The 132,443-nt window shown below is 39.5% G+C and overlaps 1 long non-coding RNA gene and 1 other non-coding gene across 2 annotated transcripts; one reads left to right on the forward strand and one right to left on the reverse strand.

Moving 5' to 3' along the window:
• Window positions 1-3,934: 3,934 nt before the first annotated feature.
• LOC137214664 (uncharacterized) lies at window positions 3,935-66,037 on the forward strand. Its single transcript, XR_010938977.1, has 3 exons — window positions 3,935-4,062; window positions 48,646-48,721; window positions 65,974-66,037. It is a non-coding gene; the product is annotated as an uncharacterized lncRNA (long non-coding RNA).
• Window positions 25,839-25,988, reverse strand: LOC137215822 (small nucleolar RNA SNORA62/SNORA6 family). The gene has a single exon (XR_010939453.1). It is a non-coding gene; the product is annotated as a small nucleolar RNA SNORA62/SNORA6 family (small nucleolar RNA).
• Window positions 66,038-132,443: the final 66,406 nt, after the last annotated feature.

Below are 132,443 nucleotides of genomic sequence, written 5' to 3' on the forward strand. Positions count from 1 at the left end.
TGTGCATCTCCTCTGTATAATTATCACTAGGTATGCTTAACTAATCTGTTTGCTTTTAAAACTAGCTAAAATTAACCAATTATGTGTCAGCCAATTTCTATGTATTTACAGTTCTCATAAACTTTGATCTTTATCACACCGACATGAAGTAGGTGGCATAATTAACCCCCCTTTCTTAGGTCAAGAAACTGAAATTTACTGAAGTTGGTTTACTTACCAATGCTTCAAAACTAAGCAGAGAGTCAGGATTTAGACCCAGAAAGCCTTGATCCAGAGTCCATGCTCTTAATTACAATCCTTTATGCCTCCCAGCCCTCCCATATCATTTATCTCTCACAATTGAAAATAAAAATTTCAGGGATTATTGTACCCGCATGCATCATTTTATTGTTTGTTTGTTTATTTATTTATGTTGGCTGCACTGCATGGCTTGCAGGATCTTAGTTCCCTGACCAGGATCGAACCTGCGTCCTTAACAGTGAAAGCGCCAAGTCCTAACCACTGGACCACTAGGGAAGTCCCTCATTGTATCCTTATTTAAAACACATACAATGATTCACAAACTTGGCTTTTCCCAATAACTAAAATATAGCTAGCTAGCTATAGATAGATAGACACACATATACACATAACTAAATATATGTTTATATAAAACATACCTATATATCAGGCACAGTTCTGTTCACATTAATATTCATAATCTAGAACTCAAAGTTATGTTAAAAAAACAAAGAAAAGGAACAGAATTCACTAAGAAGCTACAAATGACTATAAACCCATAAGTAAATGTTCAGCCTTACTATTCATTAATGAAATAAGATACCATTTCCTACTCTCTAATTAGCAAGGATTAAAAATAAATATCCACTGTTGGCAGGAGTACAGGGAAAGGACTTTGTCATACGTTGGTGGTGGGAGGGAAAAAATGGTTTACAGCTTCAGGGCAATACAAATTTGGCAACATGTATCAAAGGACTGCAAGTTTACCTTAGACTTGGATCGAAAAAAAATCCAGTATTAGTTAATTAACTTAAAAAAAAGTAGAGTCAGACTAAGATTGGGGTTGAGAAATTTTCACTAGAGTTGTGTGTGTATATAAGCAAAAATAAAATGATGATAATGTAAATATCAACTATGTCAGTCAGCAAATGTTTACTGGGTACCTACTGTGTGCAAGAGCCTGGGTGAGGTGCTGGGGATATGATGGTGAATGAGTAGATGAGGGTGTTGTCCTTACCTTCTTAGAATGCTGTGCCTCATGGGACTGATTAAGGACATACTGTTAAATCCACACTAGGGGATGTTAATTAAATACAGTAATAACATAATAATGAGGACATCTGAAAGCATGATTTTGGAGAATATTTAAATAATGATGATTAAAGACCTGTGAACAAGAATGGTGGTAAAGTTAGATAGCAAATGAGTCTGATTTTGTATAAAGCAGATGGCTTGTAGTGTATATCGATATGTGAACAAATGTGTATAGAAGGAAAACCATAGATAAAAAAAAATCACCAGAATGTTATTGGTGGCTATTACTAGGAAGTGGAATTAAGAAATGTTTCATTATTTTCCATACAAATATTTTATTGAGGGAAATAATATTAATACCAAATGTTCCAGTATAAAAACGTGGTTACAATTCTGTAATTATGTATGGTGACAGTTGTTAACTAGACTTGTTTCTTCCCTTGCTCATTGGCTGGCCACTCATCCCTGTCTGAATGTCACAAAAAGAACCTCTTCCTAAAACCACACCAGAGCCCCACTTCCCAGATACAATGAGATCATCTCACCTCTCTGCTCCCTAGCATCACAGTATTTATAGTGTCATGTCTCGACTTGAGTCAGTTTATTCTTTTTTTAAAAAAAATTTTATTTATTTATTTTTGGCTGCGTCGGTTCTTCATTGCTGCGTGCAGGCTTTCTCTAGTTGCAGCGAGCCGGGGCTGCTCTTCGTTGTGGTGTGCGGGCTTCTCATTGTGGTGGCTTCTCTTGCTGCGGAGCTTGGGCCTTAGGCACGTGGACTTCAGTAGTTGTGGCACATGGGCTCTAGAGCGCAGATTTTTAACTTCTAAGTTGATTCTTTGGTACCATTTGATAGATTTTTTTAAGTCTGTTTCTCTGAAAGTCAGTGTTCTAGACTGACTTTCAAACTGCAAAAGAGCAAACTTGATTTCAGAAGAAGTGTGTGTGTGTGTGTGTGTGTGTGTGTGTGTGTGTGTGTAATTTCATTTGTTTATACCACAGACTTTATTGTCAAAAAATATTCGGCTGGAACCAGGCTCCTTTGTTTATAGACAAGGAAACAGAGGGAGAAGGAATAATATAGAAAATTTACTTTTAATTACAAAACAGTGTTACAGACACTCTACTAGGCACTTTACATACAGTATTTAAATTCTTGCAGCAATCTCACATGGAATGCATTGTCCTTCCTCATTTTCTGCATAAGGGAAAATCCTGAAAGCTTGGCGAGGCTCAGAAGCATGGCCAAGGTTCTGAATTAGCCAATATTAGCTGGATTCAAATTCAGGTCTGAGTCAAAAATCAATGTTGAGAGAAGTGAAGTGAGCTTTGATCTACATGTCCTAACTTACAAGCTTCTGCTGGTCCTGGGCCTCCTTTACATACCTTTGCAGCAGAGAAAAGAGTAGCCTGTGACCCCACTCTCCACCCATCTACTAACAATCCTGTTTGGAGACATCACTTCCATCTGTAACTCACTGTGAAGGCATGTCATTAATGAGACCCTGAGAACAAACGGGAACCGTGCTTCTTCTTTTGGCTCTGCCACAAGCTGCCTAATTGGGATTTATGGGTGCCCGTGATAAGATCTCTGCATAGCAAAACCCTGAGATTTCTCTTGAACTCTTAAATAATGGCCAACCAAAGCCTTAATGACTGAAGTGATAGGTCAGATATACCTCTACATTGCAGATGTCTGTGTGTGTGTGTGTGTGTGTGTGTGTGTGTGTGAGCTCACGCATGCATATGTGTATAGGGGGCAAGAAAGGCAGGTGGTTTACACAAATTAGGCTAATATGAAAGTCTACAGCTTCAAGCAATGTCTGCTTTTTATTAATTCAGACCTGAAGTGGATTAAGTTCGAGCTATCCTCCCAGTATCATTGAAGAGCCATTCACAGTGTGCAGAGCTTGGTGATTTGTTTCTCTAGGTGCCATCCTCATTCTGGCTGCTGAGTCCGATGTATTACTTTCGGATCCCAGCAAAAATGGCACAATCCCAGTTGAATGCCATCACTCTCCTCTTTGGTGAGAATGTTCAATAACAATGATGATAGCTACAACGATGCCAGCAGCAACCCACCGTCTTTGACTAGTGCTAAATAGGTATGAAAAAGGCTTGTATTAATTAGCTCTAATATCATCCAACCACCTAATAAGGTAGCTAGAATGACCTCATTTTGTAGCTGAGAGAAGAAATGCTCAGAGAATGGGAGTTACTCACCCCAGGTCAGAGAGCTAATACATGGCAGAGCCAGGATGTGACATGACACAGTTGTTTTCTATAACAAGTCTTTCACCATTACTTAAAGTTTTTAACCACATGCATTTATTAAGATTTTTTTAAAAATTAAATATAGACAGAAACATCATGAACTATTAAATGGAGAATCTAGAAGACCACAAAGAAAGAGAAAGCATGTGAGCATGGCCTAGATTGCCAAGGAGAATTTAAGTGGTGGTGTAGGCAATGGTGGAAGTGATGATTGAAGGCAAGAAGGTCCAGGACATAAGTAGAAAGGCCTGTGTTGATGAGCTTGTAATTATTATTGACATCCCTCTCCCCAAACCACCCTCCTTGGTCCATGAATGTCACAATACTCTACCCAGTCACTCAGACCAAAACCACAAGAGTCATGTTTAATTCCTCATTTCCTTTCCAGCCCATATCTAAGCCATCACCACCCACCACTAACACACTGGCTAGTCCACAATCATTCCTGACCTCCAAGACTACACAGCCTCCTGACCGGTCTCCCCGTCTCCATGTCTGCCCTCTTGCCTCACACTCTGCCCTCCACAGGATTCCAAGGTGAGATTCCTAACAGCTAAACCAGACAAACTTATTCTCCTGCTTAAAAATCCTTCAATATATTTAATGGTATTATACAATTTTTCTTCCTTTTAGGTATAATAATGGCATTAATATTATGCCTAAAAAGGAGTTGTTGTTTTTACAATATTTAAAATAGGATGATTTAGAGATGACATTTTCTTATGCCTGGGGTTTGCTTCAAAGTAATCTGGGGGTGAAGACAGTGGCTGGAGATATTCATAGACAAGATTGGCCTTGAAAAGCTGGGTGATTAATTACATTAACACAGGGTAACTTTTAACAACTTAACTTTGAAAGTGTCACAAAAAATGTTAAAAAAAAAAAAGAAAAAAACTACCGATGGATTGCCATTGACACCAGAATTACATAAAAGTACCCACCCATAGCCTACAATGTCATGTTTGATCTGACCCTGACTTGCTTCTCATGCCTCCTTATGCTCCTTTCTCCTTATTGTTCACTCTGCTCCAGATCAACTGACCTTTCTGGCCTTTGAAAACGCCAAGCCCTCCCTGTCTCAAAGGGCTTTGAACTTGCTCATCCTTCTGCTTGGGATTTTTTTTTCCTTAACCTTGAGGTGGCTACTCCCTTTCAACATTATGTCTCAACTCAGTACAGCCTCCAAAGAGATGTCTTTTCTGATCCCTCCAGAAAAGGTATATACTTTACCTCTTGCCTTGCCACCATATTATCCTGTTTTTTCTTCTACAGCATTTTGAACTGCTAAACTAAAAGTGTTTTTTTATACATTCTTTTTCTTAATGTATCACATTACCATGTAACTCCCTTCAAGGCAGGTACTCTTATCCACTCAAATTGTCCAGTATTACGAGACTTCCTGGTGCTTAGTAGTTGTTCAAAACATACTGGTTGAATATTTACATATTGCTTACAGTGATGCTCTAACTTAACATTCCCTGGGGGTTTTATTTATCATTGTCACAATAAATGGGCAATGCCACTGGTATTTAGGACCAAAGGAGTCAAGGATGTGAAAAGTCTTGCAACGCATAGGGCAATGTCCTGTCCAATGAGGAACTTCCTGCCCCAAATGGCACTGATGCTCTCATTCAAAAAGCCTGGGCTAGAGAGAGGCCATCAGAGGTGGTGATATTGGGGGAAGTTTGACATTGCAGAGAGTAGTATGGAATGAAGGGCTAGAGGAAAACCAGGACTAGACTAGGACAGGCCTAGTATTGGTTGGCCAAAAAGTTCATTTGGGTTTTTTGTAAGATGTTACTAAAAACCCAAATGAACTTTTTGGCCAGCCCAAATAATTTAAATGCTATTATATTTTTAGAAGTTGTATTAGTTTTCCATTGGAGCAATAACAAATTATCTCAAACTTAGTGGGTTAGAACAACTCGCATTTATCATCCCACAGTTCTGTAGGTCAGAAGTCCATGTGGGCTCAGTTAGATCCTCTGCTTAGGGTTTTGCATGGCCAAAACAAGGTGCCACCTGGGCTGGGTTCTTACTGGAAGGCTCTGGAGAGTGATCTATTTCCAAGCTCCTTCAGGTTATTGGCTGGATCCAATTCTTTGTGGTTGTAGTACTGAGATCCCTGTTTCCTTGGTGCTGTCAGCTGGGGGCTTGTCTCTGCTCCTCGATGATGCCAGCCTGTTTTCTCCTTCCTTCCAAGTGACCATCTCCAGCAACAGAGGGTCGAGTCCCTCCCAGACTTTGAATCACTCTGGTTTCTCCTTCAGGTACAACCCTCTAGCTCTACCTGGAGAAAGTTCTCTGCTTTTAAAGACTTATGTAATTAGGTTGGGGCCACCGGGCTAATCCAGGTTACCTCACTGTTTTAGAGTCTGTAATCTTAATTATATCAGCAAAGTCCTTTTGTAAGGGAAGTCCAAAGTAACATATTCACAGGTTCCAGAGATTAGGTCATGGACACCTTTGGTAAGCCATTCTGCCTACCACAGGAATTATTGAACATTTCTAAAGATGCAAATTAAATTACCCAAACCTGTTTAAATAAGCATTCCTTTCTCTGTGGCTATTTTTTTAGCAATAGGCTTTCTTCTCCTCCAGGAACTATGGCAGAGACACCTGCAGGGATTCTTCTGGGAAAGCCATTATAAGCCAGTAGATGCATGTCAAACTAAGTGCTGTGGCCCCAGCTCCAAACAGATAAAGCAGAGAGGAAGGGAGTGTGCCTTCTTCCACAAATGGTGAGGCTCAGCTGCATCTCCATTTCTGGGAGAATTTATGAGTGGAGCACATGCCAGGGAGCATGGAGAGCTTCTCTCCCAGAAGCAGATGCTGCTGATCCCTACACAGAAGCCACCTCACTCTCCAGCACTCCCAGACATTGCCCGCCAGATGGCCACAGCTGAATCCACAGCTGAAAAGACATTTACTGTTGGCACCAAATACACCTCTGTGGGACTGGTTAAGGACCAGAGGTGGTATAGCAGGGCATCAAATACACACAAACAGTATAAATGCTTAGGATGTGCCAAGGACTGTGCTAAGCACTTGGCAGATGTTAACCTACACAACATTCTCAGGTGGATGGTGTGATTCTTATACCTATTTTATACAAGGAGAAACCAAGGCTCAGAGAGGTTGGGTAGTATGCCAAAGATAATAGAATGTGTAACCAGCAGAGATGGAATTTAAATGGAGGCAAATAGTATGTGATCACAGAGTCTATGATCTTAGACACTGCACTAGCTGTATCTGATATCCACAGCTCTTTAGCCGTCTGCCCCAGACTCCACAGCATCCAACCTCACTTTGCTCCAGCTCAGATATGCCCAAATCCTAGCAGTTTCAATCTGATGAACCACCCTCATTTATAGGTCAATGGCCCAGAATATTTGCCTCCTGTGGAATAGTGTGTAAAGCTGGGGAGAGGAAAATTGAAGCTAACACCAAAAAGGATAACTGTCGCCATAAAAGCTTAGAAAACTGGGCCTTCCCTGGTGGCGCGGTGGTTGAGAGTCCGCCTGCCAATGCAGGGGACACGGGTTCGTGCACCGGTCTGGGAAGATCCCACATGCTGCAGAGCGGCTGGGCCTGTGACCCATGGCCGCTGAGCCTGCGTGTCCGGAGCCTGTGCTCCGCAACGGGAGAGGCCACAACAGTGAGAGGCCCGCGTACTGCAAAAAAAAACAAAAAACCTTAGAAAACTGAAGCCAAGTATAGGAATAACACCAGAAGAGGGGTGAAAAATGGGAGAAAGTGATGTCTGACTCAAGACTCACCTTTGGAATACTGAGTAGCCTGTGTGAAGTTACACATGAAGTGCATCATCCTGAACATGTATTGAGTGCTTAATATAGACTAGGAATTAAATTATACGCATTGCACGATGATCTCATTTAATTCTTATACCACCTTTATGGGAAAAGTTATTACCCATGCAAGGGATGCAAGGATTCTTCAATTTATGCAAATCAATCAATGTGATACACCATATTAACAAATTGAAGAAGAAAAACCGTATGATCATCTCAGTAGATGCAGAAAAAGCTTTTGTCTAAATTCAACACCCATTTATGATAAATGCTCTCCAGAAAGTGGGCATATAGGGACACTACCTCAACACAACAAAGGCCATATATGACAAACCCACAGCAAACATCATTCTCAATGGTGAAAAACTGAAAACATTTCCTCTAAGATCAGGAACAAGACAAGGATGTCCACTCTCACCACTCTTATTCAACATAGTTTTGGAAGTCCTAGCCACGGCAATCAGAGAAGGAAAAGAAATAAAAGGAATACAAATTGGAAAAGAAGAAGTAAAACTGTCACTGTTTGCAGATGACATGATACTCTACATAGAGAATCCTAAAGATGCCACCAGAAAACTACTAGAGCTAATTATGAATTAGGTAAAGTTTCAGGATGCAAAATTAATGCACAGAAATCTCTTGCATTCCTATACACTAACAACAAAAGATCAGAAGGAGAAATTAAGGAAACAGTCCCATTCACCATTGCAACAAAAAGAGTAAAATACCTAGGAATAAAAGTACCTAAGGAGGTAAAAGACTGTTACTCAGAAAACTATAAGACACTAATGAAAGAAATCGAAGATGACACAAACAGATGGAAAGATATACCATGTTCTTGGATTGGAAGAATCAGTATTGTGAAAATAATTGTACTACCCAAAGCAATCTACAGATTCAATGCAATCCCTATCAAATTACCAGTGGCATTTTTTACAGAACTAGAAAAAAAAAATCTTAAAATTTGTATGGAGACACAAAAGACCCCGAATAGCCAAAGCAATCTTAAGGGGAAAAAAATGGAGCTGAAGGAATCAGACTCCCTGTCTTCAGACTATACTACAAAGCTACAGTAATCAAGACTATGCTACTGGCACAAAACAGAAATATAGATCAATGGAACAGGATAGAAAGCCCAGAGATAAACCCACACACCTATGGTCAACTAATCTGTGACAGAGGAGCAAAATCTTTTCTGACCCACCTCCTAGAGTAATGAAAATAAAAACAAAAATAAACAAATGGGACCTAATGAATCTTAAACGCTTTTACACAGCAAAGGAGACCATAAACAAGACAAAAAGACAACCCTCAGAATGGGAGAAAATATTTGCAAATGAATCAACAGACAAAGGATTAATCTCCAAAATATATAAACAGCTCATGCAGCTCAGTATTAAAAAAAGAAACAACCCAATTCAAAACTGGGCAGAAAGCCTGAATAGACACTTCTCCAAAGAAGACATACAGACGGCCAAGAGGCACATGAAATGCTGCTCAACATCACTAATTATTCAAGAAATGCAAATCAAAATGACAATGAGGTATCACCTCACACTGGTTCGAATGGCCATCATCAGAAAATCTACAAATGACAAATGCTGGAGAGGGTGTGGAGAAAAGGGAACCCTCTTGCACTGTTGGTGGGAAGATAAATTGATACAGCCACTACAGAGAACAGTATGCAAGTTCCTTAAATAACTAAAAATAGAATTACCATATGACCCAGCAATCCCACTACTGGGCATATACCCAGAGAAAACCATAATTCAAAAAGATACATGCACCTCAATGTTCATTGCAGCACTATTTACAGTAGCCAGGTCATGGAAGCAACCTAAATGTCCATCGACAGATAAATGGATAAAGAAGATGTGGTGCATATATACAATGGAATATTAGTCAGCCATAAGAAGGAACGAAATTGGGTCATTTGTTGAGATGTGGATGGATCTAGAGACTGTTATACAGACTGAAGTAAGTCAGAAAGAGAAAAACAAATATCGTATATTAATGCATATATGTGGAATCTAGAAAAATGGTACAGATGAACTAGTTTTCAAGGCAGAAATAAAGACACAGATGTAGAGAACAAACGTATGGACCCCAAGGGGGGAAAGCGGTGGGGAGTGGGGCGGGTGATGGTGGTGGGATGAATTGAGAGATTGGGATTAACACATATACACTAATATGTATAAAATAGATAAGTAATAAGAACCTGCTGTATAAGTAATTAAATAAATAAATAAAATTAAAAAGAAAAAATTCCATGTTTTCTGTTCCAACTTGTCACAGGACATTTTTAAAGTTAGTTTTTTGGGTGTTGGGTTGACTCAGTCTGTCTTAGCACCACACTGCAACTGGCATAAATCAGGTGAACATAACCTTCACAGAATTATGCCCACAGTTTGAGATGTTCTACTTTCTACCAATGCACCAGACATAGGATGCATTTCATAAACGATTATTGAATGAATGAGTTGAGTCAAACTGAAAGAGTAAAAGTATGGGAGAGGTATTCTATTGTGGGATTGCCAAATCAGGAAGAGGAAGTCATGGTAAGCATATGGAACATAATCCAGAGGGAAAGGTGAAGTTATATATTGAGATTAAGTTTTTAATCAGATCCAAGATATTATTTGGTGGTACCATGCAGGCATGAAATATGGCTGTAACTTGGATCACTTTTTCCATGTGCTATTAAGTGTATACTGCAGATGCCAGCATGGTACCAACTCTGGCTGGACCCTATGATCATCATCTCTCAGATTGGGTCAGGCCATGTTCAGGAAGTTAAAAAGAAGAGAAACCTAGTGACTACTATAATGTGCAGATTACAGAGACACATCCGACCAGGATACGTAACAATTATTGCCAACTGAATGGGAATTTTTAAGAAATCCACCATTTGTATAAATGGCCAAGGAACATGGGCTTTCTCCTTATATATATATTGGGCACTAAACTTCTACCAAGACTGGCAAATTAAGGACATGTGTTTAAAATTTCTTACGTGAAAAATGAAGATAATGCGCTATCTCTATAGAGTTGTGATAGTTAAATAAAATACACTTAGAAACATGCCTGACAAGAAGGAAGTAGTACATATATAATTTGAATGAGTTAATAAAGCACAGGTATCTTCAAAAGAACATGATAGGGATGCATTAAAAATTTATTTTCCTCTCTCCCTTTTCCTTTTCAAATTATCACCTGTTCTAGTTGCTATGGCTACTTTGTAAAACTAAGGGGCATAAAGCAACCATTTATCATACTCATAGATAAGTGTTTCACAGACTAGGATAGGTCACAGCTGGATAGGTTGTTTCTACTAAACAACCAGAATCTCAAAGTCTAGGGCTGGAATCCTCTAAAGGCTTCATCACATATCTAGCTGATATGATATCTATATCACATATGATATCCAGGACTGTATAATGCCTATATCACATATGATACCTAGTACTATATAACAGTACTGACTGTGGCTGAGACTTTAGATGAAACCATCAAAACAATCAGCCAGAACATCTACACATCGACTCTTCATGTGTCCTGGGCTTCCTCAGAGTATGGTGGTTGGGTTCCATGGTCAAGCACCCCGAGAGAAAGATAGGTTGAAGCTGTACTCTGCTGGTGAGAGCAGTCTGTTCTCACTCAGATTCAAGAGAAAAGGAAATTGTCTCAGGCTCTTCAAAGGGAATGTCAAGGCTCTATAAGAATATGCAGAACTGTAAATATTGCCATGGCCATTTTTGGAAAACATCATCTACCATGCCCTCTGACATCTACACCCCCATTGAGTGTCATCCATCTGATTTATTATAAAAAGGATTTTTAGGAAAAGAACTTTTTTATTGAAGAATAGTTGATTTACAATATTATGTTAGTTTCAGGTATACATACAAAATATTCAGTATAGTTCTCTGTGCTATACAGTAGGTCCTTGTTAGTTATCTATTTTATATATAGTAATGTGTATATGTTAAATCCCAAACTCCTAATTTATCAGGAACTTTTTTTGCATTAACCTCATGTTGAGATTCCAGCACATCTAAATCTTGACAAAATTATGTTCTGAAATTCTAAAGAGAGTTTGGCTTAGGAATATGTCTTTATTGCTTTCCATTTCAATGTCATATACATGTCCAACCTTAAAAACTAAAAGCATAGAGTTTTATTAAGCAAGCACAATAAATCCTCAATGAATCAGTAATGTTTTCACATGATATGCATTTTCTCATGCTCCCATTGTTTGGATATTCACAGCTATATATTTCTTTTTAATTTAAACATAACATTTAAGGAAAATTTATAACTGGACCTTTCTTTGGTTCAATTCCCTCATCTGTCAGATGGGAAAGAATGGGGTACATAAACAGTTCACAAAGTACACTTATTGGCATTATAATTTTGACAACATTGAAAGGGTACTATAATCAAGCAGTTTAAACAGAGTGGGACGTGATATTTGTTGTAAGATTTCTCAGAGCCTTTAGTATTTTCCTCAAACCCTTTTTTGACCATGGACTTTATTTTGCAAGATCACCTTAAAGGGCCAGAGGTCCCTGGACTATACTATGAGGAATGCCGAGATGGGCCAATACTTCTTAATTTGTGTTTCCAGGGAACACAGTGTAACAGAGACAAGTAGTCTTTTCCCAAAAAAACACAGGACAAACAAAGAATATGTTACATGTCAGTCTCCTTATTTATTTCTAACCATTTTGGCATCTATTACATCTTCCTCTTCTAAGATATATTTTGAGAAGTCATCTTCCCAGTCTTGCTTTTTAGTAGTAACAATTTACCATTTATTAAGCTCATATCATGGGTTAGTCCCAGGTCAAATACTTTGCATGAATGGCTTCATTTAATTCTCTAAATGACCCTAAAAAGTCAAACTGTTACTATACCTATTTTCCAAATGATCAAACTGAGGCTCAAAATTTAAACAAACTCATCCAAAGTCATAGGTAAGGAGCAGAGGCAGGTTTTAAAACAAGGTCTTGAGAAGTCCAGTGAACTATATTAATACCCAGCAGTCTGGCATTTTTACTTCATAGCCATCTCTATAAAAATAATGAGTGAGACTTCACACCCACAGATTACTCATTAATTAATTAATGAGTGATTAATCTCATGTTCCAGCTCATCCTGCACACCAATTCCTGACCCATTTTCCACCTTCTTATTGTGGGCCTTAAAGCTGGATGATGATGAAACTGATGATGTTTGTGCTGCTGCTGCTGCTGATGATAATGTTGAGAGTTTATTTTTTCTTTTATTGTTATTTATTTGTTCATATTATTTTATCATTGGATATAGAACCTGACTTTTGACATTTTTTTCTAACTTCAGTTATGGCTTTCTTCCTCATCTAAAATTCAAACTCATTCTCTTGTTCTGTGACTTTTGGCAGTTCTGGGATAATACCTCATATGATCCATCACAGCCCCAGGATACTTCCTCTCAGTGTTGGTTCTATACTGTGGTGTCATTGGTGTTCAGATACAACTTAGCATATGTGCACTGTTTGGGTTCAAGTCCCCACAGGGTGACTGCAGGGTGGTTCCACAAACAGTACCATGGCATCAAGGTACACTCCCTTGAAAACAAGGTTGAGTGTTGGTGCCAAGTGATGGACTTAACAAGTATTTATTGAGACCTCCTATGGGGTGAATGCTGTTCTGGGGGTACATTGGTGAGCAAGAACAGGACCAGTCTCTGCCCTCATGAAATTGGCCATCCAGTGGGGGAGACAGATACTAGTGCCATATTCATGCAAGTGGATTTATAAAAAGAAACTGAGGTATGTTATCTGAAGTAAAGGAACAGGGGTCCAGGAGCCAGTAAACCAAACAAACCTAATTTTCCTTAGCGAGTCACAGAAATTGCATTTGAGAGAGTGATCCTGTAGTTGATATCTGAGGGACAAGTAGGGTAAATGAGGTGGAAGTGTGAGATATCCCAAAAGAGGGAGGAGGCAGCGTGTGCAAGGACCCAGGGGGCAATGAAGCATGGACTTTGAGGTCTGACCTGTACCTCCTTTTGCATTTAGAGCCTTGTAGGCTAAGAAAAGGATTTAATTGTCAGAGCAGTGAGATGCCACTGAAATTCCCAAGCAGGAAACTGAAATTAACTTATTTGCATTTTTCCAAAATCACATTGACTGCAACCACAAGAGAGAATGGGGCGGGGTGGGGGTGGGGCATCCCGGCTGTATTTAGGGAGACCAGTGAGGAGACTGTAGTCCAACAGGTTGTTGACAGCTGATCTCTAAGGGCTTATTGTGCTCTTAAATTAGATGATTTTATGTTTATCCAGCAGAAATTATAGACATTATTGGCCTACATTTATTTGAAACAAATACTAAATTTTATTGAATTTTTACACTATTCTTTAAGCGATATATCTTATTTTAAATTGGACTGCCTACACTGTCAGATTGTCTCTACAGGTAGGGGACACTTCATTGATTATGAGTGTTAAAAAAGCAGCCTAGGGGCTTTCCCTGGTGGCACAGTGGTTGAGAGTCCTCCTGCTGATGCAGGGGACACGGGTTTGTGCCCCGGTCCGGGAAGATCCCACATGCCGCGGAGTGGCTAGGCCCGTGAGCCATGGCCGCTGGGCCTGCATGTCCGGAGCCTGTGCTCCTCAACGGGAGAAGCCACAACAGTAAGAGGCCTGCGTACGTAAAAAAAAAAAAAAAAGCAGCCTAACTAATCAAGTTTTTAAAATGTCAAACTATCTGTTGTGTGTGTGTGTGTGTGTGTGTGTGTGTTCTAGTTAATGAAAAGAAATGTTCTTAAGGAGAGATATACATTTTTGGAGCCAGTGTCATCTACTCCTGCACTGAATAACTATTTATTGAAAGTATTTATTGAGCCCTTAGTATATGCTCAAAACTGTTCTATCCCCTATGATGAAGTAGAATGAAACAAACCAGAACTCTCTCTCTCTGCCTCCTTAATTCTATTTGAAAAAATGCAGGGTTTCTGACTTTTGATTGCAGCCCCACAGCTGTGTGTCTTGAACTAGTCACCTTTCTGACATTGATTTCCCTTCCCTCTAATTCAAGTAGAATAATATCGAAGGATTTTAAGAATAATATCTAAGGATTTTCTAAGGATTGAGATAATATATTTCAATCACCTAACACAGTATCTGGCACATATTTTCAAGATCAACCTAAGTTTCCCAAATTAAGATCTACCCATAACTGCTTTTGACACTCATGTTCGTGTTTGGCAATAATTTTAATGACCTTACCAAAACACTATACCTACCAGTTTGGGATGTTTTATGACTTTAAAAAGTCCCATAGCTGGGAAAATTTCAACTTATGATTCCAAGTTATGATGCAAAATGCCTTAAATTACACCAATATTGGGCACTTTCCCTCTTTGTAATCTTAAAGACTATAATCTAAAGTATATGCGTATGAATACATATGCAAACATACAGACAAATGTATATATATATATATATATATATATATATATATATACACACACACACACACACACACACACACACACACACATCAGGGTGGGGGACACCTTTGATATATGCAGTGGTTTACATTTTGAATGTATTATCAAAGTACTGAAATAATTTCTGAAGTTTTGAAACAGTGGTGCTGCTGGCAGCTTAATTCCCCTTTATCTACTACTTCTGTCCCAGGTTGTGAAAACAACAGTATTGTTCTCACTCTTTCCTGCTGCTAACAAAATGGATACTTTCTTTAAGATAGGAAACACACAGTCTGGCATTGCTCACTTCAATTGGCCATGGGTTCCACATGATCAAAGTCACAGCCTGTGGACAAACAGCTCCCATCTCTTTGAAAAAAGACTCAGTAGTCTCTAATTCACAGGCTTATATCTACTGAGGTTTCAATACATTTAATTTCACTAGAGTAGGGGTAGCAAATACAGTATATGCCCAAATATAAGTCGACCTTCTGTTTTCCCACCGTGCAAATCCAAAAAGATGTCAAACATTAACCTAAGTTATTGAATTATTAATTAGGTTAAGATTACTTTATCATTCAAATGAAACCTCAAACTCTCCACATCCTTCTTCAAGGTCAGTGTCTGTGTGTCATTTAACATGGATCTTTACAGCACATAATTTTCATTTCCATCAGTCATCTAAATGTCAGAGATTTTGAGCTCCTGTAGGATGATGTCACTTGCTCCCAGTAACCACTCCTATAGTATGCTCTTGTGTTGCTTGTGCTTTTCTATTCTTCCTGTTAGCAAGAATTTCTGACCTCCATAAAGTAACTACTTACTCTATTTCTTTTTTAAAAGTCATCTTTAAGAGGCTTGTTTACAGTAGCACGTAAGCTTGTAATTGTGAGGAAAGAGCTCCAGAAATAACTGCGAAATTGTGTTAAATTCCCTTGCCTTTTTTTCTAATTTTTAACTGATTCTGCCAGTGACCTCTTTAAGCAATCCAAACTAGTATTGACTGAGATCCTTTCTGGCTAGTGTGCAGTATTTTGTTCAAGCTACAGTAATTGAGAAAGTGCTCTATGATGTGAGATGTTTTATTAGGATGCAAATATGAATCCTCCAGTGAGGTGATGGTGATGTTTCTTGAGGGGAAAGAAAACCTTGCCTCATAAGTTAACATTGTTTTCATTGCATAAATGCCAGTACACCCCCTCCCCCTTTGCCTTTGAAGAAGAAAAAAAGTTTTTGATGTTTCATGCCATTCTTTTCCTTTGAGGTTGGCCTTTATCTTTCTCAACACTCTTCTATAGACAGCTCATTTTGTAAGCCACTCTTAAGACTTACTCTACTGTGTATATTTATCTGTTTAGCATTTACTCTATGGTAAGCACTGGGATAAATGTTTTTCATTTATTTTTCAAATCTTACTATGTAGGTGCTCACAACAAACTATGAAGCAGGTATTTCTGTTCTCTCCATTTTGCAGAAGAGAAAAACTGAGGCTTAGAAAAATTAAGAAACTTGCCAAATATCACACCTAATCAGTGGCAGAGTTGAGCCTCAAATTCAAAATTTTGTGCTTGTATTGAATATAGTATACATAGGCAGTCCTATCACATGTCTACAGAAGAAGTAGTTTTAAACATCGCTAGGAAAGAGAAAGATTGTTTAGGAAAGATAGTTAGGAAAGGTATAATTTAATGACCCCTCGTTTCTGTATTTCAAAAATCAAAGGATGACCCTGCAATTTCACTCCTAGGTATTTAAATAAGAGAAGTACAAACATACATTGACACAAAAACTTATACATAAATGCTCATAACAGCTTCATTCATAATAGCCTCAAACTGGAAATCACCCAAATATCTGCAAATATCCACTAGTGGGTGAATTATTTAGCAAGTTGTGTTATAATTCAATGGAGTACTATTCAGAAATAAAAAGGAGAGAACTACTGAAACATGTAACAGCATAGATGAATCTGAGAAACATATTGAACACAAGAAGCAAAGCACAAGAGTATACAATTAATGATTGATTCCTTTTATATGAAGTTCAAGCATAGGCAAAACTCACCTATAAGAACAGAAACCAGAGCAGTCATTACCTTGGCTAGAGGTTAGGGTTGACTGCAAAGGGGCCCTAAGGGAACTTCTCAGGATGTTGGGAATATTCTATATATTTTTTGACATCTTCCTAAATTTTTTTTTTAATTGGGGTATAGTTGCTTAAGAATGCTGTGTTAGTTTCTGCTGCCCAATGAAGTGAATCAGGTATATGTATACATATATCCCCTCCCTCTTGGACCTTGCTTCCAACCCCGTCCCCCATCCCACCTATCTAGGTCACCACAGAGCTCCCTGCACTATACAGAAGCTTCCCACTAGCTGTCTGTTTTACACATGGAAGTGCACAGATATCAGTCCCAATCTCCCAGTTCATCCCTCCCCCTGCCCATGTCCACACATCTATTCTCTACATCTGTGTCTCTATTCCATCCCTGCAAATAGGTTCATCTGTACCATTTTTCTAGATTCCACATATATGCATTAATATACAATATTTGTTTTTCTCTTTCTGACTTACTTCACCCTGTATGACAGTCTCTAGGTCCATCCAGACCTCTACAAATGACTCAATTTTGTTCATTTTTATAGCTGAGTAATAGTCCATTGTATATATGTACCACATCTTCTTTGTCCATTCATCTATCAATGGACATTTAAGTTGCTTCCATGTACTCGCTAGTGTAAATAGTGCTGCAATGAATATTGGAGTGCATGTGCCTTTTTGAACTATGGGTTTTCTCTGGGTATATGCCCAGTAGTGGGATTGCTAGGTCATATGGTAGTTCTATTTTTAGTTTTTTAAGGAACCTCCATACTGTTCTCCATAGTGGCTGTATCAATTTACATTCCCACCAGCAGTGCAAGAGGGTTCCCTTTTCTCCACACCCTCTCCAGCATTTATTGTTTGTAGATTTTTTGATAATGGCCATTGTGACTGGTGTGAGGTGATACCTCATTGCAGTTTTGATCTGCATTTCTCTAATAGTGATGCTGAACATCTTTTCATGTGCCTCTTGGCCATCTGTATGTCTTCTTTGGAGAAATGTCTATTTAGGTCTTCCACCCATTTTTTGATTGGTTTGTTTGTTTTTTTGATATTGAGCTGCATCAGCTGTTTGTATATTTTAGAGATTAATCCCTTGTCAGTTGCTTCATTTGCAAATATTTTCTCCCATTCTGAGAGTTGTTTTCATCTCATTTATGGTTTCCTTTGCTGTGCAAAAGCTTTTAAGTTTCATTAGGTCCCATTTGTTTATTTTTGCTAACTGTAACATACATTTAAATGAGAAACTTTTATGTAAAATATGTCTCAATAAAGTTGATTAAAAATTAAAGAAGGGGGTTTATGATTAAAACTAGGAACATTTGGTCATTAAAAAATAAAGACTGGCTAATTTGAGGACAAAAGTGTTGAGAATTGGAAGTCAATTAACAAAGGCAATAATGAAGAAATGAGAGATATTTGACCTTGAAAATAGATGATTCAAGGGAAGAGGTGGACAGCCTTCAAATATTAGTCACAAGGTTATTTGTAAGCGGCAAGAGGTTTGAACAAGCATTAAACATGGCAGGAGTTGGAGATCTTGGTTCACCATGAGGAAACCTTTGTAACAGTTATATTTGTCCAGTGAAATAGGCTGTCCTATGTGGTGGCAAATTCCAATAGAAGTGCTCAATAGAATTTGGTAAACAATTATAAACAATGATGTTCAGAGATCCTTAAAATGGATGAAAGGGCAAATTAGAAACCTTTAAATAAATATTCCACCTATAAGATGAAAACCAATTTATTTCCAGGTGTCTGAAAGTCCAGTTCAATTTAAAAAGCACATGTGAGCACATCTAATTGAGGGGCAGCTGTCCATGTGCCAACATTTGGAATGGTTCATTAAGTTAAAATGCATGGAAAATTGGCCTTAATTCTAAGAAGGCATTTGGGCCTCCTTATAAATGAAATATGTTTATTTCTTTCTCCCCCCCTTCTATGAAATGCTTCATTTCATCACATTTTATGAAGTTCCTATTAAAGGATGAGAGATGTGTTCCAAGTCATGGGAATACACATATATATACACAAGAATATCAGTGCTAACTTAATTGTAGGGGAGAGGACCACACATATTACAACTACAGCAAGTATGTACCCAAGGATGTCACACACAAATTGCTCTGGAGGGTCAAAGGCCTGCAAGAACCTAGCTATACATATACTCTGCCCATTGGCTATCTCTACCAGATATAACAGGGGCCCCTCAAAATCAACATAGTGAACCCCAACTGAATAGCTGCTCCAATCAGCCTTCTCTTCTTGGAGATCTTTAAGGATGGCACTAATCTCTGTGATCTATCGTAGCCCCTCCTTGTCAAAAAATACTTTGATTTGATTTCATACCCTGGCTGGATCAAGTGCTATTTCAGTCTTTCACTTGAAATTCTACACTATGATAGCTCTTATCTGACAGGCTGAGGCCATGATGTGTGGGTTGCGGAAACTTGCAAGAATGTCACTCTCATTATACATTAGAGAACTGGGAAAATGACCACAGGGTGGGTCAAAAATCAATGGGCCCACTGCCTACTGTAAGCCACGCTTTGGACAAGACTCCATTTGTTACTCGATCCCCAAATGACCTCACTTCTAAAAGAAGAAGCTATGGGAGAGATTGGTTCAAGATGGCAGAGTAGAAGGACGTGCGCTCACTCCCTCTTGCAAGAGCACCGGAATCACAACTAACTGCTGAACAATCATTGACAGGAAGACACTGGAACTCACCAAAAAAGATACCCCACATCCAAAGACAAAGGAGAAGCCACAATGAGACAGTAGGAGGGGTGCAATCACAATAAAATCAAATCCCATAACTGCTGGGTGAGTGACTCACAAACTGGAGAACACTTATACCACAGAAGTCCACCCACTGGAGTGAAGGTTCTGAGCCCCACATCAGTCTTCCCAACCTGTGGGTCTGGCAACGGGAGGAGGAATTCCTAGGAAATCAGACTTTGAAGGCTAGCAGGATTTGATTGCAGGACTTTGACAGGACTAGGGGAAACAGAGACTCCACTCTTGGAGGGCACACACAAAGTAGTGTGCACATCGGGACCCAGGGGAAGGAGCAGTGACCCCATAGGAGACTGAACCAGACCTACTTGCTAGTGTTGGATGGTCTCCTGCACAGACAGAGGGTGGCTGTGGCTCACCGTGAGGACAAGGACACTGGCAGCAGAAGTTCTGGGAAGTACTCCTTGGCATGAGCCCTCCCAGAGTCTGCCATTAGCCCCATCAAAGAGCTGGGTAGGCTCCAGTGTTGGGTCGTCTCAGACCAAACAACCAACAGGGAGGGAACCCAGCCCCACACATCAGCAGAGAAGTGGATTAAAGTTTTATTGAGCTCTGCCCAGCAGAGCAACACCCAGTTCTACCCACCACCAGTCCCTCCTATCAGGAAACTTTCACAAGTCTCTTGGATAGCCTCATCCACCAGAGGGCAGATAGCGATAGCAGAAGCAAGAAAAACTACAATCCTGCAGCCTCTGAAACAAAAACCACATTCACAGAAAGATAGACAAGATGAAAAGGCAAAGGGCTATGTACAGATGAAGGAATAAGATAAAACCCCAGAAACACAACTAAACGAAGCAAAGATAAGCAACCTTCCAGAAAAAGAATTTGGAATAATGATAGTGAAGATGATCCAGGATCTCGGAAATAGAATGGAGGCAAGGATCCAGAAGATGCAAGAAATGTTTAACAAAGACCTAGAAGAATTAAAGAACAAACATCTAGAAGAATTAAAGAACAAACAAACAGAGATGAACGATACAATAACTGAAATGAAAAATACACTAGAAAGAATCAATAGCAGAATAACCGAAGCAGAAGAACGGATAAGTGACCTGGAAGACAGAATGGTGGAATTCACTGCTGTGGAACAGAATAAAGAAAAAAGAATGAAAAGAAATGAAGACAGCCTAAGAGACTTCTAGGACAACATTAAATGCAACAACATTCACATTATAGGGATCCCAGTAGGAGAAGACAGAGAGAAATGACCCGACAAAATATTTGAAGAGATTATAGTCTAAAACTTTCCTAACATGGGAAAGGAAATAGCCACCCAAGTCAAGGAAGAGCAGAGAGTCCCAGGCAGGATAAACCCAAGGAGAAACACAAGAGGCATATATAATCAAACTGACAAAAATTAAAGACAAAGAAAAATTATTGAAAGCAACAAGGGGAAAACAACAAATAATATACAAGGGAACTCCCATAAGGTTAACAGCTGATTCCTCAGCAGAAACTCTACAAGCCAGGAGGGAGTGACATGATATACTTAAAGTGATGAACGGGAAGAACCTACAACCAAGATTACTCTACCTGTCAATGATCTCATTCAGAATTGATGGATAAATCAAAAGCTTTACAGACAAGCAAAAGCTAAGAGAATTCAGCACCACCAAACCATCTCTACAACAAATACTAAAGGAACTTCTCTAAGTGGGAAACACAAGACAAGAAAAGGACCTACAAAAACAAACCCATAACAATTAAGAAAATGGTAATAGGAACATACATATCGATAAGTACCTTAAATGTGAATGGATTAAATGCTTCAAGCAAAAGACACAGGCTTGCTGAATGGATAGAAAAACAAGACCCATATATATGCTGTCTACAAGAGACCCACTTCAGTCCTAGGGATGCATACAGACTGAAAGTGAAGGTATGGAAAAAGATATTCCATGCAAATGGAAATCAAAAGAAAGCTGGAGTAGCAATACTCATATCAGATAAAATAGACTTTAAAATACAGAATGTTACAAGAGACAAGGAAGAACACTACTTAATGATCAAGGGGTGAAACCAAGAAGAAGATATAACAATTATAAATATATATGCACCCAACATAGGAGCACCTCAATACATAAGGCAACTGCTAACAACTATAAAAGAGGAAATCGACAGTAACACAATAATAGTTGGGGACTTTAACACCTCACTTACACCAATGGACAGATCATCTAAACAGAAGATTAATAAGGAAACACAGCTTTAAATGGCACAATAGAGCAGATAGATTTAACTGATATTTATAGGATATTCCATCCAAAAACAGCAGATTACACTTTCTTCTCAAGTGCGCATGGAACATTCTCCAGGATAGATCACATCTTGGGTCACAAATCAACCCTCAGTAGATTTAAGAAAATTGAAATCATATCAAGCGTCTTTTCTGACCACAGCGCTATGAGATTAGAAATCAATTACAGGGAAAAAAATGTAAAAAACACAAACACATGGAGGCTAAACAATATGTTACTAAATAACAAAGAGATCACTGAAGAAATCAAAGAGGAAATCAAAAAATACCTAGAGAGAAATGACAATGAATTCAAAAATTCAAAAAAAGGGCTTCCCTGGTGGTGCAGTGGTTGAGAGTCCACCTGCCGATGCAGGGGACGCGGGTTCGTGCCCCGGTCCGGGAGGATCCCACATGCTGAGGATCGGCTGAGCCCATGAGCCATGGCCGCTGAGCCTGCATGGAGCCTGTGCTCCGCAACGGGAGAGGCCACAACAGTGAGAGGCCTGCATACTGCAAAAAAAAAAAAAAAAAATTCAAAAAAACCCCAACATGGCACATGAGAAGTCCTCACTAAATGATTGTTATTATTTGTATCTAGGAAAAAAAAATAAAAGAAGAAGCTATGATCAGTCTTTGGTCATAGGTTTCTTTGGAAAGTCTTTAGACCTAGAACCCGTTGATTGAAGAAATGACCAGGTCTCCAGAAGGAAGTACCCTGTAAGGTGACAAGTATATACTGTAATAATGTCCCCCAAAGAAGCCAATGAGCATTTACTCAAGTGACAGTAGAATGAGGGAAAGGGACTGCCCAGACATTTCAAGGACAGATGAGCAAAGGCTCTAAATTGATAATGATACCCGCTTCCATCCACTTCATGGAAAGAGATTCCTAATTCATCCCCAGTCTTCAGCACCTCCTTCTGTACTGCTTCTTCTAAAATACAAGGCAAACAAAAATGTTTCTCCTTCATCTGTGTTCAATTCTCAAACCACAATATTGAAATTACTGATATGTGAATTTTCATACTGAAAGGCAAGTTCCTCATCCCAGGGAGATCAGTTCATTCTTTCCTCATCCTGAACACCCTTCTTGAATGAATCAAATTGTGAAAAACCTGGCAGTCTCCAGAGAAAGTAGAACTGAAAAAAAGGATTTTGAAACAAAAGGCAAGTAAAAATGACTTTAATTCCAACATAATATATTTTAACCAATTTTTACCCAAAATAGCAATATACTACATAGGTTATAGTATATAGTTTTAAATGACAGTGCATGATCCTGCTACCCTTGATATAAGACCGTGGATAAGTAGCTTAAGTTCTCCATGAAATTGTTTCCTCATCTGCTAAAAAAAAAAGAAGAGGGGGAAGGGTAGACAGACTCAATTACATGAAAGTTCCCTCCCTCCTCCAAAACACACAACTCTATTTCTCTAAGATGTTAAAGGACTTTCTTGTGAAATGTTCAAAACTTTGTGAAGTCTCCAAAGCGGTGTGATTTTAATGAGTTTTCTTGCACATGGTGTACATCTATATACTTTATTCCCTTATACTTACATGGTGCAGTGAATTTTGTATTACTTTTGAATCTCTTCATATTTGAAACAACCTCTGTGTGAAATCTTGGCTTTTTCAAGTTATCTTGCCATGATGATTCAAAGCAAAGTAATTTTCCTGCCAAGATTTCTCTCTTTGTTATCTCATCTTTTCATCAGAGGCTCCATTCAGTCTGTTACAGAACTGGGGCAGTGCTTAGGGTTACCCCCTTGCAAGGAGTATGAAATCATTGGCCATCTTTTCCAACATATTTGCTCACAAAGGCTTGGTATAAAGGTTGAGAATCCATATTGATATTATCACTTGGGTATTCAAAGAAATAATTACAAAAATGCTCTTGGAAGACAGGCAGCATGATTCAGCCTTGGAGAAGCAATTTATTTGTCTTTCTTATTTAAAAAAAAAAAGCAGATTTGGCATGGGTCCATGATTAATTTAACATTTACTCAACATAGCAATGAAAGGGGGCCTCTTTTATTATACACAAGTTATTACAATCAAGTTGAGAAATGATTGCATATTTAAACATGTGATTATATCATAGTTCATATGCTGACTGTATGAATTACTAATTAAGAGAACTCTAATGCTTAGGGCGTAGCAAATACACTCCAGTAATATCTTTTTGTTTCAAATCCTTCAGATGACTTGCTTCCCACTAAATCATAAATCCACAAAATCATTGTACTGGAAGGAAGCACTCCAGCAATTTTCAAAGTGTGCTCTCTGGAACCGTAGGGTTCCCTAAGAATGACTCAAGGGGGCCACAGGAAGGAAAAATAAGGCCAAGTAAGTGAAGTTTCAAGGCGTTTGACCTGCTTCCACTTAAGTAGTTCCTTTTTTTAGAGTTTGAAAGCTAGGTGTGCTACTAAAGGAGCTCTATTTGTTTCATTTAGTTGTCTAAATATAAATTCTTGTGTCACATTCCTTCCACATGATTATCTCATCTCTGCATGAATCATTCAAGTGGTAGGACTCCCTCTACTTTTGAGGCTATCAATTCTATTTTCAGACAGGTCTCAGGAGGTCTTTTCTGATTTGAACAATGATATGTATCCCTACAGTGTATGTTCTGTACTTGAGTGAGTTGTTTGGAGATGTACATTGTGTGTAACAGGTTGTGTTATCTAAGGAAGTTGCTCAGAGATGGAGGTTAGTATGCAGGATGTTTATTAGGGTATGTCCTTGGAATTAACACCTATGGAAGAGTGGGAGAGAATAGGGAAGAGGGAGAAATCAAGGTGGGATGCAGGTACAAAACTCACCTTACAAAGAGCTCTGGAGCTAAGGTGAACAACCTCTTTGATCAAGCAAACTCAGAATCCAATTCTACACGTTCTACCCCAACAGTTGCTATTATTCCATGCTTGAAGTTTTTTTAGGGAATGGTCTTTTGCTTCTCTTATCAGCTTCAGCACATCTAAAGCTGTGCTATGATGCAACTTAACCCTAGTTACAGGTCTAGTGTCAAGGAGGAGATTGAAGAAACATCCTGAAGGACAGTTGTCTTTTGGAGGTGAGGTCTCTGAATTGCCTTCAAGGAAGGGGAATGTGCTATCTTTTAAATAGGGAGAGATGTGTCACTTTTGCAGGCTCAGATGGTTCAGGGAAATGTAGGAAGTCAAGATTTTCAGATTCTTCAACTTAGATGTCTCCATCTGATTTCTTTTTCCAACTAGGGGTCTGACCTGCACGTAGCAGATTTGCCTTGTATTTTTTTCAAAGAATTTATATATTTTAGAGCAGTTTTAGTTTCACAGAAAAATTAAGAGGAAGGTACAGAGATTTTCCACATACCTCTTACCCCAAGGCATGCATATTTCCTCCCCATCAACATTTCCCACCAGAGTGGTGCATTTGTTACAACTGATGACGCTATATTGACACATCATTATCACCCTAAGTCCATTGCTTACATTAGGGTTCATCTTGGTACTGTACATTCTATGGGTTTGGAGAAGTGTACAGTGACATGTATCCCTCATTATAGTATTGTACACAATAATTTCACTGTCTTAAAAATCCTCTGTGCCCTGCCTATTTATCTCTCCTTATCCCTGGCCCCTGGCAACCACTGATCTTTTTACCATCTCCATAGTTTTGCACCAACCAATTAATGAGAGTTCTGTTGCTCCACATCCCTGTCAGCATATAGTATCGACAGTGTTTGTTTTATACTATTGGCCATTCTAATAGATGTGTAGTAGTATCTCTTTGTTTTAATTTTCAATTTCTTAATATATATGATGTGGAGCATTTTTTCATATCTTCTTTGGTGAGGTATCTGTTAAGGGATCTTTGGCCCTTTTTTTTTTTTTTTTTTTTTACATTTGTAGCAAGTATTACTATGAAACTCCACTCATTGGGCCAGAGACCCTTGTGATGTTAGTGAAAAACTTGCCCCTCATGTAACACACTACCTACACTTGTGAGTTCATCGGCCAGTGGCCTCAACTCCAAGCTCTAACAATGTGCAGTTTGGCCCATTTTTTAATCAGCTTATTTGTTTTCTTATTGTTGAGTTTTTTGGGTATATTTTGGATAGCAGTCCTTTATCACATGTATTTTCTGCAAAAACATTTTCTCTAATCTGTGTCTTATCTTCTCATTTTCTTGACATTGGCATTTGCAGAGCAGAAAATTTTATTTTAATGAAGTTCAGCTTATCAACTCTTTCAAGGATCATGTATTTAGTATTGTATCTAAAAAAATCAACACCATTCCCAAGGTCATCTAGGTTTTCTCTTCTAGGAGTTTTACCATTTTGTATCTTACATTTAGGTCTATGATTCATTTTGAGTTAATTTTTATGAAGGGTGTGAGTTCTGTGTCTAAATTCTTTTTTTTTTTTTTTTCATGTGGATGTCCAGTTGTTCCAGCACTGTTGAAAGACTGTCTTTGCTTCATTGGGCTGATTTTAAGTAAACCTGCTGAATAAATCCTGGTCCCCTTATGTGTTGCTTAGCTCTGCTGTTTTACTATAGGAGATGAAGACCTCTTTGTACGTTGCCAAGGATGCCTTCTGGCTTCCAAACAGACTTTCAGTTACCCATTAATCACTCTCAGCCTTTGCTGTATTTGTTTATAAAGAGAAAGGATCCTACCTTCTTCTATTGTCCTTGTAGTTATTATATCCCCCATTTTAATCAAAGGGCCAACACACTGCAGGAGCTAATGCATTCTTTTCTACCAGTATACAATCCCAATTCACCATTTGTAGAAGTTTAACAATTGGTCCATCACTTTGTGCCAGGTGCTGTGTTCTGCTTACTACCAGTAAGTGCTTATTGCCAAACAGGCAGCTAAGGCTCTACATCCAAAATACCACCTTATCAACTGCTATCTCAGACCACCACTGGCACCAGCTTTGCAGGTTTGCTTCTCTGGGAAGCTGATTTGTGTTCAGGAGTGCTCTTGGCATCAACACCTGTGAAAGGGAGGGGAAGGAAACAGGATTGGGCAGAGGGAGAAGTCAAGCTGAAATGCCAGCCCAATGACAAACTTGACCAATCTTATTAGATTTTCTGTAGTTAAAATGGCCCATCAGAGGGCTTCCCTGGTGGCGCAGTGGTTGAGAGTCCGCCTGCCGATGCAGGGGACGCGGGTTCGTGCCCCGGTCCGGGAGGATCCCACATGCCGTGGAGCGGTTGGGCCCGTGAGCGATGGCCGCTGAGCCTGCGTGTGCGGAGCTCCGCAACGGGAGAGGCCACAACAGTGAGAGGCCCACGTACCACAAAAAAAAAAAAAAGAAAGAAAATGGCCCATCAGAGTTGTCCCACATTGGTCTGAAATAGGCTAGCCTTTATAGTCCCACTTCAGTGAGTCTTTGGTTGTGAGCCACCCCAGGACCATGGGCAAAGTAGCTCTCAGTGGACATTATGTTTGTTGCTTCATCTCATTTAGTCCTCACATTAAGAGTAAAAACCAATGCTGGATGGAGCAGAGCAGAAAGGGCTTTGTATGATGTAGCAAAATGACTGGGCATTTTTCTCTTTAAAAGTAGTGGAAAGCCTTTGAAGTATTTCAAACAAGAAAGTAAAATAATTAGGAGTTTATTTGTTTTATAGTGACTGTTTCCTTTCTAAATGTTATTTATTTGTTTGTTTATTTATTTATTTATGGCTGCGTTGGGTCTTCGTTGCTGCATGCAGGCTTTCTCTAGTTGCGTCAAGCAGGGGCTACTCTTCGTTGCGGTGCATGGGCTTCTCATTGTAGTGGCTTCTCATTGTGGAGCACAGGCTCTAGGCACACGGGCTTCAGTAGTTGTGGCACATGGGCTCATTAGTTGTGGCTCATGGGCTCTAGAGTGCAGGCTCAGTAGTTGTGCCTCATAGGCTTAGTTGCTCCACGGCATGTGGGATCTTCTCGGACCAGGGATTGAACCCATGTCCCCTGCAATGGCAGGCAAATTCTTAACCACTGCACCACCAGGGAAGTCCCTGGAAGTTTGTTTTGAAAAGATAAGCTAATAGCTCATATCGAAGATGGACTAAGGGAATGAAACACAGGAGGCAAGAAGGATGGATAGAGGTGTTGCAATAACACAGCTGAGAGAAGCTAAAAACCAGAAAAAGAGGACCAGCAGCAGAGACAGGAGGAGACAATCAGAGTGCAAAGTGGTCAGAGCTTGAGAGATACTTAGAGTGACATAATTGGACGCCCTTTAAGTAATTGAATGATTTGTATAAAAGATGAGTAAGAGGGATTTCCAGGTTCCTGGATAGCACAGATGAGAGGATGTGGGCACCATTCATTAAGATAACCAATAAAGGAAAAGAAACAAATTACAGAGCAAGATGCTTTCTATTGGGGATGTATTGAGTTGAATGTACCAGCTTTTCCTGCAAGTGAGATATTTTGGAAAGAAGTTAATCAGACAGTTGAAGTTATAGAACTGAAATTCAGGAGATAGATCAAAGCTGGGCATATAGATATTGGGAGTCAGCTTAGAATGACAATTGAAATACTAAGGAGAGGCTTGGTTATGTCAATATTTAGGTAGAAGTAGCAGGTCACTTATTCAAAATTGACAAGAAGCTGTTGAAGTTTGGAGTGTAGTTGGCTCACCTTTTGACCTTTCCAGGTTATTACCAGTAGAGAAAAGATACAAGGAGCCATCTGGGGATCAACATTATTTATGTCCCAATAAAGCTCAAAACAACTTCTCCTAAGAAAAGTTGGGTTTTCCTAAAACCCTACCAGTGAATGTATCTTGCAAGCTATATTGCCCATGCTACCATGCTAATGGACTTCAGGTTGTATTTGGTGAATGGATAATACTGGTGGAAGATTGAGGGGGTGGGATGAAAGAAAGAAGCAGAATTTTCTTCCTCCTTCTCTATGCTTGGGGGAATTTTAAGATAATGCTGAGTATCCTCAATGGTCTAGCTCATGAGTAGCCCTTTTTCCATGGAGTGAAGCAGCCCTCTCTCTGATTCTAGCTCGCACCAAATAGGCACAGCTCCTGGGTTCCATTAACACTTTTCTGCTCTTCCATCACTGTGTAACCCACTAAGTCTGTATGTATTAAGCTATATTAAATTTTGAATTACCTAGAGTAGTTTTCTTAACTTGATGTGATACTGACTCATATGTTTGAAAAACGTATCTGCAAACTAAAGACAAAAATGTAAAGGCCTCCTGCCATCCCTCTGTCTCAGACAGTAATCCCCAAATAACAAAGGGGCACATTTTGACTATCTTGCAGCCCTGATCCATCATACGTCTCAGTAGAAAAGTGAGAAACTGGGAGAAGGCTGTGGAGAGAACAGGTCTATTTCCCACCTGAAGACTAGGGGCTTAAGTTGAGTCAATCATATCTGTGGGCAGAGAAAGAAAGACACAAACTTTCTTTTTTTTGAATTTTATTTTATTTATTTATTTATACAACAGATTCTTATTAGTCATTAATTTTATACACATCAGTGTATACATGTCAATCCCAATCACCCATTTCATCACACCACCACCCCCACTACCCTGCGGCTTTCCCCCCTTGGTGTCCACACGTTTGTTCTCTACATCTGTGTCTCATCTTCTGCCCTGCAAATTGGTTCATCTGTACCATTTTTCTAGGTTCCACATACATGTGTTAATATACGATATTTGCTTTTCTCTTTCTGACTTACTTCACTCCGTATGACAGTCCCTAGATCCACCCACGTCTCAACAAATGACCCAATTTCGTTCCTTTTTATGGCTGAGTAATATTCCATTGTATATATGTACCACATCTTCTCTATCCATTTGTCTGTCAATAGGCATTTAGGTTGCTTCCATGACCTGGCTATTGTAAATAGTGCTGCAATGAACATTGAGGTGTATGTGTCTTTTTGAATTATGATTTTCTCAGGGTATATGCCCACTAGTGGGATTGCTGGATCATATGGTAATTCTAGTTAGTTTTTTAAGGAACCTCCATACTGTTCTCTGTAGTGGCTGTGTCAATTTACATTCCCACCAGCAGTGTGAGAGGGTTCCCTTTTCTCCACACCCTCTCCAGCATTTGTTGTTTGTAGATTTTCTGATGATGCCCATTCTAACTGGTGTGAGGTGATACCTCACTGTCATTTTGATTTGCATTTCTCTAATAATTAGTGATGTTGAGCAGCTTTTCGTGTGCTTCTTGCCCATCTGTATGTCTTCTTTGGAGAAATCTCTATTTTAGTCTTTGGCCCATTTTGATTGGGTTGTTTGTTTTTTTAATATTGAGCTGCATGAGCTTTTTATATATTTTGGAGATTCATCCTTTGTCCACTAATTCGTTTGCAAATATTTTCTCCCATTCTGAGCGTTGTCTTTTCATCTTGTTTATGGTTTCCTTTGCTATGCAAAAGCTTTGAAGTTTCATTAGGTCACATTTGTTTATTTTTGTTTTTATTTCCATTACTCTAGGAGGTGGATCAAAAAAGATCTTGCTGTGATTTATGCCAAAGAGTGTTCTTCCTATGTTTTCCTCTAAGAGTTTCATAGTGCCTGGTCTTACACTTAGGTCTCTAATCAATTTTGAGTTTATTTTGGGGTATGGTGTTAGGGAGTGTTCTAATTTCATTCTTTTACATGTAGCTGTCCAGTTTTCCCAGCACCACGTATGGAAGAGACTATCTTTTCTCCATTGTATATCCTTGCCTTCTTTCTCATAGATTAGTTGACCATAGGTGCGTGGCTTTATCTCTGGGCTTTCTATCTTGTTCCATTGATCTATGTTTCTGTTTCTGTGCCAGTACCATATTGTCTTGATTACTATAGCTTTGTATTATAGTCTGAAGTCAGGTAGTCTGATTCCTCTAACTCCATTTTTTTCCCTCAAGACTGCTTTGACTATTTGGGTTCTTTTGTGTCTCCAGACAAATTTTTTTTTTTTTTTTTTTGCGGTGCACGGGCCTCTCACTGTTGCGACCTCTCCTGTTGTGGAGCACAGGCTCCGGACGTGCAGGCTCAGTGGCCATGGCTCACGGGCCCAGCTGCTCTGCAGCATGTAGGATCTTCCCGGACCAGGGCACGAACCCGTGTCCCCTGCATCGGCAGGCGGACTCTCAACCACTGCGCCACCAGGGAAGCCCCTCCAGACAAATTTTAAGATTTTTTTGTTCTAGTTCCGTAAAAAATGCCATTGGTAATTTAATAAGTATTGCATTGAATCTGTAGATTGCTTTGGGTAGTATAGTCATTTTCATAGTATTGATTCTTCAATCCAAGAACATGTTATACCTCTCCATCTGCTGCTATCATCTTTAATTTATTTCATGAGTGTCTTATAGTTTTCTGCAAACAGGTCTTTTGGCTCCCTAGGTAGGTTTATTCCTAGGTATTTTATTCTTTTTGTTGCAATGGTGAATGGGATTGTTTCCTTAATTTCTCATTCAGATTTTTCATCATTAGTGTATAGGAATGCAAGAGATTTCTGTGCATTAATTTTGTATCCTGCAACTTTACCAAATTCATTGATTAGCTCTAGTAGTTTTCTAGTGGCATCTTTAGGATTCTCTATGTATAGTATCATGTCATCTGCAAACAGTGACAGTTTTACTTCTTCTTTTCCAAACTGAATTCCTTTTATTTCTTTTTATTCTCTGATTGCCGTGGCTAGGAATTCCAAAACTATGTTGAATAAGAGTAGTGAGAGTGGACATCCTTGTCTTGTTCTTGATCTTAGAGGAAATGCTTTCAGTTTTTCACCATGGAGAATGATGTTTGCTTGGGTTTGTCATATACGGCCTTTATTATGTTGAGGTGGGTTCCCTCTATGCCCACTTTCTGGAGATTTTTTATCATAAATTGGTGTTGAATTTTGTCAAAAGCTTTTTCTGCATCAATTGAGATGATCATATGTTTTTTTTCCTTCAATTTGTTAATATGGTGTATCACATTGATAGATTTGCATAAATTGAAGAATCCTTGCATCCTTGGGATACATCCTACTTGATCATGGTGTATGAGCCTTTTAATGTGTTGTTGGATTCTGCTTGCTAGTATATTGTTGAGGATTTTTGCATCTATATTCATCAGTGATATTTGTCTGTAATTTTCTTTTTTTGTAATATCTTTGTCTGGTTTTGGTATCAGGGTGATGGTGGCCTCATAGAATGAGTTTGGGATGTTCCTTCCTCTGCAATTTTTTGGAAGAGTTTGAGAAGGATGGGTGTTAGCTCTTCTCTAAATGTTTGATAGAATTCACCTGTGAAGCCATCTGCTCCTGGACTTCTGTTTGTTGGAAGATTTTTTTTTTTTTTTTTCCTGTACATGGGCCTCTCACTGTTGTGGCCTCTCCCGTTGTGGAGCACAGGCTCCGGACGCGCAGGCTCAGCAGCCATGGCTCACGGGCCAAGCTGCTCCATGGCATGTGGGATCTTCCCAGACTAGGGCATGAACCTATGTCCCCTGCATTGGCAGGCGGACTCTCAACCACTGCGCCACCAGGGAATCCCCTGTTGGAAGATTTTTAATCACAGTTTCAATTTCATGATTGTTCTGTTCATATTTTCTGTTTCTTCCTGGTTCAATCTTGGAAGGTTATACCTTTGTAAGAATTTGTCCATTTCTTCCAGGTTGTCCATTTTATTGGCATAGAGTTGCTTGTAGTAGTCTCTTAGGATGCTTTGTATTTCTGTGGTGTCTGTTGTAACTTCTCCTTTTTCGTTTCTAATTTTATTGATTTGAGTCCTCTCCCTCTTTTTCTTGATGAGTCTGGCTAATGGTTTATCAATTTTGTTTATCTTCTCAAAGAACCAGCTTTTAGTTTTATTAATCTTTGCTATTGTTTTCTTTGTTTCTGTTTCATTTATTTCTGCTCTGATCTTTATGATTTCTTTCCTTCTGCTAACTTTGGGTTTTGTTTGTTCTTCTTTCCCTAGTTCCTTTAGGTGTAAGTTTAGATTGTTCATTTGAGATTTTTCTTGTTTCTTGAGGTATTCTTATATAGCTATAAACTTCCCTCTTGGAACTGCTTTTGCTACATCCCATAGGTTATGGATTGTCGTGTTTTCATTGTCATTTCTCTCTAGGTATTTTTTGATTTCCTCTTTGATTTCTTCAGTGATCTCTTTGTTATTTAGTAACGTATTGTTTAGCCTCCATGTGTTTGTGTTTTTTACATTTTTTTCCCTGTAATTGATTTCTAATCTCATAGCACTGTGGTCAGAAAAGATGCTTGATATGATTTCAATTTTCTTAAATCTACTGAGGGTTGATTTGTGACCCAAGATGCGATCTATCCTGGAGAATGTTCCATGCACACTTGAGAAGAAAGTGTAATCTGCTGTTTTTGGATGGAATGTCCTATAAATATCAATTAAATCTATCTGGTCTGTTGTGTCATTTAAACCTTCTGTTTCCTTATTTATTTTCTGTTTAGATGATCTGTCCATTGGTGTAAGTGAGGTGTTAAAGTCCCCAACTATTATTGTGTTACTGTCAATTTCCCCTTTTATAGCTGTTAACAGTTGCCTTATGTATTGAGGTGCTCCTATGTTGGGTGCATATATATTTATAATTGTTATATCTTCTTCTTGGTTTCATCCCTTGATCATTAAGTAGTGTTCTTCCTTGTCTCTTGTAACATTCTGTATTTTAAAGTCCATTTTATCTGATATGAGTATTGCTACTCCAGCTTTCTTTTGATTTCCATTTGCATGGAATATCTTTTTCCATTCCCTCACTGTTTGCGTCCCTAGGTCTGAAGTGGGTCTCTTGTAGACAGCATATATATGAGTTTTGTTTTAGTATCCATTCAGCCAGTCTGTGTCTTTTGGTTGGAACATTAAATCCATTTACATTTAAGGTACTTATCTATGTGTATGTTCCTATTACCATTTTCTTAATTGTTCTGGGTTTGTTATTTTAGGTCTTTTCCTTCTCTTGTGTTTCCTGCCTGGAGAAGTTCCTTTAGCATTTGTTGTAAAGCTGTTTTGGTGGTGCTGAATTCTCTTAGCTTTTGCTTGTCTGTAAAGCTTTTGATTTCTCCATCGAAGCTGAATGAGATCCTTACCGGGTAGAGTAATCTTGGTTGTAGGTTCTTCCCTTTTATCACTTTAAGTATACCCTGCCACTCCCTTCTGGCTTGTAGAGTTTCTGCTGAGAAATAAGCTGTTAACCTTATGGGAGTTCCCTTGTATGTTATTTGTCGTTTCTCCCTTGCTGCTTTCAATAATTTTTCTTTGTCTTTAATTTTTGCCAATTTGATTACTGTGTGTCTCGGCGTGTTTCTCCTTGGGTTTATCGTGCCTGGGACTCACTGCACTTCCTGTACTTGGGTGGCCATTTCCTTTCCCATGTTAGGGAAGTTTTCGACTATAATCTCTTCAAATATCTTCTTGGGTACTTTCTCTCTCTCTTCTCCTTCTGGGACCCCTATAATGCAAATGTTGTTGCGTTTAATATTGTCCCAGAGGTCCCTTAGACTGTCTTCATTTCTTTTCATTCTTTTTTCTTTATTCTGTTCCACAGCAGTGAATTCCGTCAATCTGTCTTCCAGGTCACTTATCTGTTCTTTTGCCTCAGTTATTCTGCTATTCATTCCTTCTAGTGTATTTTTCATTTCAGTTATTGTATTGTTCATCTCTGTTTGTTTGTTCTTTAATTCTTCTAGGTCTGTGTTAAACACTTCTTGCATCTTTTCGATTTTTGCCTCCATTTTTTTTTCAAGGTCCTGGATCATCTTCACTATCATTATTCTGAAATCTTTTTTTCTGGAAGGTTGCCCATCTCCACTTCATTTAGTTGTTTTTCTGGGGTTTTATATTGTTCCTTCACCTGGTACATAGCCCTTTGCCTTTTCATTTTGTCTATCTTTCTGTGAATGTGGTTTTTGTTCCACAGGCTGCAGGATTGTAGTTCTTCTTGCTTCTTCTGTCTGCCCTCTGGTGGTCCACAAAATTTTTATAGGCCGAGAAATTACCCTCTGGTAAACAAAATCCAGTGTCTCAGCCATCTCACCAATCAGATAAGGCAACCCCAATGTAAGTAGATTAGTGTGGTGGACTGAATCATAGGGAAAGGGGAGCACTTGTATGCTCACTCTCACCACACCATCTTTGAAGTAATAGAGGGGCTAACACCTTCCCTCTATTGAAAGGTGTGGTCTGGAAAATTAATTCCTTCCTGCAAGTAACCAGGGAGCCAGGAAAACTGGTGTGGTTGAGTCCAAAGAAAAAGTAAACTTCAATAAGAGGGAAAGATCAATAAGATTAAATGTTCCAGAAACCTCAAATTAAGATAGCAATTGAAAATTAGTTATTAGATTCACCAACTAGGAGGGCTTTGATGAGTTTTAATGAGCAGCTTCAGCGATATAATGGAGGCATTGACCAGACTTCAGTGACTTGGGGATTGAGTAGTGAGGAAGTGATGCCAATGTGACTGGACAGTTCTTTCAAGAAGTTTAACAGGGAGGGTATACAAGGGTGAAAAAACAAATGGAAAGACGAATAGTTGTTTTTTTTTTAATTAAAAGTACTTGTATGTGTTTATATGCTGATAAGAAAGAGCCCACAAAGAGAAAAAGACTGAAAATAGAGGAAAAAGAGAATTTATTAATGAAGCAAGATCACTCAAGGGCCAAGAGAAAATAGATGGAAAATATAGTGGATAGATGAATCATGGAAGAAAGAAACTTCTTTCTTGTCTTGAAACGATGCAATGAGAATTAGAGATAAGTATAGATGCACATAAATTTGTTGAATTCATTTAAACATCTTAATCATTTTCCGTTTAAAATTAATTCAGTACATATTATTGCTAGTCAAAGATCTTGATTAGTATACAAAATCAAAATAAAAAACTAAAAGGTACCATTAATAATGTTTTCTCACTAATTTGACATAATTACAGCCAAAGGACAAATATTCCCAATGTCCTCTGGTGGATGAAGCCATGTCCCGTTATTGCTTCCCTTACCTTGCATGTCTCCATCCTTTCTGCCAATGATGGTTGTCCTCTAACAATGTAGAACAAAGAAATTGTTTCATTGGCACATATATTAAACCAGCAATTTCCATGATATGCATATTATGGAATTACATGAAAATACTATTTCATGAGATAAACAATATTAAATATTTTACTGCAAAATACATTGCATTTCTTATTATTGATTGTTTCAGGTGCAATGTTCTCCACCACTACCACTGCACTGTAGAAGAGTCTTATTAGTGGCAATCACACAGGACAGGAAGCATGTCTCTGTAGTGAATTCATGCACATTGTCCCACTTCTACCTTCTGCAGTCTTTCTATGTGAAAACAATCCCAGTGATGTGAGCAACCCCAGCTGTATTCCACTGGGTCTTAAACTCATTTCTGGGGATGCTGTAAAAGTGCTCACATGTAATGACTCTGGTCATTTGGTCCAGTCTTGTCAACCACCAAATTGGAAGGGATGACCTGAGCATAAAGGTTCTGCACCCATTATCAGAACCCCTTCTCTTCCCTACACTCTATTTCCTGTATATCTATAAAGCTATTTATTAAATGGAAAACATCCCAAGAAGGATGACACTCTTGGAAACAGCAAACACTGAAGCTGTGACAATGTATTTTCATGCTAACTTCTTCTGTCAAAAATGTTAGTGAAGATACTGTCATAACTTTATGACTAGCTTGATCTGCTAGTTGGCCACATGGCTTTAAAATATCAACATTGAAAGACTCCTTTTTATAACATTTCTCAAAAGATGGTCCACAAACCCACTTAAGTTAGAATAACTTAGGTAATTTATTTTAAAATAAGCCCTTCCCTGGTCCTAAGAGTAATGTTCTCTGGAAATAGAGCCCTGAAATCTGTTGTTTTAGCAAAGTCCCCAGGATTATTTTTGTAATTAGTTTATTTATTAGGCTTTAGTAATTTTTTAATCAGTTTATTTTTTAGGCTTTAGTAGACTAATAAATGTTGTCTCAGAAATTCTCTACTCTGACACCCTCATTTGGTTTTTCAAATTTTATTAAGAAATAAAATATACAGAAAAGATCACAAATTCATGAATTTTTAAAAAATGAATTTTTTAAAAAGTGAATACATCTGCATAGCCAGTGTTTATATCAGGAAGCAGTAACAGAACCCCAGAACCCCAGAAGGCCCCATGTACCCCTTTCTAGCCACCCCCATAGAAGATAACCACTCTCCTAACTTGTCACATCATCAATTTGTTTCACCTATTTTTGAGCTCTATGTAAATGAAATCAAATAATGTGTATTTTGGGGTGACTGGCTTCTTTCACTCCACATTGTTTGGTGAGGTTCATTCATACTATTGTGTTTCACTGTAATTTGTTCCTGATCTTTGCTGTACAATGTTCTATTGCATGAATATACAACTTAACTATCTCTTCTATTGTACGTAAACTTTTGGGCTGGTTTGGGCTATTCCAAATACTGCTTCTATGAACATTTTCGTATATGTCTTTTAGCCCACATATGTACACATTCCTATAAGCCTAGGGATAAATATTGATAAATCATAAGCCTTTTTTTTTTTTTAGCTTTAGAGTTATTTTTGTTGGGGTTTTTTGGTTTCTCTTTTGTTTGTTTGTTTGCTTTGCATTTCTTTCAAAATGATTGCACCAAGTTAAACACCAACCAGCAGGATACAAGTTTCCAGTTACTCCACATCCTTCAGCCCCTCACTTGGTGCCATGTGTCTTTTTCATTTTACCCATTGTTGTTGGGTGTACCAATATTACATCGTGGTTTTAATTGGACTTCCCTAATGATAGTTAAGCACTGTTTCCTATGTTCATTGGCTATTTCGATGTCCACTTTTATGAAGTGCTTGTTCAAATCTTTTACCCGTTTTTAAAATTGGGTCATCATCTGCCTTTTGCTTATGGTAACAGTGATTTCTAAATTCTGGATTCAAGTCCATTGTTGGATATATGTATCGTTAATATAGTCTCCAATCCTGTGGATTGTTTCCTCAATCTCTAAAGGGTTATTTTTTTAACAAAAATTCCTAATTTTAATGTGGACCAATTTATCACTTATCATTTTCTATGTTTTTTCTAAGAATTATTTGCCTTCCTCAAATTCATGAAGATATCCTCCTGCATTTTTTTTCCAAAATCTGTATTGTTTAATTGTTTAGTCTTTTACATTCAGATGGGCTATCTGAATAGAAATGATTTTTTTCTTTGGTGTGGTATGCCGTAGGTATCTCCCTCTATAGATAGATAGGTAGATAGATAGATAGATAGATAGATAGATAGATAGGTAGATAGATAGATAGATAAATATAAAATGAAGCCTGAAGAAAGACGAAGATGGCCCCAAGATTGCCCATCTAGTACAAAAGCAGCCAAATATAGTGTTAAAACCCACTTTGCTACCTGCTTCCTTTTATTGGTATGATTATAGTTCTCAGCACTGATTTCTCCAAGCAAAACAGCCTCACCAACTTATGGTTTCATTTAAGGTCTTATTTCCTGACCACTGTTCTGATCTAAACCACCTCCAATTACCCTAGTCTTTAACCTTCTTATCGCATTCAGGGCAAAACAGAGATGTCAAAAGAAGCTCAGTCCCCTAACCGCAGACCACCTATCTGGTACCTGTAGTACCATTTCTCCAAGTCATGATCCCCAAATACCCTGGTTCCATGCTAGTCATTGTCATTATTTAATTATCTAGAAGTTCACCATCTGTAAAATGGAGTAGGATGACTACATTCGTTGGCTCCAAATTTCCTTTATTTCTATTAAGGAAAAAAAACAGTGATCCCATTACTTTATTTTATGTTCAAAATAGCCAGTCTCTCTGTAATTATGGCAATGTATGACACATTTTCTCCTTAATCATTCACTGCAAAATAAGAATGTCTGGATATTATTAAAACTTAAGGGCATTCTGTGAAAGCAACTCAAAGTATTTAAATTCTTGCAGTCCATAAAAAGCATCTTATCTCCTTATTGCAGTTTGCCAAAGGATTTCCATTTTAAAACACAACTTCAGTCTGACACCTTCATTAAACACGCAGATGTGTTGTTTGATGTGTTATTCCCTTCTAAAAAATCCTGGTTTCCAACCAGGCAGGAAAGACAGATTGAGAATGAGACCAAAGAATGAGTTTTATTAATGATTGCTGCCTGTTTTTGTGTACATATCTCAGTTCATATCCTGAGAAATTCTTTTTCACTCAATCCATTTCTGTTACAGTCCTGCATTGTGTTACCACCTCATTATCTGTCTGAGAGACTGATTCAAAGTGAGGTTTAGCATGCTGAGCATTTGGACAGCAAAGAGCAAGATTTTTTTTTTTTTTTTTTCTAGCAGGAAATTCCTGGGAGGTCTCTGGCCACTTTCTTTGTATCGCTGACAAGTTGGTTTTGATATTTGAGAATGTAGGGATCAATACTGACTTAGCTGTCAAAATGACTTGATAGGAAAAACTCTCTAATACTCTGCCAGGAATGATACCTCATATCTTTGAGACTCATGCTATAAACTTTGCAACAATTTCCGAGTACCCCCACAGCGGGTTCCCCTGGAGTAACTTCAAAGGAGTTAAGAAAAGTATTTTTACCTAGTTCTAGACCAGACCCACTCATAACCCTCAAACCTGAGTCTAGACGTCATTGAAGGTAGTATTAAGGATCCATGAGATACTTCCTTTATTTTAAAAGGCCTGAAGAAGACTGATACTTATGGGCAATCAGGCTGTACAAGGGAATTAAAATTCTACGTCTCTTTACTCTTGGATAATTTTTATCAAATTATTTTAATTACACTGGATCTCTCACCCAGATCAGAAGCTGTGATTGGAAGATAAGTACTAGAAATAAAATAAAATAAGGAATGAATTAAATATCACTGAACAAATAGAGTTAGTTTAAAAATGGGTCCTCACATAAATCACAGCAAGATCTTTTTTGATCCACCTCCTAGAGTAATGGAAATAAAAACAAAAATAAACAAATGGGACCTAAAAGCTTTTGTGCAGCAAAGGAAACAAGACGAAATGACAACCCTCAGAATGGGAGAAAATATTTGCAAATGAAGCAACAGACAAAGGATTAATCTCCAAATTATACAAACAGCTCATGCAGCTCAATATAAAAAAAAAAATGAACAACCCAATCAAATAATGGGTGGAAGACCTAAATAGGCATTTCTCCAAAGAAGACATAAGATGGCCAAGAGGCACATGAAAGGATGCTCGGCATCACTAATTATTAGAGAAATGTAAATCAAAACGACAATGAGGTATCACCTCACACCAGTTAGAATGGGCATCATCAGAAAATCTACAAACAAAAAATGCTGGAGAGGATATGGAGAAAAAGGAACCCTCTTGCACTGTTGGTGGGAATGTAAATTGATACAGCCACTACGGAGAACAGTATGGAGGTTCCTTAAAAAACTAAAAATAGAATTACCATATGACCCACCAATCCCACTACTGAGCATATACCCTGAGAAAACCATAGTTCAAAAAGACACATGAACCCCAAAGTTCATTGCAGCACTATTTACAATAGCCAGGTCATGGAAGCAACCTAAATGCCCATCTACAGATGAATGGATAAAGAAGATGTGGTACATATATACAATGGAATATTACTCAGCCATAAAAAGGAACGAAATTGGGTCATTCATACAGATGTGAATGGACCTAGAGACTGTCATACAGAGTGAAGTAAGTCAGAAAGAGGAAAACAAATATCGTATATTAACACATGTATGTGGAATCTAGAAAAACGGTACAGATGAACCAGTTTGCAAGGCAGAAATAGAGACACAGATGTAGAGAACAAACACATGGATGCCAAGGGGGGAAAGGGGAGGTGGGATGAATTGGGAGATTGGGACTAACATATATACACTAATATATATATAAAATAGATAACTAATGAGAACCTACTGTATAACACAGGGAACTCCACTTCACTTCGCTGTATGGTGGAAACTAACACAACATTGTAAAGCAACTATACACGCCCCCCCAAAAAAAATGAGTCCTCAGTGTTCTATTCTGATGGTGATAGAAGTTACATGTATCTGTGCATTTGTAAAAGCACATTGAGCTGTACATCCAAAAGAGTCCATTTTACTATATATAAATGTAAAAATATATTTTTAAGTGAGTCCTTTCAAAACAAAGCAGGGGTAAGGAATCATTCTCTTAGATGGAAGATAGAGTGTTTTCTTCTAAGGTGACATAGTGGGGAGAGAGAATGTCTTGATTGGGACTCAGGGAGCCAAGGGCCTTGATGGAGAGAGATGCACAGATGTATTAGGGTCACCCCACTGGGGAGATACATTGACCATCATCAGTCCTTGGGGAAGCCAAGGGAGACAGATAAGAAGCCAGGAAGCAGAGATGGAAACCTGAAGTGTCACAGCTGATCCTTCAAGCAAAGGGGGTGGGGTAGAGATGGCACAGGACAGCATGGGCACCAAGAACAAACAGAGTCAGGTGGAAGCAGGAGACCTAAGATGTAGAACCTAGAGCTAAGCTCATAATGGGAAGCTAGGGCAGATTTTATTTTATTCTATTTTTTTTAACAACTTATTCAAGTCAAGAAGTTTTAGCCTCCAGCTCTCCACTAATAGCAGTATGAACTAGTTCCTTCCCTCTGGACTTCAGTTTTCTCACTCACTGCCAAAATGGTAAGACTGAGATGGGTCATCCTCCTGGTCCTTTCTTCCTGAGAACATCATGTGAATGAAAAGTTTAAGTCGGGGTCTCTCTTCTGTAAGCTTTGTCTCATATGTACATGACACACAAATACTGTTAATACAGGCATAAAAGTCTCCTTTGTGATAAAAATAATAGCTCTCCACTTGGTTTTCACCCTTTGGCCCCTTTAATTTCTCTCTTTGAATCAAGTATAGAGTGTAGAAAACTAGGTAGGTTTAACACAAATCAGTTGTGATTAGTTCTCAGCCTTTCACCCACGCCATTTTACTTGGTTAATCTTGGAAGTGGTGGATAAGAATTATGGACTCAGATGAGCTTTAGATATGTTGGACCAAGCTGACTATGCATTTATTAGAATTAGGCAGTGGTGTGGTCAGCTGCACAAACAGATATATGTAGAAAACAACTAACTGAGAAGGAAGGAAGCAATTGGTTGAGCAGCTGCTTCTGTTGGTCGTTGTCCCAAGGAACTTCATACACCAGCTATTTATTCAATTCTCATAGATGCTCTTTGGGGTAGGTAGCATCAGTGTGATTGTACAAACAAGGAAGTGGGAGCTCAGAGTCTTGAAGTTATTACTTCAAAATCTCTCTGTGTCCAGTACAACTAATAGTGGGTTCAGGACACGTGAGAAGGATGTAGAGGTTCTCCTCGGAAGGCCCATAGACAGGAGATGAGTCTAAATGGTTCAAAACAAGAATCCCCATACTGGTCCTCAAACTTTCATGTTTTTAAGAATCACAGGCGAGCTTGTGAACTATGCAAATTCAAAAGCCTCTCTCAGGATATTTGGGGAAGTAAGAATGGAGTGAAGCCCAGGTTTCTGCATAATTCTAATGTGAGATTTACTGTTTCTCATGAGAATGAAGAGGCCATTCCTCCAGGTCACTGGTAATAACTGTGGCTCATTTAAGAAAATGATAAGGTAGTCATTCAAAGTCACAGTGGATGACACCAAGAGAAAACTTTGGGTAGAAAATTCAGACTGCTACACACCTATCAAATCAGTAAAATCCAAAACACTGGTAACACCAAATACTGCGAGAATGTGCAGCAAAGGGAGCTCTCATTCATTGCTGGTGGGGATGCAAAATGGTACATAGACTTTGGAAGATAGTTTGGCAGTTTCGAATAAAACTAAACATAGCCTCACCATATGATTCAACCATCGTGCTCCCCGGTATTTACTCAAATGAGATGAAAACGTATATCAACACAAAAGCCTGTGTATGAATGTTTACAACTTCCTTCGTAATTTCCGAAATGTAGAAGCAACCAAGATGTCCTTCAATAGGTGAATGGATAAACAAACTGTGGCACAATCTGAAAGCCAGTCTGAAAAGGCTACAAACTACTTTATTTCTACTAGATGGCATTTTGGAAAAGACAAAACTAGGGCAACAGTAAAAAAAAAAAAAAAAATCAGTGTTTGCCACGGGCTTTGGGGGAAGGAGGAAAGGATGAATACATGGGACACAGAGGATTTTTAGGGCAGTGAAACTCTTTTCTATGATACTGTAAAAGTAGATACATGTCATTAGATATGTATATATATATATCTCCAAACCCATAGAATATACAACAAAAAGAGTGAACCCTAATGTAAACTATGGACTTTAGTTAATAATATTGTATCTTTATTGGCTCATTGATACTGTGAAATGAACCACATGATGCAAGAGGTTAATAATACGGGAAACTGGGTGGGAGGGTCTGCAGTGGTATACGGGCACTTGCTCTACTTTCCTCTGAATTTTTCTGTAAACTTAAAACTGTACTAAAAAATAAAGTCTATTAATTTAAAAACTTAAAATATGCACTTATAAAGATTACAAAGAAAAAAGTCTCAGGCTTTCTTTGAGCACTCCCTAGGCACACCCTCCTCTTCTAGGGGCCCAGCCCAGGAGTGCTATTTGATTTTGTTGGAGCAGAAGTGTTTGTTTCTCAAAGGATGTCAAATTGTTGAAGCTCTGAGATCCTCAGGTACCATGGATATGGTTGGCCCATAGATAGGGTTGCCTCACCCAGGACACTGAGCTTTCTCATTGGTTAGTGGACGTGTGCTAAATGTAATATCTCTCCAGTACCCTCTTTTTTTTTTTTTTCTTTTCTTTTTTACGGTCCGCGGGCCTCTCACTGTTGTGGCCTCTCCCGTTGCGAGCACAGGCTCTGGATGCGCAGGCCCAGCGGCCATGGCCCACAGGCCCAGCCGCTCCGCGGCATGTGGGATCCTCCCCGACCTGGGCATGAACCCGTGTCCCCTGCATCGGCAGGCAGACTCTCAACCACTGCGCCACCAGGGAAGCCCTAGCCAGTATATTCTTTACTGTATCATTGCAGGGTAGAGGAAGATAAGTAGGTGGTCAGAAAATGGTATCCCCTGTTTATGGCCCTCAGTCTCATGAGGTAGATAGAATCACCCTGGGCATATTACCTCTTGAACAACTCCTACTCTTTCCCTCAAGTTGTATCCCCTTCTATATCCATGCCTACAATGAGCTCTTGCATATTCAATAAGGGATTGAAGATACACAAGAAGAAGAGGAACATACAGACTGTCCCTTCTCTGAGGAATGTAAGATCTATTGGGGAAGACAACAGTGGACAAACAATTGCAGTAGGACATAATTGTGCAAGGATGGAAGCACGATCAGGAGCTGGGGAACACAGGTGCAAGTGACTCACACTTCCTGGGGGCTTCAGGAAAGATTTCATAAAGGAAGTTCTATCTGAGATGGGCCTTGAAGACACATGGAGAAAAGGGGAACTCTTACAGACTTACAGTGTTAAAGATCTTTTTTGGTTAACCTCTCTGTGGTGGGCAACTATTTTTTTGTTTGTCCAACCTACCATATCCCTCTCTCTCTCTCTCTCTCTCTCTCTCTCTCTCTCTCTCTCACACACACACACACACACATTCCTATTTTAATAAAAATTCCCCTTTAGAAAACCACCCCTCTTCTTCTTTCAGTCCAGAGGTTTTATTTGTCATTGACCTCTGCCTAGTAAATCAGAGTTAAGACATTGATTCATTTAGAGATTGATGCGTGACCTACATTTGACCAAGTAAGAATCACACCCATAATTTTTGCGTTCATTAGTTGTCAGAACATAAGGATTTTCTCAGGGCTTGTTATTTAGGAGGGTGTAAGTCTACAGGGACCATTGCTCATGTGTACCACCATGTGGGGAGGGCTTGCCTGAGAATGAAGTCAGTTAGAGCAGACACAGAAGGAAGTGTTTTGATGACGTTTTAAGTACCCATGTCTACCTATGCCTGAAGCCAGTAACACCTCTATATGCCATAGGTAAATTACCCAATAAAATTCAAACTTGATAGATACTTCACACTAATACAGTAAATGCTACTTAAGTAACATTTGCATATTACCTGGGACCTTCTAGAGGCATCTTCTTATGCATATTAATGGTGGGAGGTTTCTACACACAGCAACCATTCAAAAAGCACTTGTAAATCAACTATACTCCAATAAAAATTTTTTTAAAGGCGCAAAAAGCATTTGTCAATCACATCATCAATCATCAGCTATGGGCCTGCTCTGTATGAAATACTGCTCTTGGCCTGGGGATATAGATAAATAACAGAGCCCTTCAAGAAGTCCAGTGGTAAAGACAGGCACAAAGCAATCAATTACAATGTCACATGATAAGATAATATGAAGTTTAGTCACAGTTTTTTTTTTTTTTTCTTTAGACAAAGAAAGGAGAGATAATATTTCTGGGGGAGGAGAAGGAAAGCTTCCTGGAAGAGACCATATCTCTAACAATGGAAAATGAAGCAAGAGTTCACAAGACAGGAAAATAGTGTTAGAGCTTTCCAAAGACAGAATCAGCTTGTTCTTTAGGCAAGGCATAACTAATAGTGTGTTCAAGGAAGAGCAGGTTTTTCTGTAGTAGAAAAGCAAAGCATGGATGGCAAGATTGGTCTGAAATTCATCTGAGAACCATACTGAGATTCAATGATAAATGTGTTTAGCTGTACCAATCAGTTTTGCCCTGTGAAAAATAGGAGGCCAGAAAAAGAAAACATTTTTTAAAAAGAACCAAATTGCTCAGGTTTGAATTTTGGAAGATGCATCTGGTTGTAAGAGGGGATATTTGATATTGTGTGGGGCAGAAATAGAATAGAGATAGGGATGGAAACATGAATGTACTATAATAGACTAAGAGAGATGGTAGGGCAGACCGAAGGCAGTTGTAGTTGGGATGAGAGGAAGGGGTAAGAGAAGGAAGAAGAGGGATAAGAAAAGATGACACAATGCTTGATGAACAACTGGGGAGATGTAATTTTACCTTCTTAACTCTCATTGCAAATGCAGATCACTGTGCTAGGAAGTAGAGGATGTCTAGGTGAACTTGACCCAGATACATCCAAGTGGTAGAAACTTCAGTGGCAGGCATTACTTTTGGAATCACCTACATTTTGGGGATCCCGCATCCATTGTAAGCAGAAGTCTTTCCAGCAAGCACTGGCCAGCTACATTTCTTTCACTGAAATAACATACCCAGAGCCCATCTAGCAGCCAGACTCCACTGAGGTTTTCAGAATGCAATTAACATCATCCTCAGTCAACATACACCTGTTACATGCAAAATACTGGATCAGACTGGCCTCCTAAGCATTTTGGAGTTCTTACAACTATCCTATGAAATGGGCAGTTATCATTATCTCCATTTTCCAAATGAGGAAAATAAGGCTTGGAATAAGTGCACATTCTGTTGTTTTTTGTTTTCTTCTGTTTAAATCATCTTGCATGTATACATTAGACTCATTTTTTAAAAATCTTGAATATGTTTCCACACCCTTATATAATATTTGTAACAGGATTATCAGGCTCAAATAATATTCAGTCAAATGTCTGTAACATCATTTATTCTGGAGATATTTAAGTCACTCCTTTTTTTTTTTTCTGGTATTGTGAATATTGCTATGATAAACATCCTTATTTACCGAAGAACAGATCTCTGGTTATCTTCTGCAATGAATTCCTAGAATTAGATTTACTAGCATGAACATTCTTAGTCATAACGTCTTTTTCCAAATTTTGGAAAGGGTTTCTAAAAATAGTGATATTGTGGATTATCAGAGTTTTAAAACAAGGTTTGGAGGAAGAGTTGCTTGATTAATGAAGGAAAAGCTAGTAATACAGTCAATTACATTTCTTACTAATTCAATTGGCCTTTTCTCCCCATCATCACCTAATCATAATGCTGTCTTAGACAAGCGAATCCTATTCAAGAAACAGAAAAATCCAAGGCCATAAATCACTTATTACTGATTTATCACTTACTCTTTTTTTCTTATGCAGTGAATATTTATTTTAATGTATTTTACTTACTGACAATATATGTTTTAACTGTGAATGTTTGATAGATTTGTAAATCATTTTTAGCAAGAAAATCACATAGCAATAGAAACAATCTCAAAATGTTCTCTCCATAGCATAAGCTACTTTCAAAAATGTTAATTCTATTTCTTCATGAATAGATTATATACTTAGAATGAGGTATATCACAGATTTAAGGGATGATGATTTGTCTTTAAAATCATTTTCTTAAAAAGTTGAACTCACAGAAACAGAGTAAAAAAGTGGTTGCCAGGGGTTAGGGGTGGAGGAAATAGAGAGAGGTTGGTAAAAGGGTACATTTCATTTGTAAGAAGAATAAGGTCTGAGTCTGATGTATAGCATAGTGACTTTGTTTATAATACTATATTGTATAATTGACACTTGAAATTTGCTAAGAGGGTAGAGCGTAAATGTTCTCACACACACAAAATAGTAAATATGTGAGATGATGGATGTGTTAATTTGATGGGGGGAAGTTCTTTCACATTGTGTAAGTATATCAAGTCACCATGTTGTGCACTTTAAATATCTTATAAAATACAATTATAATTGTATTGGTCAACTTGATAAAGCTGGAAAAAATAAAGTAAATCTAAAGTATTTTGTCAAAGATATCTATGAGTATATAATGAAGATCTTTAACAGAAGAAAAAAATTAGTAAAAATGTACAAATTAAATAAATAAATAAAATCCTAGTCTTTTTTTTTTTTTTTTTTTTTTTTGCGGTACACGGGCCTCTCACCGCTGCGGCCCCTCCCGCTGCAGAGCACAGGCTCCGGACGCACAGGCCCAGCGGCCATGGCTCACACACCCAGCCGCTCCGCCACATGTGGGATTCTCCCGGACCGGGGCATGAACTCGCGGCCCCCGCATCGGCAGGCGGACTCCCAACCACTGCGCCACCAGGGAAGCCCCAATCCTAGTCTTTAGTTACAACTTCAAATGTCTTTATAGTTAATTGGCATTTTTTCTCATTTCCAGGCTTTTAAATTTATTTTATAATTACTCTTCATCACTTCACCTTGAGTTGTTTTAATAAGGTTTCTATTTGGAATGATTTGAATTTACAGAAAATTTGCAGAGGTAGTACAGACTCTTCATGTCATATCCTTTACCCAGTTTCTCTTAATGTTAATTGTGTGTACAACCATTTATCAAAACTAAGAAATTAACATTGATACAATACTCTTAATCAAGCTATACACTTTATTTGGATTTCACCAGTTTTTCCACTGAAATCCTTTTTTCTGTTTCAGAATTCAATTACTATAGAATCCAAATACTACATTGCATTTAGTCTATCTTTTGGTTTGTCAAATTCTTCATTGATCTGACTAGAGTGTTATTATGCTAATTTGAAATGTGGCTGATGAAGGCTTATCCTCAGAGTAGCAGTTTCTTCTCTTGTCCTAAAATCTACTTCTGGTTGTCTTATTAGTATTATCTTCAATCAATATTCTCTTTTCAGGAATTTTAAAAATCCACTTCTTTTTAAATGGGTTAATTTAGTCAAACCCAGGTTAAATAATCCATAAATCTACTTAACTCAGCCATGCTAAACTTCAGGACTTCACAACACAATGGCAGTAGAATAATTGCCAATCTTGTTAAGTTATGGAATTCTCACTCTTTCACAGGATACATTGAACATTGTTCAGGACTTGGGACCCTCTGAAAGATGGAGAAACTAATAGCACCAGCTTCAATCAATGTGTGAGTATCAGGAAAAAAATTTTTTCTCACTTTTTGATAAATGGATATAAATTCTATTTAAATACAAGCATACCTTGGAGATATTGCGGGTTCAGTTCCAGACCAGTGCAATAAAGCAAATATCACAGTAAAAGGAGGCATACAAACTCTTTTGGTTTCTCAGTATATATAAAAGTTATGTTTACACTATACTGTTATGTTTACACTATGTATAGTGTAAGTGTGCAGTAGCATTTTGTCTAAAAAATCCTAATCATCATCTGAGCAAGTTGTAGCAGGAACATCAAAGATCACTGATCACAAATCACTGTCACAAATACAATAATAATAAAGAAAAATTTGAAATATTGTGAGAACTTCTAGAATGTGACACAGAGAAACGAAGTGAGCAGATGCTATTGGAAAAATGGTGCTGATGATAGACTTGCTCAATGCAAGGTTGCCACAAAACTTCAATTTGTAAAAAGCACAGTATTTGCAACATGCAATAAAGTGAAATGCAATAAAACGAGGTATACCTGTATATGAATATTAAAATAGGTTTCAGTATTTTCTTCCCATATGGCCATAGATATGCTTGGCCCACTGAAGGGATTCTGCCCCCATAGGAGGCTTCCCAGCTTCTGCAGGCTTTAACAATGCTGGGAGGAAGTAATAGTGCCACTGGGGCTGGTACAGCCCCACCCATAGCCTTCCTTTCTAGTCCTCACTGCTCAGGAATGCATCCTTATTAAACCAGGCTCAGAAGCTCAATGTGTCTGCTCTGAGTCACTGAAAACGCTCCTGAAATATGACATCTGCAGTGTTAGGGAGAGCAGAACTTTGTTGTGTGGCATTTAAACTTTCAGCAGGATCACAGAATGTCTGTTATTTCAAGTTGGACTTGATTATTTTTTTTTAACCGCCAGACTTTCAGACCATACAATACCAGCTTTCTTCAAATGTAACTCTTAAGTTCCTTTTATGGTAAAGTTTAATACTGTGAACATATGGAAGGTTTGAACGTCTGCCAAATGTTTTAAAAGACAAGGTTATAAATACCCCGGCAGCAAGCTTTGTTCCTTAATGTATGGCTCTGTTACTCGGAGTCAACGTGGAAGATAAATCAGAACATAGAGCTGGCTTGGGCATTAACTTGATATTTCTGGCAAGTATTCATAGTATCTCATTCGAGAGAGAGAAAGAGAAGTGGTTGTTCTGAGGTAACATTAACAGAATGCAAAAAAAAAAAAAAAAAGAACGGAATTACAGCTTAACTAAAACATCTAAAATGTGAATACACAGTCCAATTCTCTCACCAGAAAGTTGAAGCATGAAAAGTCATCATAAAGCCCATGGGACTGGAGATTATACTCTTTGCCTCATTCCTCTAGATTTGGAAGAGGTACCTCTTAATTTCCTGGGTAATGGATCTCCCCATCCCACCTCAAGCTCAGTTCTTCACTAATCCCTAGGGCACTATTCTCAAGTGTCCCTCTGCCCAAAGTTAGGCTCGTTCCCGCCTGATTCAGCTCAGGACCCATCACGATCATTTCTCTGATTCTGCTCTTTCCCTAGAAACAGGGATTGGCTGACCTGCCCTTGCTCTCCACAGCTTCTGACCCAGCTGGAGCCATTTGTGGCTGGGCTGATAGTCAAAAGGGACTTCCTCAACATAGGATGCACTGTTTCAAGGCTGGGCCTAACATGTCTTTGAGATGAGGCTTCTTGGCTGAATAAACCTCAGCATGGCATAAGGAAGACTCTTTGCCTGAACTTTTCAGGTCACTAGGATAATGTTTACTGACTCATGTCCTCCTCACAGTAAGTGCACTTAGTATCCTGAATGGCTTAATGTAGCTTCCAGTGATTGCAGAAACGGCCTGGACTGAGCTCATTTATGTGGCAGGATGTGATTAAGGGCAGAAAGCTAAAAAAGATATCAAGAGAACTAAGACCAAGAACTAGGACTATTTTTTCCACTTCCTGGATAAGAATTTTTTGTTCTTTTTCACATACCATCTAAACCTGAACTTCCACATCTCTAAAATGGGAATAATAGCAAACCTGACTTACTTAGAATATTGATGAGACACATATGACATAGGGCATGAGGAAGCTCATAAGAGCCTGAAAAGTGCTTTTGCTTTTTTTATTGATGAGTTGGGGTTTGCTGGTATAACAAAGAACCTTCAACTCAAAATGGATTACAAACACAGTTTGAACTCTCACACATGATACATGTTGTCTGTGGGTTTCTTGCCACTCTGCTCCACTTGGACACTTTCTGCTTCACTCCAGGATTCAGGGTAACCCCCTATCTGGGGATTGTTTTCGGTAGTGTAGGGGAAAAACGATAGTAGAACCCTATGGTGGTTCTGGAACCTTCTGCTCCAATGTGTCATGTGTCAAACCTGCTCATATTTCATTAGCCAAAGCAAGTCATATTAATAGTCCTGACCTCAGTTGGTGGAAAAGTATACATATCTCATGGGAAAACAAAACAAAACCTGTCAAAGTTCTCTCTTCTCTGCCTTACTTGTAGCCCTTGGACAACTATTATGAAGTAGCCTAGAAAGAAGGAACTCATCTGAAATTAAATAGACAGGGAGGGAATAGAGGATGAAAGATTTTATGGAGACAGTTAGGGGGGGAAAAAGGCAATAAGGAAGGAAAAGCGAAAAAAAAAAGAACAAAACATCATACACAACACTTCTTTCCCAGAATTTGTGAAGGAGATGTTGTAACTCATAGTGCAAGATTAGAGCTGAATTCTTAGTGAAAACCAGGGTTCACACACACTGTCACGTCAATGACAGTGACAACTTACATTAGACTCTGGGTCTCAGAGCCTTGGTTACTTGGCTATAAAATGAGAAGAATGAAGGCAAGTGCATCTCATAAGTTTCAATGAGATAAATAGATATGAAAGTGTAAGTCATAGAACTATCAGGCAGAAATAAATAAAGCAACATTTTGGGGGAGGTTGTCTATTTGCTTTTGCTTACTCTAACAATAATCATGATAGAAGGACCCAGTAACAATTAATCACTCTCTCCTTCCACCTACCTAGCCATCAGCCACCAAGTCATCCACACATATATCCAACCTATATTTCCCTACATCAACGATTTAGAAAATTTAGCCTTCCATAAAGAAAACGAAAGTGTTTGCTGAAGATAGCTGGAAAGTCCCATAGTCATATGCCTAATTACATACATCTAATTGTGAACAATATTCAATATATGCTCATTTCCATCTGCAGAGTTGATGAGAGGAGGAAAACTCAGAAAACTGGTTGCACAAAGCTTGGAGTGGGCCCTTTCCCTGAATACACTCCCTGTTTGGTATGCCCGAGGCCTCACTCAGGACTCATGTCTGTTCCCTCTGCCTGGAAAACTCCTCCTCTGTGGGTCAGCACAACCAGCTTCCCACATCCTTCAGATCTCTGCTCGGGAGTTACCTCATTAGAGATGCTTTCTTGACCACTTTATACAAAATAACAATCCGGCAGCATGAGAGAGAGAGAGAGAGAGTCTTACAAAAGGACAGAGACATTTTGTTGTTGTTGTTCACTGATCTAACTCTTAGTGTACATAGTGTCTGGCACAGAGGAGGCACATATGAAAATGCTTTGAATGAAGCCAGTTGTGTTTTGTGCAGTCTCTGGTTCCAGTCAACCCAGATAACCAGCTCACTTAATTAAGACTGAACCTTCAGGATCACCTTAAGCCATACAGTCATTCATCTCTACCTGGTTTGCCTTAACTTTCCACTAGGATATTGGGCAGCTATCAAAACTTTCTTTTATAGACCATTTGGTACATGAAATCACCAAATTTACATCCGTAAAAAAATGCACTGCAGGAGTGTCCAAGCAATAAACCTGACCAAGGAGGTGAAAGACTTAGATGCTGAGAACTATAAAACATTAATAAAGGAAATTAAAGAAGATTCAAAGAAATGGAAAAATATCCCATGCTCTTGGATTGGAAGAATTATTATTGTTAAAATGGCAATACTACCCAAAGCAATTTACAGACTTAATGCAATCCCTATCAAATTACCCATGACATTTTTCACAAAACTAGAGCAAATAATCCATAAATTTATATGGAACCGTAAAAGACCCAGAATTGCCAAAGCAATCCTGAGGGGGGAAAAAAAATGAAGCAGGAAGCATAACTCTCCCAGACTTCAGACAATACTACAAAGTTACAGTAATCAAAACAGTGTGGTGTGGCCTTTCCTGGTGGCGCAGTGGTTGAGAGTCCGCCTGCCGATGCAGGGGATACGGGTTTGTGCCCCGGTACGGGAAGATCCCACATGCCGCGGAGCGGTTGGGCTCATGAGCCGTTGCCGCTGAGCCTGCGCGTCCGGAGCCTGTGCTCTGCAATGGGAGAGGCCACAACAGTGAGAGGCCCGCGTACCGCAAAAAATAAACAAAAACAAAAACAGTGTGGTGTTGGTACAAAAACAGACATACAGATCAATGGAACAGAATAGAGAGCCCAGAAATAAATCCACACACCTATGGTCAATTAATCTTTAACAAAGGAGGCAAGAATATAAAGTGGGAAAAAGTCTCTTCAGCAGGTGGTGCTGGGAAAGTTGGACAGCTGCACGTAAGTCAATGAAGTTAGAACACACACCATGCACAAAAATAAACTCAGAATGACTTAAAGACTTAAACGTAAGACATGGCACCATAAAACTCCTAAAGAGAGCATAGGCAAAACATTCTCTGACATAAATTGAACAAGGTTTTCTTAGGTCAGTGTCCCGAGTCAATAGAAATAAAAACAAAAATAAACAAATGGGGGGACTTAATCAAACTTACAAGCTTTTGAACAGCAAAGGAAACCATTAAAAAAAAAAAAGACAACCTATGGAATGGGAGAAAATATTTGCAAACGATGTGACTGACAAGGGCTTAATCTCCAAAATATACAAACAGTTCATACAATCAACAACAAGAAAAAACAAACAACCCAATCAAAAAATGAGCAGAAGATCTTAACAGAAATTTCTCCAAAGAAGACATACAGATGGCCAATAGGCACAAGAAAAGATTCTCAACACCACTAATTATTAGAAAAATGCAAATCGAAACTACAATGAGGTACCACCTCACACTGGTCAGAATGGCCATCATTAAAAAGTCTACAAACGACAAATGCTGGAGAGGGTGTGGAGAAAAGGGAACTCTACTACACTGTTGATGGGAATGTAAGTTGATGCAGCCATTATAGAAAACAGTATGTAGGCTCCTCAGAAAACTAAAAATAGAATTACCATATGATCCAGCAATCCCACTCCTGGGTATATACCTGGACAAAACTATAATTCAAAAGATACATGTACCCCTATGTTCATAGCAGCACAATAGCCAAAACATGTAAACAACCTGAATGTCCATTGACAGATGACTGGATAAAGAAGATGTGCTATATATATACAATAGAATACTACTCAGCCATTAAAAAGAACTAAATAATGCCATTTGCAGCAACATGGATGCAACTAGAGATTATCATACTAAGTGAAGTAAGTCAGAAAGAGAAAGACAAATACCATATGATATCATTTATATGTGGAATCTAAAATATGACACAAATGAACCTCTCTACAGAAACAGAAACAGCCTCACAGACATAGAGATCAGACGTGTGGTTGCCAAGGGGGAGGGGAGGAGAGGGATGGGCTTACCAGTCTGGGGTTGGCAGGTGCAAACTATTGCATTCAGCATGGATAAACAACAGGTCCTACTGCATAGCACAGGGAACTATATCCAATCTCCTGAAATAAACCATAATGGAAAAGAATATTTTAAAAAAAGAATGTCTCTATGTGTATAACTGAGTCACTTTGCTGTACAGCAGAGATTGGCACAGCATTGTAAATCAACTACACTTCAATAAAAAATAAAATAAGATAAAATGCGAAGCAATCCCTCCCCAAACACAAATTCTATTTGAATAAAATTCTAGCATAAGAAAACCGGAGTTTGGGAATATAAAAGTGTAGAAAATTAGAAAATTCAATGAATTTTAGCTTTGAAAGCCTCAGTGGGAGATAAAAAGGGAAAGTGATGTGATATCAGAACTCCATCAGCTGGCACATAAAGCCAGGAATGAATTAATGTTTGAATGGAGAACCATATCCCAAAATGCTTTTTAGTGGATATATTACCTGTGACAACACAAAATATATTTAGGTATATTTAATTGGGGCCAAGGAGAAAGAAGATCTTAAAAGTCTTCAATGAGCATAGGACAGAAGAAAGAAATTTATAGTATAGCATTAAATGTTATTATTAATCCAATGTTTGTAAAATGTATATATAATGTATTTATTTAAACCATTTCACCTCAACTTAGTTTATTTGGTTTTCCTATTATGTTTTAAGTTCTGAGACTTATTCTCTCAGAGTTGTGAAGAGCCTCTTGACTGGGGTGTTACTGCTATAAGTCAAAGTTGCAGGAGCACAGCCCAGCACTCGGGTTTTGCTTACCCACGTGAGCTCAAGTTCTGACAATCTATTGCTTGATATATGAATGCTTCTCAACAAGTCATTTCACCATTCTGTTCCTCTGCTTTCTCATCTACAACATGGTGATGACAGTAAATAGTTCTAATGCATGTGATAATGAAATAATTAAATGAATTAAACTTAGTTGCTTAGTACCTGGCACTGAGTTTGGTATTATTTTTTATTAATAATAGTAGTATATAGTAATGCTTTTTCTATTGAAAATCATTGAAGTCTGTATTAATTGGGATTTTTGGTTGTAAGCAATGGAAACAGAAGTTAAGCTTAAACAAGAGAGGTGGTTATTGGCTTCCATAATCGGGGAAGGTTGTAGGTATATATGAATTGAGTCACAGGAGATGCAAAGATGCTGTCATGCTAATCATGATCTTCATCACTCTCACCATCCTCTCATGGTATTTTCCTCTCCCTCCTTTTCTCTCTCTCCCACTCCTTCTTCTCCCTCTCTCCCCTCCCAATTCCCTTCCTGCATTACTTTTCTCTCTGTATCTCCACTTCTATTTACCTATCAGTCTGATTCTCTCCTGTTTCACGTATGGTTTCTTCCTAGAGCTGGGAAAGTGGTTCTTGCTAGCCATGAAACCATATCCTGAAGTTTATAATGCAGAAGGAAAAGAAACCCTTGTATCCCCATAGAGGTTCCTAATTTCATGAAAGAAGCTGCCTGAGTCCAATGTTCACCATTTGTATACAACTCTGTGGACAGGCAAATGTTGTAAGACAACGGGCTTCTGAGAAGCAACATGCAAGGTAATCCCTGGACAAACAAATGGGGTGATCAGGCACAGCTCTCAATGGAACGGGACAGACACAACAACAGAAACTCCCTGAAAGCACCTACTATATGCAGCTGTTGTTACTACTATGCTCCCTATGACCAATAAGAATATCTACCCCTCACAATCTTTAATGACTTAGGAGCAGCAACTGTCCACCTCTCCTACACTAATCAATTAATATGAGCCTCCCACCCCAAATCCTCAGATATCTCAGGCTTTGAAGAACCCCAGATAACATTTGTCACCACAAAGTTAGGAAGAGCCTGGGATACACTTTGTACTGCTGTTTCATTGTCGGCATGACCCCTATAGAGCATTACTCCTTAAGACTAATAGAATATAGAATATCACTTCAGTTTTGATTTTTTTTTTCATTTCCCTCTGCCTTGGCCACCACTGGAATTTCAAAAACTTAACTATTACAATTTTCTATCTACATTAAAAAATTAAATGCAAAGTAAGTTAGGTTAGAGTACAAGTGTTATGGTGAGAATGTTATTTTTAAAATGCATCAGTGGCTCCCACACAGTGGGGCCTTAATAAATGTTTAATAATGGCTATATTAGTTTGCTTCCTATAATTGTTTCTGCCATTAAAATGCACTTCTATCTTCTGGAGGAAAATGGCAAGTGAGAAGTGTTAAAACAACATACCATTAAGATGGTAAAAAGGACATTTTTTTTCTAGCCAAAACAAATAGCTCAGGGATTTGTACTTTTTATTTTCTTATTTAATCACACATAAGTTGCGTATGTAGAGACTGAAGGATTCATCCAGTGGCATCCAACACTTCTATATCTCCTAGTGTTGCGATTTTGGAATAATCCATGAGGAAATCAGTTCACCAAGCACTTTCAGAGTGCCCCCAGTGGACAAATAAAGGTGTCAGGCGATGTGGGCAACACAGAGATGAAAGTGTTGAAAGTTCCTGAGAGTCGGGAAGGAAAGATTTTTGTTGAATGTAAAGCAGGTTATAAAATTTTCTGATGTGATTATTGTGTGTGTGTGTGTGTGTGTGTGTGTGTTGCTTTTATAAAGACTCACATTCATACAACATACATAAACCATGTTTTTAGAGACACACTAGCAAGCATCCATTCAAATTAATTAATGCTCCATTCTAAACTTGATCACTTGATAAGAACAACAAATTCTTATACAATGTATTAGATAACCCATTAAATTCCTCATTCCAAAATATCGTGTCACTGTACGTGATACTGTACTTTTGTACTAACCTGCATAGACAAGTAGTCAGCTAGCTTCTCTTTTTCTGGTTCCTATTTTTTTAAATAGCAACATAACTGACATTCTGAAAAACAGTAAGCACTAGGAATTACGAATGACCAAAGAAACAAGGAAAACCGGACAGATCTATCACATCATATCAAGCATTATTTACTACCACCTGTTCTTGCAGGTTTGTTTGTTTCCGCCCCCCCACCCACTAATCACAGATATGTGATGTACCCTTCTGTTTCATTTTATTTTATTGCAATCCCTAGAGTAACACACTCCTCACTTTACTGGCAATTAAACTTTCTGAGATACTATGCAGAAGATATGAAAACAGACCTGATCTTCCAATAGGGAAGATCATTTGTTTGAAATATTTCATGTGTTTGAAGAACCCTAAATAGTTCTTTGTATCTGGTCACATAGATGTATATGTAGATATCTGAGGCAAGAATGACAGATAGCAGCTGGGGTCAGGGTTTTTCCACACATCATTTCATAATGTTAGCTATAGGTAAACAATGGAAGGTTCTAAGCATTGATCTGATCCAATATGTGTCTTAGAAATATCACTCTGGTGATTAACCAGTGGACAAGATGGATTAGATAAGATTGCTTACAGGGTAGAAAGAATGAACGTAGAAAGCTCAGTATAGAGAAATTTTGCAAAAGCCCACACCAGACAGTAGTAGAGAAGACAGGGGATTTGAAATTTATCAAGGAGCAAACACTATTGGGAAGCTCATTGAAACCACAGTGTTCATAGGAAACCAGGCCACCCTCATTCTTATTAATGGCAAAAGATGCGACCTGACCATAGGTTAAAAAAAAAAAAGGAAGGGATGAAGATTCTGCCTTATTGTTCAAAAAATATTTGATTATTGGCCTAAATAGAACTACCACTTTAGGCTGGGGGTTGTGTAAATTACCTATATATTACACTTATAGTCAAAAAGCCAGAACTTAATTTTGAGCAATAGTTATGATGCTATAGCCAAAACTTTAGGTGGTATAACTGTTATAGTGTTTTACATGGGTTTACATGTTTAATCTTTGCAACAAGTTTTTGAGGTGAATACTATTATTAGCATTAATATTAGGGATAAAACCAACTAATTTCACATAAAAAATCTTGCATCAGAAAAGTAGTTGTGAAGGGATAATTTATCATTGTAAACTCAGACTTAGGGTATGACTGAAAATGAGTTTGCTAACCTTAGGAGATGTGAGAGTAGAGGGGAAAAAAAGTGAGGAAGGGTGGGTGTTAATTTTATTTCTACTTCAAACTTCCAATTTGAAAATAGTGATTCAAGAATTTGGGACCTTGGGTTTCTGATATGAGAAATTAAGAAATTATGCAAAATACTCTTTAAGATCATTTTTATTTTAACAATCCTATTCATTTTTTTCTTCCAAATAACAAGTTATTTATGGAATAGTTTCTTGTTATTAATATTTATAATAATTGATCAATGATTCTTTAGTTTATAAACACCATATAAAGCATTTGGGAGGACTAAATGCTACATTTAATTGAATAAGTTTTCATGAAGAGCTGTTTTTACATATTATTTAGATCTTATATCCATAATATATGGGATCATTGAAAGCTGGTTGTTTACAAAACCATACAAAGAGCATAGCAAACTCAAGAGACAAAAGGGTGAAGACTATAATTTAACGAAATGCTATTTGCTAACACAGCCTAGTCATTTGTGAAGCTCCGCACGTCTCTATTAATTTCACACCGCCCTGATTATATGCAGCACTTTGTTCCACTGAACCAAAATTTAGCCTCAGGATTCTTCTCAACACAAGGCTTTAGTAGACATTACTAACGAGGTAGAGGTTTGCCACATAAGATGAAACTTCATTTCCATCTAATGGGTACAATATCTGTCCCGTTGAAAATGAAACAAACACGCTTCCATACACGTGTCTCACTTAGGTACATCTGAAACTGTAAATGTTTCTGCAAACTTTTAAGAAGAACAGCTGCCCCACACTATGAAGAAGTGCTTAGAAAATTGAGTATTTTCTTCAATTCTCTCTCCACATATAACTCTCTTAAGAGCCTTTATCCTGACTCTGTTAAAAGATAAAAACCTGAGAAAACTCTCTGCTGAGAACATCTCATTCAGAGGCCGAATATCTATTTATAGGCTGGGGGAAATAATAATAATGTTACCTAGGCAGTAAGTGTTAGATTAAAAAAGGAAGCCAGTGTTCGCTTGTGTTAATGGGTCAACAGACAGACTTTAGGGCCCACCACCTGGCACATCTGGGCCTGCTGCTTCTCACACAGGCCCCATGACGCATTGGAAAGTCAGGAAAAGAAGCATCACACCTTTATTTGTCTCTGAGCTCAGAGGAGGTGGTGTTGGGCCTGAAAAGAGCTTGGAAAGTACAGCCAGGTAAATAAGGACTCATAAATTAGTTACGATGTTTGTTACTAGCTCTTGGGGATTATATAGAGGTGCTCCCCAAGCCAGCAAATAAATTAAATGAGCTGGTGTTCTAAGAAGGAAGCTAAACATGCCTCTCTGAAGGGATCATGGTGTCCTGAAGCTCCCTGGACACCATGACTTGATAGTAAAGTTGATAGGAATAACTTATCCAGAGTCGGAACTCGTCCATCCAAAAGGTGGGAGGAAGTGGTCTGCCATGGAGACCTAGTAAAGGAGAGTCACAGAAACACATGCTGGCAATGTGTAAAAATGTCTGTGTAAAGGCATCTAGATGAGGAGGAGTCTTAATTGGTGACTGGTTTTTTAAGATAGGAGAGACGGGAGGTGGAACAGCAATTCTAGAATTCAGTGGCCTTCTTCAAATACATTCAGATAACATCTTTCAAGGAAATGGGAATGTCCCTAAATCACTAAACTATCTTTTTTCTTAAAGTCCAACCTTTATATTTCAAAGCAGGAACTTTGAAACTAAAACATCTAATCATGAATAAAAGGCTACGTCTCGAAGAATTGCCCCGACTGGATTGCTCTAGCAGTAAGAACAAATTCTTTTCATCAATACTGCTGTCTAAAAGCCAGCATTTTATGCTGAGGAGGGCAGGAGCACTTTAAATCCCAGGAGAAACTTTTCTGATTTTAATTTTTAATTAAATCGTTTCTTGCCAGCAACAAAGTAGTTCAGGGAAAGGTCATCCACAAAAAAAAAAAAAAAAAAAAAAATCATGATTTTAAGTGGAGCCAAGAGAATGAGAATAGAAAGTGTTTAAAATCTTCTCTAATCTCCCACAATACTTTTAGAGACTGAGGCAATGTTTAGTTGAAGGGAATCAGCATTTATCAAGTGCCTACTGTGTCCCAAACTCTGTGCCAGGGGTTTAACTGGCTACTGTCTCAGAACACCCATGAGGTTTGATGAGGTTTGATCCTAACTATCCTGATTTTTCAGGTGAGGGAACTAAATTTGGGTGGCTTTAAGTAATGTGCCCCTGATTGTAGACCTGAACATGGGAAGATCTAAGACTTAAACCTCAGGTTTCAGAATTCAGTACCCACTTTCTTAGGCATAATCCTTCTCAGTGAAGGAACACACAAAACAAACTTGAACACAAACACTTAGTAATATGCACAGCCAGAATCTGATAGAAAGAAATTCAATTCCCTAAACAATTTCCTATAAAATATAACAATCAGTCCTGCCTCTTTTCTTAAATAGGAAACTACAATCCATTGGATTAATAATATTCTTCTTTTACTGATGCTTGAGGTATCTTTTTCTCAGTAAATTTATTATGTTTGAGCATGTATGCATATGTGGGTGTATAATGTTTGCTCCTAAAACAAGAGGGCCTGATATTCTTCTTCTTAGATGCCCGTTTAAATTAGCCATGGGGGAAAAATTATGAAGTGATAAATTCATGCATTCATGCATACATTCTTTTAATGTCAATAGTAGTGTGATCAGTTAACAAGGTAACACTGGTAAAATGTTTGTTTTGATGTGAAACAGAATTACATCTCACTATTCTTTCAAAATGCAGAGAAACTTCACATTCCTATGGATTCCATTTTTAGGTTTCTAAGTACGTGGCAGCCAATCATCCATTTATAAAGGAAATTATTTTTTCTCTGGGGCAGAACTTTATTGTACCCTAGAAACTTATCAATGAAATTCCAAAAGAAATTAAAATACTTATGGAACTTGGTCTGGATCATACTATGATCTTATGGATCATCACTGTCTCTACTCCAACAGGGTGCTCTGTGTGAACTGCTCTTATAAGCCAATCAGGATCACACTTATCCTTAGGAAATAGTAGCAATGCCTGTGATGCCTATAGTGCGTTCATATTTCTAGGAGTCCACTGTTTCCTTAGTCTTCACAAAAACCCCAGGAACAGTGATAATTTTTCCTCTCCAGAGAAGAAAACAGAGGACCAGAGACTTACACTGACTGCCTAATTTGACTCTGATAGTCAGTGGAAGAGCTTTGACTTACGACATGCTCATCTTCTAAGTCTAGAGCCGCAACTTCATACCACAACTACCCACAAAGAGCTCCAGCAGTTTGATCACTTGACCTACTGCTGGATGACATTGCTGTATATCGCTTATTCATTTAATGAGCAAACGCGTAAGTGTCTGCTCTGTGCCCAGGACAGTGCCGGGCACTGGGAATACTGTATTTAGCAAGCACTGTCACAATCTGAAGGGGCAGGTGAATATTAAGCAACACGAAGCCTGATTAAAGAAATATGGTCAGGTGAGAAGCTGACCAAAAGTTCGGAGAAGACATGTCTAAGGAATAAATAAATACAATTTAGTGGGAATCTGAAGAATGAATAGGCATTAACCAGACAATGTATATATACTGTGTATGGATCAGCATGTTCTAGTCCAAAGAGGCAGAAGGAGCAAAGGCTCTGTGATATGAGTAATATGAGCTAAGGATGGAGAAGTGGGTGGGGGTCAGACTATAACAGGTCCTCTAAGCCATTGGGATTTACCATATCTCTAAAAAATCAGTGGGACGTGTCTAAAGGGTTATAACAGCTTGGGCAGAGAAAGGGTGATGTAACTACATGGTAGACTGGCAACCTCAAGAAGACTTTACCTAGTTGGGATCTTCTGAAGGTAGCAAATGATATCTCCACTTTATCCTCAACTAAAATAAGCAATATCAGATCAAAAAAATCAAGCTTTTTTCTTTTTTCTAACAAGGACTTAGTCTCATGTTACAAAAAGGCTGGGTAAGGCTGCAATACTTATTATCAGTCCCCAAATATTCAGGATATAAAAGATTGCATGTAATTTCAGGAGTGGAAATAATCTGAGAAAAGCTTGAGTCATAGCCCTTCCCCTTACTGGCAAGGAAACCAAGGGTCAGGGAGTGAGTTATCAGAATTCATGGAGCAAGTGAGAGTCTCTGGCTGCCTTAGCATTTTCCATTTCTAGGAAGATGTGAGCAAATTTCCAGGGGGATTAATCTCCCCTCTTCATTCTGCAGTATATGCAACCAAGATGATATGGTACCTTTAGATAACAAAGAGTAACAGCTCTCAGTTGACTGTCAAATATCCATTTCAGAAGCAGTGGATAAATTAAATGTAGGAAGCACGTACACATTTATGTATTTTCCATATCAGAAAATGACCTTGTTAACTGTCATCTTCCCATTGAGGCATCTCCCTCAGCATAACATATATTAAATTTATGGATACAAGGTATAAATATAGTCACTAGCCATTCATCCAGCCAGCATGTATTAATCACTAGTGTACACAGCACCATAATTCAATTAAATTCCGTTCATTTTTATAAGTATTTGAAAGGCAGCGAGAGGAAAGAACACCAGATGCAGTTTTGAATCATGGTTTCAGTACTTCCTCAGTGTAATGTTAGGTGAAACATATAACTTCTGCAAGTCTCAGTTTCCTCATCACGAAAAGGAGGATAATAACTAATGACCTCATTGTGTACAGAAACTAGTAAATGAAGTCATACTGCACCTAGTCCCTGGCACATAGTACTTAATACATGTTTCCTAAGTGCAGAGTGACTTAAAAACACTCTGGGATTTTTCACTTTTCTTTTGGTGATTCTCTGTTTCTGCACAGATGTTTTGGTATTTCTCTACTTGCGGACCTGCTTAAAACAGAACCCATCTATTCCTTGGGTGCAGCAAAATGAACCCATTACTATAAAACCGCCTCAAGGATTATGAAGTGGAATTGGAAGGCTGGGCTCTGTTTTGCCCGGTGTTGGAACACCATCCCAAGCAGGGAGGAAATACCACTCCTTTCTCGGGCACTGGAAGATTCTTCTAGACCCATTATATTTCCACCATAAAATGAAATTGACTAGAAGCCTTTACTGAATTCTTTCCTTCCACACTGTGGTTTGGCCCATGAGTGAACTGCTAACTGGCCGCTCAGTGCCCTGGACTGTTCTGCGAACCCAGAACTCAGCTCAGCTGGGGAAGCAGCAATTTCTAATTACGTTACTCTTGAGTGCCAAGGACAGAGTGGCAGAATTCATGAACTGCTGGGAGAACCATTTGTGTATCATATTTCTTTGACTATGTAGCTGTTTTCCCTATGTGTCAATTTCTAGTTAGAGTTTGGGATGTGCCTGACAGTGCTCACCTTCGAAATGGGGGAGATGGCTCATATTTGAAAACTGTGCTTGCCATTTGATCAAATAGACAACCTCTTTATGTGTTTAAATGTGAAGAATTCTACTGCATCGTGGTACACACACACACACAAATATAAGTGTGCCCTCTACTTATACTGCACGTTTTAAAATATACAGATGGATATAAATAAAAAGACAAGGGGTTCAGAATCAGTTGAATTTGGAATTGATCCTAAGCTCAATCTGTTGCCAGCTCCATGACTTTGAGCAAGTTACTTCACCTCTCTGAGCAGGGCCAGGATGAAGGTGGTGTCAAAGAGGCACCTAGGGTGTAAAATTTAAGGAGGCACACATGACCCTGAGAATCTACTTAAATTTTGCACCCCAGGAGTCTTGCTTGTCTCACCATCATGCTGACCCTGTCTTGGAGCTTCAGAGTCTTAAGAATCAAGACATTTAAAGCACCTACTGCACTACTCAGCACAGACAGCAAGTAAATGGTGACCTTTAACCAGAAACATTCACATAAATGGGAGCGAGTGTGCCAGTTGCAGCCAAAACCACATGCAGATATTACGCGTGTCTCCCTTCCACGCTGGGGCAGGGTGGGTGTCCGTGACCACCCAGGGGTCCACCAGGAAGCAGCTACTGATGACATGGCAGGGATGTCGAGATCCAGATTAAATAGCAACATGTGGGGTTTCTGGAGCAGTCCTGGTAACCCAGGCCATGCACACTCCTCAGGGAGCCACCAAACGAAAGCAAAGGAATACCAGCGTAACATTAGGAATACTTTTCCTGCTCATTTGAGTTAATTTTAGGGAACAAATAAAATAAAATAAAACAAAACCAACATTCTGCAACAGAGCCACTGTTCATTTCTGAGGTAGTTTTTTCCTCTATAATGCACACTTGTACATACTTTGGGTTGTGTTTCATATAAAGATTTCTTTTTTGTTTCACTTAAGATTGTGTCACGACTATTACTCCATGTCATTAAATGTTTTTACACTGTAATGGTTAATGCCTGAAAAGAAGGCCATTTCATAGATGTAGCATGACTAACGAATTTTATGTTGTTGGGTTTTGAACTTAGGTTTGGAATACCTAATATTTTGATGAATATCTTGTCCTTATTTATCAGTCCACTTTTGTTTATGTATTAATATTTGTCAGTGGAATTACTCATCAAATGTTATGAACATTTTTAAGGCTTCTGATGCATATTGGCAAATGTCTTTCCAAGAAAGTTGTACCAATTTACATTACCCACAGCTGGTGCTACAGTGTGTCACAAGAGGACATTTTCACTGTTCCATGCTTGGCAGTTGAGGGAACAGACCAGGTCTTAAGCTGTTTAACCAGGGACAAACCTTCTCCTACCTGTGATGGCTCTTCTCCACTCAGCTACCAGCCTGTTTTCTTAGCCACTCTACTTGTGTTCCATATCCATGGCTATAATGCCCATGGATCTGACCGAAAAGCAGGGCGTTCTTCATAGCTTTGCTTCCCCACTCTTCTGTAAAAGCAAACAACGGTATCAAAGAGTGAGTAGGCTGTGCTGGGCACAAAACAAGGGGAAAAGCACTGCATAAAATTGACCTTATGTGCAAAGGTACAGCTGGATAAAAGGAAAAAAAGTTTCCAGGAATTAGTTAAATACGTAAACAAACATTCAGCATCTCAAAGAGTGATGAGAAAAATGGCTGGAAAGGTTGATCTGAGTCCTTTATTTAAATTACTCTTTACTAAGCACAATGTATTTTACTTTTTAAATTCTTGTTGAAGTCTTATGGGCAAGTGTTATTATTCTCATATTAGATGAGAAAATATGTTCTAAGAAGTTTGGAGAAATTCAATTCCGGCTCCCCCAGAACAATCAACTAGTGAACCACTAAGCTTGGATTCAAACCAACCTGACCTCTATGATCATCCTCTTTGTCTCACAATGTACTTTGGCACCAGGCAAACTAATTTGGATAGTTGGACTTAGCAAGTCAATATTTTTAATCCTTCTGATCTCGACATTGTTTTGAAGTGGTTTAGCTGGTCCAACTCTCTCTGAAAACAATAACTGGTAACACAGTATTTATGCTCTTCCAGGCATTTTTCCAAGAACATTACTTCTAAGAAGTCATTTAAACCTCGGACATCCCCACAAGGTAGGTACCATTATTAGTCTCATCTTACAGTGAGGAGGCAGAGGCCCAAAAAGGTTAAGAAATTGGTCTGTAGCTGTGAAGTAATTGCATGCGGTAATTGAGTTTATCACCCAGATCTTCATAATTATGTCCTGCTTCAGAGGTGTTCCTGGCAACACCTTACATCCCATTGCGGACACAGTGGTGGAATCCACAAGAGCCACCTGGACTGCACTGGTAGCATAAAAGCAATAGGTGAAACACCATAGGCCGGTTGTTTTAGACCTCGGACTTATCAAAGGTTATCAAATAAGAGTAAAAAGTCAGCTGCCTCTATATCACTTGCAACTAAAATATACTCGAAGTTACTGATCTTGGTGGTGCCTTACCATCTTTCCTGTGCTGGATTTCACAAGTCTGACCTTTAGACATATAACACTGCCTGCATCCCCATGCCCTACACCTGGCCCCTATTAGAGTGAGCACATGCTCAACATTAATTGCCTGAATGACTCCGACCGAAGAATGGCAGATGAATTTAAGCAGCGAACCATCCAACAAAGAAATTTTCATTAATATTCACAGAACTCAGAGTGCAGTAGAGCAAAGATTCAAACTGATGTTGGTTTTAACCTGGTGGTGAATACATTCCTACACTTCTTGGTGGGGTGCGGGGACAGATGGGGACAATTCTTTCATGCAACCAAAATATAGTGATTTCCCGTGCTCTGGTGTGGACACAGCCAAGTTCCATCTGCAACATGACCTTCAGATTCAGGTAAAAAGGTTTTAACTCCTTTAGAGACCTGGGTATATCCACATGCTGCTGCAACATTTGAGTGGAAAGTAAAAAATATGGTGCTTGTTCCAGATATTTTTTTCCTTACTGAGCATATAGATGTTTCAATGTCTTCAAGTATTGGGCAGCAAATAGCAAAAGAAAAATCCAGGTGATAGATTACATTTTTCCCTTTACATCTACACATTTTTGTGGGGCATATGAAATGGTGTGCTGCAGGGATCTATTTCTGGTTTGAATGAATAAACTAACCCATGAGTGTTTTTCTATTTTCTCCAGCAAAATAGAAAATAGCCACACACCACACAATCTCAGGGCTTGATATTTTATCTCACCTTGCCATGAAAAAGCTAGGTATATTATTTGGCAGAAAGAATAGAGGTTATTTGTAGGGTGGGGAAGGGGAGGGACAGTGTTGTTTCTTCATGATATGTAGAAGATCTTTGGAAATATTTGAGAAAAGGAATAGATCATTTGGAAAGAACAAGGCTGAGGAGTCACACTGATCTTCCATTTACTAGCTATGTGATGTTGAGAAAATTGCAAAACCTCTCTGATCTTTGATTGGAGGTCAGAGAGAGCAAAATTCTCTCAATTGCTGTAAGGACTAATGAGATGGCATTTGTAAAGTCCCTAGGTAGCTTATATTGACACCTCATTTCATAACACTGTTCTAACCTCTTTATATAAATCAATTCGCTTTAGCCACAAAGTAACCCTATGAGATAGGAACTGTCATTTTACAAATGAGGAAACAGAGCCTCAAAGAGGTCAAGATAGTTGTTTTGTAAATGACAGAACTGGAATTTGATCCCAGGCAACTTTACCTTGAAATCAATGTTTTTAACCATTATACCGTACCACTTCTAATATATCATAAATGATTTATAAATGCCTGCCATTTTAGGATTATCTGTTGCAGAGTTAGCCAAGTTCTCTGAACAAGTTCTTCACAATCAGAATACTCATAGGCGTAATCCCTAATAGTGGCCCAAGAGGTTTCAGACTTGTGTTCCAAACATTTGATGTACCTCAAGCATGATTCACCTGAACATGAGGGAGAATACAGTATAGAAGTAGAGAACGTGGGCTTTGGAGTCTGACTGTATTTAGGTCTAAAGCCCATTTTGCCACCTAGTAGATGAGTGGCCCAAGCTAAGCTAAGTAATGTAAGACATTGGACCTTGGATACTCAACCAAGAGAGCACCACAGAGTGTGTGTTTTAATGATGATGGGGATGGTGGGGGGCAATACTGGTATTTGAATGGGTGGGGGTCAGGGATGCAACACAACTGTCCTGTACAATGAAAAATTATCGTGCATTCTATATGACTTTTGAAAGTCCACCAGGTAGTTAGGTAGATTAAAACCTCTTTATAATTATATGTACCTAGATTCAAGTCCATTTTACATATAAACATGTGGCTTTTATCTCATTGCTTTAAAATGCACTGAATTTTTCAGAAATACACCTTCTCTGTAAATTGGGGAAGACAGATTTTTAAAATCTTACCAAGTCAATTATATTTCAGTTAAAATAAAAATATTACAAAGGGTTATTAGTTACAGAAATACCCCCTACTGGTGTGGTTTTTTGTTTTTTGGGGTTTTTTTGGCTGCATTTGGTCTTCGTTGCTGCGCGCGGGCTTTCTCTAGTGTGGCGAGCGGGGGCTGCTCTTCATTGAGGTGCGCGGGCTTCTCTCATTGCGGTGGCTTCTCGTTGCGGAGCATGGGCTCTAGGCACGTGGGCTCAGTAGTTGTGTCTCTCAGGCTCCAGAGCGCAGACTCAGTAGTTGTAGCACACGGGCTTAGTTGCTCTGCAGCATGTGGGATCTTCCCAGACCAGGGGTCATACCCATGTCTGCTGCATTGGCAGGTGGATTCTTAACCACTGTGCCACCAGGGAAGTCCCCCTACTGGTGTTTATACTGCCAGTAAAATATATCTGTTTCAGCCTGTATTTTTGGCTGTTCCATTTATGGTGATTTTATGTATGGATATAGGTATCTTACTACTTCATTATATCTTCTTGTAACGTCATGTCAGACATTATAACTTAATTATGGGGAATAGTTATTACTATTATCACAGTAGTACTTAACTTGTGCATAATAGTTATTACTTTATTGTAATCTATTATCTTTAATTTCTCTTCTGTATCACGATTAGGGCATTGCACTGATTTTATAAAAATTATGTATATAGATAATTTAGATTATTTATGAATTTCATTTCAGGATGATAAAGGGAATATTATAAAATATGTGTTATAAAAAGGGGCATTGGATCAATAGGATTTAGAATAACTACTGTCATCAGTGCTCCTGGGATTAGAAAGTCTACAGTGGATAATGGGTTGAATGTTGGACCCTAGAATTGAATCCAAGGTCACAGAGCAAGAATTAAAATGTTTGTATTGTAGAAATGTTGACTGCATTAGAACTCTGACCCTGAGCAGGGTTTCCCCACACTGTTTTTTCTGGTAACCCATGAGCACATATAAAGAGCCTTTGGGTTTGGGAAGGAAAGCTGAGGTTAACATGCAAAGTTTGAGTACCCTAATATGTCACTTCTATTGGTGGTTTTGTTTGTTCATAGCCCTAAATTAATTTTTTAAGTTTGTTCATTCAGCTTGGAGCTCTATGAAGGAAGAAGATAAAACACAGTAATTAGCTTATTGCCCTGTCATTATTGAAAGCCTGTGATGGCAGTCCCTAGAGGTATCTTCCCTTTGTGTAACACTCTTGGAAGAAAATGTTACTTTATACATAGCTTAATTTTGCTTGTTTTATGGAATGCCACATGATTCTGCCACCAAACTGTGGGTTAGGACAGGCAGCGGCACCCTTCCCTTAGCTTTAGATGAGTGAATTGAGTCTCTTAGCTTCACCACGATCACCATGGTTCAGAAAAATATCTCAGTAAATTTAAGCCATTGATTGACAAAGCAAATTCCATCAAAATCTGCAATGATCCTCCAACACATAGATGATAAAATTCAGATTCTCTAGAATGGCGCTTGAGCCCTGTCCTATGATTCCCCCATTGATTCAGCCTCATCTCCCATCCCATCTCCTCCAGGTCCAATCCAGCCACACAAACTATAGGAGATGCATTACCCAACATGACCTCCCATCTAAACTGTTTCCAACACTGGGTTTCCTAGACTACTCAATATTAAATTTACCCTCAATATTAAAGACCCAGCTCAAGTGAGAAGCATTCCTATTTCATCACCTTTCTTACCTTTCCCCTCCATATTCCAATGTCTCCCCACCATATCACTTGTTACTTTAGAGTGTCATTAGTGATGAGCCTATTAGTGTGGACCCGACCCAATCAAGTAGTTTTTCAAAGGAAAATACTTTTCATACTTATCTTGTATTTCTAGAGTCAAGAACAGAGTTTGGGACATTGCAGCTTGGTCCTATTCAGTGAAGAGAGTAACTGATGACTACCCACTACAGAGTGTTTCGCCTCCTTATATTTTAGAGTAAGGAGAGAGAAGTGATATTGAAGAACTGGGAGCAGTTAATCAGAGTTACTGGTAGAATCCTGTAGAAAGTGGTATTTCCTTTAAAAATATAGGCTGGTAAGTCAACCTGGGTTGGGGTAACAGTTTTTGAGTCTTGGGCAGAAGGCTTGAGTTGAGACTTCTGGTGAGGCCATTGGTCTTTTACCAGTGGCTATGGTGCTAGAATGGCCCTCCCTCTTCCTGCTGAAGGCAACAAGGCAGCCAGAAGCGCTAAGAGGAGAGGAACTCTCTAATGCACAGCTGGCAAGAGGAGAAGTTGGTGCAAACTTTCTAGGGAGGAACTTGTATGTCTGTGTGTAGAAAATTTTATTAATAAAGATATTAGCATATTCCTTCTAGAATTATTGATATGAGAAACTACTGAAGAAATTAAATGTTTAAAAGTAGGGACTAATTCTAGTAAATTATGTAATATCTACATGATGAAATATTGTGAACCATTAAACACTTATTCCAAATAATAATAATACCAACTGCATAGCTAGACAATTTTTCAACATTAGCTATTTTCATCCTATTATCAAGTTTAAGATATAGTCATTATCATCCCCAGTTTACAGACAGACAATCTACACTAAAAAAAAAAAAAAAAAATGTAGTCTTGCTTAACATTACGTGATTAGGTAAAGCTGGGATTCAAACCAGATGTGCCAAATGAAAAAGTCCATATTCTTCCCACTTCACTGAATTGCTTGTAATACTTTCAGTGACATGGGAAAGACGTTCAGGCTACAGTGCTACATGACAAAGATGATTACAGATACAGGTGCTATGTTAAGACCATGAAGGAAAAATAGAAGAAAAAAAAAGAGGGAAATAATAAATTTGTGGTTTGGTTACACACCTTTTCTTTTCCTTGTATTTTTGTGTTCTTCCTAGTTGTTCTATAATGAGCAGGCATTACTTACATAATGCAAATATTAAAATAATATAGGACAAGGAAATATTCCAGTTTTATTGTAGATATCAAATAAGATGGCATTCGCTTATTTTCAGGCAGATCCTAGTGTTCCCACTGAGCAAAACTAGGCAAGAAAGAGACTTCACTACTGCTTGTTCCCAGCAAGTCCTGCTGCATTTATAACAGCATCACAGAACTAAATAAAGCAGCGTGGGTCAGGAGGGACAGGGTGGTCAAGGTGACAAATGATCCAATCTGGTTGAAGGTAGTAGCAACCAAGAAAAGCCATTAGGGGCTTCTCTGGTGGCACGGTGGTTGAGAGTCCGCCTGCCGATGTAGGGGACGCGGGTTCGTGCCCTCGTCCGGGAAGATCCCACATGCCGCGGAACAGCTGGGCCCGTGAGCCATGGCCGCTGAGCCTGCGCGTCCAGAGCCTGTGCTCTGCAACGGGAGAGACCACAGAGGTGAGAGGCCAGCGTACCACACACAAAAAAGAAAAGCCATTAGATTTGGTGATTAGAAGGATATTGGCAGCACATGCCAAAGTCGGTGGGGTATCAGGTCCAGAGCCAGACCACAGGGTGTGACATAAGACAGAGAAATGAGGAAAATGTCAGCAGGTATATACCACTTTCAATCAATGGGTGAGTAATAGCATATCAATTGAAGTGTGCCCAAGTTTATATGAAGGTTGCCCATTGTGATTCAACAATCATTTTGAATTTCTCAACCGCAAATATTCATACACATTTGACAGGAGGTAGAAATTGGTGTCAGTTGTTTCTAAAGAAAGGTCTAAGACTGAGCCAGTTTTGGATTGCCGTCTTAATACTCTGCTAATATCTGGAATACAGTGAATTTTTCAGTCTTTCAATGACCTCATCTTGAAAATGGGGTTGTCAATGCAATAGGAGACTTGGTGTGGATCAACTACTGATTTAAATCCTTGTGAACTAAACATTCTTGCTCCATGTAGCTTTCTAAGAAAGGAATACTACAGGAAAAGCAATTGCCGTTAGCTCAGCCTGCCCTGGGAGAATTTAATGAAAAGAAGGAACCTGGAGAGAAAACAGCACTTTTTAGATACAACCGGATACCTCATTTCCATGGGCTTCCCATCCTAATTTGTTAAAGCAGGATCCCTTTTTCTCCTGAGCCCAGCAAGGTTTGCCAATCTGCCTTCCTTTCTTTAAGTGGCCGCCTCCAATTTAACATATTTATTGGCATCCTCAAGTGAGCCTTCAACAGAACTGAGCCATTTAAGGGTTTGCCCTCATCTTATTATAAATTAGTTTTGAATATCTCTCAGTATGCACAACATTCCTCAGCTACCCAAGTTAGAACTCCTTATTAGACTAGGAAGAATTTGCGTTTTAATTAGTTTTACCTCTGGTGTACAAAGCCCACTGAGATTACTACACTTAGTAAAATTTAATTAACTTGACAAAAGATCCTAATTGTTTTCGTACCACTGGTCCTTTGCAGGGCTAAAATTAATGCCCTCCAAATTAGGTGGCCACAACAAAGCTTCATTCTAACTGCCCTATATTGAAAAAAAAAATTGCAAATTATAATTCACAGGAAGTTTTTCTTCGTCAGACACCAGGATTGGGATGCATAGGCAGAGATTTACAAACCCCTTAGGAAGAGCTATCCAGGGGCAGGGATGGGAAGAGGGCAGGGATGAGCCCCCTACCCCCAGCACACACACTATCTCTCTCTCAACTTCATTCTTCTGGAAAGCTTTGTGGAAATGAGATGTGGAATGGATTTGTTCAACTCCTCAAAGACCCAAGCAGACATAATATATCATGCGAATTAATAATGAAGGTTTATAAGTAAAAATACTGAATGAATAAATATTCATTCATTCTTTCATTTATCTTTCATTTACTCCTTTAGTGTGCATTTCCCAAGTACCTTTGGGGTCAGGTGTTCACAATGGAATATCTGATCTTTAAGAACCCTGAGCCTTTGCAATGTCATTCCCAACGTGCAGCTTTCCTTTTCGTCTGCTCGCTCCATCTAATATTCTGTAGCCTTCAAGACCAGCAGCATTTTTGTGCTCACTCCTTTGTGTTCCGGAAGCATTTTGTCTTCCTATTCTAGTAATGCTAACTGCGTTGGAAAGATATATCCTGACATCGTGTGCCCCTGCTTCTGGCTTTTGTTTCTTTGTGGCAAAGTAGGTTTTAACCTGGTCACTCTTGGACCTTGTACAAGAAAATCTTTGTATTTTGGTCTTCTCTTCAGAAGTGGTAATAGCTTCTTGGTGGAAGTTCTGAAGGACTGAATGAGAGCTTCATATAAAAAGAAATGGATGAGGTTGGGCATAGAGCTGATGCTCAGTATTTTATTTTATTTTTATTTTTTTATCTTTTATTTTTATTTTAAGAACCAAGTCAGTTCCCTCACCCCTGATCCTATCAGGCCTAATTTCCATCTCCTTCCACAGACCACCATGTAGTTTGAGAATGCACAGCTCTTATGATTAAGCCCATCTGACTTATAGTATATTTTTGACCTGAGACTATCATCATCATCATCAATATTACTATTTATGTAATGAACACAAGACTATGCCTGTTGCAAAAGCTGTATCCATCCATTAAGTATGACTGAAATTTTAAAAAGAGTTAACATTGAGTATGGGCTGCAACATTTCAAAGAGGTCCTAGTTTCTTTGTTGCAGAATCAGGCCACTCTGCCACATACTGGAATATTGTGGCTATGCCTGGAGCTTTGCTTTCTTTGCTCTGTTTCTAACCAACTACCCTTACCAAACTAGTGAGGACTCTGAAAAAGTTTTTTACTTCACCAGTCAGTGCGGTCAACTGCCTAAAAAAGTCTTTCCTCCATTTCTGAAATGTCAGGTTCCTTCTCTTGTGTTTAATAACAGCCTCCCACTCCAGGCATCCCTCTTGGAACATGTTGTTCTTCTGCTTTGGCTGCCAATCACAGTATCCCATCCTCCTGAGTGTGCACATCTGACCCAGGTCTGGACACTCAGGATGCCCCATCCCAATGGCCACAGTGACTACACGATGACGAGTCTGTTACCAGCCTGGATTGCATATAGATGAAGTAAGCTCTCCATTTCCTTCAGGTTCAGAAAACTAAGCAGGTGGAAGCCTGGAGCTGGGTTTGCCTGTGTCTCTTTTTTCCAGGATAATTGACTATGGGATGGAGGGCAACTTACTGAGAGAATTAAAGCTAAGACATGTAGAAATGGAGAGGAAAAAGGAGAAGAGACCTGGAGGGGAAGAGAGAGAGATGACAATATTCCTGAAGTCACTGGAGACATTTGGCTCCAACCTCAGACTTTCTCATTATGTGAGAAAGTAAATACTCCCCGCCCCTCCCCTCCCATCCTCCTCCTTCCCGACCCCTCACCCCTTGCCCTAGGTTAGTTTGAGTCAGATTTCTCTTATTTGCTACTGAAAAAATGTTTTTCCATTCCTTTGTACCTTCAGCCCCTTTATCATGCCTTCTTTCAAATTCTTTTCTTCAACAAGGACATGACCAGCTCCAAAGATGGTGCTGCCACCAGTGCCCAGTTTTAAGGGAATGTAGGTCAAATGCTGAGTGCCCGTGAGGGTGCCGCCCTTCACCCTGCCTCCAGGCTGTGTACCTCCTGAGCACCCCAGACGGGGTATGGGTTCAGGGGCTTGTTCCGTGCTCACTGATGAATTCTGATGGGGTCAGCCTTAGAGAATCTCAGCCTCTTTCAGCACCAGGCCTTTACAAATTTGAAGGACAGCCAGAAATAAAAGAAGACTCTTCCAAACCACCGCGCTTCAGACCACACATCAGACTTACAGCTCAGAAAGGGGCTTTCTCCTGATGAAGCAGATAGACCTTGACAGTTTCCCCTCTACAATGAAAAATCGAACTTTGGACCACATTTTAAATGAAATGAAGTAATCTTTCTTTTTCAAATACTATATATTTCTAAGGTCAACAATTAGCACAATAATTTGTGAACTTTGACAAGCACACATTTTAGCACAGGAGGAGAAATGTATATGTGATTGATATCCATAGTTATATCTATATCTATATATATGATTATATATATATATAATCATATCTATATCCATTAGCCATAGCCATTACCTATATCTCCCTTCTTGCTCTAAATTTCCCAGGGATCAGATCTATAACATTTATGTTATTATAAAAAAAAAATAATTGTCACCAACCGTTTTTTAGTCTATCCACAACTACGCTTACTCAACAAAACTTTTTTTTTCCAATTTATTTATTTTTAAATCTTTATTGGAGTATAATTACTTCACAATACTGTGTTTGTTTCTGTTGTACACCAAAGTGAATCAGCCATGTGCATACATATGTCCCTATATCCCTTCCCTCTTGAGCCTCCCTCCCAGCCTCCCTATCCTACCCCTGTAGGTCATCGCAAAGCACAGAGCTGATCTCCCTGTGCTATGCTGTCGCTTCCCACTAGCTAACTCTTTTATATTCCGTAATGTATATATTTCCTTTCCCATATTAGGTAAGTTTTCAACTATAATCTCTTCAAATATTTTCTCAGTCCCTTTCTTTTTCTCCTTTTCTTCTGGAACCCCTATAGTTCGAATGTTGGTGCATTTAATGTTGTCCCAGAGGTCTGTGAGACTGTCCTCAGTTCTTTTCATTCTTTTTTCTTTATTCTGCTCTGCAGTAGTCACTTCCACTATTTTATCTTCCAGGTCACTTATCCGTTCTTCTGCCTCAGTTATTCTGCTATTGATCCCATCTAGAGTATTTTTAGTTTCATTTATTGTGTTGTTCATCATTGCTTGTTTCATCTTTAGTTCTTCTAGGTCCTTGTTAAATGTTTCTTCCATTTTGTCTATTCTACTTCCAAGATTTTGGATCATCTTTACTATCACTATTCTGTATTCTTTTTCAGGTAGACTGCCTATTTCCTCTGCATTTGTTAGGTCTGGTGGGTTTTTATCTTGCTCCTTCATCTGCGGTGTGTTTTTCTGTCTTCTCATTTTGCTTATCTTACTGTGTTTGGAGTCTCCTTTTTGCAGTCTGCAGGTTCGTAGTTCCCGTTGTTTTTGGTGTCTGTCCTCAGTGGCTAGGTTGGTTCAGTGGGTTGTGTAGGCTTCCTGGTGTAGGGGACTAGTGCCTGTGTTCTGGTGGATGAGGCTGGATTTTGTCTTTCTGGTGGACAGGTCCACATCTGGTGGTGTGTTTTGGGGTGTCTGTGGACTTATTATGATTTTCAGCAGCCTCTCTGCTAATGGGTGGGGTTGTGTTCCTGTCTTGGTAGTTGTTTGGCATAGGGTGTCCAGCACTGTAGATTGCTGGTCGTTGAGTGAAGCTGGGTGCTGGTGTTAAGATGGAGGTCTCTGGGGGATTTTCGCCATTTGATATTATGTGGAGCTGGGAGGTCTCTTGTGGACCAGTGTCCTGAAGTTGGCTCTCCCACCTCAGAGGCACAGCACTGACTCCTGGCTGCAGCACCAAGAGCCTTTCATCCACACGGCTCAGAAGAAAAGGGAGAAAAAGAAGAAAGAAAGAAAGAAGGAAAGAAAGAAAGAAAGAAGGAAAGAAAGAAAGAAAGAAAGAAAGAAAGAAAGAAAGAAAGAAAGAAAAGAGGGAGGAAGGAAGGAAGGAGGGAAGGAAGGAAAGAAAGAAAGAAGATAAAATAAAGTTATTAAAATAAAAAATAATTATTAAGAAAAAAATTTTTTAAAGGAAAAACAAAAAAAGGACGGCTAGAACCCTAGGACAAATGGTGGAAGCAAAGCTATACAGACAAAATCTCACACAGAAGTATACACATACATACACACTCACAAAAAGAGGAAAAGGGGAAAAAATCATAAATCTTGCTCTCAAAGTCCACCTCCTCAATTTGGGATGATTCGTTGTCTATTCATGTATTCCATAGATGCAGGGTACATCAAGTTGACTGTGGAGATTTAATCCGCTGCTTCTGAGGCTGTTAGGAGAGATTTCCCTTTCTCTTCTTTGTTCTCATAGCTCCCGGGGGCTCAGCTTTGGATTTGGCCCCGCCTCTGCGTGTAGGTCACCAGAGGGCGTCTGTTCTTTGCTCAGACAGGACGGGGTTAAAGGAGCCGCTGATTCGGGGGCTCTGCCTCACTCAGGCCGGGGGGGAGGGAGGGGTACGGATGCAGGGCGAGCCTGCGGCGGCAGAGGCCACCATGACGTTGCACCAGCCTGAGGCGCGCCGTGCGTTCTCCCGGGGAAGTTGTCCCTGGATCCGGGGACCCTGGCAGTGGCGGGCTGCACAGGCTCCCCGGAAGCGGGGTGTGGATAGTGACCTGTGCTCGCACACAGGCTTCTTGGTGGTGGCAGCAGCAACCTTAGCGTCTCATGCCCATCTCTGGGGTCCGCGCTTTTAGCTGCAGCTCATGCCTGTCTCTGGAGCTCCTTTAAGCAGTGCTCTTAATCCCCTCTCCTCGCTCACCAGGAAACAAAGAGGGAAGAAAAAGTCTCCTGCCTCATCGGCAGGTCCAGACTTTTCCCCGGACTCCCTCCCTGCTAGCCGTGGTGCACTAACCCCCTGCAGGCTGTGTTCACGCAGCCAACTCCAGTCCTCTCCCTGCACTCCAACCGAAGCCCGAGCCTCAGCTCCCAGCCCCCGCCCGCCCTGGCGGGTGAGCAGACAAGCCTCTCGGGCTGGTGAGTGCTGGTCGGCACCGATCCTCTGTGTGGGAATCTCCCCGCTTTGCTCTCCTTACCCCTGTTGCTGTGCTCTCCTCCGCGGCTCCGAAGCTTCTTCCCCCCTCCACCACCCACAGTTTCTGCCTGCGAAGGGGCTTCCTAGTGTGTGGAAACCTTTCCTCCTTCACAGCTCCCTCCCACTGGTTCAGGTCCCATCCCTATCCTTTTGTCTCTGTTTTTTCTTTTTTCTTTTGCCCTTCCCAGGTACCTGGGCACTTTCTTGCCTTTTGGGAGGTCTGAGGTCTTCTGCCAGCGTTCAGTAGGTGTTCTGTAGGAGTTGTTCCACGTGTAAATGTATTTCTGGTGTCTCAACAAAACTTTAATGAGCACCTACATGCTGCTGAAAGGTGCCAGGAAATGAAGATAAGGGAGAAAAGTCCCTGCTCTCAGTTTATACTGAACCTCATCTACCCACTATTTCATAGTCACATTTTGCACTTATGCTTTTTCTTCTCTCTTCAATACCTTCTGCTTCCTGATGTGCATTTGTCCATGTTCTTCCCAAACGTTACAATCTATGAAGTCGTCTCTGATATAGCCAACGTGGAAATGGTTTCTTTTGTAGATTTTCATAGTTTATTTGCTGTCTCTCCCTTTGGACATATATTTCGTCATTTAGTAGTTATTTATGTGCATGTCATCTCTGCAAATCAGAGATTCTATCATGCAAGTATAGATATATATTCATACATATGTGTGCATATGCACATAATATACATAAGTGTGTATGCGTGTGTGTACATCCTAGGTAGCACCGATTATAGTTACTGTGGTTAGTACTGAGTCTGACACATCATAGGTGGTTAAAGTAATAAAAGAATGTTCAGTGACCATACAAATGACTGACTCAAATTCCCCGTTGAGTGTAGAATCCTTCCCACTAAGAAATGCTCTTTAGAGAAAGTGATTCCCTGAGACTGTTGTATTTCCCAACAAAAATGCTGAGGTGTGTTTGCACTGGGCAGAATGAATTGCTTCCCTGTGACTCAAGCATCCATTTGAGGGGTGACATTACAAGTTCCTGTAATGACCACCAAAAAGGATGGTATTGATCTCTGAAATTGGCAGGTACATGTCCTGCAGATGGAATATTCATTTAAGAAAATTACAAGGATCAATAGGTCAAGAGTCATCAAGAGAGATGGCAGGTTCTAATTTCAACATATGGCCTGCCACAAGCTAAGGAAAAGGGAAAGGGCCCATTTGTCACATCTGGGTGATAAATCTTCCATGTGCCTCTTTATTAAACATAAAGTCATGCAAGCTCTCGGCAGCTGTGACCTGGGCATCCTAATCTGAGAAATGGGGTAAGGTTTACTTTATCAAAAGTACTGTCCAAAGGGAAAGAAGTGAAAGCAACATTTGTTAAAAGCATGAAGCACGTGCCAAGCTTGGCAAGACACACTTTCACAAATGCAATCAAACCTCATACTCCCAAAAGCCTCATGGGGCAGACAATGTCATTTCTGCTTTTCAGATGGAAAAACTGAAGTCCCCAGGGCTGGCAGAGCTTAGCACACTCTCACATCTAATTGAGTCTGGGACCCAGAATCTTAGCGCCAAGGCTTATGGAGTGAAGACTCCTGAGGAGAGCAGTTGTCACATGGACTGAATTTCAGAAAGATCATCTTGATCCCTAGCTGGATTTACCACTTTCCTTCTGGCTGACATTTGTTCTCTCAGCCTTGGTTCCCTCATCTATGAGTGGGAATAAGATGTGTTAGAAAGGTATTTAAACACTGGAGGATTCTTGAAGCTTCTGCACATCACACTTTTAAATGTCAGAGCATTTTATTTTTTATTTGTATGTTCAGATACGGGAATATTTTTACCATAAAGGTGAGGGTAATGCCACATATAGGAGAGAGGGCTTTTAAATTTTTTTAGTTTGTTATTCACCTATCTAATTCATTTATGATCCAGTCCATTAACTTTAACACCAGCACTGGGAATATTACCCTTCCTCCACCTCATGGAGATAGCAGAATTCATTTTGGATTCTTGGTTTCCCCCAAAATCCATGCTTAGTGTCCCTTCCCTTCCACGCACTATGAAATATACAGGCAAATCCCAGATCTGATTCTTGGGAAGTTTAGAACAAGAAAGAGAGATGGTATAAATATAGATATAGGCATAGTTATAGAGGTAAATATGAATATTAATCACATACGCATTTCTCCCCCATGCTAAATTGTGTGCTTGTCAAAGTTCATAAGGGCACAGAGCTACATGCCTCCTGCATCAAAACCCTTAAGATTTAGGCTAAAGAAACCAATCTCCCTCCCCAAGGGCGTGTTGATGGCACTGACAAATTGTCTGGGGCTGTAGAACATTAAAAAGTTGGCAGACAAGAGGTAAGATACTGGGAGCTGCTTTGGAGGAAGGGGAGAAGAAAGAAGTAACACACTGGGTCCTTGCTTTGTGGCAGGCGCTGTGCCAAGCATGTCGCACGCAGTGCACGTTTGATGTGTCCAGACAACATGAGGCAGGCCTATGGTTTTGCAAATGAGGCCACTGAAAGGTCTTCTCCAAGTGCATGCCTGGGAGGATGGGAACCCAGGCTGTCTGACATCACCGATGTGCTTCTTGGGGCTGCAGATTCCTTCTTGGGGAGGGGATGCCCTTGAACTCCAGGACTTGGCCCAAGCAGACTGCACTGGTTTTGTTTTGTTTTGTTTTGTTTTTTGGCTGCGTTGGGTCTTTGTTGCTGCACGCAGGCTTTTCTCTAGTTGCAGTGAGCAGGGGCTACTCTCGTTGCGGTGCGCAGGCTTCTCATTGCACTGGCTTCTCTTGTTGGGGAGCATGCGCTCTAGGCAGGCAGTCTTCAGTAGTTGCAGCATGCGGGCTTAGTAGTTGCGCCACGTAGGCCCTAGAGCATTCAGGCCTCAGTAGTTGCAGCATGCAGGCTCTAGGGTGTGCGGGCTTCAGTAGTTGTGGCATACGGACTTAATTGCTCCGTGGCATGTGGGATCTTCTGAGACCAGGGCTCGAACCCGTGCCCCCTGCATTGGCAGGCGGATTCTTAACCACTGTGCCACCAGGGAAGTCCTGCACTGGTTTTTAATTCCTTGGAGATTTGGGAAGTGACCAGAGACAATAACCAGCCACACTGGGTTCTGCTGATAAGACAAGATGTGGGTGTGGGGTATAGCCTGAGGTCCTTGGGTGTGCATTTCTGGGCAGAGAGCCTGGAAGGAGGAGGGGCAGTGAGAGGCTAAGGCAGCCTTGCCGCAGTCTAGGAGGGGAAATGGGCTCTGCATCAGGCCTTGCACTATAGCTCCTGCCTCCTGGGGCCAATGCCACAGACAGTGCTCTAGGAGCAGGGCAATGCCAAAAAAAGGCCTTCTCTGACCTCCTCTGTTATTTCTGGATCCTCCACCACTTTTGATCTCTCTGGCCAGACTGGGAAGTCCCTCTCCAATAGCAGCCTACAAAGGTTATTGCTCATCTTCCCTTCCCTGTCTTTGCCCTCTCTGTTAGCCCTCCTGCACTTTAAAGATATTAAAATATTGTATGTCACAGCATTTTCTTTAAATAATAAATTTACTGCAGCAAAATTGGAACAGCTTTCGAAGCACATTCTTTGAGATGAACCTTGATGTGATGTATTACAACATTTAAAGCAGGAATTCCATACACAAAGGACTCATTGGGACCTGAAATGATTAGATACATATGAAAAAGAGCAGTAATGGGAAAGGCAGGCCCCTCTCTGACCTTAGCTTCCCACAGTCAATACTAATCGTGTTCTTTTTTAATGACACCCACAGCTCTTGCCTAATGAAAATTTTCCCACTATGAGCTTCTGTCAGGAGAAGAACGCACCAGAATGACGCACGTGTCCACATCTGGGTACATACAGGGGTGTATTAGCAAATCTGAAAGAAGGACAAGCCTTCATAATAGCACATGCTTCTTTTCAAAAAGCTGATGGTAGCTATTCCCAATTTGTGTTTATCTCAAGGGCAGTAAAAATTCTGGCAAGTTGGCATAAAGAATATGATTCTTGGGCCCTGATTTAATAATATGGGGGCAACTTCAGAGACATATTTCTAAACTTCCCTTTTAATTTATTTTAATACATTAGTCAGACATGGGAAGGGAGTGGACATAATTACCACACTTTTTAGGAGATCATACACTGTTTGCCAGCTAACACTTCAAAATACAGGTGGCCCTCTTGAGCAAATTATGGTCTCTTAATTTTGTCACCTTTGAGATTTTGTAATAACCTATAATTGATTGTTTTAGTGAATTGCATCTTAATTGAAAAGTATAATGTCTAAAAGCTGTTTTAATTAGCAGTTATACCAGCATTTTGCTGCTGTAGACCCAAAGAATATAAAGAAATGAGTAAATAAGTACATAAATGATTTGCCAGCTCTGTCTCATGGCAGTGTTCTGTTTCAGAACACAGAGCTGTGAACTGGGGATCCGAGGGTAGTTATAGAAAGACTGAAATCGGAACCTCTTAAATGACTTAAATTTCAGTCCAGGAAAAAGTAGCTGATTTTTCACCCTAGTCATCATACCCCATTGAATTTCCTTCCATCACTTACCCAACTGCTGTTTCAAAAATCAGGTCTTCTGGACAAGGCTAGTTTTAGATTTAGAATCATGGATTCTTTACAAAGAATTAAAAGAGTATGCTTCACAAGGGATTTTTCCTATATCATTCAGGGGTGGGGGGCATGAAAACCTATAAAACTAATGCCTCAAAGTATACTTTTTTCTTATTTTATTTATTTATTTTTGGCTGCATTGGGTCTTCATTGCTGCACACAGACTTTCTCTGGTTGTGGCGAGTGGGGGCTACTCTTCGTTGTGGTGCGCAGACTTCTCATTGCGGTGGCTTCTCTTGTTGTGGAGCACGGGCTCTAGGCACACAGGCTTCAGTAGTTGTCGCACATGGGTTTAGTTGCTCCGTGGCATGTGGGATATTACCAGGCTGGGCCTTGAACCCCTGTCCCCTGCATTGGCAGGCGGAGTCTTAACCACTGCACTACCAGGGAAGTCCCTCAAGTCTGCGTTTTAAAAATCTGATTTCCTTCAATATAGCAGTATTGAGTGGTCAAAAGTCACTCAGCTCTACATTAAAATGTGTGTATTTACTATATGTAAATTATGCTGCAATTTAAAATACACAAGTATTAGGAATATAAAAGCCCAGTTTACCTAGATTCCTGGCCTGCTTGGCTAATTTAATGTGGCATCTACTGATTAAGAGAGCCACTCATTGCTAGTGAGGCAACAAGACTTAAGGTTTTGTGCCACTGCATGTTTACAAAGATGATTATCATATAGTACCTTCTATATTCGTGGCGTGCATTTTTTAATGAACCAAACAAAAATGTTTCAAATTTTTAGAAAAAAATGGTAAATCTTTGCAAAGCCAAGGGACATGAAATTGTATAACTTTAAGCCTTGGCAGAACAAAAAAGAAAGAAAGTAAAAAGAGAGAGGGGTGGGAGTATAAGCTGAACCTGTTTATAATATATTTAACTGGCCAATTACACTGTTAGCCCACAATGGCAAATTTCTCTCCAAGTACTGCTTAGCTATTCCTCATTCGTGGCACTAATTTTCTTCCAATTTGCCACTGTTTCACAAAGTTTTGTCAATCATAAGCATTTTTTTAGAAGATTGAAATGGCAAGTTAATGGTTTACTCTAAAAGAGACAAAAACCGGGGGAAAAAACAGCTGCAGCATTAAACATCGATGGAGAACTTCAATGTAATGAAGGAGCTAGCATGCAATTAAAAGGAAGGAAGTGCTCGCGGAATGAAATTCTAATGTGGGGAGTTCTCTAATTTGTAAATCTATTGAGGATTGTTTAAACATGTTCCCTTTGATAAGTAAAAATCCTGGTGGCCATTTGCATTCCCTCAGAATGTCCCTAAACTGGTGTCTGCAAGCTTAGCAAAGTTGGAACACAAATGAAGTCAAGGCAAACCCAGAACATCCATGTGTGTGCCATTCCTGCAAAATTTTGAACTCAAGAGCAAAAATGGTGTGAACCTTAATAATGGTGAATTGAAAAGATAAAAGAAAGTTAAAAGTGTCTTAGAAGTGGGCTTCCCTGGTGGCGCAGTGGTTGAGAGTACGCCTGCCGATGCAGGGGACACGGGTTCGTGCTCTGGTCCAGGAGGATCCCATATGCAGTGGAGCGGCTGGGCCCGTGAGCCATGGCTGCTGGGCCTGTGCGTCCGGAGCCTGTGCTCCGCAACGGGAGAGGCCACAACAGTGAGAAGCCCGCCTACCGCAAAAAAAAAAAAAAAAAGTGTCTTAGAAGGAGAATATATATGTATTTTAGAAGAATTCTAGTCCAGAATTTCCACATTGTCTTCTTTTTCTTGCTTTGAAATCTAAAGAAGGATAGAGTGGGGTATGAAAGCTGATCATCAATATTTAAGTCTCTGCATTAGGAAGCTTGTCATATCTGAAATAGATTTAGGGAGAAGGGTGTGTCTGCCACAAAGCATTTGCCACAAAAGGCTTTCCTTGCACTTAACTCTTTTTGCTTATTCCAAATGCTTTAAGTTATCAAGTCTGTCACTGACAGCATCAAATAAAAGACCTCCTCTGGTACATGCTGCATATTTTTGTTTTAAATGACTTATCTTTGCTTAACCCACACAACATTTTCAAACCTTTCTCATTCTTCCCATCATTTGATGGTGTGTGTGTGTGTGTGTGTGTGTGTGTGTGTGTGTGTTTTCTTACTAACAATTTTCTTCTTAAATTTGCTATATTCTGCTATGACCTCTTGCTGCACTTTTGGTCTACGATTCAAATCCCACTGAGTTCCACTGTCATTAGCTGCCCTGGGTAAAAAAAACCCTGCCCTTGTTTTGCTCCTACCTTCACACGTCTCTTTGAAGGGACTTTTCCTGGTTTTGTTAATCAGATAATAAATTTGCCCAAATACTAGTTACAATAATGTCCATTCACTTCCTCTTTGGAAGTGGGAGATGGATTAAATGAGTGGGTAAGGAAGAGCATTATCAGACAGCTAGGAAAAGGTTCAGTTGGGCAAGACCAAGACCGCTATAAATGCTGAAACTTGATGACGTGGGGCTCCAGTGACACTCTCATCACAAGTGGGAAGCAAAGGGAAAACGTGGTACCCTTTGCCCCAGAGAGCTGGGACCTCCAGCTCTGTCCTCTGTGTTGGAGCAATAGCAAAGCTTATTCTCTGTGATGGGGAGTAGATGGGAACTCAGGACTATGGATAATTTCTGTTTCTTTGTTTTAAGAAGAAACTTCAAAAGTAAAAGATTATCAGATGCGCAAAAGTTTCCTACCAACTACAGACTAGTGAATGAAAAACTTTTATCTGGCATTTTACAGCTGGGAAAACTGAGGAGAGATGCATCTAAACTACTAGGTTTCTACTACACATAACATTGTATATGCACACATCCATTATTAACACAAACAAAACCTTTTCCTTTTGAAAATACACCCTATGCCAGTCCCTGTACTAAGTGCTGGGATAAAGTGATAGAAAGACATGACCATGGCCCTCATGGAGTTTACAGGTTAGTAGAGGAGACAGTCATTAGAAACTAATATAATGGGGAATTTGGTTTTGTTTTGGCCAGTGTGGGGAAAGGAGTTTATTTTGATTTTCAAATTTAAATAGTTAAATTATTTTTTCTGATTATGGAAAAAACGTGTGCTCATTCATAAACATGGCATCACACCATGCGTGCTGCTCCCTACACTGCTTGTATCACTCAGTAACTCAAAACATGCAGAGCACGTTTTCCAACATCAAAATAGGCTTCGTCTTTTTTTTTTTTGAATGGCTGCATGGTACTTCATTGCCTGAATGAACCGTTTCCCCTAGTTTTCAATTCTTTCTCTTTGAATCATAATATTCCTGTTTATATCAGACTTTAAATATGGTTCTTTGTGATTTTGCTATATGCTTTGGAAGCATGTTAGACAAAATGTTTGAAAGCATTTTATAAATAATGAGCACAATGCAAACTTATTTTTCTGTTTCTTTTCTATTTCAAGAATAGGTTAGTATTTTGCTTCACATAAATGGTGATCAAATCCTGGTTCTACCAACCAAAAGGGATTTTTGTCTTGTTTTGTTTTTTCTCTTTCTGAAACATAGACTCCTCATTTTCAAAATAGGGATACCTACATCTCAGGGTCTCCCAAGGACTAAGGGTGTCAATTCAGATAAAATGCTTGGTTCTGTACCTGGAATGTAAAACTGCCAAAACATGTTAGGCGTTTTCATTGCTGTCACTGCTCCACTCTGAACTCTCGTTACCTCTATTACAATTTACTCCTACCTGACCTCTCTGTATCCAGTCAGCCTCTTCGTACTGTAGATAGGCTTGAAATGCTCATAAGTACCTTGTGTGCATGAATTCAACTAGTCTTCCAACAACCCATAGATGGGTACCATGATCACTGCCACCTTACAGGCAAGGAGGCTCAGAGAAGTTAAGTAAATTGTCTAAGATCGTTCTGTCTATAGGTACTTCTCTAGGGTGGTATACAAACTAGGAGAAGGGGAAAGTTATAGTTGACACTGAAGAGGTAGGCAAAAGCCATATGATATAAAGCACTTTGTCCATTGCAATATAGAACATGAGTTCAAAGAGCTCAGCTCCACTACAACAGCCGATAATAGGATCCAAGTAGAAGAAATCATCTCTGAGGGGCCAGCATGTAAGACAGGACTAGTATGGAGTGCCTGAGACTTGTGGTCATGTCACCAAGACATGGTCTGACAACAGTGATAGTATCACTTATAACTTATTAAACATATTATATACAAGTCATTGTTAGGATTGGAGGTAGAGTCAAGATCAAATACCAGGACTGATCAGGACTGCAAAGCTTTCTGAATTATCCCTGCATTAATAGGACCACATTTGTGATTCTATAACAGAAATGTCCAATGTGGTCTATTTGATTAGACACTCCAGCAAGAGAAGAGAAGAAACCAAACTCCTGGTCATTCCTGTTACCCACATTTGAATTCAGAGACGTTTTCCAAAAAAGAGTAAAAGTATTTCTCTTCCAAATGTATCCTTTGTCTCAGAACTCTTTAAGAAAGACAAAGGCTGATATAATGCAGTCATATGTATCTGAGTAGCTTGATATGTAGTAGAGGAAAGACTATATATTATGACAGACAGCAGCATGTGGAGGAAAATTCCATTGCCACGTGATAACTTCTGCTTCGATAATACATTAAAACTCAATAAGCAATCTCTAAGGAGTGTGGTTTGATGGGTTGGGATAGAGGAAAGCCCAGCATAAATAGCCATTTATGTATGAGATCACACATCAAAGAGCTATTTTCGCTAAGCCTGAAATAGCTAACTAGGAGCCCATCTGACAGCAGGATGGAGTAGACCCTCCATAATGCATGTGTGTGAATAGGGCTGATCTCTCAAGGGGACCCCCATAATAACGATGATGATGTAGTTTCCGAGAAGGGTGATACTACTCTATCCTGGAGAAAGCCTGAGTTACAGAAACCCAGTTTTCCCACTTGACCCACACTCATTATCATCAAGAAATGCCTTCATGTTTGATTGCTTTGAAAATGACTGGTTAGTGCTGGAATGAAAATTTTATAAATTATTCTGATTTCTTTTATGATTTATACAAGTTGGCAGAAAAGCATTCCATTAATCTGAAATTGCTTCCTTAAAAGAAGATTCTAAAACAAAACAAAAGGATCATCTCACCCTGGGGTGGAATGGTGGACCTTGTAATCCTGTTATTCTTCACCCAGTACTACCTATGCCTGACACTAAAGATCATCTTCGCTGAGACAATCCAAAAAAAAAAGTTAAAATTCAATTATAAATTCATCCATTCAACAATTTGAATACATCCTCTGTATAACAACTATGCTAAGAGCTGGGGATACAAAGATGATTGAGACCTTGTTTGTACTCTCAGGAAATGGAAAGACTCATAAATCGACAGTTACAATGCAATGTGATTAGTTCTATAGTGTGTGTGTTTGTGCACATAATCTGATAAGAATGATGAAGTCTATCTGAAAATGCAAAGGATAAAAGGAGATAAAGATCACTCACAGACTATGGAGTCACTGAGGCTTTGGCTAGAATGAACCAAACTTCAGTAGATCAAGGCAAGGATACTCAATGGAAGCATTTTAGGGCAGATAAAGCATGGCACATGTCACAAAACAGCTAGCAATTTTGAGAACATTCTTTGCTCTAAAATATGATGCTTCCTGAAAATAGAAAAAGCTTCACAAAAATAGCATCTGCTTCTCAAGTTGTGGTAAAGGTACAAGGAAACACATATAAGACCCAAGCAGAGTGCCTAGTGTATAGTGTATGACCACTATGACTTTCTTCACCTACTTGCCCAGGATCCCTCAACCTATTAGGCCATCTGGCCACATCATGAAACTAAGCCCATAAGAGTAAATCTTTATCCAGAGAGAGCTAAGCTCTTTAGTGTCCTCAAACCCCTCTGACATTTTAAATATGTAAAAATCAAATTCTACCAGCAAGAATCCCTTTCAACCTTGTAGTTTAGACCTAATTATGTCACCAGCTCACCATGTCCACCACTGAGAATTACTGGGTTTCAAAACTGCTCTACCTAAACATGTGACTCCTTTCTACTTCTTCTCTATATATGTCAGTTCCATAAGTTCAGTTCCTATGAAATAGCTCACCCCTCTATCAAATTTATAAAACCAATGGACCGTTTAGTTGAAAAAAAAATATCATCTGTGGTTTTTGTCTTATGATAGTTATTATCTTAATAATTAATAATAAATCAGTACTTATAGTCTGCTAATAAGTTTTAATTCTGGTTTGACCTCTATAGCTCTGAATCTGAATTAATGAATACCTCATTAATAAAATGGAATTAATAATACCTATTGCTTCCAACAGGTCAATACTGATAAATACCGGTAGATCCTACAATAATTTCAATAGATCCTTGAGACAGGATCTATTGGTATTTATCTAACAGACTTCAAATCATGTGCTCAAGCATCATGTGGCTCCAAATCCAAAATGCTTCCCCAATAACTTGCCTATTCTCTGATTGGCTCCTCCCATAGTATCCTGGGCTGTACAAGGTACTCACGACATCTGCACTTGTATCATATATTCAGGGGAATGATACAGTTTAACAGAGAGAAAGAGAGATAGACAGACTGACAGAAACAGTGAGAAAAAGAGGTAGAGGATAGGGGCACCTGGGGATCTGAAGGTATCCTCACTCTCTACCAGTATACTAAGAACGCTGGCATTTCATTAGAAAAGTTCTTCTCACACTTAAGAACTCTCCAATCATAAAAAGTAGGTAACTTACTTCTCTACTTAGAACAATGCAGCTATTTAAGTTTGCAGGTAACTTTTCTAAACCACTTTAGAAGCATGAAGAATTAGGTATCTGATCCCATAGACCTATTTGGGGACTTCATCTGAGGAATGGAAGCAAAAACAGTGTTCTACATTATGGAATAATTGTGTCCATTGGTCAAGATTCTATGAAGAAAACATGTGCCGTCATTGTAAGAGATTTGAGCCTAAAATATAGAATATTGATTCTAAAATATTATGGGGAGAAAGCTGGGAAGTGTGAAAAGTGCAGAAGAAACTCCTAGCGTCTTAGATTTTGAAGAGCCCTTCAAAGCACATGTCTCCGTACCATAACCTTGACTCCTCCACTGTTGTTAAGACAGCTGTCTAACATTTTCTGAAAACCTCCAAATACAGGAAATCCCATTACCTGCCAAGACAGTGCATTTGATTTGTTTCTGACATTGTTCGAAGTTCTTGCCCCTATTTTGATGAATCTTGCTTCTCCATTTCCAACCTCACCCAGCATGAGTGTGGCCCCTTTTGATCACGACACATACTCAATAAGACAAAGGGGATATCATCCTCCCTCCCCTAACCCCCAGAGTATTCTCTGAAGTGTGGTGGCTGGGTCTCAACTATTTCTGGGAGTAGAGATTCATTGCAGAGTTGGGGTGGGAGAAGTTGTCAGGAAACAAACTGTAAAGGATAGTACTTGAACACATCTTAAAGGAAGAGAAAGAGATCCCAGGTTTTTTGCAATTCTTTGGATGGAGAAGCAGCTCAATTTCCTAATATGATTTGACAAACCAGGACTGATGTTACATTGGGGTGATTTTCCTTACAGGTCAGTAAACATGAGAGGAAATGGGCGTTATTCAGAGAAACCACCGTGCTGATACGGATAATGTTCCTCCAGGACGCACGTGCACTTAAACTCCTTTCTTTCTGTGCCTTTCTGGTCTTCCACACATAGGTGTTTAATTCTCCATTTTGCCATCAATCAGCTCACTGCTCTGGGAAGGGTCTGTGGATAAAAGCTGCTGGGTGAGGTCTGCCTAGACCTCCAGATGCCCTCAAGGCACCAAGAGCTTCTAAAAAGCTGATGTCAGATGGGGCCCTTGATTAATGATTCCTTGGGACATCCTGACTCCCCTCCAGGGACAGGAAAGATAAGAGCCTAGACAAGGCTGCCAGAAAGCCCTGCTTCAGAGGAGTGAGGTCAAGGTCAAGAATATCGGCAGGTCTACTGCAAAGCCCAAGGCCAGAGTTTCCTCTGGGGCAGTGTGTTTGCCTGCAAAGGCCAGAAGAGAGCAAAATATCATCCTATGGTACTCAGAGGCAAACAACAGACAAGACAGATGGAGTTAAAGGGGAGAGCAGAGACAAGAGGAAAACTCCACAGATAAGTGAGGCAGAAGGCGCCTGGGGATTTGTTCCGGAATGCATGATTCCATTTGTCAGAGGAAGGACTGTTTTGTGTCACCAGCCTTTGGGTCTTCTTACTTGGGGCAGGGGGAGGAGGGGTCATCTGCTCAATGCAGGAACACCTCAAATTCTGGGACTTTTTGATAAATTGCAGCTCTAAGTTTTCAAGAGCTGGAAACAATATTCTCCCTGGTATGTGTCCTCACCAAGGAAGGCCCCTCTGGTCTTTCACTTAAAAAGAACATCTCAGGGGGCTTCCCTGGTGGCGCAGTGGTTGAGAGTCCACCTGCCGATGCAGGGGACACGGGTTCGTGCCCTGGTCCGGGAAGATCCCACATGCCGCGGAGCAGCTGTGCCCGTGAGCCATGGCTGCTGAGCCTGCACGTCCAGAGCCTGTGCTCCGCAATGGGAGAGGCCACAGCAGTGAGAGGCCTGCGTACCGCAAAAAAAAAAAAGAACATCTCAGGCCAGGAACAGTGCTACCACAGACAAACTCAAGGCACGATCCACTCTCAGAAGAGGAGGAACAAGAATGTTGTCTCCTTGCTTTTATCTCCTGAATAGTCACCCCCTGCTGGCTGCACCCCAATCAGAGCCCTTCTCTCCATGCCGCCTGAGCCTAGGGCTTTGTCCCTGTCAGCTTGGATTATCACAGTGGGCCTCTGGTTGGCTCCATGGCATCTGTCCTAGTATCTTCAAGCTAGTCTCTCAAATCAGTGATCCTCAGAAGTTTGTACAGTGTGTGTGGGGGGGGGGGGTGCGAGGGGTGTGGAAGGTTAGCATCCAGTGAGTATTCTTTAAAAGTGAGCCAGTTTAGGGCTTCCCTGGTGGCGCAGTGGTTAGGAATCCACCCGTCAATGCAGGGGACACGGGTTTGAGCCCTGGTCCAGGAGGATCCCACATGTCGCGGAGCAGCTAAGCCCGTGTGCCACAACTACTGAGCCTGAGCTCTAGAGCCACAACTACTGAGCCTGCGTGCCGGAACTACTGAAGCCCATACACCTAGAGCCCGTGCTCCACAACAAGAGAGGCCACCACAATGAGAAGCCCACGCACCGCAATGAGGAGTGGCCCCCGCTCGCCGCAGCTAGAGAGAGCCCGTGTGCAGCAATGAAGACCCAACACAGCCAAAAATGAAAATAAAATAAAATAAATAAATTTATTTAAAAAAAAGTGAGCCAGTTTAACAAAATATATTTTTGTATGTGTGTGTATACATATATATATGTGCACATGAACACACAGATATGTATAAACAGGTATGTTTAGATTTATAGACATGTGTGTTGATACAGATATGTAGAGCATAGTATCTATCCATCTAGCTGCCTAACTATTGCTTGAATGCACCCTGTGACTTTAGACCATTTTTGCCATAATCTTAGACATCTAGGGAAAAACAATGTCTGGATCATAGGATTTCTTAAAGGTCCCTCCTTAGCTATAAATTTCTCCGATATTTTGTCTGAGTTTACATATTTGTCAGAGGGAGAAAAAGCTGACCCTTAACTTTATTGCTAGAGGACTGGAACTCAAAGCAATATCTAAGCATTCATTCATTCACTCATTCATCATTCAGTAATTATTTATGTACAGATTGGGCACTGCATGGGAAGCTGGAGTTACAATGATCAAAACAGTTTAGTGTCTGCCGGAGAGGTTCAAAGTTTATTGGAAGAGACAGGCAAGTAGAGGGGCAGATTTTAATACAATGGGATAATTTTGGTAGCAGAAAGGAACTCAGAATACTTATTATCCACCCCCCAAAAAACAGAACATACTCTCTTGTATATGCCATATAAGATACGGAAAAGCAGAGATTGATATTAGGATGTGGTTTTGCTCAAAGAAAACAGGCACTTGACAAATTATAGTAGCAGATAGTTTAAACCAAACAACTAAATGTGTCTTGATCTTGTTTTTGAATAATTCTTTTATTTTTGGCTGAGTGGTCACCATCCCAGCTGACCCTCCCTTAGTGCTAGACAATCTTGTGAAGGTAGCAAAGTTAGCTGCATTTTGAGTGTTCTGAGCTCCCTGATCAAAGACCAAGAGACAGCAAGAAAACTTCTTAAGAAGACGCAAGGGGTGATATAAAAGCTTAAGGGAACAAGTGTATAATTTTTTACTGTACCATCAAGCCCCACTGCACAGGAAGGTAGTGAGCGTACTTCTGATACATCCTCTGGGAGAAACGGCACAGACCACAGCCAAGCCATCCTGTGATCCTGCTGCTTCTGGCTTGAGAACAACCCCTGGCTCCTGCCCCCATGGGCTGAAAGCATGGGTAGGGAGGCAGATGCTATCTCACACACAAGAGGAAGATGCCAGTGAATTCCGCATAGGACTCTAAATCTGCTAGGATTTGGAGAGAAAAGATGGTCAAAAGCCAGGTGGAACCAGAATCATGATAAGAAGAAATAGCTGAAACTGAAGGCTTAGTTTCATGATCTATAATCGGTGACTATAATACACACCTCTTGCCAACCAGGTACAAAGGCAAAATGATGACATTTATAAAGCCCAGCATCACCTACTTGGTAGCCCAGCATCCTCTCTGTAAGCATGCTGTCTTAGCCCATCTGTCTTGAATGGTCTTGACGACTTTCTCCCCCATTCACCCTCGATGAGTGCTGGAGGCTCAGACTCATTCCTTCTGATGCACCTTGTCTGACCAAAGCAGAAGGCACCCCCATTCTTCCCATCCCAGCCTCTCCTCCCCTAAAAGTGGTAGCCAGCTAAGAAAGGAGGAGCCCTGATCCTTGGGGAGTTCTGCAGGGAGCTGAGCCAACACCCACACAGCTGCCAGACAGGAAGCACAGCAGACAAGCTTTCTCTTCCCAGGGGACTGCGGCTTACCAGCAAAAGGGATTCCAAGGCTGGAAATGCAAAGCCACGAATCAGACACTTGGCTACCTCAGGCGTCCTTACTGCCTTGCAGTGTACTTAGGTACTTGTCACTCCTTCCAAAGGTACAACTGAGAGCCTTCTGCTGTTGTTGTCATTATGAATACAGAGTCTGAAGACTCTGGTGGCAACACAGCAATGGAAATGAGAAATTAAGATTTTGAAAAGCAACATGGTATGGTTAGGAGAAACACAGATACTCTGAACATAAAAGAAAAAAACACATTGTCCAATAAGCCTGTAAATTAGTCTCAGGTTCCCTGCAATCAAATGCATGAAAATTTGCGATATATAATTTGACTATCAGTTTGGCAAATATGAATGAATGAATGAATGAATAAGAGACATAATACCCAGTGCCAGTAAGAGTTTTGGAAACTGGAACCCTCATGTACTATATAGGAACAAAACCTAGCACCACCTTACTCGTTAATGACATGTTTGAAAAATTTTTAACCATGCTCTGTGCCTATCACCCTTAGGAATTTATACTAAATGAATCATTGGATAAATATCCTGAAGAAGAAAGAACTTTGTTTCTTCTTTACTCTCACATTCTACTTCCAGAACATTTCTGACCCTGCTGGTCACTAAATGTGTGTGGGATGCCCCACACCAAGTAATTCTCAGACGTCAGCAGGGTGTCCTACACTTTTACGCAAATTGGACGCTCTCTACCTAGAGGTAGCATCCGATCCCACAGGTCAAGGGCTCAGTTCCACAAGACTGACCCCACTGCAGATGCCAGTTGCAAGTCCAGGTGGTAACCTGTGCTTCTGACCCACTGGCTATTAATCCGAGTTTCCCACAACCCCCTTTTAGGGTTTGATAGTTTGCTAGCATAGCTCACAGCATTCAGGAAGACAGTTTACTTACTAAGTTATGGGTTCATTATAAAAGAATACAACTCAGGAACAGCCTGAGGATTAGATGCATAGGGCAAGTTATGTGTGAAGGATCACAGAGCTCCCATGCTGTCATCCTCCAAATACTTCCATGTGTTCACCAACCTTAAAGCTCTCTGAATCTGTACATAAGGGACTTACATGGAGGCTTCATTTTGTATTGTACATATGATTTAAGTACCATTGGCCATTGGTGATTGAATCAGTCTCCAGCCCCTCTCCCCTCTCAGAAGGTCCAGACTGGACTAAAAGTTCCAACCCTTTAATCACCTGGTTGGTTCCCCTGGCAACCAGCTCCCATCCTGTAGTTATCTAGGGGCTTTCGAAAAATCACCTTATTAACATAAACTCAGGTATAGTTGAAGGGGGATTGTTATGAATAACACAAAACACCCATTTCACCTTTCTGGATCTGAAGTTATTTTAGGAACCCAGGACTAAAACCAAATAATAGAACAAAAGATGCCCTATCACTCTAATCACTTATTTACCTGCTACTAAATGACAGAGATTATGCTAAGGAATTTACATGCTTCATCTCATTTGAGCCTCACAACTTCTCCGAGGGCAGATATGATTAAATATTGTTATTATAATTCATATGGAACCATATACAAGCCAGGCAACTTCATTATCCCTCCTCACACAATTAAATTTTTTCTAATTAAAAATATCTAGGGACTTCCCTGGTGGTCCAGTACATAAGACTCCTTGCTCCCAATGCAGAGGGCCTGGGTTCAATCCATGGTCGGAAAACTAGATCCTGCATGCATGCCGCAACTAAAAGTCTGCATGCCACAACTCAGAGGTCCGCCTGCCACAACTAAATATCCCACATGCCACAACTAAGAACCGGTGCAGCAGAAGGAAGGAAGGAAAGAAAGAAAAAAAAGAGAGAGAGAGAAAGAAAAAGAAAGAAAGAAAGAAAGAAAGAAAGAAAGAAAGAAAGAAAGAAAGAAAGAAAGAAAGAAAGAAAGAAAGAAAGAAAGGAAGAAAGAAAGAAAGGAAAGAAAGAAAGAAAAGAAAGAAAGAAAGGAAGGAAGGAAGAAAGAAGGAAAGAAAAAGAAAATCTAGCAAGCAAATAATTAGAAACAATTCAAATGATATCCTGAGATTTTTTATTAATATGGGAAAAACAAAAATACAGGACTTGATAGGAAAACATACCATTAAAACTTTATACATAGTATAATCTTAACTGTAAAAAATTCGTACAAACTCATGCATAAGGAGAGTGGGGAAAAAAATCCAGCAAAAAACTTGTAGTTGTTTCTTTGAGCTGTAAATTAAGGTGGTATTGAGTTTTATGTTCATGTTCCTTTAAAATTTCAATATGAACCTGAATTAATTTTATAATGAGAACATTTGATAACCATAAGTCATATACTCAGATAAAATATTAATTTTAAAAGAGTGTAAACATGTAAGTATGTAAATAAATACATTAAATACATAAGTAAACAGTAGTAAATATTTTCTCTTACTCAATTTTACTGAGGCCTGAGGTAGTCTGGCTTTGTCTCTATGCTTGTTTAGGATAGAAACAGAAAAAAAAAAGAAAAGGAAAGAAACAGAAAACTATGTATTCCTGGAATGCTATAAGAGAGCTGATGTTAAAATGCTTTTTTGACATAAGGATCTTAATCTTGTCTCCACATTATAATGACTTGGTGAACTTTAAAGGTAACAGAAACCTGGTCTTCAACTCCAAGAAATTCTGACTTAATTGGTGGGGTGTTGGACCCAGGAGTCAGTATTTGTTTTTTTAAACTTTCCTAGTTGCTACTGCTGTGTAGCCATGGCTGAAAATCATTAGACTGTATCCTTTAATTCCAAAGGCTCTTTCCAAAAATTGTGGCAAGCATTTCAGAGTGTCGGTGATGGAAATGCTTCCCCTCACACCCTCCCCCCATACACATATACTCAGTGGCTTGACCTAAGCCTACTTCTAAACTGGACACTATTGTAAATTTTCTTCTATCGTCTCCCTCATTTTTCTTTTCAAGCTTCAGACAATGCTCCAAAGGATATCTTGAGATTTAAAAAAAGTTTTTATCCTTTACAACATACTCTTTTTTATTTTATTTTATTGAGATATAATTGACACATACCATTGTGTAAGTTTAAGGTTTGCAGTGTGTTGATTTGATACATTTATATATTGTAATATGATTAGCACAGTAGCCTTAGCTAGTTAGCTAACACCTCTGTCATGGCATAATTATCATTGCATTTTGTGTTGAAAACATTTAAGATCTAGTCTTTTAGCAACTTTGAAGTATATAATACAGTATTGTTGACCATAATCACAATGCTCTGCATTATATCTAGAGAACTTATTCATTTCTAATGGTATTTTTATACCCTTTGGTCAACATCTCCCCAATTCCCCCACCCCCAGCCTCTGGAAACCACCATTCTACTTTCTGTTTCTGCAAGCTTAGCTTTTTTAGATTCCGAATATAAGTGATACAGTATTTGTCTTTTTCTGTCTGACTTATCTCACTTAGCATAGTGTCCTCAAGGTCTATCCATTTTGTTATAAATGGCAGGATTTCTGTCTTTCTCATGGTTGAATAATATCCTATTGCATACGTGTGTGTGTGTGTGTGTGTGTGTGTGTGTGTGTGTGTGTGTGTGTATTTCACATCTTCTTTGTTCATTCAGCCATCGACAAACATTTAGGTAGTTTCCATACCTTGGCTATTATGAATAATGCTGTAATAAACATGGGGCGAAAACAGATTTTTGATATCCTGTTTCTGTTACCTTTGGGATTGCTGGATTATGTAGTAATTCTACTTTTAACTTTGGGGGGAACCTCCATACTGTTTTTCATAGTGTCTGAACTGATTTACATTCCCACCAACAGTGCACAAGGGTTCTCTTTTCTTCACATCCTCAGCAGCACTACTTATTATCTCATGTCTTCTTGATGATAGCCATTCTGACAGGTGTGAGGTTATAGATCATTGGGGTTTTGACTTGCATTTCCTTGATGATTAGTGATGTTGAACATCTTTTCATATTCCTGTTGACCATTTATATGTCTTCTTTGGAGAAATGTCTATTCAGTTTCTCTGCCCATTTTTTAATCAGATTGTTTGTTTTTTGTTATTGAGTTGTATGAGTTCTTTATATACTTTGGATATTAACCCTTTATCAGACAGATGGTTTGCCATTGAATAACTTCCCTAATATTAATCCTTTGGTTAGCGCTTTCAAATGGCTTGAATATTTTCATGATTCTGGATGTTTTGTATGTTAATGTCCAAAAGGTTTCTATCAATCTTCATTGCCCCCCAACATAGCATAACAATTTGCTAGTTCACCACAAAAGTAAAATGCCAAATTAGTCCATTTTTCTGTTTTTGATTATACAGCAGATGAAAACATTCCATCTGTATCCTCATTTCTGATTACAATTTGTTCTTCCTTACTTGAGAATTTTTCTGTACTAATATATATTATAATCTGGAATTGTTTTATTATCAATATGTGTAAATTCAACAGGTATTTTAGATATCATCATCACTGCTGATGATTTTAGCCTTTTTTTCTAAATCTGACTTAAATTTGTTTGTTTTACTTTACTGTAGAGAACATTTTCATTTTATGGGAGAAAAAACTGTTGGATTTTTCCTTTAAGATTATATTACTTCAAAATGTATAAGTATTTTCTCATAAAAGGTTGATTTTATTTTCATTTTCTGTGCTTAGATTATATGTAAGTCCTTTATCCATTGGGAATTTATACTAGTATATAGGTGCAAAGGATTTGTTGAAATTTTCATTCCCTCAAAAATTAGCTAATTTTACAAACATCATTTATAAAATGGTCCCTTCTTTCCAATTATATAATGCTACAATTTTACAAGTTATATGGGTACCTACACATATAGGTTTTCCCTTCTGTCTCATTGATCCATTTGTCTGATTTTGTACAAGCACCATGCTGTGTTATTTTTGCTGCTGTATGATATAGTTTTATACCCAAAAGAGCTAGCATCTGCTAATTCATTAAGCCATTACTTGACATGTATATGCCCAAATATATTTTATAATAATTTTACTTTGTTGCAGAGAATTTCCTTTTGATGTTTTATTTCGGACTAGATTAAATATGTACATTAACTTATGGACTAAAGACATGTTAAGCAAATGGCTTTTTTGAACACTTAGTGAAATTTCCTAACACTCACAGCCGCCCATTAGGAATCAAAGAAAAAAAGGTGATTACCTTGTGTCTCTACTGAGGACGTAATTTTGATACTGCTCCTTTTAGACTGAGTTTCTTACCTCCCAGAGGTCTGGGTATGAGTGTTTTCGAGAAAAATCACGAGATTTTCATTTCCACTTTCTGACAGCGACATTAAACAAGCAGGGCAATAGCAAATCAATGAGTGGCATTGGATTTAGGTTTCACCTGCAAACAAAGCGTGCAGTGCCACACTGAGCTTGGGTGCATAATCATGCCTCATAACAAGAAAAGGGTCGAGGCAATTACGCAAGGCAGTCACGTTGGGGTGCCAGCCTTTTTCCTTGCTCAGTTCAAATATTATTGCTTTTAAATGTCAGCATATCACCATTGTAAGCATGTGTACTTATTAAAACTTCTTCTTCCTGAGACATTGCAGATGGACACCTTGGAGCATGATACGTATTTAAAATGTTAATCACAACTCCAGGAACAGTGAAGCTTGGGTTGGAGCTGAATTATCTAGGAGAGAACCGAATTTAATTAAGGTCCTGCCATAGGTGTGCAGTGTTAGGCATGTTCAATTCTCATGAGCTCTCTATGAGGGCGGGATGTTTCTAAATTCCCACTTTACAGGTGATAAAATGAAGTTTCAGACTCTGGGGATCAAAATGAGCCTTAAAGGACACCCAAGACACTGCCCCATCCATTCCTTGCTCACAGGCATCTTTAATATCTTGCCAACATTGCAGAGAAGTCTTTCTGAATACACATGTCTGGACACCTCTGAGGATATGAGCTCATGCCTCTTCCTCCAAAGGGAGCTCAGTCCATTCTGGTCTGACCGTTTAAAAGCAAACAAACAAAACAACACTCTTGAGATCTAACTACCTCCAGTTTCCTGACCCTTTCTGACCTTAGGCTCTATTTGTGTCTTCTAAAGTCAAGGAGGAAAGTTCTTATCTCTCTGTTCAGATATGACTCAAAGGCATCACAGGGACCAGTCATTCCCACTGAGTGACAAACTCAGCATTTATGAGACAGAGAAACTGGCACCTGTTCTGATATCCTCATTGTTAGGAACTCAAAGTGCACTGTCTCTTTTTCAAAAGACCACATCCTTCATCCTAAGGGTATTGAGGAAAACTGGTTTCCCCCAAAATGTCAAGGCTTTCACTGAAAAATCCCTGGACCTCACCTTGAGCCCAAGGAAAACTGTGTCCTCAGCATCCTTTTCTAAGATCTCTCTTCCAGGAACATATCACCTTTCCTCTTCCTAGAAAGTGGAGGGAAGCCAGAATTTTACATTACTGTTCTTTTCTCCTTTGAAACCTTTCAGGTGATAGCTTTTCAATGTCTTGTTTGATCCACCCTGGAGTCCCTCGGAGAATGTATGGGTGGCTTGTCCCTTGGCCAGTCTTCCTGAAATCTCGTTTCTCTTGGCTCTGCTTCAGAGAGGAGCTGGAGACTAGACCATTCCATGTTATGCCCTCTAATGAGGGCCTAGAGTAACAGCATCAGGGTAGGGGATTTGATGTCAGGAATGATCAACATCCAATCACTGTGAAATTATTTTCTGACTCCAGCTGACCACACACTTTTCTTTGCAGCTGCAACTTCATTAAATGGAGGAGTGAGTTTCCAGCAAGAAAAGGTCAACATTTCCATTCGGGCATTCAAACATCTCCAAGATGGGTTTGAGGCTTTAGTGTTCTATTGATTCAGCCATCCCCATGCTGAGCACAGAACTTTGCCCAGAATAGATGGGCTGTGTCAATCAAAGCTCACCAGTGGGGCTATTTATTTTCCCTTTGATTCATGGGGCTATCAAATATTGAAGTTGAAGGGAGACTGAGGTAATTCTACTTTGGTATAAATGTGCAAATGGGACTTTACTTTCACAACTGTTATATTACTGAAACTAAAATTCATAAAGAACGCTGAAATGACAAGGTTTTCTCCTGCATGCATTTAGCAAATATCCACTAAACGTGAAAACTCCAAAGTAGGGATCTCTAGAGGAGGCACTAAATCTGTCTAAAAGAAGCTATCATAATTAAGTGACATAGAAATATAAAGCACTGTTGATCAGGGAAGAGGCAGTCTTTGATTTGGAGTATAACAGAGATTGGTGGCATTTGTACATGCAGAGATGAAGGCTGCTCTCCTGATGGAAGGATTTGTAGTAGTTTACCTAAATGATGCTAATAATGATAGCAACTTCTCTAATTTTATACATTTTGTGTACGTTTATGGCATTTAGTTGCATCCTGTAATGTTTTTATTTTAAAAAGCTATTTTTACATTACACATGTAAGTTTCTTCTCTCAATAGTGTAAACTATACAATAGATGTTGTTTATCAAAATTTTTATGAACTCTGTATTTTGGGAGCTTTGTTTTTTTCAGGTTTTCTCCTTCTAATCTCCCTAAGGTGGGATTTTCACTCTGAGTGGATAACATCCACTCCCCACACACACACACTCACACTTAAAAGATTCAGTTTTTCTGGTACCTTGGAAATTCTTTGTTCTCCAAGTTTGCCTTTGTCTTTCCATTCCTAGCTAACCCGCTTTAATTTCAAACATATTTAAGTAGCAGTGAATGTATCAAATCAACACTAAAGAAAATGATTCAATCACTTGTAATCATATCCCCATACCCAAAGGCTATTTATAAACCTTCTAATAAAACGCCTGCCCTTTACTTTGTAAGTATGTTTGGATCTCCAGTATCTTTACATCTCCAACACCTTGGCTAACTGATTTCATAGGTTTTATGTTTTACTTTTTTTTGGTAAAGAAAAGGATCAATTTCTCCCTCTTTAACCTTTTTATTCTTTTTTCCTTTGAACTTTTCTTTATAGATGTCCAGATTCTGACTTTCCTGAACCAGAATTTAATACCTATGTTTAATATAAATTATATATATCATCTCTTGAAAAATGTATGAATAACCATTGACTATATAGGGTGACTGAGAAATTACTGAGTCTACATATGTGTAAGTTCTGTAGCAGGAGGAGAAGAAAAACCCGAGCAGAGGAAGTCATCTTGTCCCTGTTGTGTTGCTGTGTGACATGAGTTAGAATGGACATAGCTCCTTCCACCCTTTGTGTTTGGAAACTGGCTGTGCAGAATGCAATCATGAGCTCATCTTGACTGGTCCCCAAGGTGATGCTTCAGGTGTGCTTAGGATCAGGTCCTCTGATCTTTTCTGCACCTCCTCATTTAGCTGACCTCAGCTCACTCTCTGGCAGTGACCCTGAAGAAGTCCCCATTTGCCTGGGAAAAGCTGTGCATTGGATGGTGACTCTATGCATGCCGCCACTCTGTGTTCTTCTACCTTCCTGTCCTCTGGTCCTAGGATAAGCCCCTTCCCTGAAATCCACAAAGGGCTGCATAGACATGGCCAGCAAGTGCATGAAGGTTGCGTTGAAGATCTGATTATAGCAGAAAGAAGTACAGTCTATTCGTCCCCTCCTTTGGACACAGGCCACACTGAACGCCTCTACAGAAATGAGATTTTCTCACCCTGGTTCTTTCCTACTCAAGATGACTTCCTCCAAGGGCAATTGAGATAGCTGGAGTCCCCATTCCCTTTAAGAACCGCTCTCCCCACCTCCATCCCTAACACTCCCTACAGGAGACCCCCATGAGACCCTATCACAGTACACAGACATCAGCACATTTCTCAAGATATGAATTACTCAATCTCTTATATCCCCACATGTGGGATGATCTCAGTCTATACCAGTTCTCTGCTCTCCTCCCCAAAGTCTTCAGAAAATCCTGATGCCAGTAGTTTCCTCATCATGACCAAAGAGAAAGCCAACCTTGCACAATAAACTGATTCATTAACTTCATCCTGTCTCTCCATAGTTATGTGCAGCTCATCTTTCTTCTTGATTCCATTCTTTTCATATTCCCGTGGACTTTGGACATAGAAATTAAATTCAGCAAACATTTTCTGAGTCCCTGTGATGAACCTGAACTTGAGTCAGCACTGTGGTTAGGACTAATTTTAAAAAGAGAGGTCAGAGGAAAGGTTCTGAAGGAATATCTGCAAGGAGAAGAGTAACGTAGTTTGGCTGGAGTAAGTAGGAGGATGTCATGGAGGTAGTATCATAGAAATTGGCTCTTGAATAAAGGTGATTATCCAAGAACAAGCACGCACTTATTACTCAGGTATATGCCAGGAATATTCTCTATTTGTAAATGATTGATGTGATGATATTTCCTTTCATCTCTTGGGTGATACCCAGCAGCTCATTCCATTAATTCCTACCTAGAGACTCTGGCATACATACTCTCTCTGTGTCTTAATATTTATCTTTCTAAGAACTCCCATACACTGCATGGAAATGTAAATTGATGTGGAAGTCTTGTAAAGCAATTTGACATTAATGGATCAAGAGTCTTAAAAATGTTCATACATCACACCGCCAGGTTCCACATATATGCGTTAATATACGATATTTGTTTTTCTCTTTCTGACTTGCTTCACTCTGTATGACAGTCTCTAGATCCATCCACATCTCCACAAATGACCCAATTTTGTTCCTTTTTATGGCTGAGTAATATTCCATTGTATATATGTACCACATCTTCTTTATCCATTCATCTGTTGATGGGCATTTAGGTTGCTTCCATGACCTGGCTATTGTAAATAGTCCTGCAATGAACACTGGGGTGCATGTGTCTTCTTGAATTATGGTTTTCTCAGGGTATATGCCCAGTAGTGGGATTGTGGGTCATATGGTAATTCTATTTTTAGTCTTTTAAGGCACCTCCATACTGTTCTCCATAGTGGCTGTATCAATACATTCCCACCAACAGTGTGAGAGGGTTCCCTTTTCTTCACACCCTCTCCAGCATTTGTTGTTTGTAGATTTTCTGATGATGCCCATTCTAACGCATGTGAGGTGATACCTCATTGAAGCTTTGATTTGCATTTGTCTAATAATTAGTGATGTTGAGCAGCTTTTCATGTCCCTCTTGGCCATCTGTATGTCTTCTTTGGAGAAATGTCTATTTAGGTCTTCTGCCCATTTTTGGATTGGGTTTTTTGTTTCTTTAATATTGAGCTGCATGAGCTGTTTATATATTTGAGAGACTAATCCTTTGTCTGTTGATTCGTTTGCAGATATTTTCTCCCATTCTGAGGGTTCTCTTTTGGTCTTGTTTATGGTTTCCTTTGCTGTGCAAAAGCCTTTAAGTTTCATTAGGTCCCATTTGTTTATTTTTGTTTTTATTTCCATTACTCTAGGAGGTGGATCAAAAAAAGATATTGCTGTGATTTATGTCAAAAAGTGTTTTTCCTATGTTTTCCTCTAAGAGTTTAATAGTGTCCGGTCTTACATTTAGGTCTGTAATCCATTTTGAGTTTATTTTTGTGTATGGTGTTAGGGAGTGTTCTAATTTCATTCTTTTACATGTAGCTATCCAGTTTTCCCAGCACCACTTTTTTTTTTTTTTTTGAGGTACGTGGGCCTCTCACTGCCGTGGCCTCTCCCGTTGCTGAGCACAGGCTCCGGACGCACAGGCCCAGCGGCCATGGCCCACGGGCCCAGCTGCTCCGCGGCATGTGGGATCCTCCTGGACCAGGGCACGAACCCATGTCCCCTGCATCGGCAGGCGGACTCTCAACCACTGTGCCACCAGGGAAGCCCCAGCACCACTTATTGAAGAGACTGTCTTTTCTCCATTGTATATCATTGCCTCCTTTGTCATAGATTAGTTGACCATAGGTGCGTGGGTTTGTCTCTGGGCTTTCTATCTGGTTCCACTGATCTATATTTCTATTTTTGTGCCAGTACCATATTTTCTTGATTACTGTAGCTTTGTAGAATAGTCTGAAGTCAGGGAGTCTGATTTCTCCAGCTCCGTTTTTTTACCTCAAGACTGCTTTGGCTATTCAGGGTCTTTTTTGTCTCCATACAAATTTTAAGATTTTTTATTCTAGTTCTGTAACAAATGCCACTGGTAATTTGATAGTGATTGCATTGAATCTGTAGATTGCTTTGGGTAGTATAGTCATTTTCACAATATTGATTCTTCCAATCCAAGAACATGGTATACAGGCTTCTTTTTTTTAATGTGTAATATTTGCAGTCAATTTTTAAAAGGCACCTTTTTATCAAAAAGTTTTTCTTGTCCTTGCCAGGGCGATGTTTTGTGCACACACGCTGAGCCCATATGTCTCCATTTGCCTCCCTTCATTATCAGACTCGGGTGCTCATAAATTTCACATTTGAGGCTTCTCAGCCCCCACACACAACATCAGACACAGAGGCCAACTCGCTCCCTCTCTGGTCAGGGTCATTTCTACCCAGCCCACCCACAGAGGACAGAGAGTCTGGCTACTTTAATATACAATAAACATACATATTTCTGTGACTTGTCTGGTGTTCCTGAACCCTGCATTGTGCTAAAGAGAAAATTCCAACTTGTTTGATGCAAACTTTGGTCTTGATTCAGCTGTTACTCTTACACCTCTCTCATTTGGCATGAGTTTGGTGTCCCACAAATGTCAATATCAACTCCTTTTGGAAGGTCTCTGCACCTGGCACTGCCAGCCTTCTGTTATCTTAGCAAAGTTTTGCCGCAAGATTTCCATAAACACCTGGACTTCATGTTTAGCAACGCCAGTGCATTCTTCCCACATTGGATGGACTCTTTCTCACATTTTGTGATGACATGCTCATTGTTGCCCCAGGTTTTCCACTGCCTACAGCTCTCATGTACCCATGATCATCCAGCCTGAGTTTTAGTCCAGGTAAGGAAGCGAGACTGCTAGTAGCCTCCTCCACAGTTTGGTCTGCTATGAAACATACATAATCTGATTCTGGTCATTGTCTTGTCACTTTCTCTCTACCTTTCCTTTTTCCAGAAGAGCTCCAGCATGGGCAATTTTGCTGAGTATAATTAATCAATAAACAGACATGTATTGAGTGTCTGCCACTTGAAAAGTATAGTGCCAACTTCATAGGAAAGTTAGGGAAAGAAAAATGGGCATCCTTACCCTCAGAGACTGAATAGTCTAGTGAGGGAGATAAGATAGGTTTGGTCAGCATCTAAACCTAAGGCATAGCAGGTAAGTGATGCAGAGGAAGGAAGGAAGGAAGGAAGGGATGAAAGGAGGAAGGAAACTAATATTTATTAAGCCCCTTCCATATGCTAAGCACATACAAATGTGGTACAGAGAAATAAAGTCAGTGATTTGAAAGAAGTCAATAAATACTCACAATTGTATTTATTTTCATAGAAAGAACAGAAAGATAAATGAAAACTCAGTGCGTGGGGAGAGGGGTGAATTTGGAGCAGAATTTCAAAAATCCAGGCTTAAGTGATATAAGTTTGTATAGATAAAATTAAAGTGACAGGGTAAGCAAATAGAGATCATGTGTGGACAAAACATCACTCATTCTCTGGTTTGGTATACTATACACTTGTTGTGGGAAGAAAATAATTCCAAGACTTCTAAAATGGTGGCGTAAGGAGGGTGGTGGACCCTTTCCCTACCAAAAAAAAATATTTTATTGGTGGAAATTATAAAAAAATAAAACAAAACAAAAAAAGATTACTTAAGGTATCTGGAAATGGTTTCAAGGACACACTCAAATGAAGAAATATGTATTCAAGAAAATTTACTAAATTTCAATATGAAAAGCAAGAATCTGTGGCATCTGAGTCAGGACCCACTCCATTTCCCTGCTAGCTCCACGTTACAAAAAACTCTACCCTGGGCACTCTACTCTGGACCCAAGAAGAGAGAGGCTCCCCCTTCCTCAGCTCACAGTGTGGGGTTACTGGTCCACCTGGGAGAGGCAGGCTGTTTGCGGGGGTTTTTATCCCCCACCCCTATGTCACAGAGTCTCTATTCTCTATTTCAGTCAATAGGCTAAAAGGTGAGGCTGTTTTCCCTTCATCCATCCCTCCCTCCTAGGGGAAGAGAATGCTTCCAGCCCCACCCCTCCATCAACTCCTCCCCATCACCTCCACCCCAGTTCATTCATAGAGAGGAGGTTCTATTCTGCAAGAGGCAAATTGAGAAGACCATGGACTTCTGCTTCCACACAATGTCCAATAATGGAGCATTGGTGTCACTCTTGGAAAACTGGGTCCCATCCCCAGTTCTATGCAGTGCCCAGGGGAAAGGCAGGTCATAAAGACAAGAGCTCCACACTCTTCTTCCTTACCTATGAGTGCTATGGTCTGAATGTTTGTGTTTCCCCCAAATTCATATGTTAAAGTTCTTACCCTCAAAGATGATGGTTTTAGTAGGTGGGGCCTTTGGGAGGTACTTGTCAGCAGGGTATAAAAGAGGCTCCAGAGAGATGCCTACCCCCTTCCACCATGTGAGAACACAGTGAGAAGGTGCTGGCTGTGAAACAGGAAGATGATCTTCATCCAACCATGCCGGCACCCAGATCTTAGACTTTCAGCCTCCAGAACTGTGAAAAATAAATGTTGTTGTTGATAAGATAATGAGTCTGTTTTGTTATAGCTGCCCAAAAGGACTAAGACAATAGATGTTGTGGAGAACAAATGAGATCTTGGTGGAGAGCAATTAAGAGGAGGCTGGTAGGGCTGCCCTGGTGGCGCAGTGGTTGAGAGTCCGCCTGCCGATGCAGGGGACGCCGGTTCGTGCCCCGGTCCGGGAAGATCCCACATGCCGCAGAGCGGCTGGGCCCGTGAGCCATGGCCGCTGAGCCTGCGCGTCCGGAGCCTGTGCTCCGTGGCGGGAGAGGTCACAACAGTGAGAGGCCCGCGTACCGCAAAAAAAAAAAAAAAGAGGAGGCTGGTAAATCCATTGTAGAAACACAATGGCAGAGCCAACAGAAGTTCAATAGAGAGAACCATGTAAACAGACAGAAAAGAACATAGGTAAAACATTCTCTGACATAAATCGTGGCAGTGTTTTCTTAGGTCAGTCTCCCAAGGCAATAGAAAGAAAAGCAAAAATAAACAAATGGGACTAATCAAGCTTAGAAGCTTTTGCACAGCAAAGGAAATCATAAACGACACAAAAAAATCTACAGAATAAGGGAAAATATTTGCAAATGATGCGACCAACAGGGATTGATTTCCAAAATATACAGACAGTTCATACAGCTCAATATCAAAAAAAACAACCCAATCAAAAATGATGGGCAGAAGATCTAAATAGACGTTTCTGCAAAGAAGACATATAGATGGCCAACAGGCATGTGAAAAGATGCTCAACAGTGCTGATTATTAGAGAAATGCAAATCAAAACTGCAGTGAGGCACTACCTCACACCAGTCAGAATGGCCATCATTAAAAAGTCTACAAATAAATGCTGGAGAGGGTGTGTGGAGAAAAGGGAACCCTCCTACCCTGTTGGTGAAAATGTATATAGGTGCAGCCACTATGGAGAACGGTATGGAGTTTCCTTAAAAAACTCAGAAAAGAGTTACCATATGATCCAACGATCCCACTCCTGGGAATATATCCGGAGAAAACTCTAATTGAAAAAGATACATGCACTGCAATGTTCATAGCAGCACTGTTTACAATAGCCAAGACATGGAAGCAACCTAGGACCGAATCTATTTACCTGTGGTAATCACTTCAATTGTTTGTTTCATCACACAGGTTTTTGGACTTCAGACTTCAGCTGTATCCTCTCCCCTGGAACTATTCTGTATTGATAAGGCTCTAAAAATCCTTCTCTGGTCACAAAGTAAAGTACCCAGCCCTACCAGAAAAATTTATTTTCTTAAAGTTAAGTAAAGTAGCAACTAAGATGTGAGAGTTTAGGCACAGATTGGAAAACCTTCCTTTCTGCCCACATCAGGAATGAGCAGGACTGCTTGGGGCAGGTCTGCTAGCCTGGAGTGGAAGTGCACAAACAGATGATGGAAATGTACTCATACAGCTGTGTGAACAGATGCAGTGAACTTTCTGTACCCCCACAAATGCCAGATGGGCCTAAAAGTGATGAATATGAACGTATCAAGAAAATGTCCCTTCTCACACTCAAACTGAAGGAGGTCTCCCTAATCACCAGAGGTTGGGCAACAACATATTCAGCTGCCCAATTCCCCTATTCGAGCATTTAAGTGAATTCCTCTCCAAGAAGTGTTGGCCTATCATTGCTTAGACTACAAAGCAGATGGAGTGTAGTTTATATTTCAATCAGGAATCCAAATTAAAGTCATTGGCTTGTTCTTAATGGGATTAATGGGAGTTGATGAATACATCCTGGCAGCTTGAGAAGCTGCCTGGTTTTGGCATTAAGCCCACCCTATGTTAAGTACACATAGGTATGCCAAGTGGCTAGGTCCCCACCTTCTGGAATTTCAGATCTGGACCAGGAAGCCTTCTGGGAGGATGGCACAGGATGAAGATGCTCTTGTTTATTAAGGCCTCAAAGTTTTGTATCCTAATACTTTTTTTTTCCATTTCTTTTATTGAGATGTAAGTTATATGCAGTAAAATTCACACTTTTAAGAGCAGAGTTCTGCCAGTCTTGACAAATATAGACAGTTACATAACTACCACCATAATTAAGATATAGAAGAAAATTCCCCCATCTCTCTTTGTAGTTGACTTCCCCCCTACCCGCAGCTCTTGGCAAACACTGGTCTGCTTACTGTTCCTGTAGTTTTCTTTTTGAAAAAGGGTCATAGAAATGGAAGCATGCAGTATGCAGCCTTTGAAGCTGGATTCTTTCACTGAGCATAAATGCTTTTGAAACTTATCCATGGTGTTAACTGTATGAATAGTTCATTCTTTTTATTGGATGTACCACAGTTTTTCCATTCCCAGTTGTTTTTATTTCACTTGGTTAAATACCTCAGAGTAGGTACGCCTCACTTTATGAAAAATTGCTGAAAGGTTTTCCAAATCGGTTGTAATATTTTGCACACAACCAGAAACATATGAGAATTCCAGTTGGTCCATGTTCTCGCCAACACTTGGTATTTTTGTTGTTGTTTTTATTTATTTGTTTTATGTTACCGATTCTGAGAGGTGTCTAGTGGTGGTTTTCATTGTGGCTTCAATTTGCATTTCCTTAATGACTAATATGTTAACCACCTTTTCATGTGTTTATTTGCCATCCATACATCTTCTTTAGTTTTTTTAAAAAAAGCTAGATTTTCTTAAAATGGGGCTGTGTCAAAATATTCATTGTGACATTGAGAAGTATAGGTGTTTAGACCTATAATACCCACACCCAACCCTAACATTCCTGGGTTTGGTAAGAGTATTTAGAAATTGAAAAAAAATAAATAAATGAAGGACCCTTAGATTGTAGATTTAAATCCCCGACAATCAATGTATAAGCAATACCCCTAATCAGTGAATCTATAATATCTCCTTAAATACCACCAGTAATGGGGAGCTTATTATTTTCCAAAGCATAAATTCCATAGTCCTTCCTTACACTGAGAATAATTTTTTAAATTATTATTCCCACCCACTATACTACCTGGAGGAAGCCTAACCCCATCCCACAGGATAATCCTTGGGATTATTGTCAGTCCTAAACACATCCAGAAAGGTCTATTTTCTAGACTACCAGGACTGTACCTTTGGCCTTTATCCTTGTGAAGTGGTTTCAAGATCCTTTATCATTTAAATGTCAGTTTTTTAGGGCTTTTTGACAACTGGGGTTTTCATATCTAGAAACGATTCTATAGTTGTGATGTGACTAGGACAGACAGACATATATTATCTTCCCCTTTATTATGTTGAACAAATAAAGGAATGTACCTGGAAAATAAAATGATTATTTAGAGAAGGTATTAATGCCATACTGAAAGCTCTGAGCGGGTTGGCTAGGATAATGCCTGCAGTAAACTCTAGTCAGAACTTCTGTCTGCTCAAGATGGCTAACTTGTCCTCCTTCCTCTTGTATCTCTTTTCTCCAAGAAATCTATTTCATATGGTACAACTGAGGCTGCTCTCTTCCTACCCACTCCTGTGTAACAACATGTCATAAGCATTTACCATGTCACCATGTTACTTAGTCATTTTTGAATCATCACTTTTGATAACTACATATTAATCCATTGAGAGACTGTGCTATAATTCCTTAGCTCACATCACATTGCTGGACATTTAATTTGCTTCTGATACCACTGACCACCCTGATGAATATACACATGCATGTATTTTTCTGTATTTGGGTGACATCCCTGGATAGATGCTCAGTAGTAGAATGACTGCTTCTGTGACACTTTGGCTTATGGTACAGATTACCAAATTGATATTCCAAACTATTATACCAATTTACATTTCTGCCATCAGAACACTAATGTGTTTGCTTCTATGCATTCTTGCCAGGACAAGCATTATAATTTTAGCTGTTTTTATCTTGGTTTCATTGAAATACAGCAGTTTAAATGCTACTTTAGTTTAGTATATATTTGTTTGATTACTAGTCGGTGACGATATATACTTGATTTTTCTGGGCTGTTGCTAGTCAGTGCAGTTACTCTTCTGCAGTTTGTTCATAATCTTTACTCATCTGTCTATTAGTACTCTATTGACTTATTTGAGCTATCTAGTTTTTAAAAGATAGGATCCCTTTACCTGCTGTATTTCACATACGTATTTTCCCATCTCTCTCTTTGCCTTTCTGGTTCAGTTGTCTTTGCTTTAGCTGTTCCCACTGCTTGAAATACTCTTACACCAGATGTCTGTGTGATTAGCTACTCCTCCCCTTCAGGGCTGTACTCAAATACCAGCTTCTCACTGAGGACTTCTCTGGCCAGACGATATAAAATTTGAGTAACTTCTCCTCCACTTGACAATTCTTTTCCACTTTCATTTTTTTTCTCCTTACCACTTTTCACTGTACAACTATATATAACTTCAACTTTAATTATAACTGTATATACTGTATTATCTATGACTGATTTGTTGTGCTTACTGTCTGTCCTCTCCCATCACCAGAATGAAATAGCAGAATACTTTTGCTAAATATTAATCAAACCTGATTCTTCTTATATTCTCTACCCGACTCTATTCTATTAAAAAAAAAAAAAAAGCTGCCAAAACGTTCTGAGCTTCTAGCCTCAAGGATATTTGCCCTGGAGAAAGCAGACATAGCCTGAAGTCAAATAGCTTTTCCAACTGTTTTGTAAAACATGAAACCCAATGAAGAAATAATAGCAGTGAGAGGGGAGACATTTAAGTTTCCACCTTCACCCTCAACTGAGGCAAAAAGGTGTGATGTCCATCTTACTGGGCTGCCCCACAAGACCCACAAGGTGTCTGCTGAGACTGCACTGAGGTGGAGATTAAAGGTCTTTCCTCCATTTTCCAGAAGGTTTCCGGATTCCAGTGCAACCCTGAATAGGAAATTGAGGGGCAATAAAGGCTGGGGTGCAATTCTTCCAGTTTGGCAGAATGAACATGCCCCTGGAGATTAAATAGACTTAAAAAGAAAAAGGACAGTGGTATTCTTTGCAGTACAGTGTTGCTGTCTGAGGTACAAAATCTATACAATTTCGCTAGTCAGAGAGCTCTTAGTCACAGCCTGACCCACCTTGAGCTGAACTCATCAAACCAAAGCAACAGAATTTGGTACCTACTCCAGGTAGGAGGTTTTGCCCACTGACAGCTGAGCTGAGAGGGACTTTTTCATCCAAATGTGGCAGGCTTGACTGGGGACCTGAAGGACATATTTTAATGGAATATAAAGTAAGATAAGCAGCCAATGGTGATTTCCAAGAAATTGTGTTTGGGGATTTCTTCTGGGAGAATCAAGGTCATGCCCTGGTCAACATTAATGGCTAGAGGAGTCTCAGACCTATTGATACTTGTTTTTCAAATCTCCATTTACTTAAGGGGGAGTCCTGTGGGTTATGAAATGATTCACCTCAGATGGTTCTGTCACTGTCAGTCACATTCTGCAGCACATGGATCCCCATCCAGTCTATCTTGACTCCACGTGGACAGGGGACTGTTTGCAGTGGGATAGCATTCACTTTTGTTCCATGTACATATGAGGAATGTTTTACCTCATACCTTTCAGATTAGCTCAGAACTTTGTTCTGTAGACCAGAAGCATCAGCATCACTTAGGAACTTGTTAAAAATGTATAATCCCAGGCTCCATTCCAGACCTGCTGAGTCAGTTTTCAACAAGATCCCAAACTGGTTCACATGCACGTTCAATTTTGAGATGTGTTGGCCTAGACTAGTCACTGGAGAAGGCTTCTCAGCCCTCACTGTACATGCATTAGAATCCCAGGGAGGGGCTTCCCAGGTGGTGCAGTGGTTGAGAGTCCGCCTGCTGATGCAGGGAACACGGGTTCGTGCCCCGGTCCGGGAAGATCCCACATGCCGCGGAGCGGCTGTGCCCGTGAGCCATGGCCGCTGAGCCTGCGCGTCTGGAGCCTGTGCTCTGCAACGGGAGAGGCCACAACAGTGAGAGGTCCGCATACTGCAAACAAACCAAAAACAAAACAAAACAAAACAAAAAAATCCCAAGGGGGAGGAATTGCCCCTGAGGCACTGGCCTTGGCTGCAAAGTACAAGGGAGCTCTGAAAATTCAATTATCAAGGCAAACAAAATTTAATGCAAACTTTTTTTGAAAGTCAGAATTAATGCAAAAAATACATGATGAAGAAAATATCGACTCTTTAAATAAAGGCAGAATTAGTATTACTAATTTTTCCTTTTTTTTTCTGGCTCCAATATTTCTAGATAAGGCACTGCTTAGAAAAATACAGATGTGTTAAGTACCATCTCATTCTGAATCAATCAGTCTGGGATGAGGGCAAGACATTGTTGTGGAGGAAGAAAATTTCCTTTACCCTTCTAGGTTCTTCTGGCTGGTCTGACTTAAATTGACATGAGACAAATTAACAGGAGAAAATCAAACAAAATTTAATAACATGTATATGTGGTAGAGACCCAGAAAAACTGAGTAACTTGCCAAAATGAATGAAATCCTCAACCTCAAATAGTATCTTTAGCTAAAGACAAAAGAGGATGTTGGGGCTAGTGGTGTGGTCCTTCAGTGGGGAGGATGAATATTCACATGGAGCTGGAAAACCAAATGTTTGCTGGGCCCTGCAGAGACAGTGGGGCACACAGAGGAATTTTAACAAACGGACCTTGCTAGGTTCCTCCTGTCTACACACCTGGTTCATACCTTAGTTATCTATGGTGATGGCTCCCTTCTTTTAAGTGGTTAAGAAGAAGGCCAAAGGTTCTTTCTGAGTCTTTTGGGCCTTAAAAATAATCAGCCTAAATTGATTTTTATGCCAACGAGACATATTTGGGGATGGCAAATTTTGCTCCCCTACATTATCAAGAACAGCAACAACAGTAAAGCCACTTGAACATTTTCTTTATTTTTTATTATGGAAAATGTAAAACAAAAGTAGAAAAAAGAGTAGACTGAGCCCACCTGTAGCCATCACATAGCTTCAGCAGCTACCGACACATGGACCATCTTATTTCACCCATATACCTTACTATTCCCCACCTCATCCCCAGTCCCAATTTATATGAAGTAAATTTTACACATCATAATATATGTATTCTGGTATGTATTGTAAAAAGAAAAAAACTCTTTAAAAAAATGAATCACACTAGCAATAACATAATGACAAATTATTATCAAATATTAAATAATATCAAATATCCAATCAGTGTCCCAGTGTCCAAGTTTTCTTTTTCTTTTTCTTTCTTTTTTTTTTTTTTAGCATTTTGTTTGTTAGAATAAAGATCGAAGTAAGACTGAATAAGGGTCCAAGATATTTTTTTGGTTGCTATATCCCCTAAGTCTTAATCTCTAGGTTTCTCCTCCATCTGAACAGCCCCAGCAGGCACTTGGTCTATTTTGCTATTGTTTTCCCTGGGCAGTGATGAGTGTCCAGCTTATAATTAGGTGTTTAATAAATATTTGCTAATTTAATGAAAACATAAGTGGGGATTCATCCACACTATATAATACTATTTAAGTAATGTAATATAATTTAAGTAAGGGTTAAAAAAAACTTTTTTGATATTGAATACTGCTCTTATGTTAAGTGAAGCATACAGAACATCAAACTGTATAAACAATATAAACCCAATATTCTTTTTTTTTTTTATTTTTAGTTATTTCTGTATCCTGGGGAAGAGGATTAAGGTTGCTTTTTAAAAATCAGTCTTAAAATTTAAGCCTGCAAAGATGGGAAAATTTTATGTGAAGTATTGCTTTAAGATTAATGAGACTGAGTCTCAGGTCTCTTTCCTTTTCTTTCCTTCCTGCAGTAGGCTGATCACCTTTCTGCAGTTGTGGGAAAAGTCTCTATGAGCCACTGAAAACCTATTACACTGTCAACATACTGTGGGATAAAATTATTGGTAGGATGACCATATAAATTATTATCCATAATGGGCCATTTTGGAGAATGAAAGGGGCACTCTTAAAAAAATTGCCCTAGAACCACAAGCAAAAACTGGGACTGTCTCAGGGAGAACTAGCATACCCATAAGAAGAACTCTGCCCCTACTTGTTTCTAATAAACAAACAAACAAACAAAAATTATGGCTATGGGATACTTGGATCTTTGGGACTTCAATCATCCTGCTGGAGAGTTAAAAAAAAAAATCCCACACAGTGATTGGTATCTAGAATATATTCTATTTCATTTGGAGTTTTACCCATAATGCTGAACAATTGAAAGGGAAGGACTATGAATATTAAATGGGTCTAATTTCTAGAACAGAGCAGGCTGCCATTAAATTGTCCATTTGATTTTTGAGCCTGGGAATCACGTTCATGTTGCACTCATTACAGGTAAGATGTAAGAGCAGGTGTTTAACATTAGCAGAATGACTAACAACTACTTTAGTTCCTTTTCTACCACCCTGTCTGGGTATAATAATGCATCGTAGTTTAAACAAAAATGTATCTCATTAACTAGAAACTCACTTCATAGCAAAGCTTTCTACATCCTTGTGGGTCCTTAAAATGGGATTTTGAAGCTTTCTTTTTTTTAAAATTTATTTTATTTATTTATTTATTTATAGTTTTGGCTGCGTTGGGTATTTGTTGCTGAGTGTGGGCTTTCTCTAGTTGCAGCGAGCAGGGGCTACTATTTGTTGCAGTGCTCAGGCTTCTCATTGCGGTGGTTTCTCTTGTTGTGGAGCACAGGCTCTAGGCGCATGGGCTTCATTAGTTGCGGCACTCAGGCTCAGTAGTTGTGGCACACAGGCTTAGTTGCTCCACGGCATGTGGGATCTTCCCAGACCAGGGCTCCAACCTGGGTCCCCTGCATTGGCATGCGAACTCTTAATGACTGCGCCACCAGGGAAACCCCTTGAAGCTTTCTTGCACTTAAACATTGGGAACCCTCAAAAGAGGATCCTCAGAAGAGCTCATCTGGCCTCAAAAATGGCCAGATGAGCTCTTAGTGCACTCACGTAGGGCTGTATTCACTTCATCTAGAGTCGCTTCTTTAGCACTGGGGATGCCAAGCTGTTCAGTGCTGTAACTTTTTGGATGCTGGAAAAGCTAGAGGGAAAACCCCAATAAGGGGTTAACAATTGCTGATCAATCACTGCTCTGAGTATCTGAAATGCGTGTATTCAAGGAGTGAATGCAGTTACACTGTCTTCTCTAATCCTCAGTTGGTTGACAACATCATTGCTATTAATAATTGGAACTGAAAGAAGAAGTTGAATGAAGTCTCACTCGATTAAAACTACACATTAAAAAGCTAGGGTTGATAATGCTTATTGTTATGCATTCATTAGTTCAACAATTATTTATTGAGCTCTTTTATATGTCAGGCACTGTTCTAAATTCTGTGTGTACAGAGATGAACAACACAAAACCATTGTTTTCATGGAATTTTCATCCTGGTGGGATGGGGGACACAAATAATAAACAATACATAGATATCAATTATAATGTCAAGTAGTGCTAATTGCAGTGAAAGAAAAACTGAGATAAGGGGCTTGGAAAGGGACTCAGAGAGAAGGGATATCATTTTACATAATGTGGTCAATGGAGGCCTTTCTGAGGAGGTGACATTTAAGTAGAGCAATGGTGGATATAAGGAGAAAGTCAATGTATCTGGGCAGGAAAAAAACACCTGGCAGTAAAAAAGTGACTCAATGGCTGGTAACTCTGGAGTTCAGGTTCAGAACTGAGAGTAAGGTCATAAGCAGAAGATCCATATTTTCTTTTCAGATCCTCTTCTTGGTCCTCTGATTCTTGAAGCAAGGTAACAACTTCTAGGACCTCAGTTCTTTTATCCATAAATGGACTGGTTGGACATCATCAGTGTTGCCCAAACCCTCAGGACACCGCTGAATTCAACATCACCCTTCTCCCCCGACCCTCTTCCCAGTCAACGCATTTGAATAACTGTCTAAATAATATACATTTATCTTTAAATAGCTCATTTTTTATCTAAACAGATGTATTTTTAAAGGTTTCAGCACCCAATTCCAGTGGAGGGTGGAATTTCCCCACCAACAAGCAATCACTGGACACAAACTGGATATCCTACAAGTCAATTCAATTTTGAAACTATTCTGGAGATGGTGTTGTTACCGAACCACAGGTTGAAGGCTCAGGCCTACAAGACTATTGCCCCTCACCCTGACCTATTTCAGATGCCAATCACAAGTTCAAGTTGTCACCTGTGCTTCTCACTGATTGGCTATAAATTGGTGGTTCCAACAACCCCTTCCTTGGGTTTGATTAATTTGATAGAGCAGCTCAGGGAACTCAGAGAAACATTTTACTTACTAGGTAACTGCTTAATTATAAAAGGATATAACTCAGGAACAACCATATGGAAGAGGTGCATAGGGCAAGGGAAGGGGAAGGGGCATGGAGCTTCTAAGCTCTCCAGGTACACCACTCTCCCCAAATTTAACATATTCACCGACCTGGAAGCTCTCAGAACCCTCTGCTTTTGGGTTTATGGGAGACTTCATTACATAGGTATGGTTGACTAAATCATTGGCAATTAAATCATTGGTGGTTAGATTCAAACTCCAGCCTCTCTCGCCTCCCCGGATGGTCAGCAACCAGCCCGCATATCCTTAGGTGTGTTCAAAAGGTCACCTAATTAACATAACAAAAGATACCTCTCTCTACTTAGGGAATTTTTTCTTAAATACATCCTTATTGGAGTATAATTGCTTCACAATGCTGTGTTAGTTTCTGTTGTACAACAAAGTGACTCATCCATATGCATACATATATCCCCATATCCCCTCCCTCTTGAGCCTCCCTCCCACTCTCCCTATCCCACCCCTCTATGTCGTCTTAAAGCACAGTGCTGATCTCCCTGTGCTATGCAGCTGCTTCCCACTAGCTATCTATTTTACATTCGGTAGTGTATATATGTCAATGCTACTCTCACTTTGCCCCAGCTTCCCCCTCCCCACCCCCTGTCCTCAAGTCCATTCTCTATCTCTATGTCTGTATTGCTGCCCTGCCACTAGGTTCATCAGTAGCATTTTTTTTTTTTTTTAGATTCCATATATATATAAGGAATATATATATTATATTAGCATGTGTTAGCATGCGGTATTTGTTTTTCTCTTTCTGACTTACATCACTCTGTATGATAGACTCTAAGATCATCCACCTCACTACAGAGCTCTGTGCCAGAAATGGGAGGGAGACCAAATATATATTTCTTATTATAAATCACAATGTCACAATTTTAAAAGAAAATGTTGTATTATTGCTGAGTGGAAAACTCTCCATGGTATGGAAGGTAACTGCACAAATATATGCATGGAAAGAAAACCATGTTATTAAATTCTATCTTGACATTTGACACTGAGGACTTTAGGCTTGAGGTTTTATCTCCTTTTCTAAAACGGGATTTGCAGTGGTTAGACATACAGCCCCAAACTAGGCCTTACCCCGTCAGAAGGAGCAATGTAAGTTTTACCAACACACCTAAAGGGCCAACAATTGTTTATTGAACATCTACAATACAGCAGGCTCTGGTCTAGGATTGGAGATACATGGAGAAAAATATGAAGTCTTTGTTTCCCAAAAGGCTTACAGTCTAGACAGTAAATAGATTTACTGAAAATAAACAAAGCAATGAAAAGAGAAAAAAAATTAAAAAGTGATACATGTATTCTTGTTAAAGAAAAAATTATGCATGATATCTCTTAAAGACTGTAAGGCACGCTTTCTTCAAGTTGGGCTACTATGTGAGGTCTTGTCGTACGGGAGAGAGATCAAACTCAGTTCCAGTAGGACAAGTGGAGATGTGTATCCAAGGAGCAGGTCAGTGGATAGAACATTACTAAGAGGAAACCTCAAAGGTAAGGGGGATTCTCGGTAGACCAACCCAACAGAATTCTTGCTGAGGACAGGCCATGGTGATTAAGACATGGAGGGTGGAGAATTTTCCTTCAGGAGATTTAGCAAGATTCTTGCTCAAACTGGATTCTACAAAGACAAAGAAAGCAAAGTTTGGGCCTAATCCAGCAGCTGGGTCAGAGGAGACTGATTAAAGTTCAGTCAAAGGAGAGAGTCTTTGTCATTCTGCAAAGAATGACAGGAGAGCAATAGGTAATAGGTGATAGGTAATAGGAAATAGAAGGAAACTTTAGACTGGGAAAGAACCAGCTAAGGAGGAAGTGGATTCCAATCAGAGGGAGAATTGTGTGTGTATTATCACTTTAGTAATTTAAAAGAGGACACTATTCTCTCTTTAGTATTGTTAATGCCATGTAAACCTTTTCTTCCAACCACCAGAGATGCAGAAATGCACATTCCAAACTTGGAAAACAATGGACTAGAAGGATCAAGGTTCCTCATAGCCTAGACCTAAAAATCACTATAGTTGACCCTCCACAGAGGTGGGTTCTATGTCCACAGATTCAACCAAACACGGATGGGAAAAATTTTTTTTTTAATTCCAGAAAGCTCCGAAAAGTAAAAGTTGAATTTGCTGCAGGCCAGCAACTATTTACATAACATTTACATTGTATTTACAACTATTTACATAACATTGACTTTGTATTGGGTATCATAAGTAATCAGGAGATGATTTTTTTTTGGAATTTTATTTTATTTTTTTATACAGCACGTTCTTATTAGTCATCAGTTTTATACACATTAGTGTATACATGTCAATCTCACTTGCCCACTTCATCACACCACCATCACCATCCCCGTTGCTTTCCCCCCTTGGTGTCCATACATTTGTTCTCTACATCTGTGTCTCAAATTCTGCCCTGCAAACTGGTTCACGTGTACCATTTTCCTAGGTTCCACATATATGCATTAATATATGATATTTGTTTTTCTCTTTCTGACTTACTTCACTCTGTATGAGTCTCTAGATCCATCCACATCTCTACAAATGACTCAATTTCGTTCCTTTTTATGGCTGAGTAATATTCCATTGTATATATGTACCATTTCTTTATCCATTTGTCTGACGATGGCCATTTAGGTTGCTTCCATGACCTGGCTATTGTAAGTAGTGCTGCAATGAACACTGAGGTGCATGTGTCTTTTTGAATTATGGTTTTCTCAGGGTATATGCCCACTAGTGGGATTGCTGGATCATATGGTAATTCTATTTTTAGTTTTTTAAAGAACCTCCATACTGTTCTCCATAGTGGCTGTATCAATTTACATTCCCACCAGCAGTGCAAGAGGGTTCCCTTTTCTCCACACCCTCTCCAGCATTTGTTGTTTGTAGATTTTCTGATGATGCCCATTCTAACTCGTGTGATGTGATACCTCATTGTAGTTTTGATTTGCATTTCTCTAATAATTAGTGATGTTGAGCAGTTTTCCATGTGCCTCTTGGCCATCTGTATGTCTTCTTTGGAGAACTGTCTATTTAGGGTTTCTGCCCATTTTTGGATTGGGTTGTTTCTTTTTTTAATATTGAGCTGCATGAACTGTTTATATATTTTGGAGATTAATCCTTTATCCGTTGATTCATTTGAAAATATTTTCTCCCATACTGAGGGTTCTCTTTTCATCTTGTTTATGGTTTCCTTTGCTGTGCAAAAGTTTTGAAGTTTCATTAGGTCCCATTTGTTTATTTTTGTTTTTATTTCCATTATTCTAGGAGGATCTAGGTGGATCACAAAATATCTTGCTGTGATTTATGTCAAAGAGTGTTCTTCCTTTGTTTTCCTCTAAGAGTTTTATAGTGACTGGTCTTACATTTAGGTCTCTAAACCATTTTGAGTTTATTTCTGTGTATGGTGTTAGGGAGTGTTCTAATTTCATTATTTTACATGTAGCTGTCCAGTTGTCCCAGCACCACTTGTTGAAGAGACTGTCTTTTCTCCATTGTATATCCTTGCCTCCTTTGTCATACATTAGAAGACGATAGGTGCATGGGTTTATCTTTGGGCTTTCTATCATGTTCCATTGATCTATATTTCTGTTTTTGTGCCAGTACCATATTGTCTTGATTACTGTAGCTTTGTAGTATAGTTTGAAGACAGGGAGTCTGATTCCTTCATCTCCAATTTTTTCCCCTCAAGATTGCTTTGGCTATTCGGGGTCTTTTGTGTCTCCATAAAAATTACAAGATTTTTTTTTCTAGTTCTGTAAAAAATGCCATTGGTAATTTGATAGGGATTGCATTGAATCTGTAGATTGCTTTGGGTAGTACAATTATTTTCACAATATTGATTCTTCAATCCGAGAACATGGTATAGCTCTCCATCTGTTGGTATCATCTTTAATTTCTTTCATCAGTGTCTTATAGTTTTCTGCATACAGGTCTTTTGTCTCCCTAGGTAGGTTTATTCCTAGGTATTTTATTCTTTTTGTTGCAGTGATAAATGGGAGTGTTTCCTGAATTTCTCTTTAAGATTTTTCATCATTAGTATATAGGAATGCAAGAGATTTCTGTGCATTAATTTTGTATCCTGCAACTTTACCAAATTCATTGTTTAGCTCTAGTAGTTTTCTGGTTGCATCTTTAGGATTCTCTATGTGTAGTATCATGTCATCCACAAAGAGTGACAGTTTTACTTCTTCTTTTCCAATTTGTATTCCTCTTATTTCTTTTTCTTCTCTGATTGCCGTGGCTAGGACTTCCAAAACTATGTTGAATAAGAGTGGTGAGAGTGGACATCCTTGTCTTGTTCCTGATCTTAGAGGAAATGCTTTCAGTTTGTCACCATTGAAAATGATGTTTGCTGTGGGTTTGTCATATATGGCCTTTATTATGTTGAGGTAGGTTCCCTCTATGCCCACTTTCTGGAGAGTTTTTATTATAAGTGGTGTTGAATTTAGTCAAAAGCTTTTTCTGCATCTATTGAGATGATCATATGTGTTTTCTTCTTCAATTTGTTATATGGTGTATCACGTTGATTGATTTGCGTAAATTGAAGAATCCTTGAATCCCTGGGATAAATCCCACTTGATCATGGTGTATGATCCTTTTAATGTGTTGTTGGATTCTGTTTGCTAGTATTTTGTTGAGGATTTTTGCATCTATATTCATCAGTGATATTGGTCTGTAATTTTCTTTTTTTGTAGTATGTTTGTCTGGTTTTGATATCAGGGTGATGGTGGCCTCATAGAATGAGTTTGGGAGTGTTCCTTCCTCTGCAATTTTTTGGAAGAGTTTGGGAAGGATGGGTGTTAACTCTTCTCTAAATGTTTGATAGAATTCACCTGTGAAATCATCTGGTCCTGGACTTTTGTTTGTTGGAAGATTTTTAATCACAGTTTCAATTTCATTACATGAGATTGGTCTGTTCATATTTTCTGTTTCTTCCTGGTTCAGTCTTGGAAAGTTATACGTTTCTAAGAATTTGTCCATTTCTTCCAGGTTGTCCATCTTACTGGCATAGAGTTGCTTGTAGTAGTCTCTTAGGATGCTTTGTATTTCTGAGGTATCTGTTGTAACTTCTTTTTCATACCTAATTGTATTGATTTGAGTCCTCTCCCTCTTTTTCTTGATGAGACTGGCTAATGGTTTATCAATTTTGTTTATCTTCTCAAAGAACCAGCTTTTAGTTTTATTGATCTTTACTATTCTTTGTTTCTGTTTCATTTATTTCTGCTCTGATCTTTATGATTTCTTTCCTTCTGCTCACTGTGAGTTTTGTTTGTTCTTCTTTCTCTAGTTCCTTTAGGTGTAAGGTTAGATTGTTTATTTGAGATGTTTGTTGTTTCTTGAGGTAGGCTTGTATAGCTATAAACTTCCCTCTTGGAACTGCTTTTGCTGCATCCCATAGGTTTTGGATCGTTGTGTTTTCATTTTAATTTGTCTCTAAGTATTTTTTATTTCCTCTTTGATTTCATCAATGATCTATTTGTTATTTAGTAACATATTGTTTAGCCTCCATGTGTTTGTGTTTTTTACATTTTTTTCCCTGTAATTGATTTCTAATTTCATAGCATTGTGGTCAGAAAAGATGCTTGATATGATTTCAATTTTCTTAAATTTACTGAGGCTTGATTTGTGACCTAAGATATGATCTATACTGGAGCATGTTCTGTGTGCACTTGAGAAGAAAGTGTAATCTGCTGTTTTTGGATGGAATGTCCTATAAATATCAATTAAATCTATCTGGTCTATTGTGTCAATTAAAGCTTGTGTTTCCTTATTAATTTTCTGTCTGGATGCTCTGTCCATTGGTATAAGTGAGGTGTTAAAGTCCCCCACTATTACTGTGTTACTGTTGAGTTCCACTTTTATAGCTGTTAGCAGTTGCCTTATGTATTGAGGTGATCCTATGTTGGGTGCATATATATTTATAATTGTTATATCTTCTTCTTGGATTGATCCCTTGACCATTATGTAGTGTCCTTCCTGGTCTGTTGTAGCATTCTTTATTTTAAAGTCTTTTTTTTTTTTTTGCGGTATGTGGGCCTCTCACTGTTGTGGCCTCTCTTGTTGCGGAGCACAGGCTCTGGATGGGCAGGCCCAGCGGCCATGGCTCACAGGCCCAGCCGCTCCGCAGCACATGGGATCTTCCCGGACCAGGACACAAACTCGTGTCCCCTGCATTGGCAAGCGGACTCTCAACCACTGCGCCACCAGGGAAGCCCTTAAGTCTATTTTATCTGATATGAGTATTGCTACTCCAGCTTTCTTTTGATTTCCATTTGCATGGAATATCTTTTTCCATCCCCTTACTTTCAGTCTGTATGTGTCCCTAGGTCTGAACTGGGTCTCTTGTAGCAGCATATATATGGGTCTCGTTTTTGTATCCATTCAGCAAGCCTGTGTCTTTTGGCTGGAGCATTTAATCCATTCATGTTTAAGGTAATTATCAATATGTATGTTCCTATGACCATTTTCTTAATCGTTTTGGGTTTGTTTTGGTAGGTCCTTTTCTTGTCTTGTGTTTCCCACTTAAAGAAGTACCTTTAGTATTTGTTGTAGAGTTGGTTTGGTGGTGCTGAATTCTCTTAGCTTTTGCTTGTCTGTAAAGCTTTTGATTTCTCCATCAAATCTGAATGAGATCTTTGACAGGTAGAGTAATCTTGGTTGTAGGTTCTTCCCTTTCATCACTTTAAGTATATCATGCCACTCCCTTCTGTCTTGTAGAGTTTCTGCTGAGAAATCAGCTGTTAACCTTATGGGAGTTCCCTTGTATGTTATTTGTCAGTTTTCCCTTGCTGCTTTCAATAATTTTTCTTTGTCTTTAATTTTTGCCAATTTGATTACTATGTGTCTCAGCATATTTCTCCTTGTGTTTATCCTGCCTGGGACTCGCTGAACTTCCTGTACTTGGATGGCTATTTCCTTTCCCATGTTAGGGAAGTTTTCTACCAGAATCTCTTTAAATATTTTCTCAGGTCCTTTCTCTTTCTCTTCTCTTTCTGGGACCCCTATAATGAGAATGTTGTTGCATTTAATGTTGTCCCAGAGGTCTCTTAGTCTGTCTTCATTTCTTTTCATTCTTTTTTCTTTATTCTGTTCTGCAGCAGTGAATTCCACCATTCTGTCTTCCAGATCACTTATCCGTTCTTTTGCCTCAGTTATTCTGCTATTGATTCCTTCTAGTGTAGTTTTCATTTCAGTTATTGTATTGTTCATCTCTGTTTGTTTGTTCTTCTAGGTCTTTCTTAAACATTTCTTGCATCTTCTCCGTCTTTGTCTCCATTCTTTTTCCGAGTTCATGGATCATCTTCACTATCATTATTCTGATTTCTTTCTGTGGAATTTTGCCTATTTCCACTTCATTTAGTTGCTTTTCTGGGGTTGTATCTTGTTCCTTCATCTGGTACATAGCCATCTGCCTTTTCATCTTGTCTGTCTTTCTGTGAATGTGGATTTTGTTCCACAGGCTGCAGGATTGTAATTCTTCTTGCTTTAGCTGTCTGCTCTCTTGTAGATGAGGCTATCTAAGAGGCTTGTGCATATTTCCTGATGGCAGTGACGGGTGGTGGGTAGAGCTGACTGTTGCTCTGCGGAGGCAGAGCTCAGTAAAACTTTAATCCACTTGTCTGCTGATGGGTGGGGCTAGATTCTCTCCCTGTTGATTGTTTGGCCTGAGGCAACCCAATACTGGAGCCTATCCGGGCTCTTTGCTGGGGCTAATGGCGGACTTTGGGAGGGCTCATGCCAAGGAGTACTTCCCAGAGCTTCTGCTGCCAGTGTCCTTGTCCTCATGGTGAGACAGAGCCACCCCCCACCTCTGCAGGAGACCCTCCAACACTAGCAGATAGGTTTGGTTCAGTCTCCTCTGGGGTCACTGCTCCTTCCCCTGGGTCCTGATGTGCACACTACTTTGTGTGTGCCCTCCAAGAGTGGAGTCTCGGTTTCCCCCAGCCCTGTCGAAGTCCTGCAATCAAATCCTGCTAGCCTTCAAAGTCTGATTCTCTAGGAATTCCTTCTCCCATTGCCAGACCCCCAGGTTGGGAAGCCTGATGTGGGGCTCAGAACCTTCTCTCCAGTGGGTGGACTTCTGTGGTATAAGTGTTCTCCAGTTTGTGAGTCACCCACCCAGCAGTTACTGGATTTGATTTTATTGTGATTGCACCCCTCCTACCATCTCACTGTGGCTTCTCCTTTGTCTTTGGATGTGGGGTATCTTTTTTGGTGAGTTCCAGTGTCTTCCTGTCGATGATTGTTCAGCAGTTAGTTGTGATTCTGGTGTTCTCGCAAGAGGGAGTGAGAGCACGTCCTTCTACTCCGCCATCTTGAACCAATCCCCCAGGAAATGATTTAAAGTAGACAGGAGGTTGTGCTTAGGTTATAAGCAAATACTATGCCATTTTATATAAGGGACTTGAGTATCTACAGCAAAGTTGAGAGGCGTCTGGGAGAACCCCTGGGGCCACAGTCCTTACATGGCAAAATGCAATAGCCATCTCTTCTAAGCATTTTAAAGCCTGCTCTGACGCAATTGGATCAAAGTCTTCAAAAGAGAAGCCTAATCTCCCTTGTCTTCACTTTTGGATCTGAAGTTATCTCTTGCAGATGCTAGAAATATCTGGTTTATGGTAGGAAACAGCCCAAATAACAGCAAAAACAACAATAAAGTCATTCATTTGTGCTACAATTATACATTTAATTATTTTCCTATTCTAGGTCCATCTTTCCTAGAGTTCTTAGAGGAATGCCAGACAGAGATTAGATATCTCCACTGTATAAAGGCCATGAGACCCACAGACACTAAGTGAACTTTCCAGGGCTAGTAAGTCACATAGATTATCAGATGGCACTTCACCGATCTGCTCAGTGCATCCAGGCCCAATTTGATCTATGTGTTGGGTGAATACCCAGTCATGGCAAATCTAAATCCAAAGCATTATAATGGTACTATCAAAACATGGGGGCGGGGAGTGAGGGAAGATACCCAGAGGAATTCTCACATACACCTTTCCAGTAGTTTTAAAATGCTATAATACCTAGACCATAAAATGAAGGATTTATTTTCCTTTACCCATTCATCCCTATATTTCTGCCCCAAATATTTACTCAGAACCTATTCTGTGCTAGTAATCCAAAGAGAAAAAAAAGAAAAGGTGGGTGCCCCACTGATCTAGTTTGCTAGGTCACCATCATCAAAGTGAACACCTCTTTACTGATTTATAAGAGAAAGTAATTTGAAAATTATGTTTCCAAGCACTACTGTTTCATTCACATCCCAGTTAGTGTTTGGGAAGAAAAAGAGGAAGAAAATTACTGTAGCATAAAATAATTTCCAATTTCCTGAGTGCTAAATGAAGTAAAAATTGTGGTTAAACTAAACTCATCAGGATGGTTATTTTTAAAAAAAGTATGCTAATGAAATTATATGTCTTCAAATCTAAATATTTTCAGAGTTATGTCTATTAAAAAGGAGTCCCATTTTTTGAACAAATGGGCAAAAATATATCAAATATGAAATTCCCCGTATTAAATGTAAGTTTGTGCAGTTCTTGACAAGCTCATCCAAATTCCATGTATCACTTGATACACAGTTTCTACCCAATTAAATATAATTCATAATCATGTGAATTTATTTATTGTCTTCTAATGGAACATTTAAAACCTATTTTACCTGGCACTTTGCCAATATCATTGCTATCCATTGTAGTCAAACAGGCGAATTCGTTCATCAGGTAATTAGCCTTATTTAAAAAAAATTTTTGTTTTTTTTTCTGCTGGTAGGAAACTTAATCAGTTCTATGCCTGTCCTAAACTATGGTGTGCCAAGCTATGTTCTATTGTTGGCTCAGGACAGAGAGATGAGAGAGTGAATTGATTTTGAAGAGGAAAAGGGAGGCATAAGGAAATGAAATTCTTCCCTTACATTGTTCTGCAACCTGGGATTGGGAAAAGGATATTGACACTAATAGTATAATTACTACCTTATTTTAAGGGTTTGCCCTGTTCTAGGAACTGTTAGTGGCTCTAGAAACATGAGCTCATTTATTCTTTACCACCACTGGCCATGTTATTTGCATTGCATGTTTGTGGAAAATGAAGTTCAGAGAGGTCAAGGTACCTGGCCAAAGTCACACAGCTAGTAAGTGTTGGAGCCAGGCTTTACACACAGTGATGCAATGAATGCCACACCCAACAAGGGGTAGTATATTGCTTTTACTCTTGAGCTGAAGATTTGAGGTTCATGAGGTTTGAGCCTTAGACTAGTGTTGCCTCTGTGAGCCTGTGACAGATGACCATGTGCCGGCGATCAGCTGATTAAAGTGGCAAGAGCTATAAAATCACATGTAAAAATGTATTAAAACACCTTGAATGAAGAAGGCCCTTTTATGAAGACAGTAGGCCCTTTTATGATCATAAAAAATCATTAGCTGAGTTAGATTGCAAGATGAAAATTCAGTTCTTACTCCCAGTCTACTGGGGCCTGACAAAGTCTCCAGACTGACATTTTTCCCCTCACACAATTTTAGTGCAATGAAGAGGATGGAATATCAAACTTCTCTGTGAGACATATTATAAAGAGCTATGACATGCCTAACCAGTTTCTTTTATATTTGATTTGCAACATACTATAGAAAGACTGCAAACCCCAGCAAAAAGAATTCACAGTCCTGCCTCATCTATCACTTTGGACTTGGAAGGCAGGCTGGGCATTCAGAGGTGTGACTAGATCCTATTGTCCAGCTCTGTGGTGAATGGCAGCTTGAAGGAGCGTCCATCCCAAGTTCTTACTGCCAAGCTTGAGCTAAGTCACTGATTATGAGGAATAGTCATCGCGGTTAGCTCTTCAAGCTTAAAGGATAAAACCCTTGATCAAGGTGGGAGAAACGAGATCTATTCCCATCCAGCTTTGACAATCACCTCCTGTGTATGTGTTGGAGAGACACTTAGCCTCTCTGGTCTAGTAAGATGGGGATTGTAGCACATACTTTGTCTTCTCATAGGAATGAGGTCAGTGTCATATCTAGTACATGTTCTCCCACACAGTACAGGCTCAAAAAAAGCCTCATTAATTGAAGAAAAGAATTAGTGCATTAATTAATACTCCCTTCTTATTTTTCAAAGTGTTTGACATATAAGGATAAGGTTTATGCTTACTAATTATCCTTATTAATAAAACTAAAGTCAGCATTACCCTTCAACACCAAAGGGACTTACTTTACCATCAAAGTACTCCTTTAAAGTTGGGAGAGAGCAGTGAAACCCAGTTAGAAATAGTCACTCCTGAGACTTCACCACCTGACGACCCTTACTCCACATGCCCAGCCCTACTTCTGTAGTGAGCTAAGTGGCAAATCCATGTTTCTGATTACCTAGTTCCACCTAGCTGCCACACAAGCATCTCTAATTTACAACTCCAACCCAAACTTAATTCAACTTCTTTCCCCCTAAACCACTTTTCCTTTTGGATTTACAATCCCAGATACCAAAAGCACAATCCACTCAATTTCTCAAGTAAGGAAGCTTAGTGTCTCACTGGCATTCTCTAATCAGTCATCAAATCTTGATCAGTCTGCCTTATCAGTGTACCGTCATTCATTCAAGTATTTTTAAAAAATATTTATTTATTTTCCTTATTTATTTTGGGTGCATTGGGTCTTAGTTGCGGCATGGGGTATCTTCGTTGAGGAACACGGGATCTTTTGTTGCAGCACGTGGGCTTCTCTCCAGTTGTAGCATGCAGCTTTTCTTTCTCTAGTTGTGGCACGCAGGCTCCACAGCTTGTGGGCTCTGTAGTTTGCGACATGCGGGCTCTCTTATAGAGGCGTGCGAGCTCAATAGTTGTGGCATGTGGGCTTAGTTGCCCTGTGGCGTGTGGGATCTTAGTTCCCTGACCAGGGATCGAACCCGCGTCCCCTGCATTGGAAGGCAGATTCTTTACCACTGGACCACCTGGGAAGCCCCTCATTCAAGTATTGACTGATATGTTTCAGACAAAATGCAAAGAACTGGGAATACAAGAAGACAAGATCCCTCTCCTCTTGGGGCTTGCATTCTAAAGGGGTGGTCAGACTCACAGATACAGGAAAAGCCAGTAAGTAAAATAAGTTTACAGAGTTGTAACTGATACAAAGGAAACCAACAGAGAGTGAGCTACTTTAGATGGAAAAGGGGGCACATTTTTTCTGTATGAGGAACTAAAAGGTGGCCAAGGTGGTAGGATCACAGTGCACTGATAGGAGAATGGAGTAAGATGAAGTTGGAGAGATTTGCAGGGTGCTGATCATGTAAAGCAATAAAGTAAGGGAACTGACATATATTTAAGATTTTGGGAAGCCAGTGAAGAGGTTTAAGTTATGGAGTCATGTGGTCTGAGTTGGGAGTTCATATCCCTCTGGCTTCTTTGTGGAGAAGTTGGGAGCAGGAGATCAGCTAAGAGGCTGTGTTCATCCTTCAGGTCAGAGATGATGATGGGTTAGACCAGGCTGGTGGCAGTGGAGAAACAGCAAAGCCTTGCCTCTTTTCCATCACCAATTTACTGAATTATTTTTGGATACTTCTATCACATTTTGACATTCATAATAACCCTCCTGACATGCCTCTAGGTTTATATGCTCCTAATCTGTCCGCCACACTGCCTGGCAGCTAGATTTGTCCACTCTTCTGCTCAGAGGTCCCAACTCACCCCCCATTGTCCTACAGAGGCTCTCAAAAAGAGGTGAAGGATGTTGCATAATTACCCAGGAGCAATTTCAAATACTATTGACCAGGTGTCACCCTATACACAGGGTTATACTCTCTGGGCAACTTGAATGTGTACTTTTTAATGAGTTCTCCAAGTGATATAGATAATCTGCTCTCTTATTTTCTCCATCATGCCAGGAACAGTGGCATATAAAATGCAGCTTAGCTAAACACAAGATCTGTCCAGAAAAGCCATGATTGGCGTACCCTCCATTCACAGTTAACATCTCACCATATCCTATTATGTCTTTTATTTATTTTCTTCCCTCAACTCTGAAGGAGAGGAAATAGCCTGATGCATTGTCTGGGGAGGTGGGTGGGCATAGAGGTAAATAGCTGATTACAAGGCAAAAGGATAGATATTTTGGAAAGGGTTGGAAAGCCTGAAACACATCAGGAAGCAAGATTCATTCTGCAAGCTTGAGAAACTAGCACAGGGTCTACAAAATAAGATTTTGATGAGTGAATGAATGATGATTGAAACAATACCTACTACTGAAGGACAAGAATAACAAAGCAGAGCCCTTTCTTTAGCTGAATCCATGTCATAAAGCAGTGATTACTTTATATTGAAATAAGGAAGGACCACTTAAACTAAGATTGCTTTTAAGGTAATATGTTCCAAATGAAAAAAGGACTCCACTAGTTGGGAAAGACGTTTTATTCCCAAGCTTCTAAGAGGGTTCTTCTACAAACAATAGAGGCTTAAAGTAAAAAAGAGAAGATAAAAAGAAAAACAAGTATTTTTAACTATTGAAAAGTAGACAGCCTTTTTTTAAAAAAAAAAATTAAACATAAAAAATGTGAAACTGTAGTTGTCAAATCTAATCCAAATACATTCCTAGAAAAAAGGATCATCCACGGTGACAGGTTTACTTACAGCTGTATACTTGTTTAAGTGCTATTCATTTTCTTTTTTTAATTAATTTATTTTTGGCTGCGTTGGGTCTTCGTTGCTGCATGCGGGCTTTCTCTAGCTGCGGCGAGCGGGGGCTACTCTTCCTTGCGGTGTGCGGGCTTCTCATTGTGGTGGCTTCTCTTGTTGCGGAGCACGGGCTCTAGGCGCGCAGGCTTCAGTAATTGTGGCTCACAGGCTTAGTTGCTCCACAGCATGTGGGATCTTCCCGGACCAGGGCTTGAACCTGTGTCCCTTGCATTGGCAGGCAGATTCTTAGTCACTGCGCCACCAGAGAAGGCCCAGTGCTATTCATTTTCCTTTTGAGTTATTTCTTCACTTCAAATTCAACTGGAGATCTGTGCAAATCTAGCAAAATATTCTTTGGATTACAAAAAACATATAAAAAATGAACAAAACCTGCAATTACGGAAGTCTTGAGAGTGTGCAATCCTTCACTGAAATGAAAGATTCCAAGGTGACATTGTCCACAGAATTTATTCCGTTGAAGTGTTCAGACAATTTGATTTAAATGCAAAGGAATATGGAAGTGAGCATTTCATCAAAACATTTCTCTTTGTATGCATTTTGACTGAGTCATAAAAATAGGATGTAGCAGGATATCAAGAAATTGCTTGAAACAAACTCCCACAATAAAGTTAAAAAAAAAAAAGAAGATAATCTAAAAATTATTTGCAATCATAGAGAAAGCGTGTGCCCTCTGTCTAAGGGAAAGAGGAAAAGCACTTACAGCATAGCATAACCTGTGTGTCCTCTCCCCGAGTATTGCTATGTTTTGACCTTTGGCCCTACGGAGCAGGTGAAGTGTCCTTCACAGAAGTCCCAACCCCCAGGCAGCAAGATGGGACTGCAGGAGACTGCAGGCATACTCACAGATCAAATGGCATTGACCCTCAGAAGCCACCATGGTCCCTGTCCTCATTCTGAGCTTATGGCCCAAAGCATATTTTAAAACAAGGTTTGGAAATGAATTGCTCTTTCTTTGATCAAACTTTAGAATGCCACATTGTTTTAAGAGGAGTTAAAATTATAAAAGGAAAAATAAGCAGTTTCAGCTGGCAGGGTCATTATGATAGCCTGGCAAGATCAAAGTAAGGAAGAATAGAATAACATTGGAGGTCTGATCTGATAACTACACGTGGCAAATGTATATTTGTGACTCTTCACCCCGCCAACCCTCAAATGCTCGGTATGGGGCATAAAATCTCCATCTTGAACTTCAGAGTTCTGATAGTTTCATTCCCTCATGGACTCGTTTCTCATAACCATCAAATTACTG

Source organism: Pseudorca crassidens, chromosome 20 (assembly GCF_039906515.1).
Source record: "Pseudorca crassidens isolate mPseCra1 chromosome 20, mPseCra1.hap1, whole genome shotgun sequence".
Lineage (NCBI taxonomy): Eukaryota > Metazoa > Chordata > Mammalia > Artiodactyla > Delphinidae > Pseudorca > Pseudorca crassidens.